The sequence below is a fragment of the Panicum virgatum genome, chromosome 2N (genome assembly GCF_016808335.1).
Source record: "Panicum virgatum strain AP13 chromosome 2N, P.virgatum_v5, whole genome shotgun sequence".
NCBI classification, from domain to species: domain Eukaryota; kingdom Viridiplantae; phylum Streptophyta; class Magnoliopsida; order Poales; family Poaceae; genus Panicum; species Panicum virgatum.
The window spans coordinates 60,265,934-60,404,145 of NC_053146.1; the positions used below are offsets into that span (position 1 = coordinate 60,265,934).

General features: G+C 47.3%; 15 protein-coding genes, 3 long non-coding RNA genes and 1 pseudogene across 27 annotated transcripts in view; 9 read left to right on the top strand and 10 right to left on the bottom strand.

Moving 5' to 3' along the window:
• Nucleotides 1-5,788: 5,788 nt before the first annotated feature.
• On the bottom strand, nt 5,789-6,473 carry LOC120661520. The gene is made up of 2 exons (XM_039940412.1): nt 6,286-6,473; nt 5,789-6,117 (listed from the first exon to the last, which is right to left on the bottom strand). The coding sequence occupies exons 1-2, from the start codon at nt 6,469-6,471 to the stop codon at nt 5,908-5,910; spliced, it is 396 nt and encodes a 131-aa protein (XP_039796346.1). The 5' UTR covers nt 6,472-6,473; the 3' UTR covers nt 5,789-5,907.
• Nucleotides 6,474-7,166: 693 nt separating this feature from the next.
• On the bottom strand, nt 7,167-7,976 carry LOC120661521. The gene is made up of 3 exons (XM_039940413.1): nt 7,866-7,976; nt 7,558-7,760; nt 7,167-7,469 (listed from the first exon to the last, which is right to left on the bottom strand). Exons 2-3 carry the CDS (start codon nt 7,732-7,734, stop codon nt 7,254-7,256), a joined length of 393 nt encoding a protein of 130 aa, XP_039796347.1. The 5' UTR covers nt 7,735-7,760; nt 7,866-7,976; the 3' UTR covers nt 7,167-7,253.
• Nucleotides 7,977-16,756: 8,780 nt separating this feature from the next.
• Nucleotides 16,757-18,702, bottom strand: LOC120661519 (AAA-ATPase At3g50940-like). Its single transcript, XM_039940411.1, has one exon. It carries the CDS (start codon nt 18,554-18,556, stop codon nt 16,976-16,978), a length of 1,581 nt encoding a protein of 526 aa, XP_039796345.1. The 5' UTR covers nt 18,557-18,702; the 3' UTR covers nt 16,757-16,975.
• A 615-nt stretch (nt 18,703-19,317) lies between these two features.
• Nucleotides 19,318-21,484, top strand: LOC120661522. 4 transcript variants are annotated; one of them, XR_005669927.1, is made up of 3 exons: nt 19,318-19,627; nt 19,753-20,949; nt 21,060-21,484. It is a non-coding gene; the product is annotated as an uncharacterized LOC120661522 (long non-coding RNA). The 4 variants fall into 4 exon arrangements; XR_005669929.1 differs by having other exon boundaries at nt 19,753-20,278; nt 20,837-21,484; XR_005669928.1 differs by having other exon boundaries at nt 19,318-19,641; nt 19,753-21,484.
• Nucleotides 21,485-25,890: 4,406 nt separating this feature from the next.
• On the bottom strand, nt 25,891-27,795 carry LOC120661523 (taxadiene 5-alpha hydroxylase-like). The gene is made up of 2 exons (XM_039940414.1): nt 26,676-27,795; nt 25,891-26,581 (listed from the first exon to the last, which is right to left on the bottom strand). Exons 1-2 carry the CDS (start codon nt 27,619-27,621, stop codon nt 26,079-26,081), a joined length of 1,449 nt encoding a protein of 482 aa, XP_039796348.1. The 5' UTR covers nt 27,622-27,795; the 3' UTR covers nt 25,891-26,078.
• A 942-nt stretch (nt 27,796-28,737) lies between these two features.
• On the bottom strand, nt 28,738-30,032 carry LOC120661524. Its single transcript, XM_039940415.1, has one exon. It carries the CDS (start codon nt 29,866-29,868, stop codon nt 28,738-28,740), a length of 1,131 nt encoding a protein of 376 aa, XP_039796349.1. The 5' UTR covers nt 29,869-30,032.
• A 12,020-nt stretch (nt 30,033-42,052) lies between these two features.
• LOC120662846 lies at nt 42,053-44,313 on the top strand (annotated as a pseudogene). The gene is made up of 4 exons (XR_005670236.1): nt 42,053-42,079; nt 42,330-43,225; nt 43,548-43,697; nt 43,796-44,313. The product of XR_005670236.1 is annotated as an uncharacterized LOC120662846 (transcript).
• Nucleotides 44,314-63,019: 18,706 nt separating this feature from the next.
• LOC120661527 (taxadiene 5-alpha hydroxylase-like) lies at nt 63,020-65,214 on the bottom strand. Its single transcript, XM_039940417.1, has 2 exons — nt 64,190-65,214; nt 63,020-64,099 (listed from the first exon to the last, which is right to left on the bottom strand). Exons 1-2 carry the CDS (start codon nt 65,133-65,135, stop codon nt 63,600-63,602), a joined length of 1,446 nt encoding a protein of 481 aa, XP_039796351.1. The 5' UTR covers nt 65,136-65,214; the 3' UTR covers nt 63,020-63,599.
• Nucleotides 65,215-66,961: 1,747 nt separating this feature from the next.
• On the top strand, nt 66,962-68,806 carry LOC120661525 (cytochrome P450 716B1-like). Its single transcript, XM_039940416.1, has 2 exons — nt 66,962-67,966; nt 68,063-68,806. Exons 1-2 carry the CDS (start codon nt 67,018-67,020, stop codon nt 68,569-68,571), a joined length of 1,458 nt encoding a protein of 485 aa, XP_039796350.1. The 5' UTR covers nt 66,962-67,017; the 3' UTR covers nt 68,572-68,806.
• A 626-nt stretch (nt 68,807-69,432) lies between these two features.
• Nucleotides 69,433-76,063, bottom strand: LOC120661528 (TORTIFOLIA1-like protein 1). Of its 2 annotated transcripts, XR_005669930.1 has the most exons (7): nt 74,970-76,063; nt 73,483-73,674; nt 73,285-73,357; nt 72,562-73,193; nt 70,732-71,604; nt 70,210-70,292; nt 69,435-69,848 (listed from the first exon to the last, which is right to left on the bottom strand). XR_005669930.1 is itself a non-coding variant. In XM_039940418.1 (6 exons), the coding sequence occupies exons 1-6, from the start codon at nt 75,747-75,749 to the stop codon at nt 69,654-69,656; spliced, it is 2,745 nt and encodes a 914-aa protein (XP_039796352.1). In that variant the 5' UTR covers nt 75,750-76,063; the 3' UTR covers nt 69,433-69,653. The 2 variants fall into 2 exon arrangements, 1 of the variants encoding a protein (XP_039796352.1); XM_039940418.1 differs by lacking the exon at nt 70,210-70,292 and having other exon boundaries at nt 69,433-69,848.
• A 7,197-nt stretch (nt 76,064-83,260) lies between these two features.
• LOC120661531 lies at nt 83,261-86,166 on the top strand. Of its 2 annotated transcripts, none has more exons than XM_039940423.1 (2): nt 83,261-83,634; nt 85,299-86,166. In XM_039940423.1, exon 2 carries the CDS (start codon nt 85,321-85,323, stop codon nt 85,798-85,800), a length of 480 nt encoding a protein of 159 aa, XP_039796357.1. In that variant the 5' UTR covers nt 83,261-83,634; nt 85,299-85,320; the 3' UTR covers nt 85,801-86,166. The 2 variants fall into 2 exon arrangements, with proteins under 2 accessions (XP_039796357.1, XP_039796356.1); XM_039940422.1 differs by having other exon boundaries at nt 83,270-83,634; nt 85,318-86,166.
• Nucleotides 86,167-86,471: 305 nt separating this feature from the next.
• On the top strand, nt 86,472-87,525 carry LOC120661530 (protein LHCP TRANSLOCATION DEFECT). The gene is made up of 2 exons (XM_039940421.1): nt 86,472-86,921; nt 87,016-87,525. The coding sequence occupies exons 1-2, from the start codon at nt 86,631-86,633 to the stop codon at nt 87,268-87,270; spliced, it is 546 nt and encodes a 181-aa protein (XP_039796355.1). The 5' UTR covers nt 86,472-86,630; the 3' UTR covers nt 87,271-87,525.
• A 210-nt stretch (nt 87,526-87,735) lies between these two features.
• Nucleotides 87,736-96,188, bottom strand: LOC120661529 (phospholipase A I-like). The gene is made up of 18 exons (XM_039940420.1): nt 95,607-96,188; nt 93,832-93,979; nt 93,612-93,690; nt 93,368-93,521; nt 93,063-93,272; nt 92,723-92,968; nt 92,475-92,637; nt 92,135-92,395; nt 91,937-92,055; nt 91,693-91,854; nt 91,237-91,429; nt 90,968-91,104; nt 90,292-90,430; nt 89,923-90,129; nt 89,372-89,837; nt 89,073-89,289; nt 88,903-88,992; nt 87,736-88,410 (listed from the first exon to the last, which is right to left on the bottom strand). The coding sequence occupies exons 1-18, from the start codon at nt 96,186-96,188 to the stop codon at nt 87,976-87,978; spliced, it is 4,008 nt and encodes a 1,335-aa protein (XP_039796354.1). The 3' UTR covers nt 87,736-87,975.
• A 5,996-nt stretch (nt 96,189-102,184) lies between these two features.
• LOC120661533 lies at nt 102,185-102,639 on the top strand. Its single transcript, XR_005669931.1, has 3 exons — nt 102,185-102,253; nt 102,345-102,463; nt 102,550-102,639. It is a non-coding gene; the product is annotated as an uncharacterized LOC120661533 (long non-coding RNA).
• Nucleotides 102,640-103,340: 701 nt separating this feature from the next.
• On the bottom strand, nt 103,341-109,302 carry LOC120661532 (putative disease resistance protein RGA3). The gene is made up of 3 exons (XM_039940424.1): nt 104,875-109,302; nt 103,847-104,084; nt 103,341-103,689 (listed from the first exon to the last, which is right to left on the bottom strand). The coding sequence occupies exon 1, from the start codon at nt 109,192-109,194 to the stop codon at nt 104,911-104,913; it is 4,284 nt and encodes a 1,427-aa protein (XP_039796358.1). The 5' UTR covers nt 109,195-109,302; the 3' UTR covers nt 103,341-103,689; nt 103,847-104,084; nt 104,875-104,910.
• Nucleotides 109,303-110,462: 1,160 nt separating this feature from the next.
• Nucleotides 110,463-114,326, top strand: LOC120661534 (putative disease resistance RPP13-like protein 1). 2 transcript variants are annotated; one of them, XM_039940426.1, is made up of 2 exons: nt 110,463-110,934; nt 113,699-114,326. In XM_039940426.1, the coding sequence occupies exons 1-2, from the start codon at nt 110,591-110,593 to the stop codon at nt 113,709-113,711; spliced, it is 357 nt and encodes a 118-aa protein (XP_039796360.1). In that variant the 5' UTR covers nt 110,463-110,590; the 3' UTR covers nt 113,712-114,326. The 2 variants fall into 2 exon arrangements, with proteins under 2 accessions (XP_039796360.1, XP_039796359.1); XM_039940425.1 differs by having other exon boundaries at nt 110,476-113,541; nt 113,698-114,203.
• A 293-nt stretch (nt 114,327-114,619) lies between these two features.
• On the bottom strand, nt 114,620-115,281 carry LOC120661535. The gene is made up of 2 exons (XR_005669932.1): nt 114,991-115,281; nt 114,620-114,903 (listed from the first exon to the last, which is right to left on the bottom strand). It is a non-coding gene; the product is annotated as an uncharacterized LOC120661535 (long non-coding RNA).
• Nucleotides 115,282-123,348: 8,067 nt separating this feature from the next.
• Nucleotides 123,349-134,806, top strand: LOC120661536 (ABC transporter G family member 43-like). Of its 2 annotated transcripts, XM_039940428.1 has the most exons (20): nt 123,349-123,830; nt 123,910-124,030; nt 126,333-126,415; nt 126,883-126,967; nt 127,047-127,337; nt 127,575-127,665; nt 128,218-129,118; nt 129,382-129,542; nt 129,751-129,854; nt 130,095-130,260; nt 130,347-130,433; nt 130,754-130,860; nt 131,100-131,432; nt 131,937-132,227; nt 132,320-132,403; nt 132,932-133,065; nt 133,220-133,447; nt 133,577-133,748; nt 133,974-134,228; nt 134,340-134,806. In XM_039940428.1, exons 1-20 carry the CDS (start codon nt 123,448-123,450, stop codon nt 134,607-134,609), a joined length of 4,347 nt encoding a protein of 1,448 aa, XP_039796362.1. In that variant the 5' UTR covers nt 123,349-123,447; the 3' UTR covers nt 134,610-134,806. The 2 variants fall into 2 exon arrangements, with proteins under 2 accessions (XP_039796362.1, XP_039796363.1); XM_039940429.1 differs by lacking the exons at nt 123,349-123,830; nt 123,910-124,030 and adding an exon at nt 125,935-126,067.
• A 717-nt stretch (nt 134,807-135,523) lies between these two features.
• LOC120661537 (glutamate receptor 3.4-like) overlaps nt 135,524-138,212 on the top strand; it is a 5,275-nt gene continuing 2,586 nt past the window's right edge. Inside the window, exons 1-4 of one of the 2 annotated variants that reach the window (XM_039940431.1) lie at nt 135,524-135,879; nt 135,978-136,096; nt 136,191-136,619; nt 137,177-138,212. The exon at nt 137,177-138,212 is cut by the window's right edge and continues 292 nt beyond it. In XM_039940431.1, the coding sequence (XP_039796365.1) occupies nt 136,340-136,619; nt 137,177-138,212 (1,316 nt within the window). In that variant the 5' untranslated portion in view covers nt 135,524-135,879; nt 135,978-136,096; nt 136,191-136,339. The remainder of the gene's footprint in view (nt 135,880-135,977; nt 136,097-136,190; nt 136,620-137,176) is intronic. The other variant, XM_039940430.1, reaches the window with a different exon arrangement.

The following is a 138,212-nucleotide window of genomic DNA, read 5'->3' on the forward strand; positions in this document are numbered from 1 at the left end:
TCCCGGCCTGCCTGAGCGCGGCCCAAACCACTGCCGCACCCCTTCACCCTCACCCTTGAGCCGCTGCCGCTGACGCCTTGACCCCACTCGTCAGTCGCCTTTTCCCCTATCCCCTGCTCTTCTTCTCCCCCAAGCCGTCCACTCGCGCCGCTCACGCCATCGCGTTCCTATCCGCACGCGGACGCAACCACTTGGTCGCGGGGGTGGAGGACAAGCCCACGCTTGTCAGAACCTGTCGGCACACCTGTCCACGCCGCGCGCTCACTGCCGCTGGGGCCCGTCGGTGCTGCACCTCGCCTTTACCCGCATCGCCCGCGTTCCGCGCCGGCATCGCCTGCTCCGAGCCAACCACAACCCCCCGCGCGCTCACGCCTGCCGCGCGCGCCTACCCTTGACCATCCGCGTCCGCTCGAGCCCGCGGAGAGCCACCGCGCGGAGCCGTCCGATGCCCGCCGCGTGTCCCTGCCTCGCGCCCCGAGCCCGTCCGGCAATCCTCGGCGTCCGCGCCGCCCCGGAGCCTCCAACCCTAGCCGCGCCGCCTATAAGACTCCCCAATCGGCCGTCCCCAAACCCTAGAGCCAGGGAAATTTCCCCTTCCTACCGCCGCCGCCAGAGAAACAGAGCAAGGGAGAGGAGAAGAGGAGAACTCGGAGAGGAGGAAGAAGGAGGAGATGAGCGCCAGGAGGAGAAGGACGCCGCCGCTGCTGGAGCACGTTGTCGAACCAGCGCCCACGATCGACTACACCGACGATCCTGCGCTGCCTGCACGGCGTCGAATCGCCACGGCCTCGCCTCTGCGTCGCCGTGTTCGTCCCCAATCCGAGAGGTAGGCCGCCGTTGCGCCGCTCCTCTCTTTCCCCTTACGTGCTGCCAGTGTGCCTCTGCCGCCGAGGAACCTCGTAGCAAGCCCCTTAGGACCACCCACACCCGTCTTGTTGTGCAGGAGCCCGTCGACGTGCCGCCAAGGAACCACGCAGCCGCCGCCTCCTTTACCCAGCACCGCCGTGGCCACTTGGCCGCACGGCCGCGCGCGGCCTCGAAAGGCCAAGGACCCGCGCGTGTGTGCGCACCCCCGCGAGCCCAGGGCAAGGCCGAGCCTTGCTCGTGCCTTCGCCCCTCTTTAGCACTGGAGCCTGCCCAGCCCGCCTGGCCGCCGTTCCGCCGGCCTTGGCCACGCGCCACGCTTCGCCGTGGCTGCGCGCACATCGCACGACGTCGCCTCACCCTTCTAGACCCCCCGCGCTGGTCTTGCCCGCACGCGCGTCGCCCAAGCCGTCGTCGCCCTTTTTGACACCGCCGTGATGCCTCGCAAGCCCGGAGCGCCGATGCTCCACGTTCGCGACACGGCCACGCCGCGGACCTGGCACGCCAGGATCCCGCGCGCGAGCACACGCACCCGACCTGCTAGCTGAGCCCAGGGTCATGCCCTGGCACGCTCAAGCCATGCCCCCTGCCCTCGCCACACCACCGTTGCCACGACCGCCGTCTTGACATCGTGGCATGGCGCACGCAAGCGCCTCTACGGCATTTCGCCGAGCGCACTGCGTGCAATCACATCGCGTGCACACGGACCCGCCATGGCCTTTGCCATGGATGCACCTCGCTGCGCCCTCGCATGCACCCACGCTTTGCACCGCCTCGTCGCCGAGCCCGCCGCCGCGAGGCACGGCCTCACGCACGCAAGCACCGCCGGAACCTCTGCCTGACCTGCCTCGCCGTGGCCGTGCTTGGCACGAACACGCCGCCATGTCGCCACACTGCCGCGGATCTGTGCCAGCCTCCTAGCCCCGCCGCCGTGCTGTCCTGCACCTCCGGCGTGCCGCATCGTCTCACCACGGGCCCGCTGGACACAAACTCGGCCGCTCCCGTGCCACGCGCACCCCGGCCGCACACGCACACGCCTCGCCTTCGTCCTACCCTGTCCTCGCCGGAGCAGGAACCAGCCGTTACCCCGTCACTGTCGGACCCCGAACCCTGCCATTCTTTTGAGCCGTGGGCCAAGCCGAGTTAGTGGGCCGCCAAGGCGGCCTGATCGTCCTATGAGCCCAGAAATCCTTTTATTTTTCCCTTTTCTTTTGCTTTAAACCCTGCTGACACGCGGGACCCACATGTCTGTCTCTCTTGTGACACTGACCAGTGGGCCCCACTGGCCGCGAACCCGCTGACCTAGACGTGGACCCGTTGACCGTTGACTTGGTCAATGTTGACCGAGCCAACACTGACGTGATAATGACGACAGTAGAGCCTGACCCCGTGCTGACGTCAAGCTTGACGCGTGGCGCGCCCAGAGGCTGCCACGTGGCTGACTGTGTGTTTATCTTTTTCCAAAAACCTTTATTTAATTATAGAAATTGTTTTAAGCATTAAAAATTCATAATAAATCAACCGGATCTCCGAAAATTATGAAACCAGTTTCATAATTCTTCTAAAATCATGATCTACGCGTTAGAGTGGTTTCTGTTGTGATTTGGATCTTATTTGAGTAGTTTTGTGCATCCTTGCACTTTGGTCCCTATAGTAATTTGTAATTACGAATAGGTCCTGCTGCTGAAGAGAAGATCGATGTCCCAGACTACGAGAAGACCCTGAGGACCCCGGAAGACTACGAAGAGCTGCCAGGTTCACGCCCATCTTTGATTTGAATTCCTATTAGGCATTGCTTGCTAGATTTGCTATCGCTTTACTTGTGTGTGTGAGATAATCCTGCATGGCCTACTTGTTTACGGTATTCCTTGCATCCCTATTATACCTTGATTGAATATTGGATGCTTTGGCTACTATGAGAGTGATTGGGTATGGGATTCCATGATATGATAGTCTTGGCATGTATGAGATCCACTTTGTGAGGAGCCAGAGATAGGGCTTTTAGCGGGGCAAGCGACTTGCCGGGGATGTGTGGTGGGCACATCCTGAGGAGCACCTGTGGCGGGTGCGGGATGTGGAGGGGTGTTCCTGTGTGGTTGCCCAAGGAGAGGCGAAACCTGTTATGGGTGCCTTTGGCGGACCTTTGCGGAAGATTGCGTTCTTGCCCCGGCAATATAGTTCGAGATAGTGCCCCTGGTGACGAAACTATGTCAAACGTGCACACCACTTACCCCCATATGGGCAGGGGTTCCAGCCATTTCTAGCTGTGCGGTACCAGACTGTGGTTGTGTTTAACGAGAGGGTAGGCTGAGCACGCCCATGGGAATTCGGGGTGCGTCGGGCCCGGTCGGGTGTTCCGACCCTAGTCTCCAGGAGAGGGTAGACCGCGCACGCCCAATTCGGGGTGCGTGGGCCCGGTCGGGTTCTCCGACCCCAGTCTCCGAGATTCTCGAAGTCATGGCCAGGCTAGAGATCCACAGCCCCGGAACATTCGTTGCGGCGAATGTATCCCACCCCGGGAATGCAGGATGATACCGTCATGGTTAGGGAGTCATGGTTGTGGGCTGTGTCTCAAGATGACGACGGCCGTCTTTGCAGCCCGAGTGGGTACAAGTGTACAACCCCTGCAGGGTGAAAACTATACGTATAGCCGCGTACTCGGTCATGAATAACTCTTGATCCGGCTGCACTTTCATAGAGTAGTGAACCCCAGTATTCTACCTCCCTCTAGTCCACATCCCCCTGTGGAGTCAGATGAGGTGCAGGGAGAGGGAGTTTCCTGCACCGACCTGGGATGGGTGAGAGACATGATTATGGATATATATGCATATGCTTGCATAGGAAACCCCAGTCTATCCATTGGCTACTTTTTATACCTTTGCATCCACTTAAAAGCTTGCATACGGATGGTGACGTGAACCTATCCCATCCTTGGGGAAAGTTTGGCAAGATGCAGGATCCGAGCAGGAGTTCGACGCCAACAAGGACGGATGGTACGACTGAAACTTAGAAGCCCGTGCTACGCTCAAGTGCTGCCTGTGGAGATGAAGTTCGAGTTGAAGGATGGCCTGAAGACCAGCTACCGTTACCGTTTTCTGTTTGCTCCAGTTTAGCCCAATGGGCTTGTAATAAAAATTTCGTACTGCAAATTCTCTGGATATTGTAATAATTAAATCCATGTTTGAACCTGTTTTAAGTGAGTATGAACTGATTTACTGTCTGAAATGAGTTCTGTATGTGATAGCTACTGATCCAGGACTATCACAACGATACAGGGATTCCGGATTCGGGTTGTTCTTTCAAAAACCCGGGTCGTTTCAAAAGCTACGTGTCATCTCGTTTCGTAGTCTATTACAAGTCCAATCAAGCACGAATCCTTAGCAGTACATTCTTTGCTTTCGCTGCTTGGTAGTAGAGTTCTGGATCAGGCCGGGTTGTATCCAGCAGCAGCGCCGGCCCGTTGGACGACACGGATGGCTCCGCCCGCGCGTGAGGATGGTGGACTGAAAGAAGTAGCGCGACGCCGATAGCGAGAGTGCTTTGCGACGAAATCCGTGCTCGCGCGGGCAGTGGGCCAACGAGGCCGACGGCGCGCATGTAGCACTCGTGGCAGATCGAGGTCGGGAACGCATGGTTCCCCACGACACAGCCCAATTGGGCTCTGGGCGACGGCGCCATGCATTGCCTCCGCTGAAGCTGCTTGTCCTTGTCCCACTACACAGTGCCGGGCGGAAGGGACGGTGGAGAGGGGCACGAGGAGGGTCCAGAGGCAGCTCGGCAACCTCGCGCGGCGGCCCTTGTGCCTCCGCCAGTTCTCACGTGGCGGAGCTCACGACGGTGTGCCGGCGTGCTTGCAGTACACGATGGCGGTGGCATAAGGCGTACGGTCGACGGGCCCCAAGGGCGGTCGGTAAATCAAATCCCAATATTTTCAGGGCCACCCCTAGGTGCTATATTAACCGTTGGATCGAACTGTTTGGCTGAGGTTTACAAGCCTAATCACAAGAGGAACCTCACAGACTCACAGGCCCCGGCCGCCAGCTTCCCCGGCTGCTGTAGACGCGGCGGGTCCAGCGCGTCCGCGCCGACGATGACTTGAAGACTTTATGATGCATGGATGTACAGCGCGTCCCCGGCAATATATGAAAACTCTACGGGGGGAGGAAACGGCCTCACCGTTTTTTCATTAAAAGGAAGCCGCACCAGCTTACCCGGGTAGAGAAAACCCCCGAATCCAGGCCCATGCCTGAGAGGGCCAAACCTCGCGGCGAGCACAACGAGGGGTTTTTTTACCCAACAGCCGGAAATTCGCTTCTGATGAGGGAGCTTCCAGCGGAAGGCTTGTGCCCGCGCCCGCATCTGCGGGACACGTGGGCGAGCTTCCAGTGGAAGGCTTGCGCCCACGCCCGCGCCTGTGGGACACGTGGCGGCTCCGGACCCCTCCCGAGCGGAGTGCTGAGCCGAGGGCTCGGGGGGTCCGGATAGGCACGTGGAGGTCCCGGATCCATCTGCGGGAGTCACTACGGGAGACCCCCCCCATTTGCCGTGTGCCAGTGGCACACGGTAAAGCCCCAAAAGCCCACGGCAAACCTTTTGCCGTGTGCTGCACACGGCAAAACGCACACGGCAACCAGGGATCGGCAAAGCCGGCCTTTGCCGTGCGCAACTATGGACCCACGGCAAAAAAAAGTTGCCACCCAGGAACGATGACGTGGCCAGGCCTTTGCCGTGTGCCCTGCTGGCGTGGCACACGGCAAAGTTCAAATCTTTGCCGTGTGCCATGGTTTTTGCACACGGCAAAGATGCCAGAACCAATTTTTTTGTTTTATTATTACGTATATGGTACCCCAGAAAATCATATATATCATAATGATTATTCCATGTATCCGAATAAGCATCACAGGCATTTGATACAAACATACAAATAAAGTCTTGTTTCGTTCATCGACAACCACAAGTACTGGTCGAGTTCATATAAGTTCATACAAATCAAGTTCAAACAAATCCATAAAAGTGGTACAAAGCAAGTCCATACAACATAACTCACGGGCCCGACGGCGGTGGCGGGTGCTGCGGCCACATCTGCGGGGGCGGCCATGTAGGCATCTGCGACCAACCTGGCTGCTGCTGCTGCTGAATCCAAGCCACCCATTGAGGCGGTGGCCACACAAACTGCTGAGGCTGCTGAGTTTGCTGCACCTGAGGCGAGAAGTCAGGATTCACTGGCCCATCATTGGATGCCGCCGACTGATTCTGCATATAATCGAATATATATTGAGTTACATAAGAATGAAACTACAAGCATTAGTCTAAGTTGTAAGCCATTGTAGATGTATCATAAGATATTATTTTTAAGTAAATCCAGGTTAATGCTAAGTCACTAAGACATTCCGAAACTCGATAGGAGTCAAAACCACTTACGGTAGGAGGAGTTTCTGCACGACGAACAAGTGGGGCCGGAGGGAATTGTGGAGGCGAAACACCCATCGCCGAGCCCAGGCTTTGCATAAATGTTAGAGCTTGATCCAATTTTTGCTGGATATCGTCCCGCTCGGCCCTCCACCTCTCCTCTGCCGCCTCCTGCCGTGCTTGGAAGGCTGCTTCCATCTAGGCCTAAAGGATTTGATCACAGGGTTAGAATTCAAAGCGAACATATGTAAAAACGGAGGAACAACGGATGTAACAGAAATAACCTTGACAGCCTCAATCTGAGTCTGTGTAGTGTCTGGCCATGGGCGTATGGCAGGACTTGAGCTGGTACTCCTCGCTCGAATCTGCGAGAGAGTGGGAGTAGTCGCTGTGTCGACTAAGCTGTCGCCAAACCAGGACCGTCCATGCTTCTTGCCTCCTCCCGCCCTCATGACGACTTCTCCATCAATGGGCTCATTGATCGCATCAAACTCCGGCCCATGAACTTCTTGTGCCATCGAGGTGTACCCACTGAGGCGGTTGTGGACGCTTGTGTTGCTGTACACTTCGGGCGGATCCTGCGGGTTGAAGGTGACATCGGACGTCGCCTTTCCTTTGTGGGCCAAACAGTATGCCTGGACTTGGGTGCAAGGCACACCACCATGTGACGCCGACTGCGAAAAAAGGAAGATGATTAGAAATTATGCAGAATTGAGCGTTAGAATAAAGAAATTAATTCACATACATATCTAGCCGCGTACGACTTGAGGTTACGGTTGCTCTGATGGTGCGATGCACCTGGCATCAGCAAACGCCGCTGCCGGGAAGCCTCGTGCATCTCCACCCACTCTTGCGAGCACCACCGGTCCACTGTCATTTCCCAGCATGGATAATCATTGGCAATCCACCACGGAGGCACCTGCACATCATCAATATCTAATACATTTAAGAAGAACAAATGGAGCATAGTTGATAACTCCTTAAGATTGAATCTTTACCCGCAAGTATTGTTCCCGGGTAAGTCTGATGTCTCTCGCAGATCTTTTGTAGATCCTCACTTTTTCGATCCTGGCCTTGTAGTCGATGACGGCCTGGATGCGCGCCTCGTAAAGCATATCCGCCACCAGCTTGTAACAAGCTCTGCTAGCCACCTGCATCGCCCTGGGCATCATTCCCTCCTCGCATCTGTAGAAATCCTGCACAAAAATGTGAACAAAGTCATTATTTCAAAACCCGGTGCAATGAATATGATGTATTCGTAAATGTAGTTCCATGAGGACTTACCCATAATTCGTTCAACACCCGGTGCGCCTTGTTGTCAAATGCCCTGCCTTCCTCATCTGGTCCATCCGGTGCGGCGATGTAGTGCTCCCACGAAGAGGCTGGCTGACGTACCCCAGCAATATCCATGGCACCTGGGTAGTGTCGCTTGCAGAGGAGGCCCAGGATGCCATTGGCCATGCGGTTGTGAGCAACACCTGGAACAACTATGTCAAAATTCCTGCTCAAGTTATTGAGAGATAGTATTAGTGTCAATTGTGATTTTGAATATATCAAAAGGAAACGTATTGAAATCTTCTAAACTTACTTACCTTTTCCCGTCAGGTCGGAGGACCGGTCGGTGCTCTAGAGGTATCGGACGATCCGGGAGCCTCGAGGGGCCTCGCTGCCAGACGGTAGGTACGCCCAAGTCCTCCTCCTCCTCCTCCTCCTGCTCCTGCTCGTGCTCGTGCTCGTGCTCGTGCTCCTCAGCACTGGGATCCTCCTCCTCATCCTCCTCCTCCTCCGCCACCTCCGCCTCCTCCTCCACAAGAGGAGCACCTCTCCTGCGCCTGCTCCTCCTCCCAGCCCTCCCTCCTGAAGCCGTGCCGGAGCCCTCAGCGGCGTCGCGCGTCGACGAACCCGCTCCACTCCTCCGACTTCTCCTCCCTGTCAGTCGAGTCCTCTGGGAGGACTCACCTGCCTAGGTAGATCTGCCGCCCACTAGGTCTGTGAGTGACCTCATCAGACCTCTGCCGCGCCCCGCCATCGCCGAACAATCTCCTGAAATTAAAATGAGTAAATCAATCAGTAGATGTCATTAAAAATAGTACAATTAGTATATAAAGTAAGTACAATGACTAAAATAAAAAAAATAGTACAAAAATTAAGTAGTACGGTTCTTACATGTATTAAAAATAGTCATCATGATCCGGATTAGCCGGATCATATGTGTCATCATCGCTATCACGTGTGTCGATATAATCACCATCGATCTCCATAGGAGGAACACTGTCATCATCACTGTCATTGTCTAAGCATAATCGCTCTAGTAATTCTAAGTCCTTGACATTGTGAACCTCATCCTCTGCATCGTCGTTATCAATTCTTTCATTGTCCTGTTCCATTCCCATCGCTTCGGTTAAGTCTATCTGAAAAGTCTCATCTAGCCCTTCTTCTTGAAAGAACTCACCGACATATGCGTTTGGGTCTATGTTGTAATCTTCATTGTTTGGGACAGGTAATTTACCGTGTGGCGATACCTTGTACACAACATCCCAACCCTTGAGACGATTGTCGGTTTGGCACGGATATGAGAGATAATAAACTTGCGTGGCTTATTGAGCCACAATATAGACATCATCTCCTGGATACACGGACGTTTGTTGAACTTCAACTAGCCCAATATTCGGAGTCCGTCTCACAGCATGAGGATCAAACCAATGGCATTTGAATATGACAGGTTTCAGAGGTTTCGACCCATGAAACATGAGTTCGTATATTTCTTCGATTCTTCCATAGTACTCGAGCCCATCGTCTCCTGGCGTAAACACTCAGGAATTTGTGGTCCTTCTATTCGGCCGACTCTGCTCGTGACTTGTTGTGTGGAAACGATATCCATTCACATCATAACCTCCAAATGACTTGACTCTGTAGGCACAACCATTGGCAACCTGACGCAACTCGGCATTTACTGAGGCATCAGTTTGGGTCTGCAAGTTCAAGCAGGCCAAATTATGTACACGTCCGAGCAACTTGTAAAATCATATTACGAAAGAGCCACGAAGTAGACATTACCTTTTGATTGAACCAAGAAATAAAATCAGGCTTTCCATTTCCCGCACCCTGTCTAAGAGGGGTCTCAGCTTCCTGGAGGGTAGGTATCCTTGATCGATGCCAGAATTGCACATGAAATTCCCTGATCGAAAGAGAAACGAACGGGTTGGATGCCGAAAAAGAAGTACTCGAGAACTAAATGAATGCAGAGAACTTACTGTATGTACGGCTGCACTTCGGATAGATTGGTCAACACATATAGCATAATACTGCGCCACTCTTCAAAATTTAAGGTCTTGATGCTCGCAACACTTGCACTTCCGAGTTGCCCTTTGAAAAGGCTGAGGTTCGAGTCAGCTTCCCCAGCATTGTAACGTGAGGGTGGATTATGTACGCTTGGAAGATTATGTAACGTCAGTATAATATTTCGATGTGAAGTTTGACACCTCCTCTAGAATGTATGCCTCTGCGATGGAAGCTTCAATTTTGCATTTATTTTTACATTTAGTTCGAAGGACTTTTTGACATCTCTCAATTGAGTAGCACCAACGATCTTGCACTGGCCCCCCATTCGTGCCTCATACGGTAGGTGCAAAATCATATGCTGCATCGGGTTGAAGAAGCCTGGTGGAAATATCTTCTCCAACTTACAGAGCAACACAGACGCCATTCTTTCCATTTCTTCAATAACGGTCAGAGATAACTCCTTAGCACAAAGCTGGCGGAAGAAAAAGCTCAACTCTGCCAGCACTTGCCAGACTTGATCAGGGAGGTATCCTCGAACCATCACCGGAAGAAGCCTCTCTAACCATATGTGATAGTCATGACTCTTGAGCCCGTTGATTCGCATAGTAGACAAGTTGACTCCCCTCCTCAGATTTGCTGCATACCCATCAGGGAACATTAAGGTTTGAACCCACTCTAGCACTTCCCTCCTCTGGGGCCTCGTCAGGACAAAATCAGCCTTAGGCTTTTTCCATGCCTTGCCTGACGCAGGAGGCCTCATGTCTAGCTTCGGTCTATCGCATAATGTTGCTTGATCCACTCTGGCCTTAACATTGTCGTTTGTCTTCTCTACAATGTCCATGATAGTTCCGAACAGTGCCTCGGCGACATTCTTTTCAGAGTGCATCATATCAATGTTATGTGGAAGAAGGAGATCTTGCATGTAGGGAAGCCTCCACAAGCTCGACTTCTGCGCCCATGCATGTTGCTGACCATATCCCTCAAAACCACCATCTGCATTAGCCACAAGACTATCTAATTGAGCACGAACACCAGCACCTGTCATAATATGAGGGGGAAGGTCCAGAACTTCGACACCTTTCGTGAAGTTCTTCTTATCGCGTCTGAATGGATGGTCAAGAGGGAGGAATTGTCGATGTTTGTCGAACGAAGAATATTTCCCACCCTTCCGCAACCATATGAACATCAGAGCTGCCTTGCATACTGGGCAAGGAAACTTTCTGTGAACACACCAGCCGCAGAATATTCCATACGCCGGCAAGTCATGTAGGGAATAATGGTACCAAACATACATCCTAAAGTTTCTCTTTGTAGCTCGATCGTATGTCCAAACCCCTTCCTCCCAAGCACTGAGCAAATCATCAATCAGGGGATCCATGTAGACACTCATATTATTTCCCGGATGTCCAGGAATTATCAGCGACAAGAATATGTTCTGTCGTTGGAAAATCACGCCGGGAGGGAGATTGAGGGGTATAACGAAGACAGGCCAACAAGTGTAAGGTGCAGCCGACATTCCATATGGATTGAAGCCATCTGTTGCTAGGGCAACACGCACATTACGAGCTTCATCTGCTTTGACTCGATGAATCCCGTCAAAGTGGGTCCATGATTCAGCATCGGATGGATGTACAAGCTTATCAGGATTGTATCGAGTTCCCATTTTGTGCCATGACATCTGTTTCACGGACTCCTCGGTCATGAATAGCTGTTGGATCCTCTGTATGGGCGGAAGGTATCGTAGGACTTTCACAGGGACCGTGAGCTGCCTCTTCTGACCATCACTAGTATCTACCTCTACGAACCTAGAAGATTCACACTTTGGATAGTACTTTGCTTCCGCATATTCTTTCCTAAATAAGATGCATCCCTTCGGACATGCATGTATCTGCTCATACGGCATCTTCAATGCACGAAGGAGTTTCTGTGCCTCATACATGCTTTTTGGAAGAATATGACCTTCCGGAAGCAGAGTGCCAATAACTGTCAACATAACATCAAAAGCATCTCGACTCAGGGTAAACTGGGACTTCACGGCCATCAGGCACGCAATGACATCCAGTTGTGAAACCTTGGTATGCCCATGAAGGGGTTCTTGTGCTGCACCCAACATGTCATAGTACGTCTTCGCGGTTGGCTCTGGCTCCTCCTCGCTACGTTCTCCCTCGAAGTGTGCTTCATGAAAGTCATCTAACATATCTCCTACCCCGGCATCAGCATCATGATCTTCAATGCGTTGCCTAACGACCTCGTTTCTCATATGATTGCCTTCACCATGGTAGGTCCACTGGGTACAGTCTCTCGTAAATCCATAATTGCAAAGATGTTGTGTCATGACTTCCCGTGTCTGTCGACGCGTGTTTCCACATTTGGTGCAGGGACACCAAGTGCATGAGCCTCCTTTAACCTTTGCAAATGCTCGATCCAAGAAAGTCTCGGTCTTCTAAATCCATTCCAAGGTCAACTCCCCCCTTGTTTCCAACCGGAGTACATCCACGCACAGTCGTCCATACTCTATCATTTCAACGAGTAATATAATATACAAGAGAACATTTGCATCTACACGATTTCCAAACATTCTACTAGGTTAAGATAGGTCCTAATCCCACCCGAAGATGCGTAGCTTGAGTTGATTTCCATGATCTACTCCGATCCGGGACAGAATTTCGGCAGCATTTCGCCGCTGTTCTCCAAATACACGTCCCGGAAGGGACATCGTGTATCCGGAGAACAACGGGGAAATGATGCCGATACTCTGTCTCGAATGCGAGTAGACCATGGAAACTAACCCCATCTACGCATCCTCGGGCTGTCCAAAAACATGGACAATTCGAAATAGAAACGGTCGTACATATGCAAAGTTTTGCATATTTCCATCCGTATCTATTTCGAACTGGAGACGCCAAACTAGGTTACGTGATATACGAACATGCGATACGAAAACTGGAGTCTTGTATGCCTCACCTTGCTATACGTCCTGCAAACTGAGGTGGCGAAGGCTGGCGACGGGAACTAGGTGGCGGTGCTCGGTCCTGCAGAAAAAAATAACATATGTGAAATTATAATCAATGATTTGTTACTATTGGCCATCTCAACAAAAAATATTGAACTAGTGTTGTATGCCTCAGAAATGTTTTGTTTCATTTGATCTTGAACGTGCAGCGGGAGAAATCATCTCAACAAAAAGGGTTCATGATATACATGGAACCATGTGACACACCCAGCCCAACCATCATATCAACACAAACGAGAGTTGCTTTGGGTATGGTTGTGTCACATGGTTTGATGACAATCATGAGAAGCATAACTACATGATTTGTAACAATTAATGCAGCCACAAGCTCAAGATCATCATATTTTACCTAGAGCAATTCTAGGTAAAAAATTATTTCATCACAGGCAACTAGATCATATAATCTACTCTGAACAATAAAAGGAGCGAAGGCCTTTTTCACATGCTCACCTAGGGCTCGACGGCGAGCGAGGCGGGGATGCGTGTGTCGGTGCAGCATGTGAGGTCAATTTCACTATCTTTTTCCTTTGATTTCATGCAAATAGAAAAAATACAGCTATATTATCCATACACATTTGCATCAATTGCAATGAAATGACAAAGAAATGGCCAAAAAAAATCACCAGCGTAGAGGCGGAGGAGGTCAGCGGGCGCCGGCGGTGTGGAGTGTGGCCGGGGCCGGCGGGGTTGAGACAGGAGGAGGTTGGCCGGGGCTGCCGGGGTGGAGGGCGGCCGGGGCTTGGCCTGCAGCGGGGCCACGTCTCGGCGGCGATGCCCGGGCCCAGCCTGCGGCGACGCAGGGGGCCGGCGGCGAGCCTCGGGCGGAGGGGGCCTCAGGCAGCCGCGTCCCCTCGGGCTGCGGGGGGTCGTGGCGGGCCGGCTCAGTGCCGGCGTGGGAGCGGAGCGCGGCGAGCGTGGGCGCGGCGAGCGTGGGCGCGGCGGCCGGCTGGCGTGGGCCCGGCGAGCATGGGCTGTCGGCGTGCCGAGCGTGGGCGGCGGTCCGCTTAGCCGGCGGCCATGGCGACGTGCAGGGTGACGGAGGTGGCGTCGCAACCCCGCCCGTGCGCCGGCGAGCTCGGGGTGGCGTGGCCCTCGGCGCGGCGAGGGAGGCCCTCGGCGTGGCGAGCGCGGGCGACGGCGTGTCGAGCGCAGGCGCGGGCGTCGGCAACGGCGTGTCGAGCGTGGGCGCGGGCGTCGGCGTCGGTGTCGGGGCCGTTTGTGCGTGGGCCGAGCGCGGGAGGCGGGGTGGTGAGCCCGCGGGCATGTGGGGGCGGCGAGCGTGGCGTCGGGGAGCGAGCGTGGGCACGGGGGAGCGCGGGCGCGAGCTTGGCCGGCGGCGTTGGCATGGGCTCGGGGGTGGCAGGGTGACGGCACGGGGTGCGTGTGTGTCTGAGTGTGTATGGCTCAAAGGGGATAAGGGGCGGGCGCTTTGCCGTGTGCCCCGATCTGGCCCACGGCAAAGCTACCCCATTTGCCGTGTGCCCCGCGATCCGGCACACGGCAAAGAAGTGGGCGCGGGGCAGCGGTGTGGGACCTGCGGCGCGGGTGGCGCACATGGCCAGCGGCTTGGCGAGGCGTGGACGCGGCGGCCTGGGAGCGAGGCGTGGACGCGGCGGCCTGGCGGCGAGCGTCGCCGGCGGCGGCATCAGCCAGCTTTGTCGTGTGCCCCGCGCTATGGCACACGGCAAAGTCCTTTGTCGTGTGCCTGATCATATGACACACGGCAAAGACATTTTCTGTTTTATAATTATATGGAACTGAACCACATCTTATCAAAATAAAATTAATTGAAAACACTTTAGATATCTTGCACATCTGAATCAGCATTTTTTGTTTGATTATTATATTGAAAAAATCATTATTTTATGCACATATAGCTAAAGTTCAATGTATATCACATGATATAATTTAATTGCAAAAAAAATTAAAAATTATCAAACAAAACCGAAAAATAGCCAAACTTTGGCATGAAAGATCCTAAGATATTTATTGCATGTACAAAAAGTTTTGAAGTCAACATCCAATTTGATCAATAATTTGACTTCCAAACTCAACGGCTTCTTCTCAACTCTATAGATCTTTTCTGGATGTACTTCGATTTATAAGGAGTACAAGTGAAAACTTGTACGGAACCTTTTCAAATTTTTACCATAGCATCCAAGTATGAAATCATAATATCATGACAAATCTTATATTTTTTTAGACTACGTTTGTTTTTTTACATAATTTTAAAACTATTGGACAACATGTACCAGGGCATGTTTCATGAGCAAGAATTTCGAATTTTCCATCCTTTTTTGGATATGGTCTCACATGGGATTCAGGATGTTAATATAATTTTTTTTGCTTCATTATTACTCTATGTAAAAGTATTGCAATTCAAACTTCACTTATTCTATGAAATTCATTTCATTGAAATAAAAAAGTTAAATATAGCAAAAGGATCGAGAAAAATATCAAAATCTAATTTAAAGTGCCACATACAATAACAAGTTACCCATAAAAGTTGCAATGGCGGAATCAAGTTTTTTTAACAAAAAATTGCCGTGTGCCTCATGTTTGCCGTGTGTTACAACTGTGGCACACGGCAAACTTTGAATTTTGCCGTGTGTTTTTATTTTTACCGTGTGTTCATCTTGCGCACGCACGGCATAAGGGCACGTTTGCCGTGTGTGTCTCATTTGCCGTGTGTCAGGAAGCCAGGCACACGCCAAACATGGGATTTGCCGTGTGTTTAGTCCTTTGCCGTGTGTTGCCTTTTCGGCACACGGCAAACATGGGCTTTGCCGTGTGTTTAGTCCTTTGCCGTGTGTTGCCTTTTCGGCACACGGCAAAGCTTCCGGCACACGGCAACCAGCGGGTTTCCGGTAGTGAGTCCGGATGGCACGTGGAGGTCCCGGACCCACTTGCGGGGGTCCGGATCCGCGGCCACAGGTGCTGAGTATTTCCACCTCTGGGACACGTGGTGACACCGGATCCGTCTCCGAGCGGGAAGCGGATCCGGGATCGTTGGTCCGGTGAGATGGAGTCGGACCCTAGCGGTCCGGCTGCTCAGCTCCTTAGGACGTAGTTATGAATAACTATGTAAGTCTTGGCACATTAGGAATGGGTAACCTACCGACAGACGGGCTGTGGTCGACGGGCGGCGAGGAGCGCATCATCATCTTCACCACCAACTACAAGGACCGCCTGGACCCGGCGCTGCTCCGGCCGTGCCGGATGGACATGCACATCTACATGGGCTACTGCGGCTGGGAGGCGTTCAGGACGCTGGCGAGGAACTACTTCCTGATCGACGATCACAAGCTGTTCCCGGAGATACAGCAGCTGCTATTAGATGTGGAGGCGACACCGGCTGACGTGACGGAAATGTTGCTGAGGAGCGAGGACGTCGACGTGGCTCTCGGGGTGCTTGCACAGTTCCTCAGACAGAAGAAGCAGGCAATGCGTGAAGGTGAATCAATGCAGTCACATGTAGAACTAGCAGGGAAAGAAGAAGCAGCAGGTAATTCGTAACTGAAAGTGGATTGTGTGGTCGTAGATGCATTAGTTGAAATGCTACCACTCATGAAAAGTTGGTTCTGATAGTTCTATAGCATAGGCCTTCAAAAGTTTGTTCCGATAGTTCTCTAGATATGCCTCCATTAGTTAGTAGCTGATTTGGGGGTAATCAGTGTCTATTTTTAAGATAGCTGATTTGTCTGCTCATGACTTCTTATTTTTAAGATGCCTTTATATCCTATGCTATTTTGGTAATACTTGAAACAAATCTGTTAAGTTGTATATCCAAAGTCCACCAAAGGTATGATTTAAACAGATGTCTGTTTTGTACTACACTGGAGTTCATAACTGGCAGCACCTTTTCAGGGCAGCCCAGGACTGACTGGACAATCCAAACGTCGTAGTGCCACAACCTCTGAACCATCTGATCATGGTTGGATAAATTTTAGAGAAATTCATGGGCACAATGTCTTTTGTGTAGCAGGATTTATATTTGCACTTCATGGACCATGGCTATTCAGCATGAGCTTGTGCTTCTTGCCTTCTTCCAGCTGGGAATTTTGATCTGTGTAGTACATGATGTGTACCAGGTGAACTTAGGCCTTATTTTCCTGTTAGTCATCGCTTATTCGCTTCCACAGGTTAGATTGGATGTGTTGTACATTGAAAGATGAAGAAATGGGACAATTGAACAAAGACAGAATTAGGCATGGACTAGTATTACAGGGACAGCTCTGCAACTGAAACAAAATAGCAGACAAGAGCAACACAAACATGCAGCAACAGGGGATAAATAACACTACTATTCCTATTGCCTCGTTGTTTATTCTCCTGCTCCCCTGCTCCAGAAATAAAACGAAACCATGGAGGAAGGGAAGCTCTAATAAAGCAACACTGAAGAAGAAACTACACTGCTTCCTCTGCTACCGCCGCCTCCTTGTCTTCTGCTGCGTCCTTCTTGTACTCTGCCTCTTTCCTTGTCTTCCGTCTCTTCTCCTGAAGGAATTCCTTGAGCCCCCGGAGCGCCACGTCGACGTCCTCGCTCCTCAGCAGCATCTCCGACACCTCGGCCGGCGTCACGTCCACCGCCGAGAGCAGCTCCTGTATCTCCGGGAACAGCTCGTGATCGTCGACGAGGAAGTAGTTCCTGGCCAGCGTCCTGAACGCCTCCCAGCCGCAGTAACCCATGTAGATGTGCATGTCCATCCGGCCCGGCCGGAGCAGCGCCGGGTCGAGGCGGTCCTTGTAGTTGGTGGTGAAGACGATGATTCTCTCCTCGCCGCACGTCGACCACAGCCCGTCGATGAAGTTGAGGAGCCCGGACAGAGTGATACCCTTCGGCGGAGCTGCTCCCGGCCGGTGCGCGTTCATCGGCCAGCTGTCGTCTGACGAGTCCGATGTGTAGCCGGGGTCCAGTTCTTCGACCGGCTCCGGCGCCTTGGCGTCTTTCCTCGACGCGGCGGCGTCGAAGCAGCAGTCGATGTCCTCGATGACGAGGATAGACTTGTTGGGCATGTGGATGAGCAGCTTCTGCAGCGACGAGTTGAGGCGCACCTCGGACAGGTCGAGGTCGTAGAGGTTGAAGCGGAGGTAGTTGGCCATGGCGGCGACGAGGCTGGACTTGCCGGTGCCGGGCGGGCCGTAGAGCAGGTACCCGCGCTTCCACGCCTTGCCGATGCGCCGGTAGTAGTCCCTGCGCTTGAGGAACCTGTCGAGGTCGGCGATGACGGAGTCCTTGAGCGCCGGGTCCATGGCGAGCGTGTCGAACGTGGCCGGGTGGTGGTGGTTGATGCCGTGCCACAACTGGCCCTCGTTCATGAAGATGCGCAGCGAGCGGTCCCGCATCTGCAGCTCCTCCGCCGTGGACATGACGAAGGGCACGTACCGCTCCAGCGCCGTGTCGGTGTGCTCGGCGTCGAAGCAGAGCTCCAGGGACTCCCGCGGGGAGCCGCCGCCGCCGCCGCCCTTGCCCTTCTTCTTCGTGTCGTCGGCGCCGGTCTCGACGGAGGTCCACGTGAACTCGACGCCGTCGAAGACGTCGACGGTGGACCCCCCGGGCTCCATGCACATGAGCGTGGTCCACCTGCCGCCGCCGTCGGGCTCCTTGGCGCGGGAGCGCGCGAGGCAGAGCCGGCGCATGGCGCGCGGGTCGATCCGGGTGGCCAGGTACGCGCGCGCCGCGTCGAAGAGGTGGTTCTCGCCGTACCCGGTGTCGAAGTAGCGGCGGATGACGACGGTGTGGCGCTCCCTGTCGCCGCGGCCGAACCGGGCGCGCGCGGCGGCCGCGCACCACCGCACCGCGGCGCGCAGCTCGTCGGGGAGCAGCTCCCGCGCCATGCTGCGCGCCATCACGGCGTACGCGGCGGCCGAGGCCGCCGTGGCCAGCGCCGTCTTGTACGCGTCGAGCGCCCTCCCGGCTCCCGGCGACGGCGACAGCGACTCGGCGGCGGCGGCTGCGGCTGGGGCGGCCAGTGGCAGGTGATCCATGGCTCGCTGGCGACGCTCGGTGCCTCTCCTCTTCGGTGCACTAGTAGTGCGATGTGGTGGTGTGCTCTTTGACAAATGGCTCGTTCTTGTAGGCGGGGAGCCAGCCGAGTGTTTTTCCACTTGGTCGGCCTAGAAAAGCACAAGGAGTGATGGAGGCTGGAGCCTGGACTGCGATGGCAAAAAGCAAGTTCAAGCGAATTTCCTGAAAGCGGTGGCCCCTGATCTGCAGCTTTTCTTTACTTGATTGACTGTTGACTCCAAGTCTTCCAAGTCTCCTCTGGCTGGCCCGTGACGGAAAAATATAAAACTGTGCACGTACGGGTACATGCATCGTGTCTCATCGTGCGTGATCGCACACTTGTGTACTAGTTGTGTGCTTCAAAGATTCTTTGCATTTGCCCTTGCATTGTAGCCAAAAAGATCCTTTGCTGATGCGAGTAGTCCTGTAAAAGTGGGGATCTAAAGTAACAATGGTGGCGGGGGAGGCGCCCGCGCACCCCGGCCACGTCGCTCGAAAATTGTTGGGCCACGCGATGCTCGTCGTGCGGTCTGTGGCCACTGGGATTTCCGCTGCTCGGCTGAAGCTGCTCGCCGTCCACGCAGCTGCCTGCCTGGCTTCTTCGCCGACGTGTCCCCAGCGTGTCGCGCCATGCCGTGCTGCTGCTATGCCGCCGCTGCAGCGTGCCTCTTTGCGGCGGCCGCTCGCGACTGCCTTATCGTCGAGGTTGGAATTGCTTTTTGCTCTTTGCGATTTGCTGTGTTCCGTGTTGCGCCGGCCTCCAATATGCGGCACCTCCTCCGGGAGCCGGCGGCTTTCAGATGAAGCAACTCACCGACGATAGTGCTGGCTCCGGTATCACGACGCAGCAGGCGCGGGCCGTTCAGCTGCCAAAACACGTCACTCCTCCAGCCCTCACATGCCCTCCCCTCTTGGCTGCCTTCCTCGCAGCGCACCGCTCCTCAGCCTCGTATGCAGCGGCGCCGTCCAACCTTGCCGCCTCGGTGCCTCCGCTCCGACGGTTTGTCGTCTTTGCCGCCACCCGCCATGCCCGAGCCACCTCTCCCTTGATGGTAGAGCTTCCGGGGTGCTTCTTCTCACCGCATCATCTCAATCTGACATTGTTGGATCCCCTCCATTAATCCATTTACTCTATTCACCGTGCCCATCCCCTCTGCACTTGCCTCTGTTGTTGCAGATCAACGTTCTCGCCTCGCACATTTTCTGCTTCGTATGGGCCCCTTGCGCCAGCCAATAGCTGATGTAGCATCGCAGCTCACCAGCGGGGTTATGCTGCATTACAGAGGCAAAGCTTACTGCCAGGGATGGCTCACCGGAGAAGGCGGGGCTACACTGCGGCACTGCAGCTCATGAACGGGGACAACACGTCTCACTGACGAGGCATGCGATGCAGCAGCTGTCAGCAGTCCTGCACAGGTCTGCAGCTGCATCCTCTCCAATTCTATCACCCGTTGCTTACAAGTGAGTGACTCGTCCTGTCATCTATGGGGGATGCACACCATGTGTTTGATGATTTGCTTATGAGATGTGGCCTTATGCCATGCCATGGAGCCACACAATGTGTTTGATGGTTTGCCTATGCAATACTGGCCAAATACGGATGCTCAGGTTTCTGCAAAAATAAGAATGAAATTGACTACAAATGCAGCTGACAAGGACTCCTACTTGATGAAGAGAAATTCAGGCTACATGCCTTGCCTAAGGTAACAATGATAGCTCAAGAACATGAATTTTATTTATGGAGCAGTAACTTTAGCAATATGAAAGTATCTTGGCCATGATGCTCCTATATATGTCAGTTAAAAGTACTCATATAAATAATTCTAAACTGCTTACCTATAGCTATTTCAACACAATGCATCATCTGGTCAAACTTATATACTTTTACGATTTTCTCCCCACGCCACACTATATATTAACATATTCTCATGACCTGTCTCTTTTCATTTGAAAACCGAAAGTAAATATGTAGATAGTCGATGTTATACATAGAAGGAAATATTCTACTTTAAGATTTTATATATACAAGTAAATACTCTACTTTGTCGGCTGAAAATAAAGTGCAAGAGTATATATACTCGGCCTCTTTGCTTCTTTTGAGTTGGCCCAAGAATACCTTTCTTTTATTTTTATTTTAGTTTATTTGTGACGAGTTATTAGTTCAACAAACCAGGTCACTGTAGGGGCAGTGCTTTTGTTTTATGCATATATATATATTCTACCTTTTTCATTTGTAAGATATGATTTTGCTTTATGAAAAGCTACTGTGTATGGAGTATGGAGTTTAGCAACAAAAGGAAAACGAAGCGGTACATTTGAAGACCTTACTTGCTATGCTCATCCTTTGTCTTCGATGTTCTGAAATGAAGCGGAGGTAGAAGAGTTTGAGTGTGTTCAAGTTAAGATGCTATTTGAATGCTTGAGACCAGCAACAATCATCAAACCATATAACCATCTTTCCTTTGCCTTTTGGTGTATGATTAGAAAAGCTGGCCACAGATGAAGATGTTCTAATGTGTACTTCCGGGATGATTGTTTGTTCCCCCATAAACAACAACAAGGGAAAGGAAAAGAAAACAGAGGAACAAATAGCCTCAATATTTAGGCGTGATTCAAAGCAAGATACCATACAAAGATATCATTAGGCAGGAATAACTTTTGTAGCTGTTCAGAAATACCAGGTAGCTATGTGACGCATCACAAAGCATATCTTTTTTTTTCTACTGCTCTTGGACGTCTGAAATCTCAATTGGGAATGTTTTCTTTTGATAATCAAACATTCCATTGGCATACCACTGGATCACTTAGTGACATGATGGCAGCGAGACATTTCCTACTTTTTACCTCCAACCTGTATAACATGCTGTGAGGCTGTGACATCTGCCTTTTATGCATAAATCATGTCATAACCAAGACACATTCATCCCATATTTAATGCAAGCATCAGATAGACTTGCAAAACTTCCACGCCCGTAGAAATCAATTATTCTCATTTTACATCATATAATTTTCCTATCCATTTTGAAACGAAATATGATCACAAAAAATTGTACGCATACTTTTTTGCTGTGATTTAAATGGTACCTATTTCTGCACGAGACAACTTTTTTTTTGGGTGTGCGCGGAATCAACAGAGGCTACTGCCTATGAACAAGGCACATTTCAAGTAGTTTTAAATCTGCAGAAGTTATATGGCTTTGTTGTTATGGATTATAGTTTTCATGGATTAGTCCTTTACAGAAAAATAGAAAAATTGCTCTACTGCATACCATCATGTTTTTGTAATATACGTGTAGCCATTTTTCAATGGATTTTTCTATTTCATCTTTCATGTTTACAAATTGTTGATATAAACCTTGGCTTTTATCGCGCGCATGGGCGCGCAAATCACTAGTTTTTTGAGATTCTTTTGCGCAAGCGTCCGTGATCTCAGTTGCCGCCACGTCTCGGCGCCCTCTGCCTGGCGACATCTGGCCGGGGCCCTCGCGCCGCAAAAAGCACTGTAGCGTCCTCATAGTCCACTCGTGCTGAGACGAGACACGCCGAGTGCCGTCCGTCGTAGCATGACATGATGCGTCAAAGTCATTCGGTGAATCGCATGAGCACCACCAGCCACCAAATGCCCTGCTGCGCGGGTGCGCGGGCAGAGTGCCCGCCACCGGTGCCCGCGGTCACCGGCGGCGGGCGGCGGGCGGCGAAGAATCCGCGCCACCACATCGAGCGGGGGGTCCCCTGACTCCCCTCACGTCCCGATCCTGATCGGGTCACTCGATCGGGCGGGTATTCGGGTCCTCCTGACGCCGAGCCGTTTTGGACAAGGATCGGATGGGCCTACGTCACAGTAGCCTACGCCATCAAATGCGTCACCGGTTATGTCATAGGTCGCAGCCTCATGTGTGTTTTGGCTTGGGTACTTAACGCCCTACTCCATCTATTCATTTACTACAGTAGCTTCTAAAATTTGTCTCACAGATACTGTTTATTTATATTGTAATAAGATTTATCTAATTAAAGCAATGACAAGTACCATGTAGAGAAAGTTATGGAGCCAATCAAATATTTTATGTTTTCTATTTCCAATGCATTTGCATTTATTAAAAATCTTTAATTATTAAAGGTATCAAGTTCATTTCTCACTACTAGTAACATATCTAATTTTTTTCTAAACGAACAGTCTATGTGGGACTGGAGGGAGTAAGATTCCTCAGTCGATGAGTCAACCGGTGAGGTACAACCAAGATGACTAGTACGGTAGACTCCAGTCTCCTTTGGATTTTAAAATCTTGCACTATGTACTCCCTTTAGAAGAAAGTCGTTTCAGATATCGATATGATCTTGTTGCCACATCGTCGTCGCCCTCTGTCTAGCCGGGGGCCGCGCGCCGAAAAAAAAAGTGCTGTAGCACCATGCTGAAACGACCCACGTCGTTTCGTCGTGTCAACAAATCTTCCTCGCTGCATAAATTTTGCGCGCTAATCATCATCTCATCACAAAAAGCAACTGTACCTGACCAGCCAATAGATCTTGAATACTAAAATTGTGAGCCCCTCATCACAGGAAGGCCGACAGCTCATGCTAACTGCTTTCATCATGAATCAAAATATAGGATAAAAACACACCAGCTAGATATGATGTTGATCCCCATTCTCAGCCTATCACTGAGAACACACACGCTGCTTGCTCAGTTGCTCTGCTCGGAGTGTTAGATGTGGCTCCAGGAGCACCAGGAAGTAGCAGAGCAACTACAGGTCCAGAGCTAACCAACTATCAATCCACAAAAATCACCTGAACATGTGGGTTGGCGATCTCTCCAGTGAGTCGCTTGACTACCACGTCTTATTCATCCGTGCCCTTTGGGAATATACATGCTCTTTTGGTAATCTTTCAGAACGAGGCAGAGCACCTATTGCCTCACAGTGCTCACAAGACGGGTAATCTTTCAGTACAAGAGTTCGTAAACTGGGAGCTCGTTTCATCACAGTCCTTATAAAGGCCAATTGCTGCTCCATTGGAGCAAATCCAATAACTCTTAACTCTTTTAATAGCCATTCCATGTGGGTTGCAAACTCATCCACCTTCCACGAAGGATTTATTCTTTCACTAAAATTTTGTCTTCTTTCCTCATCATCCACTATACATGGATGCTCCCAAATCTGTATCCAGAAATATACACAATGTTATATACATACTAGGATGAGTAAATCCCTTAAATTAAAGAACAGATTTGTTGACAGCAATAAGTACCTCAACGGCTCAACCTCAAATATCTCGACAGATGGTGCAGCTTCAAGAAGAACTATTGTCCATAGCAGATCAAAATCGACAATGTAGTGATAGCTTCCTTAGTTTATTGAACACAGTGCAGAGTTGTTTTCCGAAACCCGACCGGGCGCCACGCGACGCTCGGAGCTCCCAACCTCACCGGCGGCGGCGGCAAGGACTGCTACGCGCGCGTCGGCAAGGCGTGGAAGCGCGGCTACCTACTCTACGGCCCGCCGGGCACCGGCAAGTTCACCATGATCGCCGCCATGGGCCACTACCTCGAATACGACGTCTATGACATCGAGCTCACCTCCGTGGGCACCAACACCGACCTCCGCAAGCTGTTCATCGAGACCACCAGCAAGTCCATCATCATCATTATCAAGGACATCGACTGCTCCCTCGACCTCACTGTCACGTGCAAGAAGAAGAACTAGTAGGCGGCGGAGCCGCGGAGGGCGACGCCGAGAGCAGCAGCAAGGATGGCGGCGACAAGAAAGGCGGCGCGGAGGCCGCTGGCAAGGAGGAGGAGAAGGAGGACAAGAGAGCCAGCAAGGTGACGCTCTCCAGCAAGCTCAACTTCATCGACGGGCTCTAGTTAGCGTGCGGCGGCGAGCGCATCATCGTGTTCACCACCAACCACGTCGAGAAGCTGGACCCAGCGCTGATCCGACGCGGCCGCATGGACAAGCACATCGAGATGTCCTGCTGCTTCGAGATGTCCATGGGGCGGCAGGGGCTGCGGCCACGAAGGCACGAAGCCAGAGCGTCGCGGTGGTAGTCTGGTAGAGATGTGAGTGCCGGCGTGGTAGGGAGCGCCGAGCGTCGCGTGGCGGCCGTTCGGGGAGGGGAAAGCCGATCCGGACATCGGTGATAGCGGCAGAGTCAAACGAGTCGACCAAGGACTCGCTAGCCATTGGGCTCATATGGCTTATTACACAGGCCTGATTTGATTGCAGTGTTAGCTAGTCTCACGGTTGGATAGAAATTGGATGGCTCAGTGTAGACGGAAGTCGTTTCAGCCGACTGCAGAGCATCTCGTTCCCACTTGACTCTGTCCGTTGTTTGACTCCATGGCTGAAAGCGCGGCGAAGTTCTAATGTTACCAAGGCTGGAGGTCCTCCGAAGCAACGATGTTATTCTCCTAAAGAGTGATGATCGAGTTCTGAAGACTCAAAAGTCGAATTTGTTTATGAAGATACCTAATCTGACTCGAAACTTACCTCGAAATCGAACCATACAAGTTCTAAAATATTCTGTGAAAATCTGACAGATTTATCACCTTATTTGCACAATCCCGCATGGGGTCAGTTGAATCCCGTATTTGTTTTTTTTTTTGGAAAATAAACCGCACCTGCACCTGCACCTGGGGAAACCTGATGAAACCATGCATGGATGGATTTGAGATTACGACAGTTCAACAGGGGACCACGCATAAAACAGATCCCCTAGGCAGGAAATGAAGAAATCCGATCCAAAGTCCGGACGGATGCACCCTCCGTGCTGCGAGGGTGCAGGAAGTTGGAGCCTGGTGGACCGTTGCTGCGCCGGTGGTGTTGATTTACTCAGGCCCAACAGAGAAATTTTTAATTTTGACACTCTTGACACGTGACTTTACAAATTAGCCACGTAAAATAATAATAATTATTATATCTATTATCAAATGTAATTTAAATTCATATTTTCTGATTTATCTATTTGCATAAAATATATCATCACTTTCTTATGTTTTTGGCTATTCTGCATTGAGCATTTAACAAACTTAGAGCATCTCCAAGGAACTCTTTATATTGTCTCCAATCTATAGGAATAGAGATTTTTACAAAAATTTATCCTCCAACGGTCTCTTCAATTGAATATTAAAATATAGATATTCTCAATTCCAGATTTCATGATAGCTAAAGATAGAGAGAAAGGATGGCTCTCTAGACTACACACAAGATATAGAAAAATTGTTGGAAAATACAAAGATATGGAAAATAATTTTTACTCAAATGACTCTCCAAATGATGATTTAGAGAGCAGATTTTAGAAAAATTTGAAGATGCCCTTAGACCATCCAAGCATATGAGTATTTATTTTGAAATGTGCCTTCACAATAACAAAATACAGACAGACACAATTACATGCGCGCGTACACCAGACCATGCATATGGATATGTGGTGAGGAATCAACATAGGTACGTATCGTTGAAGTGGGAGTATATTATTATCTTGTCACGATCGATATATCGTATATGATCATGGCGATGCTGCCTTGGGCTCAAGTTCTATCGGCAGGCCGTGCAGCGGCGACGGCGCGGGGTCCCTGACGAAGGTGTTCTCCTTGCAGCAGAGCTTCCACCTGAAGCGCCTCACCAGGTAATGCATCGCCACCAGCGTCTCGATCCTGGCGAACTCCATGCCAACGCAGATCCTCGGGCCGCCGCCGAAGGCGACGAACGAGCACTGCGGCACCACCGACGCCGCCTGGTTCTCGAACCGGGACGGGTTGAATTTGTCCGGCTCGGGGAAGATGCTCCCGTCCTTGTGCGTCGTGGGCGCCATCCACATCACCTGCCACCCTTTGGGGATGAGGTAGCCGTCGAACTCGAGGTCTTCGGTGGCTCTCCTGAAGGTGCCGAGGACCGGGGGCACCAGGCGGAGCATCTCCTGCGCGGCGCGCCACGTGAGCTTCAACTTCATCAGGTCCTCCCAGGTCAGGGCCTCGCCGTCGCCCTTGCTCTTGGCGACCTCCTCGTGCTCTGCCCAGCAGGGAATACAATAATAATGGTCGAATAAGGGATGGGCATCGCGTGCGTGTCAGATGTTCATCGATCGATCGGGATTGTTAATTACCGTGGACCATGGCGGCGAGCGTGTCAGGATCGTTGGCGAGGTGGCGGATCAGGAAGGTGAGAAGGATGGAGGACGTGTCGTGGCCGGCGATGAGGGAGAGCATGGCGTTGTCCACGATCTCCTCCTCGCTCAGCAGCGGCGCGCCGCTGTCGTCGGTCAAGCTGAGCAGGCACGCGATGAGGTCGCTGTTCCGGGAGGCCTCGCCCCGCTGCAGCTTGGCCTTGGTCTCCCGCGTGATCCCGGCGAGCACCCGGCGAGCACTGGCGCTGGCCTTGAGGCTCCGGCGGAACGCCGTGAACGGCAGGTCCACGGGGACGGACCACATGCCATCCATGACGTGGTCGAAGTCGCGGTTGAGGCCGTCCCGGACGGCGCCTCCCTCGAGGCCGAAGAGCAGCAGGGAGATGATGTCGAAGGTGAGCTTCTTCATGAGGGGCATGACCGTGACGGTCCGGCGGCCGGCCCAGTTCTCGTCGAGGTGGCGGCGCACCTCGTCGTCGATCTTGCCCACGTACAGCCTGAGCATGTCCGGCTTGAGGAACTCGAGGAGCGCGCCGCGGACGCGCTTGTGGTCGGCGCCCATGAGCTCGAGGATGTTCCTCTCCCCGATTATCCGCTGCGCGGACTGGGGCTGCTGCGACGCCAGCGAGGGGTTGAAGAAGAGGAACTTGTTGCCCTTGGACCCCGTGAGCAGCACCGTGGGGATGCCGAAGAGCGACAGCTTGGACACCGGGCCGTACCGGTCGACGCGGGCCTGAATCCACTGCTCGGCGGTGTTGGCGCGCATGGCACGGAGGAGGTCGAGGCTCTGGCCGATCACCGGCAGGCCCAGGGAGCCGGGGGGCAGCTTGGCCGTGCCCGGCCGTGGCTTGCTGGCTCTCGTCAGGAGATGGAGGAGCACTGGGATGACGATGGCCATGAGCGCTAGGAGGAGAGCGAGATCCATTGGAGGAACCACTGTTTGGTGAATGGTGAAGCTAACAGCTTGGAGCCCGCCGGGATGGAGAGAATTGCAAGTGATTGATGATATATATTACCGGCCGGCTGATGTAAATAGATTGTTATTATCGATCGGTAACTTTTGTGTAGGGCGGGAGGAGAAGACAAGGTTTTCTGTGACAGGCCCCGGCTATCTTCACCACCACCACCGCGTCATTTTCGTTCATTTTCCAAGCAGCAACTAGGACAGTAGGACGTGCTTGGGTTCTGCCAATGTGCTTGGGTCCTCCTCGTGACGAGGGCCAGGAAGCTGAGCAGGCACGCGATGAGGGCCGTAGCTTCCTGGCCCTCGTCACGAGGAGGAAGACAACGGACAAGGCGACGGCGACGAGCGCCAGGACAAGGGAGAGATGATCCATCGTTGAACAAGTCAGAACTAGAACTAGCTAGCTAGCGTCTGGCGACTCCCTATATATACTCCCCACACTGGAACAAAAAAGACCAAGCATTTTTTTCCTCAACACTGGCACAAAAAGTCGCGGGTGTGTATCCTCGTGTCACGCTGACCGTGCCGCCGCTTGTCAGTTGTCACCGCACGTGATCATTTTTTCCGCCGCGTGCAAGACCAATTTTCCACCTTGTGAAGCCGTTGAATTTCGAGTGTTTGACCAGCTGCGAACCGTAGCACATGGCAGTCGAGGATAGACCTGGCGGGGGCGTTCCTACTTTTTTTTTAATACCAGGAACTAAAGTTCCTATGAACACCCAGCTGCAGGTTTGTCTCTGAAGACAACCACAAAGGAAGGCAATAATAAGGCCAGCCAAGCATGCCCGACGAGTCAAAGTCTTCGAAAATAGAAAATAGACGCCAACCGCGAATTGCAAGAATGTGGTTATTGATTGATTGTGAAAGCAACAATTGATAGAAAAATAATTCGAACTCGCTCTCTTGCCACGCCTTTGACTCACGTACTCCAGTCTGACTCATTCACCGCTGACTAAGGATTGTTCGTTCATCACTCTCTTGCTATTACCCGCAGAGCGTACTCCAGTCGGACTCATTCACCGCTGACTAATGATCGTTTGTTCATCACTCTCTTTTTTTTTGATCCATTATGCTGCTTTATATATTAACCCCAGGCTCAGCCAGATCGCAAGCCAAAGCCAAGTTTACAAAGTCAGGGAGGGGATCCATCCAAACAGCAGGATGTTCCGGGTCCCGATAACGACCAAGCTTAGCTAGCTCATGAGCAGCATAGTTACAAGAACGGGTGGCGAATTTTACACTAACTGAATTAAACAAGGTTGCAATAAGAAACTTTGCCTCTCTGAAGAGTACTCCACCGAGTGCTTGATCATGCTCCTTCGACTTCAGAGCTTTCACCAATAATTGCGAGTCTGTCTCCAACAAAATGCTCTGCATTCCCACTTTAGCAACCGCTTTCAGAGCTTCGACGCATGCATGTGCTTCAGCACATAGTGCATCTGCAACAACTTCCATACATCCAGCACCTGCCATAGCCGCCTTTCCTTCAGAGTCCCGCACCACAAAGCCCCAGGCACCCCTTTTGTTCTCCTCACAAAAGCCACCATCTATGTTTATTTTCCAAATACCTTCTGGTGGTGCATCCCAACTGCAAGCTCGGCCCCCAGATACTGGCCTAGGTCCCTTATCATTTGCAGTGGATATCATAGCCATACGTGCACTAAAAGTCACCTCATCAGTGGATCTTCTCTGCTCTCCAGCATTAGCTTTGTTCCGAGCATTCCACCATGACCAGAGCAGGCCAATCGTTGCCATCTTCTCTTCCTCTTTTAGAGACAGGATGCAATCTGAGACCTGTTCTGCACCCAACAAAGTGCTCAGCCTGATCCTGATTCCTTCCAAGTTCATTGCTCTCCAGCACTCCTTGACATATTTGCAGCGTAGAAAACAATGGCCACCATCCTCACCCAACCTCCAACAGACAGGGCATCTAGTGTCAATTTCCATCCCTCTTCTAGCAATGTTCATTCTCAACGGCAAACTGTTGTGGGTAAATCTCCATAAAAAGTGACGAATTTTTGGTGGACATCTTAGCTGCCATATTCTTTTCCAACTAAACTCAGGTGCCTTTGGTGATGTTGTGCTTCCACTGCCTTCCCCACGCTGGCGACATCTATCTCGTGTCCTGCCATCATCCAACACATGATAGGCTGATTTCACTGAAAATATCCCCTTCTTATCATAATGCCAGGCTAGCAAATCCTCCATGTCTTGCTTAACTGGGATACGCAAGATGCGAATCACGTCCTCCTCCCAAAAAATCGACTTAATTAACTGCCGATCCCAATCACCACTCTCTGGGTCAATTAGTTCAGAGACCCGGCGCAGGAGTGTTTGGCCACGTGGAGTAATCGGTCTTCTAGTGAGACCATCTGGTATCCTAGGATCAGACCATATATCAATCTGTGTTCCATCCCCAACTCTCCAGATTAACCCCTCCTTGAGAGCTTGCACACCACGCACAATGCTGCGCCAGGAGTAAGAAATCCCTGGTTTTTCCTTTACCTCGATCAGTTTTCCATCAGGGAAGTATTTCTCCCGTAGTACTTGAGCACACAGTGAATCTGGACAAGTTATCAGCCTCCATCCTTGCCTTGCGAGCATTGCTAAATTAAAGAGATGAAGATCCCTAAACCCAAGCCCACCATTTTCCTTTCTTGTGCAGAGTTTTTCCTTGGATAGCCAATGCATTTTATTTTCCTGCTCTTGTTGTGCCCACCAAAAACGACAGATCATTGTCATAATCCCGTCACATAGTGTTTTTGTCAGATCAAAACACGACATGGCATAGCTTGGGATGGCTTGCACCACAGCTTTAATCAGGACCTCTTTCCCAGCTTTTGATAGTAACTTCTCCTTCCATCCTTGAAGTCTCTTCCACACCCTGTCCTTCAGATATGTAAAAGTTTTCTCCTTTGATCTTCCCATGTATACTGGCAACCCCAGGTATTTTTCAGTGCGTGCCTCCACATTATCCCGCCTTAGCAATTTGCAACCGCTTCACCTCCTCCCCAGCCAAGCCTCCCCGCTTGGGACCGGCCGGGCGCCACTCCTCTTCGCCGGTGGCCACCCTTCGTAGCGTGCAGCCCGCTCGGCTGTCACGGCCGCACCTCCCAGCACGCGGCACGGCCCGGTGCTTGCCGCTACCTGTTTTGCCGCACCTCCGACGCCACCTGCCATTTGCCGACGAACTCGATTCATCTATTTTCATTGTCGAGACGCATGGGCCGGCTAGGACTACGCCAGAGCCTGATTTTAAGTGTGAAATCGTAAGTCATCTAATACAAGCCCCTTGCCTTCTTCATTTATCTTCCGTCTTAGAAGTTAAAATTCATCGGGATGTTGTATGCATGCATCTGCCCTCTATATCTAGATAGCATGATAATGTGCCCTCTTTTTGATCTTACAGATTATACTTGAGAACCATCATCCATCAGGATTCAGTAACATTCGGCTAGGGTAATGCTACAAGTGGATCGGATCAATATTAATGTCATCATTGATGATTTCGCATCAAGAAATGCTAGAAGAAACTTTAAGGTAATATTTATAAATAAATTGTACGATATAAATGCAATATTTTTAAGGTAATGCTAGAATAAATTTTATGGTAATATTACTACTAGTGTTATAATTAAATCATAAGTATTGTTATGAGGTCTTTTTTTAGTTCTGCCCCAGGGCACTGAAACATCAGGACCGGGCCTGTGCGCACCACTAGTCTCGCTTGAGGGGTAATCCTGTGAGGGCGGCTCTCCTTCCCGTCAGACGCTGCCAGTCCCCGCAGGCGTCGCCAGTCTACCGCCACGCCGAGGCTAGCGCGCCCAAATCTCCTCCAGCAGTCGCTTCGTCCGTTGCTGATGCACGACGTCTATTCCATGCTACGTGCGATTTAGTTTATGATCAAACTGTCAACCAGAAATCAGTTAGTTTGAATTTGCAAAAATAACTAAATCTGTTAGGCGACATGGTTTTTAAAGCGTTAAGGCGAGGCAAGGTGTGCCATCACCGCCTTATCGCCTAGGCGACGCCTAGACGGGCTAAGGCGGGAAAGGTGGACTAAGGCAACACCTTAGACGAGGCGAGCCACCACCGCCTTGTCACCTAGGCAACACCTTAAGGACGCCTTAAAAATACTGTTGGACGCTAGCCTCTTATGAACCAATACCCAAATACGAGAGATTCGAATTCCTAACCAAGATCCGAATCAATCACACCATACTAATTAACTCAAGATCGATCCAAGTGAAACCGTAGCTGGAGCAATGGATGCGAAACTCTGTGTAATGTCGGCCGTCGGCGGCAAAAGCGATGCATGCAGGCAGCAGATGCAGAATCCGTCCACCTGGGATCAAGGATAGTCGTGTGGTGCAGTGGCGCGCGCAGCCAGCGACGGCGGGTGGCGGCGCGCACGGCCAGCGGAGGCGGGCACAGCGAGCATGGCGGCGGCTGGTGGTAGAAGATGGGCAGCTAGAGTTTGGATATGGGATGCAATGAACGCGAACGTGGTTGTTTGCACGGATCTTAAATATTGGAAGGTGTGGAAACTAAGTTCTACTCGAAGATATACGCCTGATTTGGCTGGGCTTTCATCCAGCTCCAGGCCGCGGAGCGATCTCCGCCTCGCCCGAGACCTCCCCGCCGAGGCCCCCGGCAGCGCGTCTCATCTCCGCCTCGCCTGAGGGTAGGGGGCAACCCTCAGAGAACAAGCGAATTCCACCCTCGGCCGAGCCCTCTGCAGGGCCTCGGTTCGAGGGGAAACTCTGCCTCGGTCGAGGCTACCCCTCGACAGACGGGGACTGCAATCCACCCGCTCAACGGACAGGCGCATTTATTGCCAACCACTCCATAGCATGGCGCGGGTCAGACGCCGTCAGCAGCCACGCCGCACAGCAGGCATGACCGTAGTCCCGTCCGCCAACTCCGGTCACTGTGCCGCCATTCCCGGTGCTGTGCAGACCTGCGACACGCTGTGCGGACATGCCTGACCAAATCTTTGTACTTCCTCCTCTGCAGGACCCTCGGTGAGCATGGGAATAACCCTCGAACACGGTACGACCATTGACCAGGGCGGGACCGCCGTCAGCAGCACCCTCGGCGCTCCACCCAGTCAGACGCAGAGGACAGTACGCCCTACAGCAATCGCCACACCGCCCACTGGTGCCACAGGACGCTGGCACATTCCGCGCATGGCTAAAAGCTTCCAAGGACGATGGCGACGCCCGAAGCCATGCCCCATAGTGCCCGGCAACAGCAGCTACCAACTGTTCTCCCCCGATTCGGGGAGAGGATGACGACATCAATAATCACCCCATGCATGTACTCCTCCCCCAGCCTATAAAAGAAGGAGGCGGGCTTTTCCCAAAGGGACGAGAACTCAGCGAACTCCACACACACAGGCTCACTCGAGCTCTCTCTCCCCGATATTGGCACTCGCCTCAAACAATCCTAGCATACACAGAGACTTGGGAGCTTCTCTCCCTCTCTCGCCCAGCTTGTATCCCCTACTACAAGCACTCCGGTGCAAGATAATACAATGCTCGCACACCCTGCTGGACGTACGGCCCCGTTGGCCGGAACTAGGATAAATCTTGTGTCACTGTGTTTCTTCGTGCATCAATCATCTAGAGACTGGGACATGCAGCATCATTACTAGTTGGTGCTAGACCTCGAGGTCCGGACACCGACACCTCCCTAAACAACAAAACCGTCCGTCCAGCCTCCTCTGACTCACAAAACCATTCACATAATCTCCCTAAGCGGTTTGAGGGTGACGTGGCAGCGGGTTTTCTCTTTTTCTTTTCTTTTTTATTTTGACTAAATCTTTGAAAAAATAGTAAATCACAAAAAAATATAAAAAGGAAAATCCAATTTTGTTGAACTCCTCGTAAGTAGATCTACGCATTGAATATATTATATGATATACTTTAGTATAAATTTTTTCTGTAGTTTTAGATATATGTTTTTCTATAATTAATTTATATCTACAGTTTCTGTTGCCCAATTATAGTGAATTTTTTATGGTGGGCTAATTATTATATGATTGAGCTATAGTACAAATTTTATAATTATTGGATCATGTTTGACTGAGCTATAGATTTATCTATATAAATCTATACCAATCTATAGATAAACATAGATAAATCAATAACTAAATCATACATAATCTGATAATCATAAAATTTTTATTACATCTCAATCATATAATGATTAGACCACCATAAAAATTTCATCATAAATGGATGACGGAGACTATAACTATAAATTAATTACAGAAAAATATATATTTAAATCTACAGCAAAATATTTGTATTACATTATACCATATAATATGTTCAATGCGTAGATCTGCATATGTGGAGATCAAAAAAATTAGATTTTTTTAATGATTTTTTTGTGATTTACTGTGATTTTTCAAAGGTTTAGTCAAAATAAAAAATAAAAGAAAAGGAGAAAAACCACTGCCACGTCACCTCAAATCGCTCAGAGAGGTTATGTGAACGATTTTGTTCTGAAGAGGCTGAACGGACGATTTTGTTGTTTAGGGAGGAAAAACAGATTCGGCCAAGCGAAAATGACTTTTTTCTGTAGGAAATCCGGATGACGGAGGCCCAAGGTAGAGAGCCAGCACAACGCCCTCTCCGCGATTATTTCTTTTTTATATTTAAAAAAAATCAAAATTTCAAATATATATGTCCGTTTCGAAAATTTTCGAAAATATACCCCGGTCGCAAGCCCAAGGGGCGACAGGACCTGTTTGTAATTTTTTTTCTTCTAATTTACAAAGAGGTCCCTGGCCGGAGGCGTGTGGGGGCAAAGGGGCCTGTCGACCCCCCCCCCCCCCCGGGCGACAGGGGGGCCAGTCGCCCCCCCCCTCAGGCGACTGGGGGGCCCACCCACAGGCGACACGGGGGCCTGTCGCCCCCCTCCCCCTCGGGCAAAGCCCTTGACCCCCATTCCCTTCTCATTTGAGCCCAAAAATTCCACCAAAAATTCAGAAAAAAAAGAGAAGGGTGAGGAGAAGGGAAACGGCAAAGCCCTGCCGGATTGCGCACTTGTGATCTGCAGGTAAGTACATTTAACTTTTGTATTTTCCATTGGTATTGTAGAGTAATTTAATTTAATTAGTGCTATAGTAGAACCATTTAAGTACGGGTTTAATGATACTTTAGTTATGTAGTAGTAAATTAGTTTAGAAAATTAGTACTACGCGTTTATTATTACAATTGCAGTACTATTAAAGACGTGTTTATAAATTAATTACGATTTAGAATAGAATTTCGCATATGCAGTATAGAATTTGAGTGTCATCACGTAGTTATGAATACTTATATATTGTAGTTGAAATCCATACTTAGTTTTTACGGATTATTGAATAAGGTAGTGAAGTAAAGAGTATAACTCGATAAGTATTCTGTGATATACAGATATGTCGAGCAAGATGCAGTTTCAAGTATTTTTTGGTGACTACAATGTTTTGTATGGGCCAAATGGAGTAGACCTTTCTGCCTTTAAGTGCACATCTAGCGCCATAGATAAACCTCTGGAGAGAAGTTTTGGTTCCATATATAAGTGGCTGCAGCGTGGGTTCCGTGTTGATCCGGAGACACATGTGATGATCGTCCAGTCTCTTGTTAATTGGGAGGTAGAAAGTGATTTATGGGAATTGATGATGATACACAGCACTGATGACTGGCAGAAGTACATGCAACCAGCTCTAGAGCATGGGTGGCCTCTGGCCATTCTTCTTCAAATCCGGGAGAAGACACAAAATGAAATCCAACATGGTGCAGATCAAACAACTTCGAGTATTCGAAGAGAGACCAATTATGTTGAGCAAGATGAGTCAGAAGAGATAGAGAACCAAAACATCGGACCACAGGGCCTTGCTGATGAGGGAGAGATGATAAATAGCAGTGTGGACGAGATGGAGGCAGAAGATCAAACTGCAATGGAGATGGAAGAATATGAGGGCTCATTTGATGACGAGCAGTACTCATTGCCAAAAGAGTGGAAGGATCATGGATTTGGCAATCATGTCGTAGAAGACGTACGAAATCAGGAGTGGGAGTACAGAGGGAATGAGGTAGTGCAAGGTGCAACATATCCAAACATTGAAATCGTAAAAGATATTGTGAGACTATGTGCAATATCATTGAAACGAGAATTTAGAGTCGTAAAGTCTGGTAGTAAAGAATATGAGGTGAAGTGTGTGAATGATGGATGTCCATGACGAGTACATGCATTCAAGGGAAAATAGAAGTTGAACTGGAAATATTCCATTGTGACAGAGCACATTTGTTTGCTGTCAGAAGTTCTTCCCTCGCATCGTAATATATCATGCGAATTTGTTGCAAAGTAAATATATGGGTTGATTATGGAAACCCTAAATTATGAGCCAAAAATAATTGTTCGACACATTGACCAGACTTACCAGTACAACATTACTTATTTGAAGGCATGGCGGGCTAAATAAAGGGTGTTCGAGATGCGGTTCGGCACATACGAGGCATCATATGATAACCTACCTCGTATGTTATCCCAGGTTGCTGCTAAAAATCCGGGAAGCTTTTATGACACATACCTCGTACCAGCCGTGACTAGGGGGCAAAGCATTCTGCAACGAGCCTTCTTTTGTCTAGGTGCCTGTGTTAGGCCATTTCAGTGTTGTCTTCCGGTGATCTGCATTGATGGCACATTTCTGACTGGAAGGTATACATGTCAGATACTCACCGCAATCGGGGTAGATTGCAACAACCAAATAGTTTCGCTCGCATTTGCAACAAACAAAAGCGTTGCAGCCAATGTGGAGCATTGGGTCACAACTACAAGAAGTGTCCTCAGAATGCACTTCACGATACTGCTGACGTCGGTCCTTCCGGAAATCCCAGAGATAGGGCACCTCCTACGTTCAGACGACCATCGGCGAGAATTGCTCGTGGAAGACACTCGGTGTCATGATCCACCAGTGTGCAGTTTGTACATATATACTAATCGTGCGTGGAGTTTGTATCGAACATATCTGTAATATGTAGTAATCGTGTGTCCAGTTTGTATGGCACATATCTGTAATGTATAAATATCGTGCGTCCAGTTTGTATCGAACATATTTGTAATATGTAGTAATCATGCGTCCAGTTTGTATGGAACATATATGTACCTATGTGTTCTCATATATGCGTCCAGTTTGTATGGAACATATATGTACCTATGTGTTCTCATATATTTTTGAATGCAGATATGGAGATGGACTCCTTGCTAGACCCAGTTATCGACTCAAGCCACAGGTCTTTCTTTGCAGCAGTTGAGCACCGAGCCCTAGAGGTGCTACGTTCTCGTCCACCTGGGGAGGCGATCTCAATACACCACAATTGAGTTGACAGATATGTAATGAAATATTATTGTTTATCACTTATGTATTCGTCGGTATTCTTTTGTTTCGACAATTTTGTTTATTGCAGGTTACGTGAATCCGGTCTATTGACTCTGGGTCGTCTTGTCGAGGGTGGCCTTGTTCAGCTCGACCGATCCCTCCTGACGGCGCTCGTTGACAGATGGAGGCCGGAGACACACACGTTCCACCTCCCGTGTGGGGAGATGATTCCTACGCTACAGGACGTGGCCTACCTCCTCGGCCTCCCTATCGTCGGGGAGGCTGTAGGTCCGCGTGTGGTGGCGGCCTCGTGGAAGGATGACCTGGAGGCCTGTTTTGACCTGGTTGACCGCGTGGAAGAAGCAGGTCCGATCAACCCGCACCCGCGAGCAGCAGTTCCTTCGAAGACCTGGTTCCTACAGTTTACAGTACGTATTCATTGCATATTTAAGTTTAATTGTTACAATTCACATATTGCATTGTCAGTTGAAATCATTAATCTTAATTGTTTATGCAGCCTACCCTGTTGCCTGGGGATGCCGACGAGTACAGTGTGACCATATCGATGGAGGCGTACCTGCTTTGGTTGTTTGGTTACATCATGTTAAATAACACTCATGGCAACTCGGTCGATAGGATTCTCCTTCCGTATGCACGGGAGATTGCGGATGGGGCGAGGACGTACCGCCCAACAGCTGGGGTGAGGCGGTACTTGCAGTCACTTACCGTGGACTCTGCGACGGCTGCAGGAAGACACGTGGGAATGCTATCCTGGCGGGGTGCCCACTACTGCTGCAACTTTGGTCATATGAGAGGCTAGCCGTTGGTCGGCCCATCGTCAGCCACGAGCCTTACCACGAGGCCATGTACGGCGACGAGGAGGACGACAGGACCACTATGGGAACTCTCTGGATCTGGCATCAGGTCCATTCGCAACAAATCTAATTTTGTTATTCATTGTTACACGATGCATTAGCGCACTTTTAATTTTACTTATTCGGACTGCAGAGGTCCTGGGCACATGCGCAGGTTAGACGCGCATATCCTGAATTTGTTTCGGAGCTCGACATGCTGACGCCCGAGGACGTTGTCTGGGAGCCTTACAGCCCAGAGGCTGTGGCTACCCGTGCAACAGCAGGCCTGTCTTCGCACTGCTCCGTGAATGCGAGCCTGTGGCTTACTACAGCCATCCTGGTTTACGACATCGCGGTTGAGGCATATTGCCCCTGGAGAGTCAGGAGACAGTTTGGGCAGCGCCAGGAGTTTCTGGTGCCCACCGCGTTAGAGCGTGTCAGTCGCCAGGACCACAGGTAATTATGAAAGAACTTGGCTCTTACATTCGTGTCGAATCTAACGATTCTTCGTGGTCCACTTTTATAGGTTGTCAAGGAGTGGCTTGCCGTGCTTTGATGAATGGCTCACCAAGATGCAGCCGTGGGTGGACCAATGACAACAGATAGACGAGCACTTGGTCCATCCAACAGGACCACACACAGACAGCTCTTTTAGGGCTTACCTCACCTGGTACTTATCCCGGACTCGGGCTCATCTGATTTATGTTGACACTCACCCGCAGCCACACCAGGCGAGGCCTCAGGATGGCTATGCCCGGCACCACGTGGAGGCACTAGCTGGCGCGGTGAGTCTCTTGATCATATATATATATATATATTCATAAGATAATTCATGTGTTAATAACTGTTCCTTTACTCAATGGATGCAGTTTTGCCTTTGCAACATGATGGAGACGGACTGCTTGACCTACCTGACGAGGGTACGTGCCGGATCCCCAATGACCCAGTTTGAGCAGATAGAGGCATGGTCGAGGCAGCGTGACCAGTTGCGTTCAGTACTGCACAACTTGGGAAGCCGTGTGCAGTATGAAGACAGCCACGTGTCGTCCCAGCCCTCGTCGTCGTTCCCGTGTCCGGCGACCGTGCACGGGCCGACGTCTCAGTTCTACAGAACTGCAGGTAACGTAGATATCTCTTTAAAATTAGATTAAGTGTTGCTATATATTTACTAATATCACAAATAGGATACGATCCAGCTACTGCGTTCGGCCATACTGGAATGTTTCGAGGGGCAGCACCAGTTGGCGGACCGTATCCAGAGATGGTACCAGGGCCACAGATACCGGCCTACACATGTTAGTTTATGTTTCGTATTTCAGTTCCTACATGTCATGATGAAAGATACGAGCGTACGCTAACATCCGCATTTTATGCGTAGGATTCTACCCTGATGCGGGCGCCGGACCTTCTTCCTCCTTTTCGACTTGGTACAAAACACTCTCTCAATACTCTCACTAATTTACCACGCAACATATGTTGGTTTACATTTATATGTTACGCAGGTTTTGTTTCGAGTACGTTCATTCCAGATAACGAGGACGTCACCTTAGACAAACTCGACAGCTTGACTCCAGACTCACCTGGCGCGTACGATGACCCCGATGTCATGGAGTATTCACAGCTAGGAGGAGCACCACTTGGGATCTCTCAGCAGCAGGCACCGCAGCCCTCTTTGCGTCCTGAGCGACAGGTGAGGTCTCCGGATCGTCACACCTATTCCGAGGACCATGTCCGTTCCCAGTAGAGGGCTAAGAGGGTCCGACGCCCTAGGGGTGGTTAGATATATCCAATGTTTGTATCTCTGATGTTTATTTGTAATGAGATAGCCGTGGACCGCTTATTTGTACACTTCAACGTTCGCCTCTGATCACTCTCGTATTTACCATTACTTACGATAGATAGTATGTTTATGCTTCGATGCTCCATTACGACTAAGTATGATTCAAACTCGGCATTATGTACATGTCCAGTGAATGCAAGTTAGGTACGAGACATACATACAAGCATAATACAACATTAACAATACTAAATACGAATACATCTTAAACCGATGAACATCATATGTTATAAATCATGGCATGAAATCATCTAAGTCATCATCCCAGTTGACAGATGGTGGTGCTGCAAGTGGTGTAGTATGGCTCGACGAACCTCTTGCCTTTTCCTTTCTCTCTTTTCTGGATCTACGTTCATGTACAGGGGGAGGAACATCATGTGTTGGAGGCCATGGTTTGGGGGGCATGAAGTCATCCATGTCGTCATCTCAGTTAATACAAGTTTGTGCTGCAGGTGGTGCAACATGACTTGACGAACCTCTTGCCTTTCCCTTTGTCTCTTTTCTGGTTCTAGGTTCATGTAAAGCGGGAGGAACATCATGTGTTGGAGGCCATGGTTTAGGGGGCATGAAGTCATCCATGTCGTCATCCCAGTTAACACAAGTTGGTGCTTGAGGTGCTGCAGCATGAATTGACGAACCTCCGGTCATCTGTTCTTGCGCGGGCCAAGTACTATCACCCGAAGATCTTATCCACCTCCTTCGTCTAGTTTGCGGCATAAGTCCACCGAAGATACATACCAATTTACGGAAATTTGGTATCGATTTGTTAATCAACTCTGTGTCCTCAGGGTAATCCTAGCATATAATTAAACAACAATGTTTTTGTTTCATAAATATGGATTCCAAATGACGGACGGGATTAGAACTGAATGAGAGTTATCTTAATGTGCATCTCATATATCTCTGGCCGCATCCATATCTTACAAGAACTTTGTAAGAATCCAATAATATTAGGATGATTCGATAGTTCACATACTCTCATGTATATCTTCCGACGTTCTAGTAGGTGTCCCTTTACATCTTGCGTTGTAATACCTCGAAATAATGTGAAATCTTTAAACTCTACTACTTTGGACAACACCATCTCTATCGTACCATCCGCTAACGGATCCAACTTCTTACTGATAACAAGATGGGTCATGATATCAAGTATTATACTAGATTTTTCTTCGGTCCATGAAAATACTTCACAATTGGAGGCAGTCATTGCCTTATGCTGCAATATCAATAAAGTATTGTCATAATTCTATTCTAATTCATAATTAATTTAAAAACAAGTCTGTAATAGTACTGAAATTGTAATACTAAACGAGTGTTCTAAAACACCAAATTTAATTCAGCTAATCCGCTAATTAAATTAAATTGTTATACAATATCAATGGATTCATACGGAAGTTACCGGTAGATCACAAGTGCGCAATTCAGCAAAGCTTCGACGCTTTTCTTCTCCTCACCCCTCTCTTTTTTTCTGATTTTTTGGTGTAATTTTTGGGTTCAAATGAGAAGGGAATGGAGCCCAGGGCTTATATAGGGTTGGAGACCCCAGTCGCCCGGGGGGCGACAGGACCCCTCCCTCCACACACCCCCGGCCAGGGATCTCTTCGCAAATTCAAAAAAAATTACATTAAGATCCTGTTGCCCGTTGTTTGGGCGGCAGGCCCCCTGTCGCCCCGGGGCAGGCGACCGGAGGCTATTTTCGAAATTTTTCAAAACGGACATATATTTTTGAAATTTTTATTTTTTTTAAATATAAAAAAAAGACGCCCCGATTTTCCCTAAAGCCCAGTAGTAGGCCCAATAAAAAACCCTAGATCAGCCACCAGCAGCTCCCGCTCCTCCGCGTACCTCTCGGCCAGACGCACGCTCACGCCGGCGCCGGCAAGCGCCACGGCCTGCTGCCCTGGGCCGCATGAGTACACCGCCGCGATCTCCCCCGTCGGGAACACCAGCTCCAGGTGGACCTCGTGCATCACCACGCAGGCCTGACGGTTGGCCATCGGGTTGCGGTCGCGCCGGTCCTCGAGCACATTGGTGGCCTTGCGAAGTGCGTCGCCGACGCAGGCGCTCTGCTGCTCCTGCCGTGATCTCCCAGTAGCAGCTGCTGGCTCCGTATATGATTCGGTCTCGGGGTAATTTTCGAGTTGGATTAGGTACCCCTCCCTGTTTCGGACGCGGGGGGGGGGGGGGGGGGGGGGCAGCTCGGTATCTTCATAAATAAACTCGACTTTCGAGTCTTTAGGATTCGTTGCTTCGGAAGGAGCTCGGGCTTTTGTGCATAAACTCGAGCCTTGGGAAATTTCGGCGCGCTTTCAGCCTGCCAGGTTATTCATGGAGTTAAATAACGGACAGAGTCAGGTGAGCCCTCTCTCTCTCTCTCTCTGTATTTCAGCGTCACAAGTAGCTTAACAGGATGTTCTTTTTCATGTTTCTATGTGAATTGTGGTAGAGCTCACCTAAGATTTGAAGCTAAAAGCATTGAGTCTACCTGATTAGGAACCCAAAAGATTTTTTTTTTAATTGAACAGGTGTTTGTTTCAACAGTGGGAGTTTTCCGAGGTTGCTGTTTACTGGTTACATATTGACTCATGTTTTTTTTTTCTTTTAGAAAGGGGAGGATGAAGATAGGTTCAGCGAGTTGTCTGATGATATTTTACTGTCCATCTTGGCGAGAGTCAACATAACTACCGCTGCAAGGACAAGTGTCTTGTCTACACGGTGGAAACACCTACCATGGTTGCTCCACGAGCTCAGGTTTGATGTCAAAGCTTTTTTACCCACCCCACACCCAGACCCTGTTGAAGCTGAGCATATGGATGCTGCTATGGCATCTCTGACCAATGCGATAAGGAGCTTCTTGGGTACCCCCAGAGCGAAGCTACCATCTCAAAGCTGCAACTTAAGCTCTATTTGATCAACAATTACTCAAATGTTGTTGGCCCTCTACTTCGTGAAGCGATTGACATTGGGACTCTTAAAGATTTAGACCTTGCCATTGTTGATGAGAAGGAGCCTGGTGACTGCAATGATGAGCATATGCTCCATCAAGCTTCTGTTGTTGATGGCTTCTTCAGTGCCTATCCTAGTGTGATCCATTGCCTCACAAGACTGTCTTTGGATAATGTTTGTTTTGCTAAATGGGACATGCATCACCTGCTATTTGACTGTTGCAAGCAACTTCAGTCTCTCTTACTCAGCAACTGTGATATGGGAGGACTCTCGGTATGGAAGATAGAAGCACCAGACTCGCATCTTTCTGTTCTGGAACTCGAAACCTGCTGCTTGCGCAAACTTGAGGTGCTACACCTTCCAAAACTAGAACGACTTTATTGGGATGGCTGGATTTGCCCAAATGCCCCCCTGTCACTTGGTGTTGTCCCGTCCCTTACGGAACTGCACCTCATATCTGCTGCCACTGATGGTTCTCAAGAATTTAAGTTAAGCGATGTTATAAGAGATACCATGACTCTACAAAACCTAACATTAAGTTTCCAAGGAGAGAAGGTAATTGATTTTCATGCACTGTTCTTATAATGTTTATAACCCTGTATGTGTGTCATCTTATATGCTCTTATTAGAAGGATCTGTGTTCAGTGTTATGCCTAAAGTGACACTTGAATCTTGAGTAGCTATATATTGTACTAGCTTTATCTGGTACATGCTTTCGTTTTGTTTATAACCACTAAAAGTATGGATCAATACCATCTGCGATTGTCCAGTTACAGCAGATGAATTAGCAAACAATTGGCCTAATTGAGCACAGTTGATCTGTATAAGAACATAGCAGTCACCTTTTGTTCTATACAGTGCACATCTTTTTTGTTAGATTTGGTTGCAACCAGAAGGAAAACAACTCTGCACTGTGTTCAATAAACTAAGGAAGCTATCACTACTTGACATATTTGTCGATTTTGATCTGCTATGGACAATAGTTCTTCTTGAAGCTGCACCATCTGTCGAGATATTTGAGGTTGAGGTAATTTCTGTAAACTGAGGTCAACAAATCTGTTCTTTAATTTAAAGGATTTACTCATCCTAGTATGTATATAACATTGTGTATATTTCTGGATACAGATTTGGGAGCATCCATGTATAGTGGATGATGAGGAAAGAAGACAAAATTTTAGTGAAAGAATAAATCCTTCGTGGAAGGTGGATGAGTTTGCAACCCATAAGGAATGGCTATTAAAAGAGTTCCGAGTTATTGGATTTGCTCCAATGGAGCAGCAGTTGACCTTTATAAGGACTGTGATGAAACGAGCTCCCAATTTACGAACTCTTGTACTGAAAGATTACCCATCTTGTGAGCACTGTGAGGCGATTGGTGCTCTGCCTCGTTCTGAAAGATTACCAAAAGAGCATGTATACCCAAAGGGAAAGGATGAACAAGACGTGGTAGTCATGCAACTCACTGGAGAGATCGCCAACCCCCATGTTCAGATGATTTTTGTGGACTAATAGTTGGTTAACTCTATTTTCTTTGGAGTGTTGAACTCTTATTTATTATATTTGATGATAATACTATTTATAACTTTCAAATTTTCTGTGCTGCTTGATTTTCTTGTTCAGTAAATGAGTTTGTGGGGAGATCATTTTTTTTTTGAAAGATTGGAATATTTGGTTTGCCTGCTTGATCTATCTGATGGATGCAACATGTGACATTTGAAAAAAAAAAGACAATTGGCGTGACCTGTGACAGTTGTCTTTTAATATATATGCTGGGAGCACAATCCTACAAATTTCACAGTACATTGCAAAACAAATGTGGTCTAATCTTTGAAAAGAGGATGGGACAGGACTAAATATTTTACGGCGCCAATTAGTGGACAGTACCTCAGTAACAGTTTCTCGTGTGCTGACAGTAAACTGAACGGACGAGCGGTAATTGGGACTTCTTCCTTCCCATAAATAAGCACAATGTATGGCAAAGAATAACTAACTTTGGCACAGGTTTGTCTTATTTTCATTGGCGGCATGGTCTTTATTTGGCCAAGGATAATTCTATCCTTGAACAAGTTGCTGGTGAGGTGAGCGCTGAGCGCTCCCGAGAAGACATAAATGTGCCAGAACAAATAAACTAAAACTATAAATGTGCAAGTGGTAGTGCTTGCTGCCTGTGAACCGAGAGGTCACAGGTTCGAGCGGTGGTCCCTACACATTGCACGGTGTGTGGGAAAGACCTCCCGCTAATAACCTCTCTCAGACCCCGCACAGTGCGGGAGCCTACGACACTGTGTACATCCTTTTTTTATGAATAGATAGATGATGTAGAGATGCATTCTCATGCAAAATTTGGAGATGAAAAAAAAGAATTGTGCAAGAAGAAACAAAAAAGACAGGTCACCAATGTGAATAGGTGCAGGTTGTTGATCTGCATGAACAGTGCACCCGATCCAATAAACATGCTGATTTAACTGGCACGAGGCACCCCCGGCCTCCGAAATTTAGACACCCGTAGATGATTAACTGATAAAATATGTATATTATAAGTATGACTATAGCGTTAAGTAGATGAGTAAGAGTAAGGCTAATAATTTAACCAGTTGTTGGCTATAATTTATTGTTATATTATTTTAAGTCAATCTAATAGCTAGTCCATATAATAGTTAGATGTATAGGTGGACTGCACTATTAATATTTGATTCAACTTTCTTCTCTCTTTTTTTCACCAAATTTATTATAGTCATTGTTACAGCCGGCTCTTGCAGCCCACCTCTCTCCCCTTCTCTTCCCTCCAACTCAACACAAATATGATGTGACATTTCATTTAGTCCGTCTACATCACCTTAAAATACTTGTTCTAAATGAAATGACCCACCTCGCAAGGTTCCTCGCGACTGGTGACCCTCCACGACTCTATGTGCCGTGCAATGCAATCTCCTTATTCCATGCAATACAATTACCTAACATTGATTAGCAGCCGCATTGGAGATTACACAATTCACATCCACACGACCACACTAGAGCTCCACAACTCTAGTGCTCTGTGCAAGAATAATGCCGCTGCCACCGCTGCAATTTCATGAGTGCCTTGTGTCTAGTCTGTGCGTGACTGCCTGTAGAGCCTGCGCCAATATCTCGCGAGTCATGTTTTGCTAGACAGCGTCAGGACGACTCTCGAACACAGAATGCAAGACAACTCTCGAACATTTTTTACTGCACTAGATTTCAAGTTTTAGTTTGCATATAGGACTGCTGCGACAACATCATATAATACTAATATGTATAAATTTTTTTATATGAATCTGTTTTAGATGCACCTTGTGGCAGAACCACCTGAATTATTCCGGCTTAAGTGCGCTGGCCATCACCATAAAGGCAACATCGACTCAAACGCACTTCAAACGGAAAAAATTTTGGTCTGTCGGGTAACGTCCCGATACAACCACCGGTTCTCGGATCGAACAAACATACCCCGCACGAAGGCGAGTCCAGAGATATTACAACCATACATATTTTACAACACAGACAGAGTATTTATCACATCAAGTTCAAAGTACTTAATACAGATACAAACTTAGTACAATATTATACAAGACATAAATTTAAGTTCAGAGTTTAAAAAGCAGCGGAAAGAAAACACGACAGCTACAACACGTCGCAAAAGGACACCAAGCTAGCCCAAGCAATGTATCACTCATCGGGGTCATTGCCGGCCGAAGACGGATCTCATTCTACAGACCAGCCAGGAGGCAAAGAGCAGGGCCAAGACAGACTAGCGATCTGGTCCTCAAAACTCATACCTGAAAAAGGTTTCAACAGCAAGGCTGAGTATTCTAATACTCAGCAATACTTAATCGTCAACGGATATACTTAGTCCACCTAACTAGACTATGCAGGGTTTTGTAGGCTCTGATTTTTCTTTTGCTGAAAAAAGCAATAAAGAGTAGGTCCTTATTTTCAAATTTTAGCTTTCAAGATTCTAGTTGATTAACCATTCTATGTAAGCAACTACTCCTATTCAACCATGGTAGAACTTAAAGCAAACATCAAGATTGATCATAATAATGTTACTCTTATTACTCTGTGTGGCAAAGGGATCAAGCAGTCCCAAACCGTGAGAAGCGGACGATTCGAATCGAAATTTGTTGACCTGACCAGGCAGACCTAACACACACGTTTGGAACACCATCAGGTCGTTCCCAAACAACCGTTGACCTTTCATTCCGGCTTGTGGATAGGGTCACTCTCCCCGACTACAGGGCACCAACTTCCTCCCTGCACCCGTGGTGTTGCGCAACATAAACATAAATAGAACCTATCTCTAAGAGAGAGTGAAAGATATATCCACTCCCCGGTCCGATCGTCTACTAGGCTTACTGCGTACTATATTTACGGCATGTGGCTAGTACATTCAAAAACTTAACCACTGCTACCACACATCGCGACCTTAGTAGAATTTATCAACACAGACGGTCTCACCCAAGGTCATGATATCGAACATGACCCCGTCTGTCGTCCTTATATTGATAGCAGAAAATAAACAAGCAATTTCTATAGAGCTCGCGAGTGACAGGCAATCACTCGACTTTTACCAGTCCTATAAGCTTAGCAATTATTCGAACTCAGGTCTAGTGTTCAGTACATAGGTTCCTAGGATCATGCATCTAGGGTTTCAATTCAAATCCTAAGAACGGTAAATGCACAAGTAAGTAATAACAATAAATTGTAATAATTTGAAATACTGGGTTATGTCCGGGGCTTGCCTTCGCGGGAGTCGTTAGCTAAAACAGCCTTGGGCTCTTCCGGACTTTGGTCCGGGTCTTCAGTCAGTATGGTGGCGTTCAGCTGGGCTTCTGGATCACCTTTTTCGGAATCCGGGATCAACTCGTACGTCCCGTCCGCTAGAACAGTCGTATCTATATGTGATGCAAGAGATGAAATTACAACCACACACATTTCACGATAAAGTTGTAGTCTAACAACTAGCAACAAAACTTAGCATATGGGCAATCGTTTATAGAGTAGTTAATTAACATCTCTTACTCCACAGAACAATATGATCAACTTCACAAAAGAACTATACTATCTTCATAAAGCAAGTGGTAGTTGCTTCCTATAGCAAATAAAACATGGTTTGCTAATGAATCAACAACTCAGTACTCAAATAGAAAGAAATTCAGAAAAAAAAATCTAAATAGAAGGTATACATAGTAATTAATCCTAAAAAATTCATACCATTTCATGCAGCCATTTAATCATAATAAAACATTTACTCAGGCAGCACCTAGAATAAGATTAAATTCTACAGAACAAACGACAACACTTATGAATCTAAATTTTTTCAGAATATGCTTCATCTACTTAAGAACGATCCATAAATTTTTCAAAATTTATTTAGACATAAAACTAAATTAATAATTTTGACAAAATTAAACCACATATGATAAAACTAATTAGTACAGGAAGTTATATAGTGTTTATAGACCCTAAATTTTACAGACATGAATAAACGACCAAACTAGAGTTAAACAAAAATTCTCAGAATTTTATAAGTAAGGAAACTATTTATCAAAATTAAAGCCTACTTAACAAGAATTAATACAAATATATAGTTAGACAGCTCTAAAATTTCCCAAACTTGGGTAACAGTAAGGTTGTAGTGATATGTAAGCAAGGAAAAAGTTTCACACTCAGAACTTAAATTTTTGTACCAGCACAAATAAATTAGCAAAACTAGTAGATTTAGGAATCTTAAAACTTTGACCTAGTTAATGATGTCATATCAAAAAGGTTTCAAATTTTTACCAGGCTCTAGTAACACTGTAATACACAACCAAACCAAAAATAACAGACAGTTACTGAGTAGAACTCCTAGAACAAATAAAGCCTATTTATTCTTTCCTTTTTTTTGGATTAAAATACAAACCAAAAATGAATATGTGTATGTAACAAAAGTTGTAGGACTTGTAACAAGGATTCCAAAGCATTTGGATTTGTATTTTTATGATTTTTCTACGAATTTCTAAGTATTTTCAAAGTTCAGCCTAGAAACAAATGAGAAAGGATTGAAAACTTGCATCCAGGCCCCTAGAAGATTTCAAATCCTAGCAACCATGCCCCTGGCCGGAGTCAGAGCGAGGGGAGGGGGTTGACCAGCCGAATCCCGGTGAGGTTCGTCGCCGGCGGCGAGGGTGGAGAGGCGTGGGAGCAAGAGGAAGTCAAGGCGCACCTAATGGTGTGCTTGGACGGGTCTGGGATGATCGGAACGAGGTGGTCCACTGCGAGCAGGGCGACGGCGGCGGAGAAGAACGGCGGTCGGAGCTCGGGAAACGGCGACGAGGTTGCTCCGGTGGAGAATAGGTGACGAGGAGGGGTCGGTGAGCTGCGCGAGGACAAGGCAAAGCTATTGGTGGGGTCAGCGCGGGCGGTGGTGGTCTGGAGGTGCGGGGCGACGGTGAGCTTCGAGCTCGCCGGCGTTCGGGCGGGCGGCGGTGATGTTCTGGGGTTTCTGAGCAGGGAGCGGGCGAGAGAGTGAAGGGATTGGGTTGCGGGGCTTCCAGTGGTGCTGAGGCGCGCGAGAGATGGGGGTCCGGGGCACTGCAACGAGCTGTCTACGGAGACGGTGAGGTTGCGGCCGCGGAGCTCGTCGGGGTGGCGTGGCGAGGGGAGCAGGGCTCCGGCGCGAGGTGGAGTGGGTCCAGAGGGTCGCGGGGGCGCCGCGTGTGGCGGTGGGCGAAGCAGGAGGTGGCCTGAGGCCCTCCTCGGCGGCGGGCGGCGCTAAACTGTGCCGGCGTCGGTGAAGCAGAGAGGGAGGCAGGAGGTTGAAGAAGGGTGGATTGTTTTGCAATTTCTGAAAATTCCAAGGACCCTATTGTAAATCAACAATAACTTTTAAACTAGGGCTCAATTGAAAAAGTGCCCAACATAAAAGTTGTTCAACTTTTCAAGGTCTACAACTTTAATGTTGTGCAAAAATTGATTTGACCAAAAGTTAAAGAGTTATTTTGAAAACATAGGAAGGATTTTGAATTTAATGGACTTTTGTCTTTTCCATTGCAAATTCAGTTTAATTTCAAACTAAAAAGCAAAATTTTCTGTCATGTAATGATTACACTAAATTTTACAAATAAGCCCTCCACAAAAGCAATATTAGCTCTCCCTACTCAAATTAAACTATAGAAAGGACCCTGCAATAAATCATATTTACACAACTACCCTTTTATTTTTACAATAAGATCATTTTTCAAGCAAATTAAGCACATGATGCATAAAATAAATACAATTCTACTGTGCAGACACCTAGGGCATCACACACCTAGCTTAGTGACAAAAATTATATATATAATTATTATCCCTATTATTATTATCACTTCTTTAGAGGACCCCGACTCGCCTCGAGCTCCCGACCGGCCCTGCCTCATCGGGAGCGCTCCCTCCACCGCTCCGCCGCTCCGGTCACCTCATCGCCGATTTGCGCTTCCTGTCCCCGCTGCACCCCGGCCACGCGGCTCTCCCTCTTCTTGTGCGAGGACAACCTCTTGCTCTTTTTCTTTTTTTTCTTTTGAAGGATCTTGATTATCTCTCGCTATTTTTAAGTATGAAAGATTGTTAGGTTTTTCCTTTTCCTATTTTTTTACTATGAGTATGTTAGGAGAGCTCCACTTCATTTTTTTAAGCCCCACTCCTATTTTTTTTCAAACACATCCATCAACTCCACTCCAATCTTAAAAAATCAGCTCCACTTCACTTTTTTCTTCCTAGAGCTCCTCCATACTCCACTAGGTCTACCAAAACATAGAGTTGGTGGAAATAGCCATCATGTCACTGATTATCGTGAAATAACGGTTCACTTGCTTCTTTTCTCTCCCACGACTCCTTGCCGCTGCTCGTTCCTTCCCCACCGCCGTAGTGTGCAGGCCGCCGGCGCCACACGTAGCCGCGAGGACCCCGTTGTTGCTGTCGTCGCGTCGCGCGCTCCCTCAGCATGCTTTGGTTCGGCGTCCGTGCCACAACCACCACATATCGGAGCCCGACACCAGACCCTAGCTAGCGCCCTCCGTCTCCTTTCTTCTTGGACACCGGCGCAGGCGAGCACTATCATGGTGGTCGAGCACCGCTGAAATTGGCCAAAGGCTTTGAATCCCAGGCGCACCGAAGCTCCTCCTCATAGTTTTCCATCAGGCCCATGGGCCGTGGGCCGGCCCGAAGCACGAGAATTGGGCCCGGTACACGGCCCGGCCCGGCACGGAGGTAAACGGGCTCGGGCCGGCCCGGCACGGGCGTCGTGCCGTGCCTGGGCCGCGCCGCAGGCACGTGGGCCGGCCCGGCCCGGCACGGTTAGCGGCCGGCCCGACTCGGCACGTGGGCCGGCCCGTGAGCACGAAGCCCACGAAGCCCGCCAGCACGAGCCGGCCGGCCACATAAGGGGGAGGGGGCGGCCGCGGGCGCCGTTAACCCTAGCCCCCCTCCATTCCCCGCCCTGGCTCCTCCGCGGCTCCGCCTCGTCTCCTCCTCCGCCTCCCCCGCTCCTCGCCAGATCCGCTCCACGCGGCCACGCCTTCACCCCGAGTCCCCGACCTCCACCGTCCACCCCACCTCTCCGGCCCCTCCATTCCCGCCCGCCTGGCCGCCGCCTCATCTCCTCCGCCTCCCCCGCTCCTCGCCAGATCCGCTCCACCCCGACCTCCACCACACCTCTCCGGCGTAGATCTGCCGCTCTCCGACCTCCTCCTGTCGCACGGATCGCCGGTAACCCTAGCCCCCTCCATTCCCCGCCCGCCTGGCCGCCGCCTCGTCTCCTCCGCCTTCCCCGCTCCTCGCCAGATCCGCTCCACCCCGACCTGCACCCCACCTGTCCGGCGTAGATCTGCCGCTCTACGACCTCCTCCGCCTCTCCTCGGCCAGATCCACCGCTCCAGTGGACCTCCTCCGACTCTGCTCGGTCAGATCCGCCGCTCCCCTCAGGCCCTCACCTCCTCCCCTCTCCTTTCTTCTACTTCTTCCTCACGAATCCTCCTGTCCCCTCTTTGCGAGTCTGTGTGGCCTGCAACTCCGGTGAGGGCGTCGACGGCAACTTCGGTCTTCGGTGCTCCGGCAAAAGGTAAGTCAGAACTCGCCTTTCTTCTCATTCTTCCTCACGAATCCCCCTCACAGTCTCTCCTCCTTGTGCAGGCCGTGAGGGACCGAAGACCAGCGATGGCCGCCGACGACTCCTACAACAATGAGTTGCGGTCGATGGGCTTTCGCGGAGATGATGAGGATGACCTGTCTGCGGATGCCGCTGAGTTGTTTGGGAGCAATGCTGCCGTCGACCTAGATCCAGAAGGCCTTCCTCAGGGGACGGCCGCTGGATCTGGCACTGGCAGCGCGAGCACCGCCGCTGCCACTGAATCTGGCTCGACCAGGAAGAGGAGGGCGTCCACCTCCAAGGTCTGGAAAGACTTTGATGAGATCTATGAGGTAATTGATGGTAAGGAACGTCGAACTGGTGCTAGATGCAAGCATTGCAAGAAAAACCTCACTGGTAAATCAACCCATGGTACTGGTCACTTGAAGCGGCACATTCCTATATGCCCTGTTTTGAAATCTCGTAATGCCATGACTCAAACTCAACTTAAGTTTAATCCTGATGGCTCTGTGCACCTTTGGGAGTACAAACCAGAAGTAGCTCGTACTGAGTTGTGTAGGTTAATTGCTCGTCTTGATCTGCCTATTTGCATTGGTGAGTCTGATGCTTTTGAAGAGTACATTACTACTGCTCATAATCCTAAATTTGCTAAGGTGTCTAGGCAAACAACCACTAGAGATTTTGCCAAGTACTTCACTGAACGTCGTGCTCAGCTTGTTGAGTGCTTGAAGTCTGTATCCTCTGTTGCTCTTACTTCTGATATCTGGTCTGGCAATGCTAAGGAGGATTACCTTAGTGTGGTTGCTCATTTTGTGAATGCTGATTGGCAACTAGAGAAAAGGATCTTAGGTCTCAGGTTGATTGATGTGTCTCACAATGCTGAGAATATTGCTGAGCGTATTACTTCTGTTATTGCTGATTATGGGTTAACTGATAAAATCTTTGCTGTTACACTGGACAATGCTGCTGCTAACACTAGGGCTATTAATCAACTTAATCCTGTTTTGTCTGGTTATGTTGGTAGCTTGTTCCTGCATCAAAGATGTGCTTGTCATATCATAAATCTTATTGTTAAGGCTGGTCTTGAAGTGTTTAAGCCAATGCTTGGTGCATTTAGATCTGCTATATCATTTCTAAACTCATCTAACCAGCGCATTGCTGCATATAAGTCATATTGCATTGCTGTTGGTGAAAGACCTCGCAAGTTTGGCTTGGATATGGATGTGAGATGGAATTCTACCTATCTTATGTTAAAACATCTCCTGCCCCATAAGGCCACATTCTCTGTTTTCATCACTACTCAGCATCCTTTGGTTGATGGTCAGCCACTCCTGACAGACCAGCACTGGTATGTTGCTGAAATTTTTTTTGAATTCCTTGAACAGTTCTATGATTCCACTGTTGTTATGTCTGGTGTTTATTACCCCACATCTCCATTAATATTGCATCATGTTCTTGAGATAGCTAGCCATCTAAATAATTATGAAAATGATAGAGACTTAAGATCAGTTGTGGTTCCTATGAAAGATAAGTTCTTGCAATACTGGTGTGACATACCCATGCTCTACTCCTTTGCATTTATACTAGACCCTAGGGCTAAGCTGAAAGGTTTCACCAATATTCTTAGACTTCTATCTCAGCTTAATGGTAATGATTACTCATGCTACTTGACTGAGGTAAGGGCTGAGTTGTCTGTTATTTTTGCTAAGTATGATGAGAAGTTTGGTGGTGTAAGGTTGCAAAGGGCTGCCCAACCAGGCCCTACAGGTAAGAGAAAAACTGCTTGGGGAAGAATCTTTGGTGGTGAGTCTTCTTCTTCTGGTTCTAGTTTATCTGGTACTACTCTTAGTTCTGTTACTAGTCTTGGTTCTGGTTCTACTTCCTCCTTGCATAGAAGAACCTCTGCTAGTGCTCTGTTGCAAGCTGCAACTTCTGGTGCTTCTCTATCATCTGGTTCTGAATTGTCTGCCTACCTGGACAGTGATACTGTTAACCAGTATGATGATGATTTTAATATCTTGAACTGGTGGCATGAGCATAAGCTATCATATCCTGTTCTTTCAATTCTAGCTAGAGATGTAATGACTGTTCCTGTTTCAACAATATCATCAGAATCTGCATTTAGTATGACTGGCAGGATTATCGAGGAGCGACGACGCCGTCTGGGCCCTGAGGTCGTGGAGATGTTGGCTCTGATCAAGGACTGGGAGCAAGCCGATGCAAGACTTCAGCATCTCATAGAGGATGAAGAACTTGAAGAATCATTTGAAAACTTATATCTAGATGTTGAATCTGTATAACTATGTAGTGTGGACTGTGGACTGTGGACTTGAACTTGTGATGAACATTTGAACATTTAGAGCTGGCTGTACTCTTTTCCTTTGTAGGGTTTTGTCCTCACGAGGTGTGGGGTTTTACCTACAAAGGTTTTTAACGAGGCAGCACCCAAAACAGCTCAATAAATTTGTTATCATGAAATGTGCTTCTGTTTTGTGATCTTTTGTGAATTTGAATCTTAGATTTGAAATCTTGAAATCATTCTGAGTTGAGGGAGTGGCAGCCTGGTGCAGATGCCTAGCCGGGCTCGGGCCGGCACGGCCCACGAAGCCCACCTGGCATATCGGGCCGGCCCGGCACGCCAAACAGGCCCCCGTGAAATAGCCATCATGTCACTGATTATCGTGAAATAACGGTTCACTTGCTTCTTTTCTCTCCCACGACTCCTTGCCGCTGCTCGTTCCTTCCCCACCGCCGTAGTGTGCAGGCCGCCGGCGCCACACGTAGCCGCGAGGACCCCGTTGTTGCTGCCGTCGCGTCGCGCGCTCCCTCAGCATGCTTTGGTTCGGCGTCCGTGCCACAACCACCACATATCGGAGCCCGACACCAGACCCTAGCTAGCGCCCTCCGTCTCCTTTCTTCTTGGACACCGGCGCAGGCGAGCACTATCATGGTGGTCGAGCACCGCTGAAATTGGCCAAAGGCTTTGAATCCCAGGCGCACCGAAGCTCCTCCAGTCCTCCTAACGTTTTACGCGTTCCCGAACATCTAAACCGGGTTCAAAGCTTGGGAGCTGGCGCGATAACCTGCTTGAGATCCATCCTTGCCGCAGATCTCTCGATCTCCTCTCCGCCCGCCATGGAGGTCCGCTGCCGCGGCCCTAGAGGTCCCCCGCCGGCCGCCGCCGTGGCCATGGATGTCCCCCGACCGCCATGGAGGTCCATCGCCCACCATGGAGGTTCGCCACGGCCGTGGAACCGCTGCGCTACCCGCCGTGGAAGTCTGCTCCCCGCCATGGAAATCCGCCGCTGGCCATGGTGGTCCCGTGCGCCGCTGTGGATCCCCTTGCCGCCTCCGCCATGGATCCCCCTTGCCGCCAGGAAACGATTCCTCTACAGTAATGCGTGGCCACTGACGTGTGGCCCCTGCCCCATACATCAGTGAGCCAACGACACGCTGAAATACTGCAGAGGAGCCTTGCGGCGCTGCCATGGAGTCTCTTTGCTTGCATGGGGAAGAGAATGGGGGAAAAACCCATCTCACACATATGTTTGGAGTGGTGCACTTAGGTGGAGCTGCTCTATGGTGGAGTTGGTAAATGGGATGTTTGGAGTGGAGCACTTAGGTGGAGATGCTTCATGGTGGAGTTGGTGAAATTGAGCTGAAGGAAGTGCTCCTAAATAAACTCTATATTGGCCCAAACCAAACAGGATCGTTATCTATTCACGCATTATTTTTCATCCTTGCTACAAGCGGCGCCCACGGTGCCTGCACGCTATACTGCCCAACGTGGTGGACGGCTGGACGCTGTGCCTAGATTGCGCACGCAGGCACGCAGCACACCAGGTGGGATTCGGGTTGGTCAAAGCAAAACACAGGCTCGATTCCCAGGTGCGCTCGCGTGGTTACATTACATACTCATACGATCATACTATTTACTGGCTTAGACTGACTCCAACAAACCAATGCAAAATGGGACATACATTCCTCCGTTTGCATCGTCTACAGTAGATGCGTTCCCCACGCATTTTTTACCGTCTCCAACAGCTAACGCAGAACTGCGGAAGGCCGCCGGCGGTCTTGGCCCTCCGGTGGCGAACCGTCCGCGCCGACGGTCCGACTGTGCGCCTCGCCCCTTCCACCGGAGGAGAGGGAGGCCCACCGCCGTCGCAGGAGGAGAGGAAGGCCCGCCGCGCACCTCCTCGCCCGCCGGTGCTGCCCCGCGCTGCCCGCTGGTGCCCGCCGCCGGTGCCCGCGCCGCCCGCCGCGGAGGTGGCGCCGGAGTTGTGGAAGGGGAGGAGGTGACGGGAAGCTCGATTCGACACCGGCGGAGCTCGATTGAAAGGCGGAGGAGTCGATTCGATGCTACCGCGCTCTTCTTCGCCTCCTCCCCGCTCCATCTCCACCCAAGAACGGCACCGCATCTCCTTCACCCCGCCGGTGGCCGCGGCCGCGCGGAGGCGCCAGCACCGGCGCCGCCCCCTCCCCTCCCCGCCCGCTCGAGCTCCGGCCACCTCCCTCCGCAGCGCCCTCCGTCCGCGGCTCCCTCCCTCCATGGCTTCCTCCGCGGATCCACGCGCCGCTGCGGGCGGGTGGCCGAGCTCCGCGCCACCGCGAGCGGCGAGCGGATCGAGCGAGCGCCAGCAGCCTCCTTCCTCCCCTGGGCGCGCGGCGGCCGCGGCCTCTGCTTCGTTCGCGCACGCCGGCAGGAGCACGACGGTCCATGGCGCCGGCAGCGCGAATCCCGGCGGCCCTCCTCCCTCCCCTTCCCTCACCGTGCCGACCCTCCTCCTTCCAGCCCCGGCGCTCGCTGCCGCCTCCGTGCTCCGCCGCTTGGCTCTGCCTCCGCCCAGCCACGCGCCGTTGTAGCTCCTCTGCGCTGCTGCGAGGGCCGCCGCACGGATTTTCCTACGAGGAGGAAGGGAATCCATTTTTACCTCACCTCTCTCCTCGTGATGGAAAATGCTTGCTCGTTTGCACAATGTAAATGGAGGTGCAAATATTTGTTTGCCTCTCATTATTGGGTCAGTCTTAGAGCAAATATTATGATAGACTATAAGTTGGCTAAATTTTACATAAAAGAAAGAGAAGAGGAGAGAAGAATGCATAAGTTTGCCTTGTCGTCGGCTCAAGTGGGCGCATGCACCTCTGCTAGTGAACCTGCATGCAGCTTGCCGTCCACTTGCACGCATGGAGCCGGCCAGCTCGTTAACCAAGACGAGCGTCACGTGAAGGAAGATGCTAGAGCTGAAGAGAGGACTGGTTTAGATGCAAAATTCAAAATTCCAAAATTATCACATCAAATGTGTGCGGCACATCAGGTCACCCACTCAAGGTCGCGCACCAACAGACTTCCGAAAATGACGGAGCAGGCGATCGGGCGATTCGGGGGCGGTGCCGCCAACGTGCTCGCGAGCTAGTTTTTTCCGGCGTCAGGAGTCTACTGCCGGCGTGTTTGCCGGGCAGGATCGGGGGTTTATCCCACGCTTGCACTGCTACATACCCTCTTTGCGGTTCCTGGGAGATTGTGTTCGTTTTGGCTTCGAAGGAGAGTCCGCGCGCGCTATGGCCGGTTTTCTCCGTTCGTTCTCGGAATCCAGACGTCTTGTGACGGGTTGGGAGTCCTTTTTGTTACTTAGGTTGACTTAAGTTCCTTTCTCGCTGTTTGCTCGGTTTTAGGGTTTTGCTGCTTGGTGCCTTCGCCCTTCTGCTTGGCAATACACTAAACCGTTTGGATCGCTTCTCTTCTCTCGTACTGCGGTGGGGGGCGATCAGGGATTTCCGGTGAGGAAATTGCCCACCTGAAGCCAAAGTCGTTTGAGGGGTTCCGATCTAGGGTTGCGTGTGCTAGCAATGGCGGATCAGGCTCCAAAGGATGGGATGGGTGCGTCGAAAGGTAACTCACCTGCAGTCAATGATGCACCGCTTAATGCATCAGAGATGGCGGCTAGGATGGCAAAGGGTAAAGGGATCTTGCATGATCAGGAGGATGCTACGGCAGAACGCCAGATCGTGCTGGCCAAGGGTGACGGTGGAATGGAGTCAGATGAGGATGAATATGCATTCGAAGATGATGAGGAGGCAGTCCAGATGCAGAGCCGTTGGATGGCAATAGCCAGATTCTACTCTGGTAAGAGTTACTCCACTTAGGGTATGTTTAATGAATTAAGTGCTATCTGGGGCAAGAAAACGTCAATTCCTGTGAGAGAGTTGGGTGAAAATAGATTCCTTGTTGAATTTGACTCCGAGGAGTTGTGGAAGCGTGTCATTGATGGTGGCCCTTGGAAGCATAAGGATGATGCAATCATCTTTGTTCCTTATGATGGAACCCAGCGTTTATAGGAGGTGTCGATCGAGTCCATTGCTTTGTAGATTCGAATGTATGATATTCCCCTGAAAATGATGACAGAAGGTTTTGTACGGGTGCTGGGCGCCAAGATAGGCCGTGTTCTACAAGTGGGCAATGCGGTGCAGGACTATAAAAGAGTTAAAGTGGAGTTCCCACTTGCAAAACCTCTGTTGCATTATGTTGAGCAGAAAGTCAAAGGCCAAGGGACACTTCAGTTCCTTGTCAAATACGAGAATGTGCCTCACTTTTGTTTCGGATGCGGCAGAATTGGACACTCGCATCGGGAGTGCCCTGATGAGGAGATGATGGAAGGAGGCGTTCGCTATGGGAAGGAACTGCGCTGCTCACCACAGAAAGATAGGTAACAATAAGAGTATGACCATCCCAGCGGATGTTTAGGGAGCAAAGCGTGTGCTGAACTTCAGCGGAGACCAACGCAAGAGGGTGATGGCTGCTGCTTATTCAGCTAACAATTGGAGGGAGTATGGAACGACAAGTGGAAAACGCAGCAATGGAGAAGTGATGGAGGATCATGTCTCGCCGAATGTGCGAGCCAGTAACCAACGTGAGATCCCAGAATATGTGGTTGACGGGGTTAAAAGCATGTTGGTGGACTCTAAATTGCCTGACCTTAATGTGCATCCAAATACCGCCATGGATGGTAAAGTTTCGGGCCTGGACTCCTTTGTGGACTCAAGTGGAACTTCCGGAAGCATGAAACCAGAACCACAAGAACAGGAACATCTTAGCATGCTTGATCGGCTAAACTTAGCAAAGAACCTGAAGGCAGGTGAGCTGCCAGACAAGAAAATGGGCACTGGACTTCGTGGAGCGGCAAAAGATATCGGAAAAACCAAAAGCAGCAAGAAGGCACTGCATGCAAGTATTGCAGCATCCATTGATGAGCTAGAACAGCAAAGTTTAAACCAAGATGGTTTTCAGAGGAAGGAGAACCCCAATGCGCCAGCTGCACCAGAAGCCAAGGGAAGGGTTAATGATGATGAATCTCCGGCGAAACGCAGTAAGAGATGCTCTGCACATGCAACACCCCTGACGGGAGCTCATGGCGAGCCCCGTCAGGAGCAATGAGTACTTTAGCCTGGAACTGCCGGGGGCTGGGTGAAAGTGATCGGGTGCTCTAGCCTAAGAGGGGGAGGGGGTGAATTAGGCACTAATAAAAACTTAGACCTATGGCTCCAACTAGTTTGCACAAAGCTTAAACTAAAACAAGCTATCTAGATGTGCAACTAGGTTGTTCTAGTGTAAAACCCCTATCCCAAAAGAGTTTAGCAACCTATAGCCTTTCCTATCAAGAAACTATTCTATGAAAGTAAAGGCATACAAATTACTAGAATGAAATGCGGAAGCTTAAAGAGCGGGATAGGAGATAGCAAACTCTTGACGCGGGTGTTTATCCCGTGGTTCGGTTAGCCACAAAGGCACACCTACATCCACGTTGTTGTAGCACTCACTAAGAGTATTGCTACTCGGCCACCAAGTCTTTTCCGTGAACACAATCACGGTCACCTTGGCCCCGGGTTCCACTAAGGAGCTTCTCCACAAAGGATGGGGGTCTCCACGTCCCCCGCACAAAGGTGTCGTCGCCGCTCCACACCAAGTCGGAGGGTCGATGACGTTGCCGGCGAGCTCCACGCTCCAAGGTGCCGGCGCACCAAGCTCTTGTTTTGGTTCACTAATGAACCACAGCACAAAGGCTCTAAGCCTTGCAAACTCACTCACTAAGAGCTAATCCTTTACACAACACTCTCAAAGTGTGCTAAGGGCTAAGGATATGATCTTGATGCTTTTGTATGGCTTGGAGATGTTCTTGGGTGTGTGTGGGATGTCCAGCAACTCCAGCAATCTTCAAATGGCCGGGGTGAGGCGTATATATAGGCCACCAAGTCTTGTAGCCGTTGCTCCAACGGTTAGCTGAAAATCTGCGTACCACCGGAAGAACCGATGCCTCTTGGCAGGGTAGCGTCGGTTCATCCGGTCACTCATAACACGAAGTAGCCGTTGGACTCCTGATGGCTGACGCAGAGACCACCGGTTGAACCGATGCAATGCACCGATGCCTCACCGGTTCAACCGGTGCTGAAAGAATCTTCTCCTGGATGCTGACGTCATTACACCGGTGGTATGCACCGATGCACCGTCGGTTGAACCGGTGCTGAAGAAACTTCTTCTGGTCACTTGACATCGTCTCTGGTACAAAGGACGGCCATTGCACCGATGCCCTATTTTGGACCGTCGGTTCAACCGGTGCCTATAGGCTGACTTGGCTTCGATTCCCTTCTGCACCAAAGTATCAAGGCGTCGGTTCTTCCGACTACCATCGGATGCTCCGATGCCCTGGCGTCGGTTCTTCCGGTGCTCCTGAATCGAAGAGCTTTCAGGGCGCTGCCCTGAGACCCGCGAGGGGCGGCTCCCCCTCGACCCCCGTCCGCTAACCGGGTAGCGGAACCCCCGTAGGGGCAGTCCATCGGGCCTTGCTACGCCTATCTTCTCTTTCTCTTTGTCATCACTTGAACCTAAAAGCCTGAGAATGATCATCTTAACAATCATATTAGTCCAAGTGTTGTGTTGTCATTCGATTACCAAAATCACTCGAAATGGCATCAATGGTGCCATGTTCGTTACACTGGGGAACCCCCGGACAGTTCAGGAACTCGGCAACTTTGTAAAATTGCATCACCCCAAGCTTGTTTTCATTTCAGAAACAAGAATGAGCACTACTAGGAGTAAAGCTCTGAGGTGGAAGTTAGGTCTAAAACATTGTTTAGCTTCGGATAGTGAAGGTTTTAGTGGAGGTATTGTACTGTTTTGGGATGAATATGTTAATGTAACCCTGCTCTCACAGGGTTCTCGTTACATTGATGTGTTAGTTTCTGATGACCCCAATGGAGCAACTTGGAGAGCTACGTTTGTTTATGGGGAACCAAGGGTGGAAAAGGAGACGGCTTGTGTGGGATCGTCTACGTTCTTTATGCGGGGTTTGGAATGGACCATGGATGGTGATAGCGAACTTTAACGAGGCCATGTGGCAATTCGAACATTTCTCTGAAACTCCACGAGGGGAACAACAGATGATGGACTTCAGGGAAGTCCTTAGCCATTGTGACTTACATGATCTGGGTTTTTCAGGACTTTCATGGACGTACAACAACAATCAGAGAGGTATCCGCAATGTAAGAGTACGGCTCGATCGGGGCGTAGCCAACTCTGAGTGGTCGACCTTATTTCCAGGGGCTAGTGTGCGACATCTCACCTCTTCACGTTCAGATCACAAAGCGCTGCTGCTCACTCCACGGATCAGCGATCAGATGCCACGTTGCCATACCTTCAGATATGAAATCATGTGGGAACGCGAAGAGGAATTAGGAACGGTTGTGGAAAATGCTTGGAAAAAATGTAACCCGGGAAGCGACCTTGGGGCTCTTGCAGTGGCATTGCAGAAGGTTACCCAAGATCTGAAAACATGGAGTAAGGAAAAGTTTGGTTACATGACCATGCAGCTCGCACAACTTAGAAACAATTTGGAGGCTTTAGAAAGAGATGGCCCTTTGCTGAATCGAGAGGCTATCCAAAAAACTAAACAAGAACTCGATGAATTACTCTACAGGGAAGAAATGATGTGGCTGCAACGCTCTAGAATCACTTGGCTAAAAGAAGGTGATCGTAATACAAAATATTTCCATCAAAAAACTAGATGGAGATCCAGAAAAAACCACATCAAGAGGCTGCGGAAAGATGATGGTTGCTGGTGTTCGGATCAGGAATCCATGCGAGGTATGGCTGTTGATTACTTTCAAAACTTATTTACTAGTGACCCTCAAGTTGACCCGCAGGAGCTAGTAGATTTGATCCAAGAGCTAGGATTTGATCCAAGAGCTAGTGACGCCAGAGATGAATGAAGATCGTTGCAGAGAATATAATGATGAGGAAATAGGTGATGCTCTATTTCAAATAGGTCCACTAAAGGCAACAGGCCCGGATGGCCTTCCAGGCCGTTTCTTCCAGCGAATTTGGGACCTGCTAAAGATGGATATTATCAAGGCAGTAAATGAGTTTTTTAGCACTGGAATTATGCCTTCTGGAGTCAACGATACATGCATTGTTCTTATACCCAAGGTAACTCGTCCTGAACACCTGAAAGACTTCAGACCAAAAAGTTTATGCAATGTTATTTATAAAGTAGTGTCAAAATGTAAAGTAAATCGGCTTAGACCAATCTTGCAAAACCTGATCTCCCCAAATCAAAGTGCTTTTATTCCTGGGAGGATGATTACTGATAATGCTCTCATTGCCTTTGAGTGTTTACATGCTATTAACTCAAACGTTGGTGAACGAAGTGAGTTTTGTGCGTACGAGGGCTTTCAGAGTTCTTGGGTGGACCGAGTTATGACTTGTGTCACTTCGGTCCGCTACACGGTTCGTTTCAATGGTGTCATGTCGACACCCTTTGCACCAACTCGGGGTCTACGGCAAGGTGATCCTCTTTCGCCCTACTTATTTCTATTTGTTGCTGATGGTTTTTCTACTTTGATCAAGAACAGAGTTACAACAGGCGCGCTGCAGGAGCTGAAAGTGTGCAGGAACGCCTCTGGCATCTCGCACCTCCTTTTTGCCGATGAAACGCTCCTCTTCTTCATATCGGTTCAGAGCAAGCAACGGTAATCAAGCAGGTTTTGTAGTCATATGGCAAGTGCACGGGCCAGCTTGTTAATCCATCAAAGTGCCCCATCATGTTCAATGGACAGAAGCCACTTGAGACACAGGAGCAGATCAAACGCATCCTACAAATCGACAGCTCAGTGTTCGATGCTAAATATCTTGGCTTACCAACTCCTATTGGAATAATGAAAGGTGACCGGTTCCAGAACCTAAAAGAATGGCTTAGTAAACGTCTACAGGATTACACCGAAAAACGCATGTCTATAGCTGCTAAAGAAATATTGATCGAAGCAGTAGCTCAAGCTCTCCCAACTTACAGCATGAGTGTCTTCAAGCTACCATTGGGATTGTGTGATGACCTTACCAGCATCATCCATGACTTCTGGTGGGATGCTGAAAACGGGAAACGGAAAACTGCATGGATTGTTTGGGAAGAACTAGTCCTATATCTCAGCTGTCATGATGTGCCCATCAATTCTACTCTGGTGAGGCCAACACTGTATCACACACTATTGTACACTAGTTCACTAATACCCTCTCAAATTATTAGTCGTTTTATCTTTTCTAGATTCATATATTTAGTTATATATCTAGATATAATACATATGTAGACGCGTAAATAAAGTCCATGAATCTAGAAAAAGCCAAAACGACTAATAATTTGTTGCAAGTGGTGTGGTGCTCTACGTTATCCTATTGTGGGATCAAATTAAAATACGTTTCCATGTGGGGCATCTTTGATGTAATCCTGTTGTGCAAATTGTCGCTGCCGATTTTTGTCCTGATCAGAGAGAGGACTTGTTCTCGAGCTGGATGGGTAGGCCGTGCAGCGGCGACGGCATGGGGTCTCTCGCGAAGGTGTCTTCCTTGCAGCAGAGCTTCCACCGGAACCGCCTGACCAGGTGGTGCATCGTCACCAGCGTCTCGATCCTAGCGAACTTCATGCCGACGCAGATTCTCGGGCCGCCGCCGAAAGCCACGAACGAGCATGGTGGCGCCGTCGCCGCCGACTGGTTCTTGAACCTGGACGGATCGAATTTAGACGGCTCGTGGAAGATAGCCGGGTTCATGTGCGTCACGCTCGCCGCCCAGAACACCTGCCATCCTTTGGGGATGAGGTAGCCGTCGAACTCGACGTCCTCCAGGGCTCGCCGGAAGCTGCCGAAGATGGGAGGCACCAAGCGGAGGGTCTCCAGCGCTACGCGCCACGTGAATTTCATCTTCGCCAGGTCGTCCCATGTCAGGGCCTCGCCGTCGTCCTTGTTCTTTGCGATCTCGTCGTGCTCTGCGCCGCCACCGGCAGCCATGGCGTGGTCAGAGTTAGTTCAAAGCATAGTGAAGGAGTGGAATGATGCGTTCTAGTTGGGTTTCTTACCTTGGACCATGGCGGCGAGGGTGTCCGGGTCGTTGGCGAGGTGGCGGACCATGAACGTCATGAGGATGGACGAGGTGTCATGGCCGGCGACGAGGGCCACCACGGAGCTATCCACGATCTCCTCCTCGCTCAGCTGCGTCGCGCCGGCGTCGTCGGTCAAGCTGAGCAGGCACGCGATGAGGTCGCTGCTCCGGGAGGCTTCGCCCCGCTCCAGCTTGGCCTTGGTCTCCCGCGTGATCCCGGCGATCACCCGGCGAGCACTGGCGCTGGCCTTCAGGCTCCGGCGGAACGCCGTGAACGGCAGGTCCACGGGGACGGCCCATATGCCATCCATGACGTGCTTGAAGTCGCCGGCGAGGGCGTCCCGGACGGCTCCTCGCTCGAGGCCGAAGAGCAGCAGGGAGATGATGTCGAACGTGAGCCTCTTCATCAGCGGCATGACCGTGACGGTGGCCCGGCCGGCCCAGTTCTCGTCGAGGTGGCGCCGGACCTCGCCGTCGATCTTGCCCACGTACAGCCGCAGCATGTCCGGCTTGAGGAACTCGAGGAGCGCGCCGCGGATGCGCTTGTGGTCGGCGCCCGTGAGCTCCAGGATGCTCCTCTCCCCCAGTATCCTCTGCGTGGACCGGGGCTGCTGCAGCGCCAGCGCGCCGCTGAAGAAGACGAACTTGTTGGCCGCGGGCCCCGTGAGGAGCACCGCCGGCGCGCCGAAGAGCGACAGCTTGGACACCGGGCCGTACCGGTCGACCCGGTCCTGGACCCACCGCTCGGCGGTGTTGGCGCGCATGGCGCGGAGGAGCCCGAGGCTCTGGCCGATCACCGGCAGGCCCAGGGAGCCCGGGGGCAGCTTGGCCGTGCCCGGCCGTGTCTTGTTGGCTCTCGTCAGGAGATGGAGGAGCACTGGGAAGGCGATGGCCATGAGCGCTAGGAGGAGAGCGAGATCCATTGGAGGAACCAGTGTTTGGTGAATGCTGAATGGTGAAGCTAACAGCTTGGAGAGCCGGCCGGGATGGAGAGAATTGCAAGTGATTGATGATATATATTACCGTCCGGCTGATGTAAATAGATTGTTATTATCGATCGGTAACTTTTGTGTAGGGCGGGAGGAGAAGACAAGGTTTTCTGTGACAGGCCCCGGCAATCTTCACCACCACCACCGCGTCATTTTCGTTCACCAAGCAGCAACTAGGACAGTAGGACGTGCTTGGGTTCTGCCAATGTGCAAATTTTTTTATTTATTATTATTTTTTTTACGATGGCGATGCACCGTCTCTTGAGGCAGTTCAGGTGGAGGATGTGCTGCAATGACGGAAGAAACCAAGGAGGATCCAACACAACACCGATGCCCGTTCTCGACTAAACTGATCCCTGCATTCTTTTCAATGAATACATGCGTGGATTACTTTATTTTATGCGTGCAAAGGGCATGCATGTTTTTAACATTGAGAACTTGGAGTGATCTCAGTGTAAGGACGAAGTTTTTACGGCTTTTATTTGTGTGGCAGAAATGAACTGACAGAACGCTGAACCAACAATAACGGTCTTTGGTTATGTTTGTACTTCAAGAAAAGCACGTGAGCTTCATTCTCTGTCCATATGTCTGAACCTGACCATTCTTTTTTCCACTGGCGAGGATTAGTACATGCTTATTATTTAGTAGTCACTAATTATTTTGGTTTCCTATGCGGAATCCATGCAACAAAGTAAGATTCTGTTTGTGCAAAGAGCTGATCGAAACAGACTCTGTTACTCTGTCTCTTTCGCTTCAATCAGTGAACAATCTCAATGTTGTCCCTACCACGTTTGACGTTTTCAGCACATCGAAGCCGAGAATGGTGCGTAGCCTTCAGCGAGGGGTGAGGCTAAATGAGGCGCCGACAAAGACAGCGCACTCAAAGCTTGGGGAAATGGTGGCCGGCTTGCCCACTGCCAGCTGCCAAGGGGGTCCAGGAATTTATCACCATCTCTTACCGTCTTACGGTAGACGAACCCGCATACTGATTGTCCTTTGTTCTGGGCATGACCGATCTTTTCTCTGCACTACTTGCCATGTGTGTTTTGCTGCTTTTAACTCTGAACGTCGACTCGCCGTTTTGTACTAAACGTGAATTTGACGTTCCTCGCAGCTGTCCTTTACCTATTTCCGCTCTGCTCGGTTGGCTGTGGCTGGTAATTGGTGCTGATTTGTTGTAAGAGAAAAATACTGCTGGCTGGCTGATGTATATTTGGTGTGAGAGAAAAACACGGCTAGCTGGCTGGCAGAACTTTGTTTTCAATAATATAGTCTTGATTATATTTGTACTTGAAGAAGAACACGCACTTGAGTTTATTCTCCGGCCATATGTCTGAACCTGACCAATCTTTAACCCCCCTGATGAGGATTAGTACATGCTTATTCAGTTGCCAGTATTTCTTTTGGTTTCCTTGGCGGAATCCATGTGCATTTCTATCTGGCAGCAAAGTATGTTCTGTTTGTGCAAAGAGCTGATCGAGACAAACTCTGTTACTTTACCGTCTCTTTCGCTTTCGTGAGCCATCTCTTGTTGTCCCCGTCACGTTTTCAGCACATTTCTGCTTGTCTCCAACGCTAAATACAACCGATCGAGGCCATCATCCCTTACCCCAGATTCTAACCATCGTCACGAGTATGCGGCGACACACTAGGTGAAGATGCCACCTTGTCCTCTTCACAGCGGCTCGTCGACGCGTTCCATCAGTACAGCGCGCGCCGCGCGCTGCTAATGCGCAGAATATATTGTTGCCCCACCCTCCCCTCCTGCCAAACCCCAAGAAGCTCCAGCCGTTGATTGGTGCACGGCAAGTCGGCAATGGCGGCCTCCATCGCCGTCGCGCTCCTCACCGCCATCCTCACGCCGCTCATCGTCTACTGGCTAACGACAAGAACCAGGAAGCCGTTGCCGGCGAAGCTGCCCCCGGGGTCGCTGGGCCTGCCGGTGATCGGGCAGAGCCTGGGCCTGCTCCGCGCGATGCGGAGCAACACCGGCGAGCGGTGGGTGCGGGACTGGGTCGACCGGTACGGCCCCGTGTCGAAGCTGTCGCTGTTCGGCGCGCCCACGGTGTTCGTGACGGGGCCCGCCGCGAACAAGCTGGTGTTCGGCAGCGACGCGCTGGCGCCGAAGCAGCCCCGGTGCCTGCCGCTGATCCTGGGCCGCCGGAACATCCTCGAGCTCGTCGGCGACGACTACCGGCGCGTGCGCGGCGCCATGATGCAGTTCCTCAAGCCCGACATGCTGCGGCGGTACGTGGGCACGATCGACGCCGAGGTCACGCGACACCTCGACGCCCAGTGGGCGGGGCGCGGGGCCGTCACCGTGCTGCCGCTGATGAAGCTTCTCACGTTCGACATCATCGCGACGCTGCTCTTCGGCCTCGAGCGCGGCGCCGTCCGGGAGGGGCTCGCCGTGGCGTTCGCCGACATGCTGGAGGGCATGTGGTCGGTGCCGCTGGACCTGCCGTTCACGGCGTTCCGCAAGAGCCTTAGGGCCAGCGCGAGGGCGCGGCGGGTGCTCGAGGCGACGCTCAGGGAGAAGAGGGCCAGGCTGGAGCGGGGCGAGTCGTCGCCGGCGGACGACCTCGTGAGCTGCCTCGCCAGCCTGCGGGCCGAAGGCAGCGGCAAGCAGCTGCTGACGGACGAGGAGATCGTGGACAACGCCATGGTCGTCCTCGTCGCCGGCCACGACACGTCGTCCGTGCTCATGACCTTCATGATCCGCCACCTCGCCGGTGATCCCGCCACCCTCGCCGCCATGGTCCAAGGTAAAGAAAGCAGCCCAAGCTCATCATGTCAATTGTCATGTCATCGATGGCGCGCCATGTCTGACGAGACGACGCCTCTCTCCCCGCGACGTGCAGAGCACGAAGAGATCGCCAAGAACAAGGCCGACGGCGAGGCGCTGACATGGGAGGACCTGCACAGCATGAGGTTCACGTGGCGCGTGGCCCTGGAGACGCTGCGGATGATCCCGCCCATCTTCGGCAGCTTCCGGCGAGCCCTGGAGGACATCGAGTTCGACGGCTACGTCATCCCCAAGGGGTGGCAGGTGTTCTGGGCGTCGAGCGTGACGCACATGGACCCCGGCGTCTTCAAGGACCCGGAAAAGTTCGACCCGTCGAGGTTCGAGTGCCAGGCGCCGCCCTACTCGTTCGTGGCGTTCGGCGGCGGGCAGCGGCTGTGCGCTGGGATCGAGTTCGCGAGGGTGGAGACGCTGGTGACCATGTACCACCTGGTGAGGCGGTTCCGGTGGAGGCTCTGCTGCAAGGAGAACACCTTCGTCAGGGACCCCATGCCCTCGCCGCTGCATGGCCTCCCGATCGAGCTCGAGCACATAGGCATGGCGCCTCCCTGCAAAACCGATTGCTGAGTTCAAACGTGTCCACATCGTAGTGTTGCGACCTTCGTCATGTCCGTACAACTTTGGTTTGACACTCCAGCAATTGTGCTTCTGTTGCGAGAGTTGAAGGTCTGAACTGTATATCTGTATCGCATGGATACCACCAGCTCAATGCGTAGCGCCTGCTTACAGTTTCATCCTCGATTGCATACAGAAAGATGTTGACGCGGTGAGACGGTGACAATAAACACTATATTGCTACTCATTTTTAAGCTTCCGGTGTGTAAATGCACCAATACATCGCCGGCACCTCGAAGAGGACCATATTAGGTATAACTAGGCGTACAGACCGCGCATTTACGCGATTAGTATTGAAAATTCAAAAATTCGCATGTTGTTATATCCTTACTTAAAGATTATAGTATTTTTTATCATACATCATCCTGTTCATTATCGTAAATTATATCTTATTACTAGTTAAAACAATTCAAATATGATCTACCTGTAATAACAATTTGATTTGTTGAGCTTTAATAATATTATGTATATAATTATTCTTATTTTGGTTTTATTTTAATTGATTGTTGTTAGCTTTAGTTTTTATTAACAATATATATTTGTAGCCGATACATAGCTAATTGGTATTTTATATTTAATTTTTCATAATGGCATCGGTGAGTGATTTTTAATTAGACACAGAGGTACTTTAGTTTAATTTTTATCATAATGACAGTGGTGGGTAATTTTTAATTAGACACAGAAGTATTTTAGTCTAATTTTTATCATAATGGTAGTGGCGAGTATTTTTTTTCTCCGATTAATGTGAGAATTTCTAAGCCTTGAGAGCGAACGTGGAGACTCCGTTTGTTGGTCAAATAATAAGATAATAGATAAGAAAAACCATACTATGAACTGCGAAAGACTTTCGACCCAGGTGAGACAAATATCAACATCATATTTCCTCACACAAACAATCAATTTCAACACAGTGCCACTTCCACTCAGCCCAATCTAGCACTTGTACTCCTAATAGCAATAGACCAAGCACGAACAGGCAGGGAATCAGTGATGAACAAATGAAATCAACTCGTATTTCGACGGACAATGCTACCCTAACTGATGAGCTGCTGCAAGTCAATGCGCCAGGATGAAGCCAGCTGCTTCATTATCTGCACCGGGGTCGCTCCCTCCCAATCATCTGGCAGCTCGATCGCGGTAGCATCATGAAGTCCCAATAGAATGTCTTGCTTTGCGTCTAGAGGGATCCCGAGATAATCAGATCCGTTTTCCATTACCAGATCAGTCAACTGCAACAACCAACACATTCTTCATTGAGATCTCTAGCTCAAAGTTATGCTTTCAGCTCAGAAATGTAAAACCAGATAATGCCGGACATTTGAGTATAGAAAATGAAACAAATGTTAACGCTTTTCTTTGCAAACGCTTCTTCTCCAATGTACTCCGATGTTTTAATCACCATTTCATGACATAAACAAAAGTTAAATGGTGATGTATTGGTTTCGCAAGTGGACTGAAACAGCTACACTATTCCAGGTGAAAACCTTAATTGTCATAGTGCAAACAAAGAGAACATGATAACAGGTTTCACCAAATGAGAACCTATCTGTTCAAGAAATAAAAATAAAGTATCAAATATTCATCACATACTTCACTACAGTTTTTCCTTCAACCTTGAGCAATCCAGTAAAACTGAAGGGCCTTCATTCTAGACCAAATGAAAAGCCAGGATTCTGTTTGAGGGCAGAAGGACCAAAAGTCAATCAATAACAGTTTTATACTCTATCCAAATTAACGTTTACCAAGATATGTTACGAATGCTTAGATTACTTCAATTCACTAGCTAAATCAACAAATTAGTTCACTGTTTATGTCTGTGGCTCTCTATTCCCGCTTAAAAAAAATATTTCTTTCAAAAACATTAAACTTCAGAGAAAATTATCATCATAGCTTGTTAGACAACCAATTATCCCAGTACCACATTGGATAAATTACTAATATATGCTCATTAAAATGTATTTTTAGAGTGCTGCACCATAATCTTACGATGGAAGTGATTCCTTTATGAACTCAAGTTCCAAGGCAAAGAAAATGTTCAGAGTTGAAATTTCTCTGATATAATTTGTCAATGAAGACATCAATACATTACTGCAATGGAATATGATAGATTACCTGCTGAAGCCAGGTCAAGGCTACATCATAGAAGCTTTCTTCCACAAGAAACTGCCCCACAGCATGTAGGACTTCGTTTGCAACCTCATTTGAAAGTTGATCAAGAACCGGTCCAGTTTGCTCCATCAACTTTACAAGTAGTTCAGCATCACCAGTAGAAAGAACCTCAGCATAAGCAGAGTCCATATCATCAACATGAACAGCATCCATCACACGGGTCCAGGCATCCCAAAGTGGGCCTCTTTCATCCCCTTGATTGTCATCATTCAAAGCTTCGCCATCCAGTTCAGGAATAGCAACTCTTGCAGCAGCCCTTGAACTCCCATTATCTTCACCGGCCACTCTAATAGCTTCCAGTGTGGCTTCATCTTTTGAGGCCCGCCAAGCACTGCGAGCAGACGGACCCTCACCGAATCTAAAGGGTCCCTGCCCTTCGTCCCAACCTCTTCGGGGACCTGCTTGATCATTACTCCGCTCATTTCTCGGCATCCTATTGTCAGATGAAACAGAATCTAATCCTCTCCTCGCATTCATACCATTTCTTGATCCAGAATAAGCATAAGGGTCCCATTGTTCAGAATCTGGTCTCCAAGATGGGCTTCTTAAACCAGAAGCACCATCTGCAGAGAAATACCTTTCTGCAAATCCCATCCGTCCATCGCCACTCCTCCCAAATTTTGAGTTAGAATATTCATGGAAACCATTGTATTTAGATGATCTGCCAGGAGATGAATCAAAGCCCAGTGCTGGACCACCACCTCTCCTGCTTGACGAGAGTGATATTTCCCTCGCCATTTCCTCAACAACTCTCTCAAGACCACGTACTCTGTTCTCTAGAGTAACCATGCTGTCATGAGATCCTCCCATGAAATCCTGAAAGTTGAAAACCAATTTATATTTGGTAGTTAGCACACAAATATGTTTAGTAAGTTTTACATGCGTCCTGAAAATCAGCAAAGCCATAAATCTCAGTGCTGAGTCATTTTCCACATATATCGAAAACTTGGAGCATAACCGAAGAAAGCATGGGGCTACTACTAAACTATGCAACAAGTAGTCAAATACCAAATCATGTGGCCACAAAGCAGTCAATTTTCTTTCCAAAAGATGTGCAAGATTATTTTAAAATAACAAATAAAATTGGAACTAGAGCTTTCAAGTAGCTGAGCGTAAGTAAGACAAACACTTGGTTCAACCTCATCTTTGTGCGCGAGGTCAGCTCAACTGAAGCATGGATATGCTCAGGCTCAGATTGATAAGGCCAGAAGCCTCCAGTATTGCCTGGCTTTGAGTAGATTGCTCCATAACTCTAGATGCATGTGTAGAAGTATATCTTAGGCTCAAATAAGATCAATCGTCACCAGTATAGGCAAATAATATGTTATATAGGTATATCTTCAAGCCTAATCAAGCCGAAGTCAAGAAAGCTTGAGAAACCCAAGCTTAATATTGATAAGGTTTGAGCCCAAGAACAGGTTTAAGCTCATCTTAATAGAGCTCAAGCTTAGTTAAATGCTTGTCGGACCCAAGCTTTCAGTATTTGCCAAACATTTAAAGCTTGCTTCATCTCTTGTCTGTGTATGATAGTTAAATGAAAATTTTGACACCAAAAGGTGGCCAATACACCAACATAATTATAATTTCAGTAACATGAGGCACAAAATAGTGAAAAATCTTAATAGCAGAGAGACTTAATAGTACGAACATTATTTTCTTGTCACAACTCAGGAAGTCAACTCTCAACTGGTGTGTGACATTCATTTCTAGATTCTTCTCTTAGCAGAATAGAAAAAAACTTCAAACATGTCAGAGAAGTAAACATAAACTAACCTGCAGCATGTTCATGAGACTGGTTTGCTGCCTCTCCAAGTGTGACAGCTGCCTTTGTATGGCTAACCAATTCGTTTTATTATTTATGAATGGGCCTTCTCCAGGGATGTTCATAGTTGCAGCAGTAGAATCTTTTGTGCTGGGTTCCACCCTATCTTCAACATCAGATGTCCTAGATTTTGCATCTTTGTTTCTATTTCCCCTTTGGTTAGCCCATTTATCTCGAATGTTTTGAAAATTATAGCTAGTACGCATTTGAGTCAAATTTGCTTCGTCTTCAGCTGATCCATTACTGTTAGCGGGACCAACATGATCACCATCTTCTTCTGGTTCGTCTTCACTTCTTAAGTGAGATTGTAGAGTCTTGCGGGGGACTACAACCTCAACAGCCAAACCATCTGTTTTCCTTGTCTCAAGCTTTTGGAAAAATTCAGGGTTCAGTTCCCTGTCAGTTAATGTCGGTCTTTTCTTTAAAAGAACTGCAGCCTTTTCAGCTATGCTACTGCCCTTCGCATTGTTACTAGGTGAATCTGGGGAGGAATCTTCAAAGGATTCTGATTTTCCACTTCTTTGCATTGACCTTTTTGAGTCCAGCTTCCCTTCACCATCAGCTGGATCCTTATTTCTACCATCTGTTGCATCCAAGTTGTTTTACAGTAAGTATGATATAGTAAAACCATAAATAACAGGGTACACTTGACAACCAAACAAACGGATCATTACCATTTGCATCTTCTCCAGTCAACTTTTTCCACAACTGTACCGCATCAATCATGCTATCTCTAACAGGCCTTACCTGTGGGGAAAAATGACAACTATAGGATATAAACATAAAATCACAAAAATTGTCGTCATTTGAAAAAGGACCCATGAGTAGCAAGAGGACCCAAATTTAGAGTGCGCAAAGAAATTCTAGGTTACCTTATCAAAACGGCAAGCTTCGAGAGCAGCAATGGTTGGAGCTGTTCCATCACCTATCAAGTGACCTGAATGGGTAGCCAAGACACATAATGTATCAGCAGCTGCTTTTCTAGTAGCCCAGTCGCTGTTCTCAAGACAATCACGAATACTTTGCAGAGCTGGCTGCATATTCTGAGAGCTGATTGCTCCAACCTGAAAGGGAAGATATGAACAGATACTCAAATCAACCATGCTGATAGTTCACACAATATCATTGCAGAATGGCATATGCATAGCAAAATAATACAAGCATTGCTAGAATATTTTCATGATAAGCCTATCTAAAGCCCCTAAACCAGTTTGGCACTGCAATATTATGAATAAAACCAGAAAACAAAACTCAAAGAGATGAGCTGGGACCTTGCACTCATGTTACAGTAATAGATCAATCATGTAATCACGTAAAAGTAATAAAGAAAACCCACAAGTGAAGTCCAACTAAGTGAGCTACAACATGCTCTTGTAAATAAAAAGTCCAGAAAGATCTTTAAAAAGATAATCTCAAATGCTACAGCACACACTAACATTTGAAGTGAGAACAGTAGTACACTTGACCACCATCCACTCATACGGCAACAAGCAATACCATAGACAAAAGGTGTATCTTCTAGTGCCCCAGATAATACATGAAACAATATAGAGATATATAAGTCAGAAAAAATTATTCTAACTGAAACTCACATCATATCTCTATAACCAGGTAAAAGAGGATATCTTGTAATCCATGGTGAAACTAAAGGGAAAAAGGATGTCACTATAAGGTTTATTAAGCTCCTATTTAGATCTAAAAAAAATCACAACGACACCATAGTTGTCTGTTGATCACCAATTTAAACAGCAACTACAAGTAAACCTAGTCTCTTTGTTCTCCAGGAGGACATTAAGTATTAAATCTTCCACATTCAATCTATCAGGAGCCAAGTTGCAATAACGGTGCTTAAATATCCAAACTCCATTTGCAGCTTATCATTAATAATTCACCAGCAGCTTGTAAACTTCGAAGTGCTTACATCCCTACACTTTCCATGGCATACTCAAGCCACAACTAAAATCAATTGTCAAGAACAAATCAGCTACATCAACAATACCACCACTAGCAGTGAATCCATTGGAAGCCTACCACAAGTACAGGATAACATTCATATCCCCTCAGTCTCCAAGTACAATTCACTAAATACTAGGCCTTCTCCCTGCAGACCAAAACCCTAGAACTATTTTCATACCTAAAGTTGTCGGGAAATGTACATGCTATTACAATCAAAGTAACACCACGGGAGTTCAAAATAACCCCTGCCTCCAGACTGGGATAAATTCCTGCCTAAAATATCACATGCCCATTAAACGACAGATAACTAGCAAACCTTCTAATATCTGGCATTTTTTTTAGTCAAATCATAAAATACATGGCAAGCACAACAAGATTTATGAAGGGAAAGGGAGCACCCCACCTGTGCCAAACTTCCCATGACGCCCAGCAGTGCTGCCTTCGCTTGCACGCCTTGGCCACCGAGCAGTTTGCAAATCCTAGGACCGAGCTTCCCAAACATCCCGATGACACAAGGGCCAGGCCCTGCCCCTTCCACCGTCTTGGCCAGGCAGGCGGCCGCCCCAGCCTGCACCGCCTTGCTCTGCTCCCCCATCACCTCGAACAGCGGCTTCATGAAAAGCGTGACGGTCGCATTGCCTGCCTCAGCAACGCCTGAAGCGGCCAGCGGCCGAAGGTACACCGCCGCGAGCTGGCCCGCGGCATCTCGGCAAGCGTCGCGCACGGAGGTGTCGGAGGCCGGGTCCTTGAGCCGCCGCGCGAGGTGGGCGAGCGCCTTGTGGAGGTGCGGCGCGGCGGCGTCCGGGTGGGACGCGCAGAGCGTGGCGAGTAGGCGCAGCGACTCGCGCCTGGCGGGCGAAGCGAGCCCCGGGGAGTCGGAGGCCAGCGCGTTGAGGAGCATGGGCACGGCGTCGGGCGACGGCGGCGCGCGGATGATGCGGTCCAGGTCCTCGACGGCGATGTGGTGCGTGTCGCGGTCGGAGAGCTTGGCGAGCGCGGCGAGCACGCGCGACTTGAGCTCCGCCATCGCCGCGTTCTTCGACGGCGTCGCGCCGGCGGCGGGACCCGACGGCGGCGGCGCCGCCGCCGCTCCGGCGCCGGGGTTGGGAGGCGGCGGCGGCTGCGCGGTGGTGGGCGACCTGGGGTGGGATTTGACGGCGGATTTGGAGAGCGCGGTCGCCATTGCGGTGGGAATCAGGTGAATGTGGGGGAGTGGGAATGGCGAGGTCAGATTTGAATTGGTGGGTGAGGGGTTTGAACACCAATCTGGGGCATTTGGTTACGAATTTGAGGTGGGTTTGGTGGGATTTAGGGCGCTTTCGGATGGATCGTTGGGTTTCGGATTTGGCGTTTGGGTTGATTTGGGAATGGGGTGATGATGAGATCTCGCCTTGGGAGCGGAGAAGGGGGAGCGAGGCGTCGGCGAAGAAGGGCTGCTGATGAGAAAGGAAGGAGGGCAGTGGGGCGAGAACTAGGAGGGAGAGAGGCCCACTCGTCAGGGGGTCAGATAGAACTAGGAGGGAGTATAATACAGTAGTACACTAATTTTTTTCAAATAAATGTTAGTAATATAGTACTAGTATTTTTGAGATGAACCATATTTAGTTATTTACTTGTATGTGCATTAGACTAAGATGAATCATATTATTGATTGTGTACTAGAGCGCAAACTAATGCACATCGCCCTTGTAGCAAATAAACAGAAATAAAATATTTAATAGGGTTGCCTTTATCTCACAAAACTACATTGTAGCATGTGTTCATTTATATTAGGAACCCAATGAGTGCCAGCGTGTTGTGTTTGTTTACCGTCGTTGTAAAATATTGTTCAGCAAATCAGCATAATGCTGGGTTTGCTCACGATTACTCGGACACGGGACATTTGCGACAATACCACGTTATTGCACTCAATAACCCCTAGCCTCAGGGTGGCGTGGTGGAGGGAAATGGAAATGGCCAATTGACCGTGCAACAAGATGGTGCGCTTCAAGATGTGGAATAGCTCAGTCTTACAGCTTTGCTACGTTTTGCTCTTCTATAATCTGTAGCGGTCTAGTGGGTGCTCATAACGGCATAACGCGTTGTATTAAAACTCTTTACTTAATAGAAAAATATGCAGCTCTCCTGTGTATTCGAGAGAAAAAAATAGATGTGGAATACTCATATTTTCAGTAAATTTATTCAATGACGAGGTGAGGGTGCTTGGTGAGTCGGCAAATAAACCATCATGTATCCCGGTATCTGCACTGGAGTATTCCTAATATTTTTTTAAAAAATACTAGCACCAAAAGTTGTCTGCTTGGGGAAATTAGTTTACGATTCAAATCTTTAAAAAAATCTCTTAACATCACATACTCCCTAGATTCTGATTTTACGAGCATGGCGTCAGTTCAAAGGTGAAATGTGGTCTGTAATATGAGGCTGAAGCATCAATTTTAAGGTGACAGGTTTGCTCCATATTTCAAGGGGCAACAAGATGGATATCGACCGATGGGGCGTCACAAGGAACACGTACCGGTGCAATCAAGGATGCAAAAAAAAAAGGAACTGTAAATCTGTAATGCAATGCAGGTGTTTGTAATTTGTTTATATTTGAGGTCCAGCTAGCTAGCTAGCTAGCTTTCGGTTGATGGTTGGTGAGGTAGGTGCCGGAGACGCATTGGTGGGAGGAGAGGCAAGCACATCAGCAGGCAGGCAGCAGCATCCTTGCGACGACGCCCTTGCTGCAACCGAAACAAAACGGCACACGGGTGGTGGTTGGCACGTCCGTGTTGTCCCTTGTCCGTGGCTGAATCTGGCGACCGTGTAGTACCGAGCAGCATACCTTAACTAATTTTGTAACCTTCTTCTTCCTCTTCGTGTGAAGGTACAGCAGGTTCAACTCTTTTATGGTAGTAGCAGTAGCAGTATTAAGTAGGAAACAAAATATCTACGGGATGAAAGAAATATTAGGAGGAGGCGAGGAAGAACGTTACGCATATATATAGGTGGTTGGCACGTCCATTTCTGTTGCCTCCGAATATTGTGACCTCACAGAGCCTCATTTTGTAGTCTTGTTGCCAAGGTAGCAAGCTCACCTTGTGCACTCGTACGGTGCCGACGCACAGAAGAAAGCGTTTGTATAGTTGAAATCAAGCTGGTTGGCGAAGTTGGTGAGAAATTAGAGAGCGAATGAAGTTGCTGGCAAAATTATTGGAAGAAATTTTGAGAAGTGGGTGTGTCCAAGCCCAATTGGGACTTGGGAGAAGAAGCCCATCCGGCAAGTAACTGGGCTTCCACCGCTTGGCGGAGGAGAATGCAAGCCCAAACGGCCCACGACAAGGCCTTGGGCATCAAATAACTGGGCCACCTGGTAGCCCAAGCCTGGTGCCCGCTGAATGGCGTCATGGCGATCGATCTGATCCGTCCGCTTATTTCTTTTTGGACGTCGGCTGGCTCTGCGCACAGGTACAGTGCAGTCAGTGCGTTTGTCTCTCTCGACCGCCGGGAGCCTGCCCTGCCCTGGATTCGGTTGGCCAGGTCACGCCTCACGCGGCTTTGTTATTGCAAATGCACGGTGTGACTGTCCATAGATGTTCACGTGATGGAGGAACGGATGCCGGTGGATGCAGAGGTAGCCAAGCTCCATCATCAGCTACACACAGGTTCTCGAGAGTTGTGTGGGTACGATACGTACGTGCACGTCCGCAGGATCACGGTACTACGTACTCCTACCATTGCTTATTATTGCGGTTGGTCACGACTCACGACACGACTACTACCATCACCGGTCCGGTCCGATCCCCAGCTGCACGTTGCAACCGCTGCGCCGTTGAAGATCGACGATGCAGAGCCCAGGATCTCAAAACGTCGTTGACCAATATAGTCCAGCTAGCACCCCTCTCGATCCGGACCTCTCTAATAAACAATTGGAGTTATACATAATCGAGGGTGTGTCCTAGTTGCAACTCCGATCCGTCTATAGACAGGTAAAATAGAGTATCATATCGTATTTATGTTGAGTTGGAGAAGGGAGAAGGGGAGGGAAAAGAGAAACGGGATGCAATTTACAGCCTGCCTCTAGCCTGCTACAACACGGACTAGAATAAACTTGATGAAAAAAATGAAAGAGCAAAGATGAATCAAATATTAATGATGTGGTCTATTTATATATCTAACTATTCCAATTTCTATAGAAGTGTCACGGGAGTGTCATAGAAACAACCGTTTGAGGAGGGATTGGATCTATTTTCTCCTTCGGTTGAATCGTCTTTCTGGCCGCTGGTGTTACCACCGGCGGTGGCAGATTTGTCCTTCCGGCCGCCCTTGGTCATGGCTAATGGCGGTGTCGGATTTTATGGTCGGTTCAACCTTCAGAAGATATGACCGGTGTGCTTTCGGCGCCCTTTACTCCCTATAGTGATTGAGCATTCAATGCCTCTTTTGCGGTCTCTACTATTGTGGAGTCTTCTGTTGATGAAAATTGCGATTCTCGTGGCCGGATCTGGTGAAGTTCCATGGTGATGGAGTTTTCTGAAGCAATGGACTGCGCCGGATGCAAGGAAGATGAAGGACAGGAACCTAGTGACATGCTTCAATGTAATTTTATTTTATGTTGAGGTCAGTTGTAAAATGGGTTCTATTTTAATGAAATCTGATCCCTTTCTTAAAAAACATTAAATTTGCTGACATGATAGAAGAAAGAAGAGAGAGTGTTATAGGATGTGAGAGGAATGTCATGGTGATGACACTCCTACAGCTCAGTTATCTAGTTCACAAATTTGATAAAATAACACTTCTCACTGAAATTGATATTATATAGATTTGCTGTTAGTATATCGGTTTAAGATGATACGATAATGATATATAGCGCATAACTGCCTAATAAATTAGCTTTGCTCCGAGGAGCTGTAGGCTGTTCTGGCCCGCCAAATCCATCCTACTTACCTTGTGCACATTTTTTTTTAAAAAAACAAAAGCATCGCGAGTCGTCAATGCAAGGCTCCAGCTACGACGAGCTTGTTTCTTCACTGGGATCTTTATCTTATTATTTATCGAATAAACAGAGCCTCTACGTTCACTCTTAAAGTCTAAAAAATTTCACGTTAATCGAAAAAAATAAAAAAAATAAAAATTACTCACCACTATCATTATAATAAAACTAGCCTAAAATACTCATATACTTAATTAAAAATTACCCACCAATACAATTATGAAAATTAAATATAAAATATCATTTAGCTATGTTCAGTTACAAACATATCCTATTAATGAACTATTAATCAAAATATAAAAAAAGAATAATTTTATGCATAATATTATTAAAGCTCAACAAATCAAATTGTTATTATAGGTAAATCATATTTAAATTATTTTAACCAACAATAAGACATAATTTACGATAATGAACATGATGATATATAGTAAAATAAATAGTATAATTTTTAAATAAGAATATAATGAAATGTAAATTTTTGAATTTTCAATAATAACCGCACAAATGCGCGAGCTATACGCTAGTTTTAGAAATTTCAAATGGTAGCGGGGAGCTGTCAACTGCCATCGTGCGAGGAGCTAGCGTTTCCAGCGGTCTGCTGGGCGCTATACATATGGTTCCTTTTTAAAAAAAAAATATACATATGTTCCTGTTCTAGTGTTAAAAAAACTTGACCTGCGGGGTGAGACCGCCCCACGGCATTGTTTGAGAGGTAGAATGACATTCTCACAGCAGGCCAAGAAAACCCCTGAATCCCTGCCCCACCCGTATACGGGGCCCGTCGCCTTGTGAGTTAGGCCGGGCTCCACAGTGCTTTGGACGTGGGACAAGCGAGAGAGTTTTTTTTCATGTGCGAGCCGGGGATCGAACCCCCGACTTGGTGGTTTTCGCTTCCGCACTCCCACCGACCGAGCTAGCGCTTGTTCGCGTTCTTGTGCCAGCGTTGTTCGTCAAACCTGGAGAATTCAATTGCACCTGTAGTGCAAATTTCGCTGGTAGAATGATGCAGAATCATGCTTGGGAACAGGAATCACGGGCATTGTCGCGGCTTTAGAGGCAGAGCGCGCAGCTCCACGCCTGTTTGTTTGACCGCGCCTTTCCGCCCTTCGCAAGAGCAGTAGCTTTTCACAGCTTCTTTTGATTTGTTATTTGGAAGTATACTAGTACTTCTATCTAGAGATTTTTGAACTTGCTTAAAAGAAAAGTATCTTTGAACTTGCTTCACGTTGGAAAGCATCTTCGTTTCAGTTTCGTCCACTGTGTTTCTACTCGCTCCTGCCGCCATCATTCTAAAAGAGAGGTGTGAGGTGTCGTTTTCAGAGAGAGACGTCCTATTTGGTTTGTAGCGTACTAGTAAATAAATAGTTATATTTTGACCGCTAATTATGGTATCAAACAAAATCAGTTTATAAAATCAATTTCAGAACCCCGCGCTAGTGATCTTGAAGAATCTAACGAGGTCTTTGGCTGCGCGATTAGATGATGATTACCATAGCATTATTGTAGCAAATCATCGATTAATTATCATCATTAGATTCGTCGCAAAAAGTTACACCAATCTCTGAAAAGGTTATGCAAATAGACTTCATTTAGTACACCATGCATGCGAGATTCTTTTGTAGAATGGAATAGAACGAGGGAAACAAACAAAGCCTCGAGATTCAATGTAACACCCCGGCCCAGGGCTTAATAGGATTAATAGGATATTCATACCAACAAGTTGCAACTTTTTTTCCGGAAACCCATCTCAAAAAAACTCCAAAGTTAAGCGTGCTTGGCCTGGGGCGATGGGTGACCGACCGGGAAGTCATTCCTGGGTGCGCATGAGTGAGCACAAAGTGCGTAGAAAAGACTAGTGTTGGTCTGTGAGGTCAGTCTATGACCTAGAAAAGCTGTCTGATGTAAGCGGGCCCGGCCTCGGGGAGGCGGGACGTTATAGAATGGTATCAGAGCCGACCCTCGCGGTTTCACGGGTGTGTGTCGCAGTTGCGCAGGCATAGTGCGCATGGCTGGTGTGGATCCGGAGTGGTTTGCGCAGGCATAGTGCGCATGGCTGGTGTGGATCCGGAGTGGTCACACAGCATGGCACATGCGCTGGCATTGGGCACATGGACGTGGCCAAGAAAGGACGTTCCTGGCCTGGGGTTGACCGACGAGGACGTCGATCTCCTAAGAGGGTGAGGATGTAACACCCTGCCCCAGGGCTTAATAGGATTAATAGAATACTCATACCAACAAGTTGCAACTTCTTTTCCGGAAGCCCATCTCAAAAAACTCCAAAGTTAAGCGTGTTTGGCCTGGGGCGATGGGTGACCGACCGGAAAGTCATTCCTGGGTGCGCATGAGTGAGGACAAAGTGCGCAGAAAAGACTAGTGTTGGTCTGTTAGGGCATTCTATATCCTAGAAAAGCTGCCTGATGTAAGCGGGCCCGGCTTCGGGGATGCGGGACATTACATTCAAGGGGCTTATTCCTCAATTCAACGATCTGGGAAGCTAGGTGACTGTGTTTAGTTTGCGAAAAAATTTGGGTTTGAGTACTGTAGTATTTTCGTTGTTATTTGGCAATTAATATCCAATCATAAACTAATTAGGTTTAAAAGATTCGTCTCGTCATTTACAGTTGAACTACGTAATTAGTTATTTTTCAACTACATTTAATGCTCCATACATGTGCTCGAAGATTCGATGTGACGGAGTCTATAGAATTTTTTTTGAAAACTAAACAGAGTTTAGTGATTAAGGACAGTGCAGCAGGTGTGTGTTCTCCCCTGATTAAGAGGAAGGTGCTGCCACACTGCAAGTAGCAGGCCATCAAAGTCTTTGGCCTTGGATACCATAATGGTCAATAAGTTTTATATTGAAACGGATACCATATTTATAATGCATGTGCCATGTTTGGTTGGTGCTGTAAATGATGGTCAATGGCTTAATGCACAAGTTTATCTTTTTCCCCTCATTTTCATCCCCAACGTGTATGTATGCAAAAAAATACGAATATAAACTTTGTCTAATAAGAAATACTAGCTCAACTTAATATAAAAAAGAAATACCACTTGGCTAGCTAGTAGCTGGTGCTGATTTGTTACGAGAAAAAAGTACTGTCGGCTGATTGGTGGTTGGTACTGATTTGGTGTGAGAGAAAAATACTGCTGGCTGATTGGCTGACAAACCAAACGAACAGAGTGAATGGGTAACACCAATCTCCCTGTTTTTTTTCCTATGCAGTAAACCATGGAAAATGCATGCATAAGCCGGCATAAATAAAGCCCTGTTTAGTTCGTTTTACGTGTAAACGCAAAAAAAATTTGCGTGGGAATCTTACCAATTTGAAGTATTAAATGAAGTTTATTTACAAATTTTTTTGCACAGATGGGTTGTAAATCGCGAGACGAATCTAATGATGCTAATTAATCCATGATTAATCAATAATTAGCGGATGGTCACTGTAGCATCACTATTACAAAATCATGGGTTAAGTAGGCTCATTAGATTCGTCTCGCGATTTACAGCCCAACCATGCAAAACGTTTTATAAATAGACTTTATTTAGTACTTCAAATTAGCAAGATTTATTTGTACTTTTTTGCGTTTACGTCTTTTTACGTTTAGTGAGTGGCAACTAAACATGGCCTAAATAAAAAGGGAAAAGAAAATTGTTCACACACATTCTCACGCGCGACATGACAATGCACTAGTAAAGACAAATGTGACACAGGAGGCTCCAAGAGGAGGAAGAAGGCGGCGGTATAAAGTCGCGCTCCTCTCAAGGCACACACATCAGGCCATTTGAATGCGACACAAGCTTCCCTTCCCTTGACCTTCTGTAGTGGTGGATTCAATTCGTGGCACCGGATCCTATTTGAGCATCGATTCCTATCTGAAGCCCAGGGTGCGCTCTTTCTCCAGTGGTGAGGGTTCGGTTGGAGGTCTGACACCTCATCTCAGGGTGCGGTTTCCACCCACCAATGGAGAAGGCCCTCGCTCTCAGCTAGTCCCTCATCAATCCTGCTCGGGAGGTAGCTGCCCCTCCGGTGCCCCGGCGACCGGCGTGCGGCGAGCCGGCGACCCAAGCTGCACGAGAACCAGTCGACTGGTATGGCTCATGCTCCTCGTGTGACCTCTTGGCAATTTCTAGCTGCCGCGCGTGATCTGTTGGAGTAGTTTGTTGTTGGGAACGATTCGCCGTGAAATTACTAGCTGAAGCTCCAGCGGGCAACAGGGGATTCCGAGAGGTTCTTGCTTGAATGAATCGCGCTATTGACTCTCCCCATTGCGTATTTGCTGAGCAAATCTGGAGCTAGATTGCTCCCCATTTCTCCCAAATCTCTGCTCCGTGTTCTTTCTCCCGGTTCTTTCGCTCCCGGTGTTGCCGATTGCTGATTCCTGACGCTTCTGATTGCTTCCTGGGTGTAGGAATAGAGAGAATCAACTAGTTGTTTCTTTGCTTCTTGCTGTGCCTGATGGAACTCAACCAATCTGGTTCAGAACTCTGACCTTGTACTCTCCAACCTATCTTCTGGGTCTTGACTTGCAATCTTGTGGTACCAAGTAGTACAAAATATGGACCCAAAAGTCGAAATTTTGTCCTAGTCCTGGAAAGGAACTAATTAAAACTCTTGTCGTCTGCACTCATTTATTTCTGCTTCTTCTCAAGCAAATCTCCTCCAAATTTATGTTTCAGTTCTTGTTTGTTTCATCCCCGTATATATACTTTTATAATGAGTTTGGTGAACAATCTCACATGATTTGGTGCCACATTTCATTTACCAATTAAATTAGTAGCCTAAGGTGATCTTGTTAGAAAAAAAGGATCTAGTGATTAAAAAAAAAACAAGAATCCAAAGGCAGAAAGGAGACATGGGATAGTAGGTTCTTTGCTTTGCCCTCTTGGCATCCCATGAGAAGTGATGCTGGATGCTTACCCCCAGCTGCTTCTCTCCCTTGCTGCTGGTGGTGTAAAATCATTTTGATTAGCACTACTTTTTTCTAGAAGATGTAAAGTAACATCAGGCCAAAGTGGCCTACACAATACATGCATGGCCTGAAAAGTAGACGCAGTGAGGAAATTAAGGCAGAAAGTGAGGGATACAAAGGAGGGGAGGAAAAGGGGAGCAATGTAATGCTTGAGCAGGGCAGTGCATCTTTACACCTCAGTTTGTTGGTGGGATCTTCCACTAATTCCTTTAGGAACCACACAGACGGCAGACGGCACGTCGTTTTCCACCTCACATTCTATTAACTCCTGTTATGTCAGGATCACCCCAATTTCTGTTGAGATTTCTCAATCTTTATGATACATTAGTCAGTGCTACATTGATTGCAGCATCAAGTTAACTGGTCGATGCATTTTCGGTAGTGCAATATGTTTTCACTGTCTACATAATGAACAGCATCATATAGTTTCAACCTAATGTTCTTTTCTATATTCCTGGATGTGGGTTTGTCATAATTCTTGGATTAGGGACACAAGCGTGTTGATGCTGTTATCGCGATAGTTGAATCATTGCAATCTCGTCATGTTCTCTGTTTTTATCGAACAGCAATCATGGTGGCAATGTCTGCTATTTTACCCTTCTCATCGTGCATGTTAAACGCCATGATTTTATTCCTTTCATTGTGCAACCTTTTCCCCCCACTTTTAACCATCGCAGATCACTGCTAGCTTTTCACCACTCAACAGCTCTTGCTTGCTTGATCCAATTGTTGCTTCAAGCTTTGCTCACTAGTTACTTGTATGAAAAGCTAACGAGTCACTAGTCTTCTGTGTGACAAACAGGTCATGTCTTGCGCTACGGAGCTCGTCCATGGCGAGGGCAGTGCGATCAAGGTGGGCACAACAGGCACCATCGGCTCACTTATGACAAGAGAACTGGACGCCATCAAGGTCGAGCCACAAGCAACTGCCACCCCGCGTCTGAGGCGCCAAGGCTGCCCGGTCTCAGTGTGGTGCGGAGCCACTCCCCGGAAGGTCGTCCCGAGGAAGAGCTCATCTGACATCTCCAGCAGCAGCAACGGCAACAGAACTGACCGTGTGAGCGCCGAAGAGGCCTGCAAGTCGAGGAGGGCCTCGCGGAGAAACACATTCAGCTCCCCGATGCTGCGCTCCGATTGTCCCCTCGTCGACCGGAGCCCAAACACTGGTAAGACAAAGAAGGGGAGTGTGCACGGCGTCGAGGTGGTGGACGTCAAGTGTGGTAACCCGATGAGCAGCCGGCTCAGGAAGCTCGGCTTCTCCAAGCTGTCGGAGACGTTTGCCTAGCTTTGGTGAAGTTCGGGAAGGACCATCGCCATTCGCCAACATCTGAATTGAAGGGCCATTTCCCTCAGGACATCGTAGGCTTTAGAGAGCATTGCTATGTGCCAGATTTAGTGCAACCAGCAAGCATCCACCTCACCACCTGACACCATCCATTCCATCCTTGTACGTTGCCAATGCAGTTTGCATCTAGTAGCCACTTTTTCCTAGCTGTTTTTCCCCCTCTGTGGAAAGTGGAAACTGCCCTTGTGCTCTGTGTATGGTATGTTGTTTCATGAAAAGCAAATTCCCATCAGACCCAAGATCATGATGGATGATGTAATGATGTGTTTTGCGTCGCTGAACTTGCTTGTTTAGTACTCCCTACTCCGTACCCACTGAATCTTGTCCAAACGTTTGATGTCGTGAACAGGTTGACTGCAATGTTGAATTGATGGTCTAAATCAGCATAGTACATCAAAATATCATTGCTGGATTTAAGTTGTACTTGTACATGGTTGAATCCAGTGGCAAGGTGAGTATTTTTTAAATTCCGTATGTGCAAATTCATGTGGCAGATGGTAGAGGGAGCATATCTATCTGCCGTGCTGTCTTGCATTGCCAGATTAAAAAGTAGTCGAGAGATTCGTAATTCAGGTAATGATCCAATAAAAGCCTCCAAATAAACAAGTGCAGCGCCAGAACAGTTGAGTTCAGTCAGTGGTGTGTTAACTTATCCACTTCCCAGCACTTAGCTCAGTGCCCTCCTCAGCCTCTCGCTTTGCTCTCTCCCGACGCGCACGTCCTCCGCGCTCCGAGAAGCCAAGCCGAGAAGCGCCGAGGCAGAGAGGGCCATGGCGTCCATCCCGTGCACCTTCCAGCTGAGCGCCAAGACGGCGGCGTCGAGGAGTGTGTCGCCGCGGGCGGCGGCGCAGGGGCTGCGGACGCCGCTGCTGGGCTCGGGCGCGGCGCGGCGCGGGCTCGGGTGGCTGCGGCCGTCGCGGCTGAGCCGGGTGGTGCCGGCGAGCGAGAGCGGGCGTGTGGGGCCCACGTGCTGGTTCAGGTTCGGGAACAAGGACGCCGAGGGCGCCGGCATCTACGGCAGCCAGGCCAGGGACGACTTCGACCGCGACGACGTCGAGCAGGTCGTCTGAGCGCCGAACCTAATTGGCTGGTACCTTTGATCATTGCGCATTACTGTTCATTGCCTGAACTGAATCTTGTTGCTGCAACCTGCAGTACTTCAACTACATGGGGATGCTGGCGGTGGAGGGCACCTACGACAAGATGGAGGCACTGCTGAACCAGGACATCCACCCGGTGGACATCCTCCTCATGCTGGCCGCCTCCGAGGGAGACAGGCCCAAGATCGAGGAGCTGCTCCGCGCCGGCGCCGAGTACGACGTCAAGGACGTCGACGGCCGGACGGCGCTCGACCGAGCCTCCGAAGAGATCAGGGAGTTCATCCTTGGATTCGCCACCAAGAAGGCCTGATCATCATCCCCTCCTGCTCTGATGGAGATCTGTGGATGGATATGGATGGAGGTTCTTTCGGTGTAAATTTTCGTTCCGTTTCCTGGGGCTGGTACTTGGTAGGGAGTTAGCCGGGAGATTCACAAGCTGTTTGCAGAGGTAGCTTTCAGTAATTATCACTTCATCAATATCTTGCGTTCTTACTGCGTTCTGAGTGGTGTTGGACCTGCCACTGCCCATTTATGAAACCAAGCTCAAACAAATTGCATTGTCAAATGATGAGGTCTGTTCTTTTTTTTTTTCAAAAAAAAACACGAGGTCTGAAGAAAACCAGAGCTTTGTGACCAGACATTCACTGTGGAAATCGCTGCTCCTTTAGCTTTCTGTATTTTCACATGAAGTTTCTCAAGAAAATTACCAAAGCGAATCAGCCGCAAGATAGAAACCAAACGTCAAGCACTGCTTTCCATCGAAGCACAATGCAGATATCAAAGCCCTAATGCTTTTTATTAATCAGCTTCACTACTATGTCCAGAGTACATATACTTTTACAGAGCCTTTCTTGGCAAAAGATTCAGTAGGGGATACATTCTGTTACCTGCGCCTGCACAACAAACACGATATGACCTCTATAACCCCACTATGAATCTGCCCTATCCTTATTCCTTTCCTGTATTTTTCATGTCCATTCTGGTGTATTTTTGTACGGTTTGTCAGTGTCACTAACTACAAAACACTGGGTAAGTGGCAGCTATACTTCAACTTGGGATGTGATCGGAGCGCCTGCTGCAGAGCGGTGTCCACCGTCACACCCTCGCGGAACAACTTGTCGTACAACAAGCACATAAACTGAGCCAGGTACTCCTCGTCGTCCATGTCATGGTTGCCACTCTTCTCAGCGTCGCTGTCCTCCCAGTCACTTATAGGGCTGACAGGTTCAGGTTCCGACTCGTCAGCTTCCTCATCACCAATGACAAACTTCCCATTCTCCAGGCTTCCATTTACATCCATCCCATAGTAGGCTATTGCCTGGGAATCTGGAGGCTCAATGGATGAAGAGATGACTGCTTTTGCGCCAGAGTCCATGAATGCCTTCACCAGGCCATGCGCAAGGCCATACTTACCACTGCATACAATGATCCTCTCCCTCCATGCTCCAACCTGGGACATCATATATGTAATGAATTCAGATGGCCTAAAACTCTAGAGATGCATCGAAAGAAGCACGACAACAAATAAAAAGAAAGTGCAAACATTTTCAGCGCTACTCGTAGGTTAACTTGGCCCAGGAAACAGGTTCTATTAGTTTTCTAGGATTTAAAGATAAACGAGCTAGATCGCAGGCGTTCAGATAATAGGTGGTAGCAGGATGTGATTGAGGACCTGTGCAAAATGTACAAAGGCTAGTTTCACTGGCTGCTAGGGAGTTGGAAGATTGACTTTGGAAAATAATTCAATTTGGCTATTGCTTCTTCCTTGGCCACATTTCAACTAACCAAACCATTATGGTGCCATTGTCATGTTTTCTACTTGAATCCTATTCAAAGTGTTCGTACAACCCATTTGGCTGCTATACTTAATAACTTTCACAGTTGGCATGTGATCTGAGGGATCAATTCTGGCACAGAACATAATATTAAGAGCAGAACTTACCATCCATCGAACATCTTCAGGTGCCATGTGAACAGCAGGCACTGTTCTCCTAAACATATACGCACCAATTTCTTGGTTATCTTCCATTACCTGCGGCAATGGATAACTTAGTATATATATACATAATAATGACTTAACTGGAACAAAGAGCAAGAAAAGGCAATTCCTACTTGTGTTTGACGACCTATATAGCGGTGGTGTATCCCACCAATTTCAAAAGATGGCCATTCGGCAACCAACTCAGATAAACATGAAATCTTGGACAAGGAATATGCGCCTTTGCTATTACGCCCACGCAACAAGTTTGACAAGCTAGTTTTGACAGACTGCAGAAACCTGTCTGCAAGTTCTCCGGGTTCAGCAACCACAAATACATCATTTTGCCAACTGCAACAGTAGTTTTCCTGTCACACACTTATAACTATAAACCAGAAAGAAAATAAAATATGATGAAGCATGTGAAAGTTACCTCAATACTGAACCAGTTGAATCATTTTGAAGAGCCAGGTGTATCACACCGACTTGAGGCATATTCTGCAATTTATCATACAATGACCTAACATGTGCCGATGGCTGCCTTGACTTCAGTGGTGATGTTGGCGGTGAGGATTTTGTAGTTGGGTGGCCATCCAAGCTAAGCGGCGGAACTAGGTCGATTCGACCAATCCGTTGAGTGCCCTCTGGACTGTATAGAAGTGGACTAGATGGGAAACTTCCAGTAAACAAGGGAGAAGTTATTGGAGTAGGAAGTGAAGTGGCTGGCTTTCCAAACCCAGAAGCACTGTTCATAAGAGCTAATCTAATACCATTCTGGGAGCAGAAAGATTCAAGGGAACGTGCATGATTTATTTTCTTCCCAAAATCAGGACTAAATGAAGCCTCCACAAGTAAAACCACACGCCTCCACCCTAAGGTAGGATTACTTTCACTGAAACCTGTTAAGAGAGAATGAAAAGAATATATTAACCAAATAATCCAAATGTTTGAAAAATGCTGAAATATGGGAAAGACAAACCTTACCTTGATTTAATGACGTCAATCTTGAAAATGACAGGGATTTGTAAATATCAGATGACTTTTCTTCCTCTTGGTATCTTGGGACCAGAAGCTCACAAAGATTCTTGAAAGCCAGAAAATTCTTCTGAATGTACTCCTCAGTTGCAGCTTCCAACTTAAGCCAGATTGCAGGATCAGTCTCATCTAACTCCATACCACACCGTTCATCAACTGCCAAAATAACAGTAAGCTCACTGATTTGAATAGGCAGGCTTACCAGGTTCAAACATATCAAAAGTAGTACAAAATTATGGTTATGTTGCTACGGCTTCCAATACGTTAATAACTTCCTTTTCTTGAGCAAACGTTAATGGTTTCCTCAAGTTGAATTACCTGGATTAAAGCGGAAATATTGCATCTCGGGAAGCATTGGTATCAGAGTATCCAAAGTTTCTTCAACTCTTTCCACTGAGCACGCACTTTCTATTAACACTTGCCCTGTGTCCAAGTAGCGCCATCCACCTCTCCGACTCTAGATGCATACATGGAATAAACATATATAAGAAACTCTGGGCCAAAGATGTATATCTCATATCAAAGTTCTCTGGGAGTCTAAAGGTAATTTAGTGTGCAAGCTAGCATTTAAATTACAAGAAATCAACACTCATCTTTGATAATTTCAATCTCTTAGTAATAGATGTCGGCCTGTTTTCTACAAGATGGAGGACAATATATGCTACTTAAATACTCCTGAGTTACACTGGCTGGTACAACCTTCTTAAGGCAAAACCAGGGGCACGTCTCTCCACCTGGTCAAGTCTTTTTTAAATACTACCTCAAACTAGATGTTTTTGGATTTGTGTCGGTTAAACCTGTTTAGTTTAGACTATTTAATATTTATACATACAGAATTATGTAGATTGGCTACATATTGTAGATGTTGCCAGATTCAACATTAAAAGTACTTCCACCTTCTATCAAGACAATTTCTGAATATTCAGATTGTTTGACTATCTAAGGCAGAGTGTTTAAGTTATTTTCAACAACAGAACAAGAACCATTGCATTACCTTAATTGGAACTGATCCACATCCTATCGAGACTAGACAATCTATCCGTGTATCTGGCCACAAAAGTTGTGCTTCTCTTATGGCAAAGATTGTGGGATTGTTGGCTACAATAGCTCCGTCTTGCCAACGATTTGCATCTGAAAAAGATGATCAGAAAAGAATAAGAAAGAATGACAACTGAGGAACATGCCTATATCAAGAGGCCTTCAAGAAATAGAGGCACTCTGCAACGCAAAATAGAAGCCACAGCTGACTCTACAAATATTTACCAACAGAAAAATCATCCAGATAATATGGAGCTGCAGAAGATGCTCTTATCGCTTCCCACACACGATGCTTGCAGCTCCCCATGAAGGCACCGCGTTTAATACCAACTGGTGCACCAGAAACAGTCGTACCGATTGCACCAATTGACGGACTTTCTGCCATTCCTGGTGATACCTCCAAAGTGCCAGGAGGATACTGTAGCAGGTTGTTGGGTTAACATATGAATATATATTCCAATTCTCAACAGTCAATAAAGGGAAAAGAGAACGAAACAACTGCGAAGCTATCTCCTTGTGCCCTTATGGACAACATATATTGTGATGAACAATGCAATACAAAAGGTGCATTTTTAGCTATATCTTAGTTATGAGGATTAAGTTGGTTCCATCATACAGCGCGAGAAACTAATTTAGAATTGAGAATAGAATAAAATATTCAGGCAGGATAAAAAGACAAACCTGATAGTTACGGAATATATATGGTTGGGCAGGCATGACACTGACTAAAGTGGATACAGCAAAAACCTTCGGAATGCCTTTTACAGCAGATTCAATTAGAAGGTCGCCATCTTCATCGGCACACATTTCCTTTAGTAACCTCTCAAATTGATCTGCACTGTGCTGTAATTAAACCCTTAGTCACTCCAGTGTTCATTAACATGAAACAGCACACATAGTATCAAACTTATCACTTCATTAATACCTTGGACCCATGTACAACCACTCTAAAACTTTGTGACGAACTTTTGAAAAGTTGATCGATCTTCTCCTTCCAAGTAGCAGCTTCATCCTTTGGGATAGGTTCAGCAAACACATGTTTTCCTAGGAAAATCAGCAGTTCAGTTGGTAACGAAACACATTGGCATTGGCGAGGAAACTTCAAAAGGCAAAAGACATGCACCAAGTTTTGTGTATATTTCTTCACACTGATCCAAAGTCATCTGCTTGATTCCAAGAGCCATTGCAAGCATGCCACCAGTGGATGTACCACATATAAGGTCAAACATTTCATGTATGCGTTTCCCAGTTCCTTGCTCTATCTGTTTAAGCATTTGAACAGTTGCAAGGCCTTTCATGCCACCACCATCCATTGATAGAATGCGTAGGCCCTTCTTAGCAACTGGCCTTCCTCTTATTGCTCGACGCAAGTTCTCATTCTCCCCTAAATGGTTGACATGTTATGGTTATTGATTATGCACAAGAAGTGATAGCAAGGAGCCAAGGACCAAGAATAAGTATACCTAAGATTGCCAAAGCACGTGCAGCTGCCTTTGCCACATGACGCTCTTGTGATACAGTTAAGCGGATTAAAAGGTCACGCAAGCTTTCAGAATGCATGAGTGTGCGACGAGTCTCCAAGCAGAAAGCCAAATTGCCGACTGCAAATAGAGATAGACGTTGCACCTAACAAAAGGAAGCAAATAATTATGAGCTATCTGGTGGTTATCCAACAATATATCAACCAGAGCCTAAATCCAGTTCATCTTGCCTCGGAGTTCTTATGTGCACAAAGTGCTTTCAGTGACTTCAGCACATCTTTCGTCAACATCTTTTGAGCAACGTGATCGGAAACAAAAGTTAAGGTGACGACTACTTGCAATACTGATACTAACTCTTCTTCATCAGATGATTTTAGTACAGCTTCAATAGGCTTCATAATGTCACACTTAATCAGCTGCATGGCTGATGTAATATCAGATGCCAATGATGAAATAGCAAGGCCTGCCTGCTCAACCTGCAAAGGTAATTGAAAATTAGAAAAGAATAAGGAATACTAGCATGAAACATGAATCACTACAGAGAGGTAGTTGGGGTATGTTGTGTTGTACCACATGACGATTATCACTGCTTATCATGCTTATAAGCTGCCTGACAGCATTCTCTTCTTTGCTAATGGCAACATGGTTGCTGCGATCTTCCATTATTTTGGCCAAAGCAGAAGCTAGCAAAGGATGGTGACAGGAAGAGAAACGGAAAACAAGAGAGAAAAAGACGCTAAGTTTGTGTCTGGTTGCAATGAAGTAGGAACTATTCTCAGTCTGAAAATAAAATCCAAACGCTCTTATCAGAAAAGTTGGTAGTTATGAGATGACCTAACTGGGAGAACAATAGAAGGAGATGATAATTTAGGTACCTCTATTTGCACAGTGACAGATTTAAGACTTTCCACTGCTTCAATTCTAATATTTGCAAGTGTGAGATGCCTGAGATTATGCAGTGGCAGAATTTCTGGAAGAAACTCTAGAGGATTTCCAAACAAGCGTAAAATTCGGAGCTTGGGCATTGACCTGTGGGGAACAGAGAATGAATCATGGGGAGATGACACCAATTAGAAGCAATCACGATGACAAAGAACTCCACAGATAAGCATTAATAACCTGAAATCCAACAATGGTCGGACAAGCCTGTTATGTTCTAGTGATAATTCCTCCAGCATAACACATTGTCGCAGTTCTACTGCTTGTGTGAGAAAAAAAATTAGATTGCTGCGAGGGCAGTTGATTATGTATGATCTTGAGCAAATGTAAATCTGCAGAAGTTAGAAGCTATAAAGAAATCTTTAGAGCTATATAGATTAAATTGCATGTGCACACTAACCAGGGACAGATATTAGCATGTTGTTGTTAACTGACAGCACTTTCATATTCTTCAAGGCACCAACTTCAGGGGGCAAAACTGACAATTTATTATTGTCAAGATATAGCTTCTCAAGAAGTGGAAGGCGGGTTAACTCAACTGGAAGAACCTGCCAAATGTTTTTGTAGAATTTCATAGTTATGAGTAATATCTAGATACCCATCGCCCTAAATTTCATACCCATATAGCTAGGTGAAGAAAGGAATAGGAAACTTGGGGGTTTATTCAATACATACAAATACACAATGTATATTCACAAAGCAGAAACAACAATAATAACAACACAATGTTCCTATATCCTCTTCTGCCTCTCATTTACCTGAAAACATGTTTTCCACCTCTTGAAACAAATGACATCCAGTTTAGCCTAGATTTTGGTGCTTGGTTTGGTCGTTCCTTTGTTTTTTTTTTTCGTGGTCCACAAGGCCTAAGGTTTGAGTCTCAGAAGCTACTTTCTTCTTATCTTTTTGGTTTTGTAACTTGTTTGTCTTCTTTAATGAAATGGCACACATCTCTCCCGCACCTTCGGGGTTAAAAATGAAAGAAGCAGATGACATCCTACTCTCAGTGGGCATGGACACTGAAAATCATTAGATAGGTCTAACTGACAACCTAACCCCAGTTTAGCATATCTGCTGTATCAATAAACTGAAATGCACTATCAGTTTCATTTCCATTTTAGGGATCACCCTGAATGTGCCTTTACACCATCCAATAAAAAATGCATCAAATGTTAAACTTATGCCAGATTATATTAGGCCATTTGCAATTGTGCCCCAACTCTAACTGTACGTTGCCCTACTCTTTAAAAGGATTGAATCGCAGATTTAAAGTTTCGTCAGCATACTTCGCTGCAGTGGAAAAAATGATGTACTAACATTTAACAATATATGAATATTAGTGACGAATTTCCTCACAAATACAGTTGCTAATGGAAATCCCATATGTTAATTACTTAATTGTTAAGCTGCTGTACTGATCAGATACACTTGAACTAAAGCGAAAAGGTGATCAGGTTATTATTGATATACTTGGTAGTTAGTTCAAAATTTTCCAGAGTTAATCCAGTATAAGCATACTCAAACATGATATAAATAAAGCACCCAACAAAATCCTACATACAACATTGAGATTGTAATTCACAGTTTCACACAAAATTACAAGTTCTAACTCGTAAGACTGTAACATTGCGATTATAATATTGTTTGGTGAATAAATTGATAGTACATATTTCTTTAACTTAATCAGGGAATGTTTAACAAACAGAAAAAGGAAGCAATCAAACAAACTCCATCAGATCTCACATGATTGCATACAGCTAGATGAATATACATCAACCAGGGGCAACCACAGCAACCACAATTTAACAAGACCAAAACCAAAGAACAATCAAAATGGTTGGATTTGGTGGCAAAAGTTAAAAGCCACAGAGGTCTTCGGTAAACAAGCAACATCATCAAAGTTGGAACACCCAGTGTTCGAACTGATCAGAATATCTAAAACTAATAGTAGATGAATGCAGGGCAGCCAAACACAGCGCCTAAGTGGCATTTGCATAAATCTGATCAAAATCTCTACAGAAACACCTAAAACACCTCAATGCCACATCGGAGATCGCAGAGCAGCTACAGGACTAGCTGAATTTTCGAGAATAAAGAGTGCATTGAAATCATGGCTGTTGGGCAGTGGTTTCGTTTTGCAGAGATGGGAAGCTAGGGAGTGAAGAACGGACTCACCGACAATCCGCAGTTGCAGAGGCTGAGCACGGCGACTGGGCGCCAGTGATCCGCGAGCACGGGCACGCCTGCGGCAGCGGTGGGCCCGTCCACTGCCGGCGCGGGCGCGAGGTTGGATCTGATGAGCCGCGCGAGCACGCCCCCGCCGTCGCCACTTCCCAACGCGGACCCTGGGGCGCGCGACACGCGCACCGACCGCAGCGCCTCCCGCCTCCGGACCACCCGCATCTCGATCCGCACCCGTTCCTCCCCGCCGTCCATCGGGGCCAGGTCGACGGAGACGGCGTCGTGGGGCGGGGGCAGCGCGACCACGAGCTGGGACTGGAGCCGCAGCGCGACCTGGTCCTCGTCGTCCCCCGCTGACCAGTCGAGGTCGATGCGGAAGCCGAGGTCCCCGTTGCGGGTGGCGGCGGTGGGCGAGGAGGAGCATGCCGGGGTCGACGACGCCGAGGAGGAAGGGGACGAGGAGGCCGGGGCGGGCGGGGACGAGGGCTGGCGGTCGTCGGTGTCGGCGTAGTCGCCGTAGTCGAGGGTGAGGTGGAAGATCTCGGAGCTGCGCTTCCAGCCCAGGCCCCACGACATGGCGGCCGCGGCCTCCGCATCAAATGGCGGGGGCCAGGGCTACGTCCCGCGGCCTCGGGGGCCGGAGGCGGCCACGCGGAGCCGGCGACGAGACGTCGAGATGGAGGCGGAGGGTGGGAGGGAACGGGGGAGGGGGGAGGGGGGAGGCGTTTGGTCTGGTCTCTCTGGAATTTCTGGGTTTATTTTGGTCTTTTCGTTGCGGGGTTTTACGAGCTCCCAATTCCAAGGTCCACGACGTACAGCGCCCGGTCCACCGGGCAGCGTCTCCTGCACGAAATTTTGTGATGGTTTCGTTCGGACCGGGCGGGTTCCACTAGTCAAGCGCTCCAGCTTCTAGAAGAGTCTCTCGTGCACGACGCAATGGCGCGAGATGAATGTGGCCGGTGGGAGGGCAATTTGTTTAAGCACTCGCGAACGTCTGGTGATAACTGGAGAAGTGTTGGTGCGTGCCCAACAGGCAACACTTGCCGAAGAGAGCGAGAAAGCAGGAGAGAGCAAGAGCAATCCTAACTCAAAAAACTACTACTTATCAAGTTATCATATAGACGGCTGGCTGATTTGGGTTGCTTTTGGCGGCAGCTGCTGGCCTGCTGCAGCCAGCAGCAGCCGAGCAATAAACAGGCAGCCAGCGGCTGTGCAGCCATTCGGCTATCAACTGAGTTGTAGCCAGTCGAACGGCTGGGCGAGGCCAGCCGAACAGCTGGGCTGGGATTCAGCCCAACAGCAGCTGGGAGCAGCCGAAAAAGATCCAGCCGAACACGGTCATTAGAGCAACTCCAACATCACATGTATAATTTTAGCTAAAATTGAAGATTTAGGTGTGCTTAAAAATAGAAACCTTACGGTAAACCAAGAGATATGTATCTTCACTCTCTAAATATTTAAAAGTGGGCTACATCAGATTTCAAAACCCATCCCGCATCTCACCGGACGCCGCCATCCCGCATCTCATCGGCCGTCGTGGCACCATTGCCGCGCGGCCGGTAGCGCCGGAGCCAGGCCTGGACGCCGCGCGCGGCCTGGTGCGTGGACGCCGCCGCTAGCACGCGTCGATGCCACCGCGAGCAGGCGCATTGGCGCGAGATCGAGGACCTGGAGCCACGTTTTGTCGCCGAGCAGGGAAGGAGCCTGAGCAGAGCCCTCAGAGGTGCAGCACTGAAAGAAGGCCACCGTGTCTCAGGTACATCTCGTCATCTGTGCTCCACATGCATCATTATTCTAAATTGATAGATAATGGCCCTCCACCATTTAGGGTTTACCCTTCAAAAAAAAACATTTAGGGTTTCAGGAAGGAGGAGCTCGATCAGGATCGTGTAGATGGCCCTTGTTTGGTATGTGCTAGAATTTCTAGCATTCTAGACCACGCTAGTCAATGCTAGGTGAACTCTTGTTTGGTTTGTGCTAGCTTCTAGCACAAGCTTTTGATTTTTGCTGCATATACCCAACTGCATGTACCACATCATATCCCACATCTTCAATGGGGTTCGCCAGGCCGCATCTTCCCATGGGCCCATTCTGCAGCACTCTAGCATTCTAGCAAGCGTTGCTCGTTTGGTTTCCTGGAATGGAGCCCAAACACGAACCAAACAGGGCCATGGAGCCAGATGAGCTCAATGAGTTTGTAATGAATGAATTGATTGATCCCTCCTCGATCTTCGGATGATGAGGATCATATTTTTATGTCGCGCACATGATCATTGAGGATTCGATAAATCATCGAGATCGAATAGATTCTGTTGAGGGACATGATCATCGTGATAGACTGCTCTGGCATGGTTTTCTTTACAAAGACTATTTCTCAGATAATCCTATGTTCCCATAAAAGACTTTTAGATGAATGTTCGCTTATTTTCTACAAGTTTTATAAAACCGTTATATGATGTATATAGTATTGATAATTATTAAATTGCATTCTCACATAGGTTCCGAATGAGGCGACCTGTATTTCTTCGCATCAAGGAAGCTGTTGAGGAACATGATGAGTATTTTGTGCAGAAGAGGAATACAGCTTCTGAGCTAGGACTATCTTGTCTGCAGAAGGTCGTCGCAACTTTTCGTATGTTAGCTTATGGTTATGGAGTACCGGCTGATGCATTGGATGAGTGCATTCGTATTGGTGAGAGTACTACTCTAGAAGCTTTGAGAAACTTTGTAGTAGCTGTGGTTGAGGTATTTGGACCCGAGTACTTGAGGATGTCTAATCAACAGGATACCGCTACTTTTCCATCAGCCAATTTCATACTTTATAAGTTTTATGTAAGCTAATTTACATATTTTAATTTTACACTTTCTGAAGTTGGGTTTAAAATGTGTGGTTCTTTAAGGCATATGGTATCCAGTGACATGGAATACGGGAATTAATCGAAACAGTATAAGTATGAAAAATTAAGTCTACATAAAATAAATTATTTTTATTCGGAAGAAAAGAAAAAGGAAAAATAATTTTGTGTCGCATCCTCCTTTGTATTCTGAGCCTGATTGGTTGGCTACCAATTTTGCCATGCACATAAATCAAAGCAAGCCAATATGTTAGCTTGCCAAAATTAGAGCATGCTAAGAAATTTTAGGTATTCATCTGGTTCAGTACCAACTAATACTTTCTTTTCTTTTCTTGTAAAGTTTAAAACATTTCTAGTAATTTGCCACAATTTTGGTCAAATTGGCCAATTTTTAGATACAAACCGATTGATAGCTATTTCTTATTGCCATACCTTCATTTTGGCAAGACAAAAAATCGGTAGGCTCCGATCTCCCCGCCTGCCTTGGAGAGTGATCCATCGGGCTTGGGTTGATTCTTCCTTCGCCGGTGAGGAAGCCCGAAGCCTTAGGTTGGTTGAACAGTCCGTGTGTTCTTTTCCATCCGTGTCTGTGTGCCATAGAATCTAACAAATCTTTTCTTCTTTGGGATCGATCTCAATCCGTTGCGGATTTGTTTGGCACACGAACCCCGCTCCACATATGCACCAGGCCAGCTTCCTGCGATAATGTTTGATTTTGGCTTTTATTCGTAGAACTGTAAAAATCGCGGTGTCCAGATTTAAATGGGCAAAGCTCACTGCCGTCAATTTTAGTTGCCACGGAAAAGGACTTAGGAGTCAGGCATACGCAATTATTCCTTACTTCTTCTTCTTCTTCTTCTTCTTCTTCTTTTTGCCATTGATGATATGAGGATAAAAATGTAAGTTTCCTGCGACATTACAACTGTATGACAACCCATATGTATCTGAGTCATGGATGGCGTGAGTAAAGCCTGTAAAGTGATTAGGAACAATCGCCCAGGTCGGTTCTCCCAGTCCGACCAGCACCACCGACCCGACCAGAGCGACCAGAAACCTGGTCGTCCGATTAGTCGTCCACTAATCGCGATTAATCGGTCGACCAGGGCATTTGTCGACCAGGGCAGGACTTGGGCTTTAGGATACTTATTGGGCTACCAATTCGGCCCGTTAGGGTTGCAACTTGCAAGAGACACCCGCCTGGGAGAAAGGGGCGGGCGAATCCAGCCGGGAACCCCCAATTCCAGCCGCCAGAAACCAATATCGCCATTCTCGCGTCGACTGCGACCGCGGCTCCCGGGCTCCGTCCTCTCCAACGGCGGCCAGCGTCCTCTTTCCCTCCCAGCGCCACCACCACCTCTAGATCCTCTCCTGTCCTCAGTTCCTCACTCCACCAGGCTCCTGTGCATCTCTCCCGGCGCTGTCCAGTTGCAGAGGCATCTACCTGCCCCCGGCAAGGAACCGCGGAAGCAGCAGGCAGCTGCTGCAGCCCCTTCATCCTTGCGCCGTCACCCTTTTGAAGTTGAAGATGAGCTCATCTTCATCTGACGGTAAGCTCCCTATTCCCCTTTTGCTCCCTTCCTGCAAGGCTGCAATCCCGCTTCCTGCTTGTAGCTTGGTGTTGCTCTGCAGTGTGCATAGTTGCTGCTCCGGCTCCTCTGCAGCTCTACTTGTTTGTTTCTTGCATTTGCTTGGACCTGCTGTGTGTTCATCTTCTCGGTGGTGTGCTATGTTGTATACGTGCAGAGACAGTACGCCGGCGTGCAGTGGTGGAAGTGTTGATGAATGCTCCTGAAGGGCATGCTCCTGCTCAGAATGATACAGCTGCAACCACAAATTCTTCTGCAGGCTCAACTGCTCCAGATGGTAATGTTCAGTCCCTAATTGAGAAAGCTCTTGCAAAGCTGTCACCTGAGCGTCGTGCCAAAGCCATTGATCCGAAAAGAAAGGCTTGATCGAAAGACCCAGCATGGAAGTATGGGTGGTGGCCAGATACTAGCAAGAAAGATTTTTTGCAGTGTATTTTTTGTGAGAAGAGGGTTCGTGCAGGAGTAAGCAGGTTTAAGCAGCACCTTGCTGGGGGTTATGGTGATGCACACGGTTGTGAGGAATGTCCTGAAATAGTAAAGAGAGAGATGCATGATTACTTGAAAAAGAATTCAAGGACTGTGTTTGTGAGTGTGCCCGAAGTAGATGCAAATGAAGAGGAAGAAGGTGCCGCAGCTAAGCCTCAAGCTGGAACACCAGTGCCTAGTTCTGGGACAAGGGTTAAGCAAGCAAGGAAGAAAATTGCTCAGGCTTCCATTGCTAACTTTGTTGTTTCTGCTGCTCCCAAACCACAAACTCAAAAGCATTCGAAGTCAGTGAGTGCCATGCTATGCAAGACACCAGAAGAAGTAGTTGCAGAGAGGCACAAATCAAATACTTCTCAATCTACTCTTGAGCATTGCACAAAAAAAATCTAAGGAGGCCAAGCAAATTGTTGATGACCACATTGCTGATTTTTTCTATGAGAATGGCATACCGTTGAATGCCATCAACTCAAGAAGTTGGGAGATTATGGTAGAGTCAATTGGACAATATGGTCCTGGGTTGCGCTCACCGTCATACCATGAACTAAGGGTTCCTTTGCTTGATAGGGTTGTGAATAGGACAGCAGAGTTAAGGAAGAAGCATGAGGAAGCTTGGAAGGAATATGGCTGCACCCTTATGTCTGATGGGTGGACTGACACAAGCCACCGCCATCTAATCAATTTTCTTGCCAACAGCCCAGCAGGGACATTCTTCTTAGGGTCCGTTGATGCTTCAAGTGAGGTAGCAAATGCACAAATGTTAGCAGATTTGTTGGAGAAGCAAATTGATAAGATTGGGAGGGAATATGTGGTGCAAGTTGTCACTGACAATGGATCCAACTTCAAGGCTGCAGGAAGGTTGTTGATGGAGAGGATTCCCCACTTGTTTTGGACACCTTGTGCTGCCCATTGCTTGGACTTGATGTTGGAGGACATTGGGAAGATAAAGGTGCCCATTGCTTGGACTTGATGTTGGAGGACATTGGGAAGATAAAGGAGTTCAACACTTGCATAAACATGGCAAAGAAAGTATGCAGATTTATCTACAAACATGGGAGGGTTCTTGATCAAATGAGGGATAAGATAGGTGGAGATCTTGTGAGGCCGGCTGTGACTCGCTTTGCTACTTCGTTTCTTACATTGGCAAGTATGCATAGGCATAGGAATGGCCTGAGAGCTTTATTTGTTAGTGAGGAATGGAATAAGAATAGCTTGGCTTCTTCTAGTGAAGGCAAACAGGTTGTTAATATTGTCCTTTCAATGCCTTTTTGGAACACTATGGAAAACTGCCTAAGAGCTTCACAACCACTTCTCATTGCTTTGAGGATAGCAGATGGAGATGAGACACCAGCAGCTCCTGAAATTATGGCAGCCATGGATGTTGCAAAGAATACCATCAAAGAATCATTGAAAGAGAAGCCAAGTTTACTTAAGGAGGTATTGGAGTGCTATGACAAGAGATGGGAAACCCAAATGGAGCAAAAACTATATGGGGCAGCCCTCTTTTTGAATCCAGGGAAGTATTTTGACATAAGAGAGAAAGATAAGAGACAAGCTGCAAGGCTAAGATCAATGTTCAATGATGTTTTCTGGAAGATGATGAGTGATGATGATGAACAAACCCAAATTAGTAAGCAAGCAGATCATTATGAGAGGTCTGAAGGTGATAGCTTCTCAAAGCCTTTAGCAATCAGAGATAGGAGTAAAAAAAATCCAAGTAAGTTTTGTGTAACTATCTGGCTAGTTCACTTATTCCTTGTTGGCTATAGAAATGCACTAACTAGTATGTAATTGTATTTATATTGCAGTTCTTTGGTGGGGCTCATATGGTGGCCTAGCATTTGAGCTCCAGAGTTTAGCAAAAAAAATTATTAGCCTCTGCTGTTCTGCATCTGGATGTGAACGTAATTGGAGCGCATTTGCTCATGTAAGTACTAAGTACTTGTGTTGGAACCTGTTAAGTACTAACTACTAAGTACTTGTATTGGAGATAACATTGTTGCTTTTTTGTAGGTCCATACCAAAAAGAGAAACCGGTTGGAGCATAAAAGGTTAAATAAGTTGGTGTATGTTAGCTATAACCGGAAGATGCAAAACAGGTTTCAAAAAATTAAAGAGATGGGTTCCAAAGGAAAGAAATGCAACCCACTCTTGCTTGAGGAATTCCAATGGGAAAGTGAATGGGTTGATGAAAATTCTGAAACAGTTCATGGTGATGGCGATTCTTTGACATGGACTGCTGTGGATGAAGTGGCTGGTGCAACTCAAGGTCTAAGGGGGCGTCACTTGCCTAGGGCTGCTGCTGCTCGTGCTGCTACTGCTGTCAAACAGACCTATGCTAGGAATCGGAAGCGTCCAAGAAACACACCCGCCCAAGATAATGTTGATGCAGACGTAGATGATAGTGATGTGGGAGATGAAGCACAAGATGAGCCAGAAGATTCTGATTCAGCAACAGCCATGGAGGAGGATGAAGAAGCTGGAGATGGACACTTCCAGTTGGATGATGATTTACTTAATTAATAATTAGTCATTAGCTCTAGGCTCTAGGCTCTAGCAAGAGGCCTTTATTTGTGTGTTTTCAATTATTGTACTGAACTATTGAACTTTGTTTGGTTATGTATGCTGCATTGCTGCTGTAGCAGTAGTGCTCTGTTATGGTTTGCTAAATCTCTACTGCAGTACTCCTTGTTTAATATTTATCAAGGCAGCATGAAGGTTTCTCACTTTCTCCTAACAACTTCATTTTTTTGTTTCAGCAGCAGGGATTCAGCAAGAAGAATATGGAGTTTTGGACAAGAAGCTGGAGTTCTGGAGAGCAAATATCAAAAGTAAGTCACCAAAACCTGCAGAATTGCTTGCTGTATACTATATTGTATATATATAATTATATATACACTATATAGTATATACTGAACATGTAGACATATGGACGATTAGGGAACGACCAGGCTCGACCAGGTCGACCTGGTCGTCGACTAATCGCGATTAATCACCTGGTCGGTCCCTAGGCGACCAGGACCGACCAGCCGATTTGAAAACATTGGTTGCCCATGAAACAGATGACCCATGAACACCGACGGCGAAGCATACTGATGTTCTCCACTGGTTCCTCAGTTTGCTGTCGTCTGGCAGGAGAAGTTCCGGTGCAACCTGCAGCAGCAAAAGATTGTGAGATGCAGGCTATTCTAGGCTTCAAGAATGTGTGCTGAAGAATGGAGATAAGGAGACGTGTTAGAACATCCAGCTGGAACATTTCCCTGACACATTTCAAATGCTTCATGAAACCAACCTTTACATGTTACTATACCTGCGATGAACGCCTGGCAGTCCGGTGAGGAGCCAAACTACTGGCTTTTAGTCTTGTCTGAAGCATCGCACCAGATCAGACTTCAGAGCTCAGACCACATATGACGGTTCAGAACGGTCATGCTACTGCGTTGCAGTACAAGGATGTGCTGCATTGTCCCACTTCTACACTGAGTGAGGACACGGAACAGCTTCCTAAAAGTTGTCACTTGTCACTTCTTGAAAGAAACAGGATAAATCTGCAAATCATTAAGGGTTACTTACATAAGTTAGTCTAAGAATTTGGTAAAAAAGGAAAAAAGAATAGAATAACACTCTTCATTTCGTTTCCATGTAAATATAAACAGTTGTCCACTCACGCCAATCTAACCATGGGCCTAAGGACCTACGCTCTTTAGTTATTTTTGAATAATATGGACGCTGACTGGAACAACTGAAGAATATAAGCATGATATGTATCAATCTTGTTCTCAGCTGTTAAGCATAAACGATCCATTTTTTCAAAAAAGGAATAGGTCCGCATGAGATGCTTATGCTGCCACATTTTTATTTAAAATAAATAAATAACACCTACAGTACGAACCAGCCATAAAAAGTTCCAAATCCCTTTGCCAAACTACAGTACGCACCAGCCATAAAAAATTCCAAATCCCTTTGCCAAACTGTATAAGCTCAGATGCCTTTTCTTATGCTATATAAGTTCACATGCCTTCTCTACACCGTGTATGTAAGAATACATTGTACCACACAATTCAAGGCAGACATCAATAATGCAATATAATGTGAACTAATAGTTGCATGCCGATAGCTGCCCTGCGCCTTATAAATATGAATCAAAAACTTGTTGATACATTTCTTAGCAATCTTTTCCGTATGTTTTTTGTGTTCGCATTACATGCTAGGCAGCAGTTTATCACATAATGCATAATTTTCAAAAGAACATGCCCGAAAATAAGAAGGCAAACAGCAACAACAATTCAGGTAATAAATTGAATATGAGGGCAATAGTAACATAGTTCTTAATTTCACCTTCACAATTAACACTGATTTAGTGAATCTGCAGCTTCAGTGATAAAGATTCTGAATGATATCTCCATTCACGCGGATATAAGGAATGTGAGCAATCTTTGGCCAGTCTTCTCCTGTTGCCTTGAGCCACACATCTACATTACTTACTGACTCCACCACATTATGCTGCTTCAGCCAGTCCTCTTCTTCATTCGTCAACCACTCTCCCTTCAGCTGCTCCTCCGCACACTGCACCCACTCTTCCTCGTACTTCTGCCATCCTTGCCAGAACTCATTTACTTTTTTCTGTTGATATTCATTTATAGTCTTCTTCTGCCGTTCCTCTATCTTCTTCTTGACCCATATGTCTCCATCTTCCTTCTGGCATCGTGCCTCTAGTATAGGTGAGCAACCTAGTATCTGTAACTCCTTTAGGTTCCGTGGTAGACCTTTCGATGGTAGTGAGTGAATTTGGGAACATGACTGTAGACTCAACTTCTTCAAGGATGATAGAGAGACCAATTTCGATGGGAGCTTCCTGAGTAGGTAGCAATTAAAAAATTCCAGCTCCTGTAGGGACTTAATTTGCTCAAGCCACTCTTCTTCAAGAACAGATATATTGTGAATCTTGTGAAGACACAGGGTACGAAGTGTTGAAAGCTTGCAAAGAATATTATCGAGATTTAGAGACTGGGAAAGGTTGTCCATCGTAAGGTCAGTGAGAGACGGCATAACATGAATGTGCTCATGTTTATGTTGTCCATCTCTCCTTTTTCTGCCTGACTTTTTGGATAATCCAACTACAGCAGAAACCGGAAGGTGGATTTCTCCACTTTTCATGCCTGCCTCTTTGACTAACTGAAGAATAGTGGATTTAAGAAGAAGTGCTTGCTCTTCTCCGAACATTGATGCCCAACCTGAGAGCAGGCGAGTGAGCTCTTCCTCTAGGGATAATCTGACAATGTGGCAACTGGAAATATGTAGGGCTTTCAAATTGTTCATACAAAGGATTCCACCCTCAAAGCAGAGCTCCTTACAATTTGAAAGGTGCAAGTATTCCAGCGATACTAGCTTTTGACATGGAATGATTAACTTTTGTGAGCAATCATTTACCTTTAAATGTGTAAGACAAGTTAATCTATTCAAATAACTTGACACTGTACCGGAATATGAACCACAACCTGAAAGTGAAAGTTCTTTGATAGCTACGCCCAAGACCATAAAAGGTAGTTCCCTCAGGTTGTAGCATCTATTGATGTGCAGCTTTTGCAGGTTTGGAAAGAACTCTCTATTCTCTGCATCTGCTGCCCAATTTTCCCATTTCACCATGGATCCAAAACTCAGCTCTTCCAATGATCGAAAGACCACATTTGAGGTTCCATATACATCTGAACTGACATCTTTTATGGAAGGCAACTCATATGACTTCAGTTTCCTTAGATGCTCCAGCTGTCCAATAGGCGGAAGTACCTGCAGTTCTATACAGTGGCTTATCTCAATAACTTGGATATACCTGAGCCCTTGCACCCAGTCTGGAAAAGAACACCCTGGGTACCCAAAAATTTTCAGCTTCTGCAAATTTCTAGGTGGAAGCAAACATTGTAGTATGTTGATGGCTGGATCAGGTGTAGATGGATTTACAATTGGTCCTGAAATATCTGAATGCGTATAATTCTTCTGAAGTAAGATAACATGAAGTGGCTCTTTTTGACCTATATCATACTGACTCAACTCCTTTCCAAAATGGTTATATTTACCCTTCAAATATTTATTTCTGTCCCATTTTAGATGTAAACAAGTAATACCCTCCTTTCCGGATAAGTTAGCCTGAGTTGCCTCTGCTTGATTGGTCACCCTCTGAAGATCTGATATACAAAGGGAACCTTCAATGTACCTCATGTCCCTTAACTCGGTTATTCTGTAGCCATCCTCTGTTTTAACACGGAATTCTTGCAAGTCTTGGAGCTTTGTTAGCCCTCCGATGCCATGAATTAGAGCAATTGTATCTGCATCTGCATACAAGTGTCGCATGCTAATTAATGAATTCATGCTTCTTGGTAACTGTGTGAATCTACAGCTTCGCAAGCCAAGCACCTGGAGATTGCACAAGGTACATAATGAATCAGGAAGTTCGGTAATCCCACTGTACGAAAAATCTAAGTATCTGAGGTGTGTCAAACGCGACAGCATGTGATGTCTTGTAAGGAACCTCGCAAATGCTGCAACATAATCTTCAACAAGTAGGTGATCATCAGAGCATGCAGTTGCAGCATTTGGCCTCATGTTAGACAAGTTCAATAAGCGCAGGCATGTTGATTTCCTTAGAATACTTTCAATAGTCACACAAGATCTCCTCAAAATGATGTCAGCATGGTCATTATCAATTGCATCAGAACACCCTTCAGAAATGTTATCAACATTGGCATAGGATATCTCAGAAAGGCAATCAACGGTGTCACAAGACCTCTCTAGAAGGCTATCAACAGTGGTGCAACATTCACTAGAGTTGCTGTCATGTAAGCCGCCAAACAGCATTAGTGATCGCAGATTTTTAATGTTAAAATCAGCCTGCGGCACGTTCATATTCTCCATATTTATGGATAAATGGCGGACACTTTGTGGAAGATGTGCCAGTTCACAATCAACACCGCAATACTCACTAGAAGTTAGAGCAATTGCAAAATCTCTAACCAAGTCATGCATAACATATTGGAGTTCCCAAAATGTCGGTTGCAGAAAGCACCTATTAACAAGTTCATCAAACCATTTAGCAGCTAATTCCTCCAAACTTCTGGGACCAGCAGTATTGTCTAGCTCAACGAAACCATTAGCTATCCACATTTGGATCAACTCATATTTTTTAAATATATAATTCCTAGGAAATATTGAGCAATAAATCAAGCACTGCCTCAAATGTGCAGGTAATTCACAATAACAAACCCCAAGAGAAGCTGCAATGTGGATGCCCAAACTGTTACTTGAAACACTCCACCACCAACTTTTTAGAAGTCTATTCCAGCACACTCCGTCTGAATAATTTCTCAGCGATACTGCAATCATTATTGCTGCTAAAGGAAGTCCATGTAATTTGTCAACAATTTTTCTCCCAATTGACTCTAGAGCTTCTGTACTTTGATTACCAAAAAAGGCATGATGCTTAAAAAGTTTCCACAAGTCATCATACTGTAGAGGATTCAAAAATATTGGAGCTGTAGTCCCCATAAAGCTGGCTAGACCATATAGTTGGGTTGTAACTAAGACAACACTTCCAGGTGCACCTCTGCTTAGTACACTTTTTACATCACCCCATACTGCACGGATGTCATCAGATACATCATCAAGTACAAGCAAAAACCTCTTTCCTTCTATGAAACTCTGAAGTTGATTGTGGTGGCTGTTCAAATCAAACCCAAGATCTAGAATCTTATGTTGAGGCTGCAAAGATACCAAGATCTTTGTCATCAATTCTTCCTTTCTTATGTTGTCACTACAATAGATCCATGCAGATTGACCCTGGAAGTGCTTCTGGATCCTTTTATCATTGAAAATGAGCTGCGCAAGGGTAGTTTTACCAACCCCGCTAATTCCAACCATCGGAATAATCATAGGGTTCATCAGTTCACTAGCAGTATTGCACACCTGGGTATATTCTATGGTGCCACCGATTTCTTTTTGGTACGATGATACTTCTGCATCTTCATGTCTCTGCTGAAATGGATTGATGTTCTGGAGGGTCTCAATGATCCATCCTTTCTGAGAAATTTGTAAGGTGTCAGCACTTGCCCAGCTTTCAAGCGACGTTGCCACCTCGAAACGAGCATCCTCCAATACCATGTCCAAAATCATAGCTAGTTCCTTATCTCGACCAACAACATAGGTATGATAAGATGTCGAGGAAGCACTGTCATTCCGCATGCTTTCCGGGACATCCTCATCCAGGTTAGGAATGCCAAGAAGGGATTCACCTTCGGTGCACACGCTAACAAGTCTGCCGATGGCATATTTCATTCTGAGGAGGTTACTGCTATCAGACCGAAACCAAGCCATTGCATCAGGAATTGCAGACTCACCGGTCTCCATGTCCTTGACTAGCTCTTCTGCGTCGTCTGCAGCCTCCTTCACCTGCTGTAGCCATGAACCCATCTCTTCCTCTCGGTCTATACTGACACGCTGCAGATTCTCGTCTTGGAAGAGCCTGAGCTTCTCCTCCAACAAATCGAGCATCTTCATGGTGCCCTTAAACTTGCCTGAATCACTGTTGTTTCCCAGATAGAAACGCAGCTTCCCCACCACCCTGCCGATGGCCGCTGGCAGAGACCATCCTTTATCTTCCATCTTCATCCTTATTGCAAGATCTAGAGAATGGGGAATTTAGGTTAGAGGGTGGAGAAATGGAAGAGGCGGCCTCAAACTCGAAGACAGGCGTGTCGTGACTTGGGAGGACTAGTCTTGCACCGTGTGTGATATTTTTTTAAGGAGAGGGTTACCAATTTCACTCTGTTCGCTGGGCTGGAGTTGGAGGCTGATGCTGGAGTGGTATGAGAAAAAAATATTGTTGGCTGGCTGTTGGTTGGAGGCTGGTGCTGGAGTAGTGTGAGAGAAAAATACTGTTGAACTGAAGGTTTGTGGAGCTGCCGAACACAGATTTTAGCTGCATAATCTAGCTTCTACATTAAAGAGCCTAACTTTAGATGCAAGCTGCAAGCACCATTTTTTATAAGTTCTTAAAAAAGTCCTAGCATAAACCAAAGTTACTACATAGTAATTAGTGAACACCTCACCTCTAGGCATACAGAAGAGGTTTTCTATGGTGAGCATCTCAGGGTGTGTTTAGATCCCCAAACTTCTCCCAACTTTTCAAATTTTCCACATCTCCATCACATCGAAACATTAAATATAGCAAATGATATATGCATGGAATACTAAATGTAGGTAAATAAAAAAATTAATTGCATAGTTTTGATGTACATTGTGAGACGAATCTTTTGAGCATAGTTAGGTCATGGTAGGATAATATTTACCACAAACAAACGAAAAGTGCTACAGTGTAGGATGCGACTTTTTCTCCCTCTTTTTCGTGGATCTAAACACTGCCTCAAAGAGCAAGGGCGAAAATGCCATTCCACTTAGGGGGTGTTTAGTTAGTCAAAATTTTTGGTTCAAAGGTCACATCGATTGTTTGACTAGATGTCGGGAGGGCTTTTCGGGCACTAATTAAAAAACTAATTTCAGAACTCACTTGGAAACCACGAGACGAATCTTTTGAGGCCTTTGACCGCGTCATTAGCACATGTGGGTTACTGTAGCACTTATGGCTAATCATGCACTAATTAGGCTTAAAAGATTCGTCTCGTCATGTACATCCAAACTATGTAATTAGTTTTGTTATTTAATTACATTTAGTGTTTCATACATCTGTTTAAAGGAGAGTTGAAAATTTTTGGGTGAAAATTTTTGGGAACTAAACGGCCCCTTAGACAATTTGGCTGAAAAAAAAAGAAAAGGGGCGTACGGCCGGCGAGGGAGGCAAATGAAATGATGACTGCTTCCAAGTTAGTACTAGAAGTGTCAAAAACCACCTCATGCTTTTCTTTCAAAAAAAAACTCAAGTTTCCCAACCTACTACCACGCGTTGACATTTCTCAGGATCAGGTCCACTACATACCTCGCTCGTAGCCTTCGCTCTTCCTCAACCTCTCCCCCAATCTCTGAAAGCACAAGCTCGATTGATCGAGGAATGGTAGGGCCCGGGCTGACGGTCGGCGGGTGGTTCGCCGGCGCCGTGATCTCCAACTTCGTGGCGAAGGCGCGCTCTATCTTGGAGGCGAATCACGCCCTGCAGGCCGAAGCCGGCGACATGTTGTACAGCGTGCAGGCCGCGCTGCCCCGGATCAGGATACTGGTCGAGGTGACCGAGCGCAAGGCTATCTCCAACGGTAGCTACGACGAGTGGCTGCAGCAATTCAAGGACGTCGTGTACGAGGCTGAGGACCTGCTCGATGACTTCGAGACCAAGAGGATCCAGGACGAGTTGCGCAGGAAGAGCAGTAAGGTTGGCTCGGCTGCGTCCTTCGCTCTCAGGTACATGAGAAACCTCCTACTTTCGGATGCTGATCTCCAGAGGCTTAAAGATGTCCTGAAGAAGCTAAACAAGATTGTCAATGATGACCGTGGTACCCGCTTCCAAGGCATCCTGGAGTCATCTGACGAACAGGAGGTGCCAGTGCCACCAACACGGCCTCTTGTCGTCGGCCGAGATAAGGAGAAACAGGATCTGCTGAGCCTGATATGCCCTGCTGTGCCACTGTCCCGAGATGGCGTGGAATCCAGCAAGCAGTTTTCTGTCATTGTTGTAGTAGGAGCAGCCGGTGTGGGCAAAACTACTCTTGCTCAGATAATCTACAAGAACCAAAATGTCACGGAGGCTTTTGCGTTGAGGGGGTGGGTATTGGCCTCCCGTCGCAGTCGTGATAAGCGGGACATTGTCAAAGATATTGTTGATTCTTTTGGCATGGGGCAGCAGAGCACCCTGTTCAGTGTCACAGAAAACAAGAGGTTCTTCCTTGTTCTTGATGATGTACAAGATGATCTGCGTAGACTATGGGGTTCCCTAAGGTCAATCCTGGCAGGTGCGGCAAATGGGAGTGTTGTGTTGTTAACAACTCGATCAGAAGAGGATGTATATACTTTCAGAGCAACAGCTCATGTTTCACTGAAGCATCTACCGTTAGAATCCATGTGCAGAGTTTTTGAGCATCATGCATTTGGAAGGCAGGAAAAAGGTTCACTCGAATCAATTGGAAAGAAAATAGTGCAAAACCTGCATGGAGTACCATTACTGGCAGAAGCAATTGGAAGGCTACTGAGACAAAATCTAGACGAGGGCCACTGGGGAAAAATTTCCAGAAGTCATTGGTGGCTTTATTCTGAAGATGATGATAGTCAAAATGTTGCTCTACCTTCAGTAACAATTTTGTGTGAACATCTAAGTGATCATTTGAGAAAGCGTTTGTGTTACTGTTCAATATTCCCTTCTGGTTATTTGTTTAAAAGGAATGTGTTGATTCAGATGTGGAAAGCTAATTTCATGCAGCAACATGATGGGATTGAGATGGAGAAAAAGGAAAATCAGTGGTTTGACGAGCTTTTCAACAGATCATTTTTCCAGCCTACAATATGGGAAAACAAGTACATAATACCAGATATGATTAAAGAGCCATTATACCGCATTGCTGAAAAGGAATGCCATGCAGCTACAGATTCACGGGAGCTCAAAAGAAGTCTCCAACTTTATCGTCACCTGGCTATAGATAGTTCTGATTTTAGTGTGCACTTGGACTTAAGGAAGATCAATAAGTGGCGAACAATTTTATTTTTTGATGGACACAGAACAAATAAGCTACAAGAAGCACTTGCCAATGTTTTGTGCGACCCTAGTGCCCTACGGTTATTAGACTTCTCTTACTCCAAAGCTAAATTGGGAAAGGCTCCTGATTTCATTAACAAATTCACTCACCTTCGGTTTCTAGATCTCTCCTTTACTGAGATTACCATAATTCCAGGCTCCCTCTGTAAGCTGCGCCTTCTGCAAGTACTCGGTCTACGAGGGTGCCAGCTCACAGAACTACCTAGAGCTATGAATAAGTTAGTTAACCTCCAATTTTTATATGCAGAAGCTCAGACAGTTTCTCTCATATACAAGATAGGGCAGCTGACAAATCTCCTAGGGCTCGAGGAGTTCCCTGTGGGCAGAATAGAGGGGCACAAAATAACAGAACTGAAGGACTTGAATGACCTTTGTGGACAACTTTGTATCAGTAATCTTGAGGAAGTAACAGGCACAGATATAGAGGGTGATGCTAAATTATCGAGAAAAAGACACTTAAAGAAGTTGACACTAAAATGGGGGTTGGAAGAGGGAACGTCAACAACCAAATCTGAAGTTTGCATGAGGACACTTGCTGGCTTAAAACCAAATTCAAATCTTGAAGAGCTGAAAATTCAGTGTTACATGGGAGTCGAGTTTCCAGCATGGATGGCAGATGAGCTACATTTTACCAAACTAAGGCTTATTCATCTAATACAATGTAAACAGTTAAAAACACTTCCACCTCTTGGGCAAATTCCATCTCTTGTGATTTTAGTGCTGGAAGGACTATCAGTACTTGAACAAATTGGTGGTGAATTTTATGGAACAGGTTACAGGGTATTTCCATCTCTTGAGGAGCTGAAGTTCCTTGATATGCCAAATTGGAGGAAATGGTCTGACATAGAAGAATTACAAGACTCGCGGGCCTACCCATTTCCCCATCTTAAAAAGGTCCAAATCAAGAACTGCAAAGTTTTGAGTTATATGCCATTATGTTGTTTACAAGCATCACTTGAGGAACTCGATCTTTCTGAATGCGATGAGATATTTAAATGCAGTCCAATCTGTTTCCGTGGATTAAAATCCTTGTTGCGCTTAAGGATACACCATTGTTTGGGCAGAATTCATCTTCCATGCAATTTGTTGTCATCGCTTGAGGTTTTGAATCTTCAAAAATGTGAGGTTTACTTCCAGGGAGGTATAGAACAGATCATCAAATTGAAGAGGATTTTAACAAGTGATTTTTGTGAACTGAACTTGGATGAATTGAAAGAAATAAGGAAAGGGCAGTTAGTTCCTGAAGTATTTACATTCTGAAGGTATGTTCAAATTTATTTTAGTTAAATAAATTTATTTGAAGGGGAAAATGATTTACTTTTATAATCATGTATTATTTTTTAAGGAAATGAATTTATTTGGTTGGCTAAGACACATGGACTAAACTTCCGTAGTCATTGTTTATTTCTTCTTTGCAGGTTTCCACTGTTGACCACCATGCTTTCTCAAAACTGCAATGTTGAAGCATTTCATTAAAAAAAAAAGAATCCTGGAGCACCAGTTTCCTAGAATGGTGATAATACTTCTATGGTGCATGTTAGAATGTCAGGCTGTTGAACTCAAAAGGCAGAACAGCTCATTCAAACATGTCATATAAAAAAAAAGATTCATCCAGAGGGAGAAACGTCTCTGATTTTTTGTCTTGTAGAAGATTTACCTCAGGTTCAAACCATGCCGTTCATAGGGGTTCCCTGATTTTTTCTCTTAAAAAAGATTTACCTCAGCTTTGAACCCAGGCCAGTCATAGGGGTTTCATCAACCCCCGGAGATCACCCCTCGCGCATCAAGAACCTTTTTGTAACATGTCATACATATTGCTTCTATAATGGGGAATAGAAATATTATGTCATATGTATAGCTCCTATTCTGAACTATTTTTTGTTATTTCTAAAAATTCAATGTATTCCAAGAAAAGAAAAGCAAACGCCTTTCTTGCACCAAACATGTACTCTACTCATTTACTGTAGGGTGCCCCAGGTACTCTTTTCTTTTCTTTTTTTCTTTTTGCAAAGCACACTTTTGAATTTAACACAAGTCACTGTGGTCAGCCTGTCATAGTAGATAATCAGAATGATCTAACTTCAAAGGTGTACACACAATTGTCTTACTAGTCCGTATGTTTTCTTAGAGTGGTGTAAATTATTTTCTATGCGGACTGTGACTGAATGTCTGAATACATGTACAGCTCGTAGTATAGTAACGGTGTAATGGCATTAGTCCTTCCCTTCTTTTAAGTGTTTGCTAATGTTTATCTTGTCGAATTTGCTGCAGATAGATATGTTTCCTTCTCAAACTAGCGCCTTAGCTTCATGTTCCCATTTCGCAGAAACACGCAAGAAGTAATGTCACCGGCCCTTAAGGGGAAAAAATGGACTATGACAGGCAGAAGCGATCCAACTCCTACCCAACAGCAACCGGGTTCAACGCGGAACAGAGGAAGAGGAACCTTCCATCAGTTTATTACAAGAACGAGAGAAACGTCAAGAGCCTAAGTACCTCAAGACTGAAGCCCACGTCGCCACGCCAAGTGATGCAGCGGCGCAGCGCGTGAAAGGGAGCCGCCGCCTGCTCCAGGGCAAAGACTGCAGGTCTGAGGTCTATAGCCCATCCATGGACCCTCCTTCCTGCGGATGCAAACCCCGGCGTCAAGCGCTCGATAAGAACAGCAGCAATGTGAGCATTTCATCGAGCAGATGGCCGGCACGCCTCACCTGTGCGTGCCGGGTCCAAGGCAGCAAATCAACAGAACGGTGCCTCTGCACCGTGGATCCCCTGAGTTGCGCCAATCGGGCCCAATCCTGCGCTGCAGGATGCCTGGTTGAGCCTGAGCACCGACCCCCGAGTCGTCGAGGGTCCCCGCCGGCGGCGGCCCCGCGCTCGTCGGGGAAGTAGAGGGACGAAAGCGCGGGCTGGCCCAGCCCGCTTGTTCGGGCGGGTTTTTGAATTCTGCTGATTCGTTTCGGCCCAAATGGAAAAGCACGAACAGCGCAAGTTAGCAGCAAATCTAGAAGTCCGGCCCAGGAGGTTTTCAGAGTTGAACGCCTATAATAAAGATCGAACTTTTACAGTGACCATCGGCTACAGCAGCAGTTGGCCAAACGGATTAGCATTCATGAACGCGACAGTTTGGCAAGGTCCAAGGCTTCGTCAGATGGAAGTTGGAGACTTGAGTGTAGCCTTCAGCCTAACCTATGATTAATTTGAGGGGTAACGGAGAGAGTGCGTGCGGCTCATACGGATCTCGGTTCCGATCGCTGGAAATAATTAATCTGGATGCAGCAATTAATAATGCATACTCACCTAATATAATTAAAATCCTCCCATGATTCAGTTATGCTCGTGTTTGCCATCATCTGAAACGAACACAAGGGCCGCCGGCCGGGGTTAGGTTAGGGGGGATGCATGCTTGATCGGGGCGATCGATGGGGATAATATAAAACCAGCCGGCACCAGCGCACTACTAGCTAGCTAGTTGCATACTTGCATTGCATGTGGCCGGACTCTCTTCAACCACGGCCACACCAGCTAGCCGCCGCCAATGCAAGTCGCACAGGAAGAAGAGCCGACCAGGAACTGTACCTGTTGTAGAATTCCAGAAGCACATGCTTTGAAATTTGAATTAATTCCAACGACACGATCCCCGGCACCGTGGCGTCATGGACTCATGGCCCTCGTGCTCGTTCGCCGCCGCCGGCCGGTCGTCGTCGCAGATCATGGTGCTCGTCCCCGGCACTAGCTATTTATTAGTACTCCGATAAGCACGCACTAGGGTTTCCATTCCTGCTTTTCTCAGCTCGCCGGCGGCCGCCTGACGAGAGATCGAGACAGCTAGCTTTTCGATCGGTGCTTTGCTGGATTCGTTCTCTTCACCTTTTCAACTCATGACACTGCTGCTCGTCTCTTGTTGTTCTTCTAGTAGGTGATACACATGCATTAATTAATTGTCAGCATCTAATGCACCGTGGAAACATGCGTGCATGACACTACTACAAAAATTGATTAACAATATTTTTTTGAGCTCTAAGGCGGCAAAGAAAATAATCGCCTCTGTTAGGCGGTCGTTTCCTTTTAACCGAGGCGGTTCAAAAAACCGTCTCAGAAAATCAATTAACAGAGGCGGTCGTAGTTCCGATGACCGACTCTATTAATACTCTTATTTTTAGAGGCGGACACATTACAAAGGACCGCCTCAATTAATGGGCCGAACCCAATAAATGAAACCCTAACCCGGCCCACTCCACACACTACACACAATCTCTCTCCCCTCCCTCCCTTCTCTCCCGGGCACTCCTCCTCTTAGGGCCTCCTCCGCAGCCTGTGTCTCTCTCCCTCTCCCTCCCCTCACTCCCCCCTCAGGCGCTACTCCGGCGAGCGGCTGCCGCCTCGGGCGGGTGGCGGCTGCCGTGCTAAGCGACGGCGGAGGCCGCGATCGGCGGCGGCGGCGCTCGCGCTCGCGCAGGCGGGGCGCGCGGGCGTGTCGCGGAGGGCGGGATGCGCACACGCGCGCGGCGGCGGGCAGCCTAGATGCGCCTGGCGGCGCCCACACGGGCGGCCCTGACGCGGCGGCGGCCGCGGGCGGCAGCCGCCGCGGTGGCTGACGCAGTGACCGACGGTGGCCTCGTGGGCTTGGCGGGCTTCTCCTTTTTTTCCTATTCTATTAACTGAGGCGGGTATCAAAACTGCCTCAATTAATGCCCTATTTTATGTGACGTTACATCAGAGGTGGTTGGTGCTGGCTGCCTCTATTAATAGTGTTTAACCACCTCAGAAAAGATTTTTGAAGTAGTATGATCGACACTGAACCGTCTCGGAAAAGATTTTTGTAGTAGTGTGATCGACACTGAATTGCTGCATCATGAATCTAATAAAGAGCTAGCGAGCGACGGTGAAATGTTGAAAACTAGACTGCTACGGCCGATTTCTTAGACGGCGCGCGTGCGCACGGCTCGTCTCCGCGCGCTGCCTGGGCAAGCTGGGACCTGGGGGAGGGGGAGGGGGCGGCCAGGGAGGGTGGGAGGTGGGTGGAACGGCCGCGGACAAGGTCGCCGGTGGCTGGGGTGGTGGCGGGAGGCGGTGGCCTTAGGTTTTTGAGTTGTCGAGGATGGGCGGCTCCTTGACCATCGGCCATAAAGGAGAAGCTCGAGGCGGCGGCGGCCATGCGGTGGCGGCGGTTCGGCCGGTGGACGTCGCAGCGGCGCAGAAGCGCCTCTGGCCGGGGCGGGGCAGGACAGCCGGTGGGGAGATCTACCAGATTGGATGGGGAACTCACCGTGCGGTGGAGGTGTGCAACAACGACGAGGGGAGGGGCTCGGTTTGGGGGAGTGACTTCGACCCGACGTTATCAGTGGTGTGATTCCCGGCAGGTTTGAACAGTTTCCATATTCTATCTAGAAACATCTCGCTGAAATAAACATGGACAGTGAAATGAGATCTCCCACTACTCCAGTGCCCCCCTCACCGCCGGTTCAAAATGGTCATCACCGCCAGTTTTGGGGGCGTTGAATTTAAATCGATGGTAATGGAAGGGGCCATCACGGTCGGTTCCCGACCCAACGGTGATGTTCCAAAACCATCACCGCTGGTTCAACAACCGGTAGTGTTGACCCCGCGGCGAGCCGGCGTCCCACGATCGAGCTCCCGCGCAGCTCCAGTGGCGACCCGCAGTCGAGCTCCCACGGCGGCCTATGGTCGAGCTAGCTCCCGCGCGTGGACCTCCCCGCCACTCGGGAGAGAAGGGAGGGGAGGGGAGAGGAGAGGGAGTGGGGCAGTGGCGGGAGGGGAGCTGCACTGTGGGAGGCGGCGGTGGGAAGAAGGAAGGGGAGAGGTGAGAATAAGAGAGGGAGCGTAAGGGAGAGGAGGAGAAGGTCCGAGACAGAGGGGGGATCTAAGGGAGAAGGAAGAGAAAGAGAAAATATTTTAAGATAGATGAAGAACGCATCACCACCGAACTATATTACCATCCGGTGGTGATGCTAACATATCACCGCTGAGTTATATGTTAGCATCACCGACTGGTCCATTTGGAAATGGCGGTGATAGGCTATATGTCACTGCCGGTTCGAATCAAACCGATGGTTACGAGACGTTTGCGATAATGTAATCTGAGTAGTGTCTTTTTTTTACTTCTTTTGCTTTGCATGTTTGCGTCACGGAGAAGTTGACAGGGCTAGCCTAACGGCTAGCCTAACGGATCCGCGGTAGTTCGCCTAAAAAATATCATGGAAAGAGAGGGTGCAAGAAGGTAATATAACTTCGGACGGAATTCGGATGTGACCGGGTCACCGATTAACAATAACCTAACTACTCCTTCCGATTTATATAAATAACGTTAGCAAATATATAGATATCTGCAGGTTCAGGGGAGAACCATCAAGTGTGCAGGTGCTCTATATATTTTTTTCTACTTGCAATCTGGTTGAAGATTAGAGAGCTTTGTCTGCACAGTTATTTTGAGCTGGCCTATCGATCTCAAACTGTTTCTACTTCGCAACGCTAGATTAAAATGCAATTTATCTAGTTGCAACCACGAAACAGCAACTAAGATGGTTCTCCGCTGAACCTTGAGAGCACCTGCCCGCCCACAGGCCCTGCACGTCGCCGTGCTCATCCCAGTCGAGGCGCTCCGTGTCTCCAGCAGATGGGCACGGCACGGGTCCTGCCGAGCTCCTTCTCCTTTGTGGAGCTGGTCCGATCCGCGTGGGTCTCGCCGAGCTGCTCCTCCCTCTCGGCCCTAGCAGGATCGCCGGAGGAGCTCGGGCCGTGAGTGGCGAGCCGACGCCGTTGGAGGCCACCACGTGGTGCGCACGAACCAATATATTCTCGGCCAGAGCCGAAGTACCCACCTGTTCGGTTGGCTGGACGCAGCTGGACTGAGGCTAGGGCTGAACCGGCCAGCCAGCTCCAGCAGCCCGCCGCCGCACGCAGAGAGATAGGAAAGCAGTACTGCTAGCATTTCCAGCCATCTAGTCCCGTCGTTTCCAGCCAACTGAACAGGCAGAAGATATGTTGAGTCAGTTAGCACAAATATTTTAGTTTGATATAGTTGATCTTACAGCACAAGTACTCAACATATCTTCTGCGATGATTTGATTGATCAAAAGCAACTACTAAGCAAGAACTCCAATCAGCAAAAACAGAGATACAGTACTATCAACGATCCAATGCACAATATTCTATCCGCAAAAGCTAAGGCAGTAATATGAATGCTCGATCAAGAGTACCCAGCCGTGGTGCTCCACCAACCGCCGTCCCGGGTCTCAGATGCAGAGAGATGCTCGTCCGTGCCGAGGGTGGACCGGCACGCTTACTGTTCAGTCACATTTATGCTTGAGATGATGGGTCTAGACGGTGATTTCGTGTGTGACAGAACCGCAAAGTTAAACGGCTTAATTAAGCGTAATAGCTATCATTTGAACGCATCAGGCACATTAACTTAATTAAGTGTAACCTGACAGCCTGTTTCCAACCCGCACCGTGCTCTGGCGGTGCCGTGGCCAAATTGGTCACGGTGGCCACGCACAGGGCAAAAATAGTGTTATCTACATGGGCAAAATATCGGGGCGTTACATCGTGCCCCAAGCAAAGTTTTAAAACTTGGAGCAACGTAACAGACCAGGTAGCAGCTAGGAACTCAACACAAATAAGTATATAATTGATAACACGTCCAAACGGTCCCTACTACCAGTCTACCACCCTCTTTCCATGGTCAAAGTAAAGCTGGATATGAAAGGCCACAGCTAGCTAGCTACCAAGCACAAGATATTTCTCCCTCCGGGTCCGGTCCACTTTTCTTCGCAAGACGTTTTCTTACGAAAGATCGTCGATGCATTCCGTTAAGACTTTGACCAATGATAATATTTTTTTCATTCATGTGTGGTATATACGAAAGTATAGAATCATAAGAAACCATTTTAAATACAAATCTGGCGAGTGAGATACCAACTTACAGTATTTGTGTCATAGAAATTAGTATATGTTATTGAAGTAATTGTTGATAAAAGATTTGCTTGTCTTAACGAAATGAAATAACTAACCTTGCACGGAGTAGTTTAAAGGGAGTCACAGGAACTAGTAGCAGCTGGTCGCTCAAAAGCCTGGCCTTCTAGATTTCCAGAAGCACGTGCTCTGAATTCTTCGAAGCCCGGGCCCGGCCGCGCCGGTAGTCCACGACAGGTGCTCGTTCGTCGGCCGACGTCGTCGTGTCAACACCGTGCTCGTGACCGTGATTTCACGGACAGAGCAGCGCCTGATGCTCTGTCTTCCCTTCAACTCGTCGGAACTAGGTCATTCAGGATGCGGTTTCCTAGAAGCCAGCCGGCCGGATCAACTACCGTAGCAGACGGGGCGCAGGCAGCAAGGTGAAGGAATCAATGAAGTGAGTCAGGGAACGTAGTTTCCAGTGGGAAATTGATGTGCACACCTAACGCCAAGAGAGGAATCAAAGACCTATTAGCCAAAGGTGAAATGTCAAAAATCTAGACTGCTTGCTAAATGCTAAGTTGTAATTTCTAGATCGGGCCTTCTAGAATGGTACGCATTAAGCCAGAAATCATTTTGACGACCGGCTAAAACAGATACCTTTGGAATTCCTATGGAATGGGGGCTAGCTCTTCCAACTTCCATGGACATTTTGGAGAAAAATAAGCAGGAGACCCATTTCATTTTTTTCCCTTTGTGCCTTAGATTCTTGTGTTTTTTCCTAACTACTAGTATTCAGACACAAATTTCCTATGTTTTGTAATCTTCATTTGTTCTATGAAAATTTCAAAGCAAAAGTACCTGAAAGTACCCATTGGTACTTTAAAATCATTACAACAAAGCTCTTGTTCTATATTTGTGTACGTAGGATTTCAATTGCACGTGCACTCTGATCCTATGTGTCCCCTGTTCCTTTGTTTTAAGAACCATGTGTTTCCAATAAGGACTTAGTGAGGGCAGACAAACCTTCAGTATGCAGGCTTTTATATTAGATTGTGTGCGAGGGCGTGATGTGTAGTGTGCGAATGACTTGCCCTAAAAAAAATGTCCACCCTAATTGCCAAGTTACGTGTTGTACTAATATCTGCTAACTAGATACTATATACTCCATTAAGTTAAAATATAAAGAGTATGGTGGAAAGGTGCCTCGATGGATACCGCAACTAAACAACCATGTTAATTAAGAAACAAGTTTAAAAATATGACTCCATTAAGTTAAGAGTGCATTAATTTAGAAACGCATGGGCATGAATAGTTATTAAAAATATAAAGAGTGCATCATGCAAATATGGCTCCTCCTGCACTACAGTATGGTAGGAGTTTGTTACATCAGTCTGTTCGCTACAACTTGGTGAGAGCCACTACTAGTAGCTACAACTTGCAAGACCCAACCAAGCATCCCTTCTAGATTGTTGGACTTGTAGCCGACAACGACCCAAGAGATTAGAGAGGCGCCAAAGACGATAACCCGCAAGGCTATGGCTGGGCAGAAAACCCGATACCCAATACCCGAAACCGAAAAACCCGAGCCCGAACCCGAAAAGCCCAAACCCTAATCCGGGTTCCAACCCACGGTACCCGAAATTAATACGGGTAGTTCGGGTATTGGGCCACGGTACCCGAAATACCCGAATAACCCATAATTCAACCCAGCCCAAGTAATTTGAGTCAGCCCAGCCCACCATCCACCAAGCCTGTTTAGCCCACCAAGCGACCAAGCCTGTTTAACGCATCCATCCCATCCCACCACTGCCCCGACCCCGAGACCCCCGACCCCGACTCGGTGACTCCCAACTCCCAACCCTAGCCGCCCGCCGCCCCCAGCCAGCCAGCCCCCCCAGCGGCGCAGCGCAGCCGGCCAGCCGTGCGGCGCAGGAACCAGGAAGCCCCCAGCCCGCCAGCGCTGCCTCGCCCCGCGCGACCAGCCCCGGCCGCACCCCACGCAGCGCAGCCGCGCAGGACCTTCGAGAGGCAGCGGCACGGCGCATCTCGTCTCGACCAGACCGCCACCGGCCACCGCGACACCGCCCTCCGGTAGCGCGAGACCATAAAGCCCAGAATATTGGCAAAGGAAAAGGGAAAGAAAAAGAGGCTTCCACTGCGAAAACACAAGCACAAGCAACACTAACAGGAAGCAACTCCAAGTCGATCTCCAAACCTGGGTCATCTACATCTTAAAAAGGTAATGTTCTAATGGTTTTTACTTTTTTTTCAATCTCTGTTATGTTAATGAAAATCCCTGTCTTATTGCTTTGCATTTAGGGTGGGTGGTGCTGGTGCAGTAGTGTTGCTGGTATGTTGGACAGATGGAGTGCTGGGTGGTTTGGACTTTGGAAGCGAATCTGTCTTAGTCATTTGTTTTTTCATCTATGATTTGATTTGTGTGCTTCAAAACTATGTTTATCAATTGTGATATGTGAAGTGTGAACTGTCACGGTTTGGACATGTGAAGTGTTAGTTAATTTCGTTTGAACTGTCAGTTTGGACGTGTGGACTGGATGTATGGTTGGGTGTGTTTGATTTGATTTTATACTGCATATGTGGAGTTCCAGAATTTCGAGTAAATTCGGGTTCTTCTTTTTTCCAACTGATTTCGGGTATCATTTTTGGAAACCCGAAATTCCTAAAACCCGAACTACCCGACCCGAAAATTTCGGGTAACCCGAATGCCCAGCCATACGCAAGGCCCTTTTTTTTTAAAAAAAAATACGCGCAAGAATTTTCCAGCCGGCAGGCGATCCGAGGCGATCCTGTCAACGGTCAACAACGTCCGCCCGTCGTGGAGCTAGCTGAGGTCTGATCTCTTTATTATTTTTATATTCCAAGCTTGCTTGAGCGTCCTTGTAGCCGATAACGACCCAAGAGATTAGAGAGGAGAAGATGATAACCCAGAAGACATTTTTTTTAAAAAAAAAACTACCCGCAAGAATTTTCCGGCCGGCCCGGCAACCCAAGGCGATCCTGTCAACGGTCAACAACGTCCGCCCGTCGTGGAGCTAGCTGAGGTCTGATCTCTATTATATATTTATTATATTCCAAGCTTGCTTGAGCTTACTATATATAAATACACACAGGCACACAGCCGAAGGATATATCTCGGAAGCAAAAGAATAACGCTCGCATCGGGGTGGCTACAGCTAGCTAGCTCAGCGACGATCGAGCTAGGGGGGGATCGGATCGCCGGAGCGGCGATGGCGGGGGAGATCGGTCCGTCGGGGAGCCGGCGGATGGCTCCGTCGGCGAGCCGGCGCAGCTGGCTGTCGGCGGCGTCCATCTCGCGGTCGCTGCGCAGCGACCCGGACGACCCGTTCCGGCGGTCGGCGGTGAGCCACGACGGCGGGGACGACGAGGAGAACCTGCGGTGGGCGGCGCTGGAGAAGCTGCCCACGTACGACCGCATGCGGCGGGGCATCATCCGCAGGGCGATGGAGGAGCAGGGGAAGCTGACGGCCGACGAGGTGGACATCGCGAACCTGGACCCGCGCGAGGGCCGGGAGCTCATGGAGCGCATGTTCAAGGCCGTCGAGGACGACAACGAGCGCCTGCTCCGCCGCTTCCGGGATCGCCTCGACCTGTGAGTGTTGTGTAATCGGAATCGGAATCCGATCGCTCGGTCGGCATAGACGATGCTAACTGAATCGGTGTGCATGCAGGGTGGGCATCGAGCCCCCCCAGATCGAGGTGCGCTACGAGCACCTGTCGGCGGAGGCGGACGTGCACGTCGGCGCGCGCGCCGTGCCCACGCTGCTCAACGCCGCCATCAATGTCGTCGAGGTACGCACGCAGATCATCCAAATAATCCTAGCAGCAGCCGCTGGTCTGCGCGCGCGAGCTCTTCTTCTTCTTCTTTGTGCTATTTTTTAGAAACACCTCCTCTAATCTTCTTTAATTCAAATATTTGTACTATTTTTTCAAAATAGATTTTCGAAATATTACAAATACATAAACTAAAAAGAATTAGAGGTTAATCTAAGAATCACCAATTTACACCCTAACACTAGGGTATACAGACAAGTAGACAACCAACTCTGTACAAGTGCGGGGCAGGTTGAAGTCCGTCCAAGAAACCAGTCACACTCACACCCGTAGTGTCCAGTTCACTGCGGGAACCGTACGTGGAAAATGACGGGGTGCGTGTAGCCCTGCAACCTGCTGCGATCCGCGTGCACGGGGAAAACAAAGGTCAAGCGCGTTTTCGACCCTCGTGGTTGGACTTTTCGTACCGGCCGGCCGGTCGATCATCTCATCACATCACACTCGGCAAGCCACCACGACCAGAGCCGCCGGCCGCCAAGACAATTCCTTTGACATATATGGGAAAAGTCCGGCCCGTCATACATCCACTAGGCCGCAGATTATTATTCCTTCTAGACTTCTAGACGACGTGGAATTCCTGTCCAAGCTAGTTAGTGGCTAGCCGGCACTACTAGAAAATCGGCATAAGACACCGGTTGCAAAGGGTCTTTGCTACCGCTTTTTTGAACCGGTACCTCCAAAGTGGTACCCGAGTAAAATAATCGGTGCCTAAGCCTTTACAATTCACGCAAAATATTCTCTTTGGTTGGGATTTGAACTCGCGACCTCTAGCCTCGCGCATTGCTCCTTTACCATCTCAGCTACACAGTTGTTCTGATCGAGAAGAAGATATTTTTCTTTTAAAGTAACCAATGGATGAGCCTAAGGTACCAGTTGGTAGTACCACCCGGTACCTAAGGCTCCTAAGGTACAGGTTGGTGGTACCACCCGGTACTAATATAAAATTACCACCCGGTACCTATGGAGAGCCTTATGTACCGGTTGATAATACCAACCGGTACCTAAGGCTCATTCATAAATTCCATCCACCCTAAAAGTATCGGTATGGAGATAGGTACCGGTTCATCTCCATACCGATACTTTTGGAGTGGACCTAAGACTTGTTTTCTAGTATTGCGTCGTCGATTCTATCTAGTTGGAAGATACCTTTAGATCTTGTTCGGTTGCGAGAGAATCGAAATGATTAGAAAAGGAGTTGGGAGACATTAAATCCCTAACATCAGTTCAAAAAAAAAGATTAAATCCCTAACACATTAAAATACTCCTTAATCTATATATTCGAATCCCACTCAATCCTACCCCCCCTAAGTATCTGTATGAATCTCAGTACTATAATAAATATGCACATGCAATTCTACAACTGTATCCACCTCTAGGACAGCACACAGTTGGACACCCTACCTCCTATGAACCTCCGAGATGTCGACCTTGGGATGATGAAAGTCACTAACTAGTGTCTCTCATCATCCACAAAGCATTTCTCTTGTACAAATATTTTCGTTAATTCCTGAAATATTAGTATTAAGTTTTTGAAACAAATTCAACGTACTACGAGTACTTGTAAAGACTCGAGGACTACTTAAACTTGACAAGGAACCTAACCTAGTGAGTTTTGTTTGCCTACTGTTGCTGCGAGGCCTAATGCTCTCTGCCCGCTCGCTGCCTCGCTCTCACACAAAAGAAAATCCTCATCCTGTCATCCAGCTCAAGGAAGAAAAAAAAAACAAGCATATAGGCCATAAGGCCCTAAAATAGGCCCAACGTCCCAGCCAGGCCGGCCCAGAATGAATCCTTGCCGGCGTTCTTTCCTTCCCCCACGGCGGCAGCCACCAGGCACTCTCTCTCGCGCGCGCGCGATGAACACTCGACGCGCCACCGCAGACCGCGCACGCCAGGCTCTGCAATAATGGTGGGAATGGGATCCTCCACCGACCACCGGCGGCCGCCTTCTCCGGGGGCCGCGGAGATGCGGCGGTCTCGGCCACCCCCGCCACGGTACCTCCGCTCCCACACTCGTTCAGAGTTAGGTCACCACTTCACCTCGTCTATGCTCCCGCGCCGTGGGTCGGGCTCGGGCTCACCCGCGCTTGTCCTCGTGGCCCCATTCTGTCCCGCGCGCCCGTGCCTGCGTGCTCGCCTCATCAACCTCTGATTTCTTATATCGAGCTGGCTAGTAGTACCTGCTTAATTCCTGATATGCGTCACGGCTCGCCTAAGTCGCCTTCGCTGTAATTCGGAATCATTTTTTGGTTTATCGCAGGGACTCGTCAGCTGGTTCGGTAAGTCGAACAAGAGGACGATTCATATACTCAAGGATGTCAGCGGCATCATCAAACCATCGAGGTACATTACTTATCCTCATAACTCGGTTGTGTTTGGAGTATATTACCTACTGTTAGTCTTTTTCCTGGTTGTTTTGGTAGCCAATCTATCCAAGGGCTTTCTCTCCGTGGCTCAAAAAAAAAGAAAAAAGGGGACCCATACCTAACCTGAACTCCAGCCTTCCGCCCTTCCCCTTTCCCCAGTAATAGAATTGATGCATACTGCTTATTCAGATTTTTGCATACTGCTTATTCAGATTTTCGGTGGCCAAATCAGCTCTGCTTTACTTTGTGAATCTTATACCTGCTACATGTATATTTGAAGTGATTTCTTCTAATAGCCACCAAAATGATTATTTTACAGTTTCTGATAAAGTGTAGAACAGTATTGCTGTTTGTTTCAACTATTTTTTTTGGTATTAAACTTACTATGTCAGGATGTTGTTTCGTACTGAAAGGCTTTGATGTTGTTGTAAAATACTATGTCAGGATGACGCTTCTTCTGGGGCCTCCATCATCTGGGAAAAGCACATTTATGCAAGCACTAACCGGGAAGCCTGCTAAGAATCTCAAGGTTGCACATTTATTCTTAGATGTAGCTTCTTCTGATTATGCAACATAGCTTATGCCACATCACTCATTTACTACTACAGGTGTCTGGGAAAATCACATACTGTGGCCATGAGTTCTCAGAGTTTTATCCTGAGAGGACTAGTGCATATGTCAGTCAGTATGATCTACACAATGGAGAAATGACTGTAAGAGAGACAATGGACTTCTCCAGAAGATGTCTAGGCATTGGTGCCAGATATGATATGTTGTCAGAATTGGCGAGACGGGAACGGAATGCTGGTATTAAGCCTGACCCCGAAATTGATGCTTTCATGAAAGCAACCGCGGTTGAAGGAAAGGAGACCAACGTTATGACAGATATTACTCTCAAGGTGTGTTCCCGTAACATTCTGCAAGTCAAAATAAAATGGTTCAGGCCTTCTGGTTTCAAATTAGCCATTTGTTTCTCTTACTACTCGTACGAAGAAAGTCTTGTGAAAATATTTTCTCTTAGTTTAGCCCACTTTTTAATAACAGGAGGTAGACATACTCTGTGACAGTTACACAAATTGAATCTCAATAATTGCCCATGGTTTATCCTTGCTGATTGAGTTTATAAATCTCCGCAGATTCTTGGACTTGACATTTGTGCTGATATTATTGTTGGTGATGAGATGCAAAGAGGCATTTCTGGTGGGCAAAAGAAACGTGTAACAACCGGTATGTCTGCATCATGCCATTTTAATATGAAAGAAAGATTTGCAATTTCTCCATGAAACTCTAAAAATTATTCACTATATGTTTTACCATAAGCACTACATGTTCAATCATAATCACTACAAGTCTACAACTGTGATATGGAGGGTTCTCCACGAAGCGCAGCATAAGCATCTGTTATTTTCTAAATTACAGCTTTTCAGAGTCCCATGTTTGTTGTTCTTTTTTCCAGTGGCAGAGCTAGATTCTAGCCCTCTATGATCTAGTTACAAACATGGAACCCTATGACTCTACTCCTCCCATTTTTTACTTGATCGGTGACTTAAATCACTACCTTAACTAGGTCTAAATAAAACTATGGGATTGGTTTACATGATGACTCTGTCACCACCTTCCTTATTATTTACTGCTAAATAGTTTGTTTCTGTGTTTTATTCATCACAAGGAACCCTGATGTTAACTTTCTTGGACTTCAATGATTGCTTTCTGTGTGATAGTCATCATAAGGACCCTGTTGTTAACTTTTGCTAACTTCAATAATTGTTTTGGCTGTAGGTGAGATGCTAACTGGACCTGCAAAGGCTTTGTTCATGGATGAAATATCTACTGGGCTTGATAGTTCCAGCACATTTCAGATTGTCAAATACATCAGGCAGATGGTTCATGTGATGAATTATACAGTGATGATCTCCCTTCTCCAGCCTCCACCTGAGACCTACAATCTATTTGATGATATCATTTTACTATCAGAAGGTTACATAGTCTACCATGGGCCACGGGAGAACATCCTCGAATTCTTTGAGAGTGCTGGTTTCCGGTGCCCTGAACGGAAAGGAGTGGCAGACTTCCTTCAAGAGGTGACTTCCAGGAAAGATCAGCAGCAGTATTGGTTCCACGACCAGGAACATTATCGTTATGTGTCAGTCCCAGAGTTCATGCAACATTTCAAGACATTTCATGTTGGCCAGAAGCTCCAGAGAGAGTTGCAAGTTCCTTACGACAAATCTAAAACACATCCTGCTGCTTTGACTACCACGAAGTATGGACTATCTAGCCGGGAGTCTCTCAAGGCAGTCTTGTCGAGAGAATGGTTGCTGATGAAGCGCAACTCCTTCATCTACATCTTCAAGGCTTTTGAATTGTCTTTCCTGGCATTCTTAACGATGACAGTGTTTTTCAGAACAAAGATGCCCAGTGGAAAGTTTTCTGATAACGTCAAATTTAGTGGCGCTTTGACTTCTTCTTTGATCACAATCATGTTCATTGGATTTCCTGAGTTGAACATGATCATTAAGAAGCTACCAGTATTCTATAAACAGAGAGACTACTTGTTCTTTCCAGCATGGACCTTTGGACTTGCAACCATTATTTTAAAGATTCCATTTTCATTCCTGGAGTCAGTTGCATGGACAACTGTTACATATTATGTTATAGGTTTTGCACCTGCTCCAGGAAGGTAGCTGTTCTTTTCAGTTCACACAGTTTTACACTTTTATAGTTCTATATATTCGCACAACTACAGCACCAGCACCGATAACAAAGCCTTTTACTTCAGAGCATTCCAGTGTAGGCTAGATTTGAAACCCTACTTGAGCCACCAAAATAAAATAAAGTGCAGAAAAATTAAAAGAGGTATTAGTAAAGTAATAATAGTATTCCACATAATGAAATTTTCTATCAGTTTTTCATCTGACATGTTCCTCTGTGTACTGATTTCAGGTTCTTCAGCCAGTTACTAGCATACTTTTTAACCCACCAGATGGCTGTGGCCATGTTTCGGTTGCTAGGCGCAATTTTGAAGACAATGGTTGTGGCTAATACATTTGGCATGTTTTCACTGCTTCTTGTTTTCTTGTTCGGAGGGTTTCTCATCCCTAGACGTAAGTGTGTCTTCTTCTCAAAAAGAAGTATGCCATAGTGGAGAATCAACTTCTCTCACCATGGCTAGTAGGTATCCACAGCTTTTGTTTTCTATAAACAAAGTGATGCTGCTGTAGTGTGGTTGAAACCTTTTTTTTCAAGGACTACTTTTTTTTTTGAACCGGTGGACTACTGTTTCTTACTGTGCCTTAATACTTATGTGTACAGAGAAAATTAAATCATGGTGGATTTGGGGCTACTGGACATCTCCCATGATGTACAGTAATCAAGCTATATCGGTCAATGAATTCCTTTCCACTAGATGGGCTGGTGTAAGTTTTTGTTTACACACACAAAAAAAAGGCTTTTCTAAGTGTGATACTTTCTCTATGTACAGTTTGGTGTCCTCCAAGATAGATACTTTATTCAGAGATGTCATGCCTAGTTGTCAATAATTTGAAGAAAAGAAAATCATGCCTATCTTGTTTTTTCTAATATAGTTTCTAGGTTGTTGATATGCTTGATGATTTGCATGGAGGAATGTATTGAACTAATATGGTATTGAACTGCAGCCGAACACTGAAGCAAACATTGATGCACCAACAATAGGGAAGGCTATTCTGAAACTTAAAGGCTCCTTTAGTGGTCCATGGGGGTACTGGCTTGCGATCGGTGCCATGATTGGATTTATTATTCTTTTCAACATTCTCTTCCTTTGCGCTCTTACATTCTCGAGCGGTAAGCTTCCTTCTTATTTCTGGAACTGTCACTAGCTTGATGCCTATGTGAAGCGCTTATGAACTATATGTCTATATCTCCTACAGCTAGTAGCAGTTCATCAAATGCTGTAATATCTGATGATGATGAAAAGAAGTCAGCAGATCAAGAACAAATGTCCCAGGTGACCCACGGTAAGAAAGCAGCAAATGCATCCTTTTGTGTTTTCTTATCTTTATTGCTTTCCTAGTTTTTTTTTTCAGTAAGTCCCATTTGGATTGCAATTTTGCAAGAAGTAGAGGAAAAAAAGCATCCACTCTTGATATTTTGTTTCATATGACATTCCTATGAGAATCCTATATTCAAAGAGGCCGTGAATAATGAAATATCTTGATTCCCACAACTCGCACTAACATGCAAGTGTCATGATTCATGAAGCATGTCCTTTTGTTTCTATCAATATTTTTCATATATTTATCTGCATCTAGCATCTCATAATCTACCCTCATGTCAGGCGCAGATGAACCAGCAAATAGGAGAACCCAGACAGGAATGGTCTTGCCGTTCCAGCCACTTACACTTTCTTTCAACCACATGAACTACTATGTTGATATGCCTCCTGTAAGTTGATCTTCTAAAATGAATGTTTCAAGTTTTGACATAACCAAATCAGGACAAAATACAAATTGATCAAACACATCATAGTTAGAACAGAAACTCTCTTTATCAATGACAATCTTTTCTTCTATTAGGTGCTGCCTGTGACTCATGTGATAATAATCTTTTGAACTAAGCCATTACCTTTACTAAAATCAGTTAATGCAATTCATCATATACTGTACATTTTTTTTGCTTTGTAGGCAATGAAAGAACAAGGTTTCACCGAAAGCCGCCTTCAATTGCTATCTGATATTAGTGGCGCATTCAGACCAGGTGTTCTGACTGCACTAGTTGGTGTCAGTGGAGCTGGAAAGACCACTCTAATGGATGTATTGGCTGGAAGAAAGACAGGTGGGACTATTGAGGGAGATATAAGGCTTTCTGGTTACCCTAAGAAACAGGAAACTTTTGCTCGCATCAGTGGCTATTGTGAACAAACTGATATCCATTCACCAAATGTTACTGTGTACGAATCACTCATTTATTCTGCTTGGTTGCGCCTTTCTTCGGAAGTTGATGAGAATACTAGAAAGGTATGCATTTTTCTTTTTGCCCTTCTGTATTCTATGTGCTTATGCCTTGATGCTGCTAGAGGAAATTAGTGACTGTAGCATTTGGTGATAAATATTGCCCATTAAGGCATTAACTGACTGTACACTCATCAATCCAAGGATGTATTTTTATGTGAAGAAAGAGGTGTACAGAGCTCACTGAAACAAAAAGTAACTGGCGCTAAAAATAGTTTGACACAAAACTAACCAACTCTGACTTATCAAATACATTGTTTGAACCTGTCTAGAAGGGATTAATCTTTGGTTTTTCTGGCGCTGATATATCAATTGAACTAGTTTTTATGGCACATCTTGAATTCATATTGTTATTTTCCTTTTCTATATACTTCAATACATATATTAGTTACTACACCGTTGTGCTTGTATTGCTTTGTTTATTCAAATTTGTAAAATGCCTGCTTTGCAGACATGGTACAAAAGAAAAGGTTGAGAATTTCCATACTGATAAAATTAATTTCAATGTAGATGTTTGTGGAGGAAGTGATGTCACTAGTTGAGCTTGATGTATTGCGAGATGCTATGGTTGGTCTCCCTGGTGTTAGTGGGTTATCAATTGAACAAAGGAAGAGACTGACGATTGCTGTGGAACTAGTAGCAAACCCTTCGATTATATTCATGGATGAGCCAACTTCTGGCCTTGATGCTAGAGCTGCAGCAATTGTCATGCGTACTGTGAGAAATACAGTTAATACTGGGCGAACTGTGGTTTGTACAATCCATCAGCCCAGCATCGATATCTTTGAAGCTTTTGATGAGGTTCTTACATTAGTTATATTTTTCATCTCTAATACCATCTCTTCATTTTTGAACACTGCAAGAATATACTAAAAAATGGTTACATTTTTCAGCTTCTACTGCTGAAAAGAGGAGGCCGTGTCATATATGCTGGCCAGCTTGGTGTCCAATCTCGCATACTTGTCGAATATTTTGAGGTGAATTGTCTTTTATGTTTTATTTCAGTTTGTGGTAACCCAGTTCAAACATTCCATATTGCTAATTGCAGCAATTCTTCTAGGTACGTTCAAAAAATAGAAAATGAAAAGAAGTTGTAGTCACATTGAACTCTGCATTTTGTTTGGGAATAACAAATATTGTACTATACCATTTGAAGTTCTTTTACACCACAACTCCATTGCTGTGTATACAGTATATAAATCATTTATACTAGTGATATCTAGTGACGTGCTGTTGAATTACATGTACAAAACTAACTTCAAATCCTGAAAAGCATGTTCAAAATTTGAGGTAAATTATTTTACATACCATTTCAGGAATCAACTAGAAGTAAAGTCACTCATAATTTGTGTATGATATACCGTGTTTTTTCTTCTATATAATGCAACGTTATGCAACTCTCCTACATATTTTTGAGCAAAAAATATATACGGTGCATGGAGGTTACTTGATCTTGAGGTGAGGCAACAAAAAGGAGACCTTTAATCTATAGCATTCTTCTGCAGGCAATTCCAGGTGTTCCAAAAATTACAGAAGGATACAATCCAGCAACATGGATGCTGGATGTCAGCTCTCCTCTAGCTGAGGCTCGCATGAATGTTGATTTTGCTGATATTTATGCAAATTCTTCTCTGTACCGGTAAATATATGTACTATGTTATTATTGTAGCAGTCTTTTGTTTGGTAAATTTATTTCTTTCTTTTCTATGCTGGTTAGAGTTTTAATTATTCAAATCTTAAACAAATAAAACATCAATGTTCTTCTTCTTACATTTTATAATGGATATGTTCAGGACCAATCAAGAACTTATTAAAGAGTTGAGCATTCCACCGCCTGGATACCAGGATCTCTCATTCCCAACTAAATATGCCCAGAATTTCCTAAATCAATGTATGGCAAATACATGGAAGCAATATCGATCTTATTGGAAGAACCCACCCTACAATGCCATGCGCTATCTTATGACACTTCTCTATGGTATTGTGTTCGGTACAGTCTTTTGGCGCATGGGAAAGAATGTGTATGTTCCTACCTACTCTTTATTATGATGTTGTAAATATCATTATTTTTGTTCTAATTGTAATCAATTTGTGGGTTAGTGTTAGATTGGATTCTGAATTTATCTTCTTTGTTCCGTATCTTTATACAGAGAATCACAGCAGGACCTGGGCAGTCTACTTGGAGCCACCTATGCTTGTATTTTCTTCCTTGGAGCTGCAAATTTGCTCACAGCTCTTCCGGTTTTTTCTATCGAAAGGACAGTCTTCTATCGTGAAAAGGCTGCTGGGATGTTCTCTCCATTGTCCTATGCATTTGCTATGGTATAATTTCTAAATCCCTTATGTTGTCATGTATTAACTGACCCGAGCATGTTGTCTTGTCCAATAAGAATCACTTGTTCCCCAGGACCAAGAAAACTTAAACAACTCAGCACATTCATTTCTTTTTCGCTATTGTCTAGTTATTTTCTCAGTGTTATTTTTGAACCTTTGCATACACGAATTGTCTACTAAAACTTCTCTATTGAAACTAATTGATGTCTACAGACAGCCGTGGAGTTTCTCTACTGCATAGCTCAGGGTATTCTTTATACTATCCCTATCTACACTATGATTGGCTATGACTGGAAGGCAGACAAGTTTTTCTACTTCCTGTTCTTTATCACCGCAAGCTTCCTCTACTTCTCGATGTTTGGTGCCATGCTGATTTCCTGCACTCCTTCCCAAATACTTGCAAGTATTCTTGTCTCAATCATTCTCACATGTTGGAACATTTTCTCTGGATTCCTCATAACCCGACCGGTATGCATCTCTGTGAACCCTGGCATTACACTACACCAATCTTCTTGGATGCATGGTACCAACTGGTGCCCTGAGCCGCCAATCAAATTCCTGAAACTGTCTCTCTTGCAGGCATTGCCTGTCTGGTGGCGATGGTTCTACTGGTGTAACCCGGTGGCCTGGACCATCTACGGCGTTATTGCGTCGCAGTTTGGCGACATAAGCCGCACGGTTACAGTTCCTGGCAACCCCGATAAAATAGTGAAGGAAATTTTGAAAGAAACTTATGGCATGAAGCATGACTTCCTCGGCTACGTCGTGCTGGCGCACTTTGGCTACATCCTCATTTTCCTCTTCCTCTTCGCGTACGGCACCAAGACCTTGAACTTCCAGAAACGGTAGATGGTTGTCAGCAGGGGATATTTACCTGATTAACCTCCCATGTTTGGTGTGTAAAGCTTGTACTACGTATTGGATGTAACATGTAATTACTCAGGGTACTCAAATCACAGTGTATTTTCGCCCTTTTTGAATGTAGACCTACTTTACGGATCACAGTTTCCGGAAATCTTGAATTTTTTTTTCTTCTGGTGTTGTTCCTTTCCTCTATTTCGAAGACCACATGTTCTTTTAAGACTACTGGAGGAAGTACAAATTCGGTTTGTTTCAACTGGAAAAAAGTCGCGTACTTTACTTCATCAAACTGTACAACTCCAATCATTCATGTTAAAAGAATTTAGAGTATAAAGTCTATACATCCTCTCAAGGAGGAACATTTGTGCTAATTCGAACTAACAGCATCTAAACAGAGGGAAGTGGCAACCAAGGGTCTATCTGCATACAAAGTTTCTTTTATTTTAGAAAATGCATGACAAATTTATAAAATGCTCTAACTTTGAAAATCTAACGAGTGTTTGGATGTAACAAGTTTCTTTGATAGCCCTAGTCTTCTTTGATAGCCCTGGTCCTTTTTAGAGCAAGTATTATGAGTGGTTGAGAGTCTGCGTGGACCAAGTGCCCGCTCAATCCGGCTGAGAGGCTCTGCATCCGTTTCCATGGGTTGAGGTAGTGGACCTCGCCACCATCATTGCATTTCTCCCAACCAGCGGCGGGAGTGACTATTAGCCATACTCTTATTCTAAATCAAGGTACTGCATAGCTCTGATTTTAGAACTGTAGTTCTTCTCAAACTACAACGTCCAATCATGCCCAACTTTTGTTTTTTTTTTTAAAAAAAAGGAGAACAAAGATCACGTGGCCCATGTGCGTAGTCTACTGTACTACTCTCTATCCACGATTCCTTGTCAAAATCTCCCATACTCCGAGCGCTCACATTTCTCTGCGATCCTTCTTTTCACAAGCGAAAAGAAGGGGAGGAAAGAAAGCACCTTTTCTTATGAAAGGAATCTGACGGCGATTTGCGAGGGCACAAAGCTGCTCGTAGCATTTCGCGACCCACGAGTGCTGTCTTTCCAGTTTCCACTCCCGAATCCGCTGCTCAAGATCCCCCCGCCAAATCCGAGGCGGCATCAGGTTACTCCTGTCCGCCACTAGCGCCGGGGACGGAATGTGGCTTCGCGGCGCCTGTGGATCAGCTCCGCCCACCTCGCTGCGCCCTTGGTGGTTCGGCTTCCCGCTTCCCTCTTCCCATCGTGGCGTCGCCGAGCAAATGGTAACCACCAGGGAATCGCGTTTTTCTTTGGAAACTTTTTAGGAGCCTTGGCGCCGATTGCGGAGCTTGCTGGAGTCTGATTGCGTGTTTCCTTGCAGACAAGGTGCTAGTCGGCTCGGCTCCGCTCGCCATTTCGTTTCGTCCCGTCGTCGGACGCTTCGTCGAACAGTTGGTGTGCGGCCAACGGAGCAGCAGGAGCGCTTGGCGAAATGGACGGGTGAGTTCCTTGATTCTCGCAGTTGGATCCCAGTATGTGTCTACCTTCTCGCACAAGAGCAAGCAATTCATCGCTCGCCCAGTTGCAATCGCAGAATTTGGAGCCAGGAAACCAACCAGCAAAGCTCTCAGGCTTACTGGACGCCAGCTCTGTTCCCCCATTTCATTCTTTGCAGAGTTTAACTGAAAGTGGCCCGGTCCTCGCAGAGTCAAGAACGCGATACTCTCTCCCTGGTCCTCGGAGATGGGCTATGCTCACTTCGCCGCCCTGCTTCTGTGTGCCTTCATGTTCGCCAGTGGAACCACGGCAGCTAACCAGAATAGCACCGGTGATCCCGCAAGGCCGGCTGAGGTGCGCATCGGTGCGCTGTTCACGTTTGACTCGGTTATCGGGAAGGCGGTGAAGCCCGCTATTGAGCTTGCTGTCGCTCATGTCAATTCTGATCCTAGTATACTCCGGGGGACGAAACTCAGTGTTCTTATGCAGGACACCAACTGCAGTGGATTTGTTGGCACCGTAGAAGGTCTGACATTCTCTGACCCTCCTTCTGCATCTATGCTCGTAATTCGATCTTGACTTTTATCTTCTCTTTGTGATTTTGTATCTCATATCAGTATGCAGTTAAGCTCTCTTTGTCCTGGTTAGCAATTAGAAACATAATAATCAGTGATGCAAATTATAGGAATTAAAAACTTGCCATTTTTAGTCGATATGTGGAGAAAACAACATGAACTGATGCGTGAGCTAGGAACTACAATGGAAACACCAGTTGCATCAATCTGTAATTTTGTTGTTCCTGTATATCAGAAATGAAGCAAAAGTTGGATAGTATTCTCAACATCATAACTGTGTGAGGTCTAATTGAAATCAAACATGGAATTCCCAAGTCCTGCCATAGAAAATATGCAGCAAGTCCGAATAAACTCTTGTTCCTATGCCAAGCATACTTAGTTGAACTTGCCTGTCTTTTACACAAAACAATAGAGAACTTCCACTTTGTCTTTCCTTATTAGATTGAAGTGATAATTTACTTTTATGCTTTCAAGCTGGGAGAGTATAACCAAATTTTTTCTTGTCCAGCGTTGCAGCTTCTGGCTCAAGATGTAATCGCAGTATTAGGTCCACAATCCTCGGCTGTTGCTCATGTCATTTGCCACGCTGTCAATGAACTCCATGTCCCTCTTATCTCTTTCGCAGCCACTGATCCTACCCTGTCTTCCCTTGAATACCCTTATTTTGTGAGGGCTACACAAAGTGATTACTACCAAATGGATGCTATCGCTAGCATCATTAGCCAGTATCAATGGAAACAGGTCATTGCCATACATGTTGATGATGACTATGGTAGAGGTGGCATCATGGCACTAGGTGATGCCCTTGCAAAAAGAAAGTGCAAGATAGTCTACAAAGCTAAGTTGCCACCTGGTGCTGCAAATACTACAATCGAGAATATCTTGATGCAGGTAAATGAAATGGAGTCACGTGTCTATGTTATCCATGTTAACCCTGATTCTGGTCTTGACGTGTTCTCAGCTGCAAAATCTTTGGGGATGATGAGCAGTGGCTATGTATGGATAGCAACAGACTGGCTTTCTGCATTGATGGATTCATCTGTGCATGGTTCTACTGATGTGATGGAACTTACACAGGGTGTTCTCGTGCTTAGGCAGCATGTTGCTGATTCTGACAGTCAAAAAGCATTGTTGTCCAAGTGGAATAATCTTACCAGGAATGGTAGTGCTTACTCTATGCGTGCTTATGACTCTGTATGGTTAGCTGCTCATGCTGTTGAGCGATTTTTGAGCGAAGGGAATGCAATATCTTTTTCAGCAGACCCAAATCTGCGAGCTACAAAAGGAAGTAACCTTCAGTTAGATTCTCTCAGGATTTTCAATAATGGAAACAAACTACTGGAGAATGTGTGGAGTGTGAACTTCTCAGGGGTTTCTGGTCCAGTTCAATTTACCTTGGACCGGAATTTAATCCACCCAGCTTATGATATTCTGAACATTGGTGGTACAGGATTAAGAACCATTGGATATTGGTCAAATATTTCTGGTCTCTCCGTCGTTGCTCCAGAACAATTATATTCATCAGCATTGAACTCTTCAACCAA

Excerpts from the sequence above, each read along its gene's own strand:
- LOC120661532 (XM_039940424.1), bottom strand. The coding sequence starts at position 109,194 with ATGAAGATGGAAGATAAAGGATGGTCTCTGCCAGCGGCCATCGGCAGG.
- LOC120661523 (XM_039940414.1), bottom strand. The coding sequence starts at position 27,621 with ATGGATCTCGCTCTCCTCCTAGCGCTCATGGCCATCGTCATCCCAGTG. Across the intron at positions 26,582-26,675 it reads GCTCGCCGCCATGGTCCACG|AGCACGAGGAGGTCGCCAAG; the intron begins GTAATTAACAAT and ends CCTGCTGGGCAG.
- LOC120661527 (XM_039940417.1), bottom strand. The coding sequence starts at position 65,135 with ATGGATCTCGCTCTCCTCCTAGCGCTCATGGCCATCGCCTTCCCAGTG. Across the intron at positions 64,100-64,189 it reads CCTCGCCGCCATGGTCCAAG|AGCACGACGAGATCGCAAAG; the intron begins GTAAGAAACCCA and ends GTGGCGGCGCAG.
- LOC120661521 (XM_039940413.1), bottom strand. The coding sequence starts at position 7,734 with ATGGCCAATGGCATCCTGGGCCTCCTCTGCAAGCGACACTACCCAGGT. Across the intron at positions 7,470-7,557 it reads GGGTGTTGAACGAATTATGG|GATTTCTACAGATGCGAGGA; the intron begins GTAAGTCCTCAT and ends ATTTTTGTGCAG.
- LOC120661519 (XM_039940411.1), bottom strand. The coding sequence starts at position 18,556 with ATGGATCACCTGCCACTGGCCGCCCCAGCCGCAGCCGCCGCCGCCGAG.
- LOC120661520 (XM_039940412.1), bottom strand. The coding sequence starts at position 6,471 with ATGGAAGCAGCCTTCCAAGCACGGCAGGAGGCGGCAGAGGAGAGGTGG. Across the intron at positions 6,118-6,285 it reads GTGCAGAAACTCCTCCTACC|AATCAGTCGGCGGCATCCAA; the intron begins GTAAGTGGTTTT and ends GATTATATGCAG.
- LOC120661534 (XM_039940425.1), top strand. The coding sequence starts at position 110,591 with ATGGTAGGGCCCGGGCTGACGGTCGGCGGGTGGTTCGCCGGCGCCGTG.
- LOC120661524 (XM_039940415.1), bottom strand. The coding sequence starts at position 29,868 with ATGGAGGATTTGCTAGCCTGGCATTATGATAAGAAGGGGATATTTTCA.
- LOC120661525 (XM_039940416.1), top strand. The coding sequence starts at position 67,018 with ATGGCGGCCTCCATCGCCGTCGCGCTCCTCACCGCCATCCTCACGCCG. Across the intron at positions 67,967-68,062 it reads CCTCGCCGCCATGGTCCAAG|AGCACGAAGAGATCGCCAAG; the intron begins GTAAAGAAAGCA and ends CGCGACGTGCAG.
- LOC120661530 (XM_039940421.1), top strand. The coding sequence starts at position 86,631 with ATGGCGTCCATCCCGTGCACCTTCCAGCTGAGCGCCAAGACGGCGGCG. Across the intron at positions 86,922-87,015 it reads ACCGCGACGACGTCGAGCAG|TACTTCAACTACATGGGGAT; the intron begins GTCGTCTGAGCG and ends TGCAACCTGCAG.
- LOC120661529 (XM_039940420.1), bottom strand. The coding sequence starts at position 96,188 with ATGTCGTGGGGCCTGGGCTGGAAGCGCAGCTCCGAGATCTTCCACCTC. Across the intron at positions 90,130-90,291 it reads ATATTTCCGCTTTAATCCAG|TTGATGAACGGTGTGGTATG; the intron begins GTAATTCAACTT and ends TTATTTTGGCAG. Across the intron at positions 88,411-88,902 it reads CTGAAGATGTTCGATGGATG|GTTGGAGCATGGAGGGAGAG; the intron begins GTAAGTTCTGCT and ends ATGATGTCCCAG.
- LOC120661536 (XM_039940428.1), top strand. The coding sequence starts at position 123,448 with ATGGCGGGGGAGATCGGTCCGTCGGGGAGCCGGCGGATGGCTCCGTCG. Across the intron at positions 123,831-123,909 it reads TTCCGGGATCGCCTCGACCT|GGTGGGCATCGAGCCCCCCC; the intron begins GTGAGTGTTGTG and ends GTGTGCATGCAG. Across the intron at positions 133,448-133,576 it reads TGGCGCATGGGAAAGAATGT|AGAATCACAGCAGGACCTGG; the intron begins GTATGTTCCTAC and ends ATCTTTATACAG.
- LOC120661528 (XM_039940418.1), bottom strand. The coding sequence starts at position 75,749 with ATGGCGACCGCGCTCTCCAAATCCGCCGTCAAATCCCACCCCAGGTCG. Across the intron at positions 73,675-74,969 it reads TCATGGGAAGTTTGGCACAG|GTTGGAGCAATCAGCTCTCA; the intron begins GTGGGGTGCTCC and ends CTTCCCTTTCAG. Across the intron at positions 73,358-73,482 it reads AAGCTTGCCGTTTTGATAAG|GTAAGGCCTGTTAGAGATAG; the intron begins GTAACCTAGAAT and ends TTTTCCCCACAG.
- LOC120661531 (XM_039940423.1), top strand. The coding sequence starts at position 85,321 with ATGTCTTGCGCTACGGAGCTCGTCCATGGCGAGGGCAGTGCGATCAAG.